This window comes from Pungitius pungitius, chromosome 13 (assembly GCF_949316345.1).
Source record: "Pungitius pungitius chromosome 13, fPunPun2.1, whole genome shotgun sequence".
Taxonomy (NCBI): Eukaryota; Metazoa; Chordata; class Actinopteri; order Perciformes; family Gasterosteidae; genus Pungitius; species Pungitius pungitius.
Genome location: NC_084912.1, coordinates 13,478,313 through 13,604,662, shown reverse-complemented (window position 1 = coordinate 13,604,662; position 126,350 = coordinate 13,478,313). Strand labels below are relative to the sequence as shown.

At 43.7% G+C, this 126,350-nt stretch overlaps 3 protein-coding genes across 5 annotated transcripts; 2 read left to right on the top strand and 1 right to left on the bottom strand.

The window, feature by feature from the left end:
- The first annotated feature begins 7,474 nt into the window (after positions 1–7,474).
- On the top strand, positions 7,475–20,570 carry slc1a4 (solute carrier family 1 member 4). The gene is made up of 8 exons (XM_037465436.2): positions 7,475–8,316; positions 11,524–11,566; positions 12,940–13,005; positions 14,593–14,759; positions 14,891–15,124; positions 15,860–16,054; positions 16,156–16,290; positions 16,663–20,570. Exons 1-8 carry the CDS (start codon positions 7,811–7,813, stop codon positions 16,898–16,900), a joined length of 1,584 nt encoding a protein of 527 aa, XP_037321333.2. The 5' UTR covers positions 7,475–7,810; the 3' UTR covers positions 16,901–20,570.
- A 1,735-nt stretch (positions 20,571–22,305) lies between these two features.
- On the top strand, positions 22,306–78,199 carry smap1 (small ArfGAP 1). Of its 3 annotated transcripts, none has more exons than XM_037464884.2 (10): positions 22,306–22,621; positions 31,995–32,128; positions 33,378–33,463; positions 36,980–37,055; positions 43,904–43,972; positions 57,746–57,809; positions 61,836–61,930; positions 71,355–71,556; positions 72,841–73,052; positions 74,798–78,199. In XM_037464884.2, exons 1-10 carry the CDS (start codon positions 22,504–22,506, stop codon positions 74,921–74,923), a joined length of 1,182 nt encoding a protein of 393 aa, XP_037320781.2. In that variant the 5' UTR covers positions 22,306–22,503; the 3' UTR covers positions 74,924–78,199. The 3 variants fall into 3 exon arrangements, with proteins under 3 accessions (XP_037320781.2, XP_062422734.1, XP_062422735.1); XM_062566750.1 differs by having other exon boundaries at positions 72,838–73,052; XM_062566751.1 differs by lacking the exon at positions 43,904–43,972 and having other exon boundaries at positions 72,838–73,052.
- A 256-nt stretch (positions 78,200–78,455) lies between these two features.
- Positions 78,456–112,353, bottom strand: b3gat2 (beta-1,3-glucuronyltransferase 2 (glucuronosyltransferase S)). Its single transcript, XM_037464883.2, has 4 exons — positions 111,333–112,353; positions 95,423–95,567; positions 85,283–85,431; positions 78,456–79,719 (listed from the first exon to the last, which is right to left on the bottom strand). Exons 1-4 carry the CDS (start codon positions 111,864–111,866, stop codon positions 79,633–79,635), a joined length of 915 nt encoding a protein of 304 aa, XP_037320780.2. The 5' UTR covers positions 111,867–112,353; the 3' UTR covers positions 78,456–79,632.
- Between the last annotated feature and the right edge of the window lie 13,997 nt (positions 112,354–126,350).

Here is a 126,350-nt window from a genome sequence, read left to right as displayed (position 1 = left end):
GTGGTGATGGGTGGTAAATCATCTCAAGGCTTCTTCTGGTGAAATGGGATGCTGGGTCCCCTCCCCTCCTCACTGGGTATAACTGTTAGATATCAATGGAATACGGTGACTTTACAAAAGCACTCTGATGTTCAAAGCTGCATTCATCCTTCTTCTTTGTTTTGCTTTTTGCCAACAACCAGCCGCTTCTCCTGAAAAGTGTATTTTCCACCCAACACAATAACACCGTGGAAAACGTTTGGAGGGAAACGTGTTTTGTGGCTTTTTTTTATAGTTTGGAGACGTTGAGAGAGAAGTGAAGTAGTATAGGAAGGTCATTTTGTGTTGGGGCATCGTAACGAGCCTGGAACAAAACTTATGACTCATTGCTGTCCTAGAAGGTGCTTTGGCACCAAGTTCGATGCAGCATCATTTCAAAGCAACAATGTCGCAGATGTTGAGCGCAGCTTTAAAGTTGACACTGCAGAAATGCCACGGGGTGGATGTTCTTCTAAAAGTAGTCCCTCCTGAAGGACACAACCCACCAGGAACATAGGGAAGCTGGATGTTTTGGTGTTTTTTCCGAGCAGAGGTCCCAGCTGGTGGGGCTGGGGAGTGTTATGTCTGACTCATCTGTTGGCCGACGGGTCGCGGCGGCGTCTGCGACCTGCGCCACAAGAAGGTCGTTTGCTTCCCAGCATGCATTTGACTTCCGCTCGTACATAAACAAACTGCATTTAGAGAGCATTGGGAGGCGTGCAGGGAAACGTTTGCAGACGACTGTCATGTTTAAATTTTGAAGTGCTTGTTTCTGTCAATGAAGTTATTTATTCATGTTGTCTTTTTCTTCTGTGTAAATATATTTATTTTTGATGTGACGTGAAAATTTGGATTGTAAATGTGTGTACAGAATGTATCAGATAGGAATGTATCTGGGAATGGAATTATGGGTGGAAGCCATTTTTATATATAGATATACATACATACATACATCTTTATATATATTTAAATATTGATGTATAGATATATACCTATATAGACCTATATAGTTATATTATCAGTTTGTTGATTTGTCATAGATTTTTGTGGGGTGGCGGCCACGACTTTTTACATCCTTTTTGTACCTTTTTTTTTTTTTTTTTTTTCACCGTCCCCCCCCCCCCCCCCAGTTGTGGAGGCGAACAGTTCATGCAGCAATACTCAGATGTCAACGACTCCAAAGCCTGTCACACATGCTTCAATGCCAAAAGTAATGTACATAGAAAGAACAACTTTCGAGCTCCTGAGGCTTTTTTCTTTTTTCTCCTGTTTTCGTCGATCAGTGTTACTGAACCTTGTTTTTGGCGCCGCACCGAGCATGCGGCGCCTTGAATTGCCGAGCGAGGCCCATTTCTTCTGCGAAGGCTGTATTTTACAGACCTCAGAGCTGTGCCTTTTTCTATGCAATACACACACGGAGAGAATCTATCAGCTGATCACTGTATTTGGATCCAAATGTGGACTGTAGATAATAAATGTGTATATATATATGTATGTGCGTGTATATTTATATCTATATATACACACGTGTGTGTGCATATATATGTATAGTATACGAGATGAATGAATTTGAAAAAAGTCTTAGTTTTGTAGTTTCATATATCTATCTATAGATATAATTTATATGTGTGTGTGGGTGTATATATATACATTTATATATATACACAAACAATAAACTGTAACAAGAGCAAAAGCCTGTTTTGTCTGCTTTCTGTGTAAATAGCTTCATATTTACCTAATTGACATGCGATCACTTTGTCCATGAAAATCCCGACCGAAGGAAAATGAACCATAACAGCTTACTCGTGTGTGGACCACCATTCCTGGGGACAGTCATCCATGCCCCTCCCCCCCCAAAGAAATCTCGTGATAAAAAAAATGACGGCGTTAAATATGTTAACGTTAATGCAAATCCATTTTAACTGACAGCACTAGTTCAAATATTATTAGAACTTTTAAAAATTGAACCATGAATGCGAGACGAGGGTTTTTGTTTTATAGTGAAGAAACGCTGACTCATCTCCTCGCTATAGGACTCCTTCCTGCAGTGCTCTATAGGCTCTAAAATATTTTACCAGTCAGGTCCAGAACGGTGTTGAACAATCTTCTTTATTCGACTCCTCACACGTGCTGCCAGGTGAGCGGGCTTTTCATCCTGGCGGGTTCTGCTGTGTCGCGTAATGCTATTGGTCCGGACGTTGCAATGACTCAGCACTGACTCTGATCCAGGCTGTAGGGCCGTGGGGCTCCACACGTAAACAGAAAATGCTGCAGCGCCACTTCCTGTTTCAGCCAGCAACAAAATCCAAACTAGTCGTCCAGTCAAGTGGTCAGTGAGATTAGAGTAAGGTGTCCACACACGGGTCTCCCCACCAAACACACATGCATAGCTTTGTTTGCTCTTGTTTCCTTACAGCTCAGAACATTACCCCCAAAAAATCAAAGAACAAAGGCATCTGTACGGAAAGAACCTCATGGAATCTGCTTTGGCAGCATTTTTTACGGTTGTTTAAAGTGATTTCTTGAAGAAAGTGATTCCTTCAAACATGTTTATCATTGTTTAAGAAGGAAGGGGCGTAATCGCGGTCGTTTCCACGTTCATGTGAGTTGTAGAACCCAGTAGAAGACCAGTGCTCTGCACCCTTCAGTGCCTCCAGCTTGTTGCTCTGACTGCCTTCTTCTTTGCGCGGGATACTGTGTGTCTCTGGGGAGCAGCTCAGTAGTCTCCATTATGAAGCTCAGCATGCGTCTCTCTCTCTCTTTTCATAGTTTCCGGCGGCACGGTGCCAACGTTGGCCACCGATGAGCAGCCAGGACTCCTGACCCGCAGGCTGCTGGTTATTTACAGCATTCAGGCCGCGCAGCTGCGAGGAGACGGGACAATCCGTCTCTATTGGTTGGGGAAAGTGTATTTTAACTTAGCAACAGCGCGAGCTAAGGTCACCGAGGACAAAGCAGAAGGCCGCAAGCAGCAGGGACAGAGGGACAGAGGGCTATTTTAGTGCTCGGCCCGTCTTCTACACACTGCTTCTCTTTTGTTTGGTTCAATGTGGCTTTTATGGAAGATGGATAACACAAACTGAGCGATGTTTGTGCCGTAATCAAAATTGAGTGAAATATTGAAAAAAACACCACTGGATGTCTGTTTGATGTAAGTTTGATCTAAACAGGGTTTAAAAAGGGAAGATAATTAAAACTTAAGCCATACATACAGTACATTACCCACAATGCAATGTTACCACTTACACATTGGCGGGATGTTTTGCTATTTTTTCTATCATAGCCTTAATCTGTTTCCCTTAACAGAGATGAGTAGATGTCTTTTAAACGTCACACTTTCAGATCATTTTCTTCTGGAGATTTACATATGCAAGACCTGTTCATATTTCAATGCCTCCTGCTAATATTGGACCTCAATACAAAGGCACTGTTTTTTTTTATTCAACCTAATATTATTATGATTATTATTCTTAACGTAGTATTGTTCACAAATAGATGACAAGATAATTACTTTTTTTAATTACTATTTTTTTTAAATAATATTAATACAAATTATTCATGTACTCATATTGCATTAGAGGTATTCTTAGAAATATGTTCTTGTATGTAATAACACAATTTATCCATTTACATTTCAGTTCAGTTACTAAAGTGTTGTATAATAACAATCATAACGGTCTGAATTACAAAATAAAAAAGGCTGATTCAATAGGTGGTTTAAAAACTGAAGGAGCCGGAAGTGTATTAACGTGTTTCTTATCTCTCTGACCTTTGTCTGCTGATTGAAAGCACAAGAGCAGCAGCTTTGTTACAGCGCCACCTTGCGGTTAAATACTAGAGGCACAGTAAGGGTTCACACAGCCTCACGTGGACATATCAGTATTTCATCCCATGCTATTTATGAATATCCATCCTTATACCATAGAGAGGAGGCTCTCTTTCTGTACTCTCTTGTCTCTAAAGGTCAAACTATTTCATCCCCCTTGCCTTTTATTAATAGAAAAAGTAAAAGCACTAAATGAGCGCGTGGCAGCGGCCTGTAGGAGGCTCAGAGCGCTGGCCGTGGTGCTGACAGGCCTTCTACAGACCCTCCTCTGAGGACTCTCCTCCTCTGCTGACCTGACAATGACGGCTAAACCCCATCCCACTGGCACTGCTGTGTAAGTGCAACAATGTGGGAATCAAACTGGGAGGAGCATTGGTTTCATCTCGCAGATAGTGGCTTATAGTGGGATGATTTCCCGCTACACTAATTGTGTTAACAGGTGTCTGGTATTAACACCAGCACTTCAATTAGTAAAGCAGCTGGAATAAATAGGCCAAGAGAACAAACCCCTCCCCAATCAGAAATGAAAAACGTGAGCAAGACTGTGGATGGGAGGCGAGCGCGGTCGTCCTCCAATCAGAGGGTTGCGTGTCAATGTGTCCTTGGGCAAGACACTTAACCCCAGCAATGCTCTACAGCAGGGCTATTCAATTACAAATTCAGTTGGGCCAGATTTTCAAATCGAGAAAGGTTAGTTGGGCCAGTCATTTCAGCGTTTCTCTTTTGAATTTGGTCAGTTTGCACAGCAAAAGGTGCATAGAAAACTCACAATATCATTAAGTTTCCTTTTGAAATAAAATAAACATCTTGCTCATATTTGACCCATGCAGGAACATCTCAAAGTGCATAAAAATAAAAAGTGCGCAGTATTCACAACTATAACTAACTACACAAGGTGTACTACTGCACATTGAGGGAACATATTTTAAATCACCAACATGTGTGATTACACATGCCACATTATATTGATGTAGGTAGGCTACATTTATCCTGCTGACTTAGTGGGAGAGGTGACATTTTTTGTTTTGAACGAGAGCAGTGACTGTTGTCAATGCAATCCGGAGGCATTGATGGACGGTACGGTCAGTCAGGGAGCCACGAGAGTTGCTTTTTATCGAGTTCATGTGTGAAAAACTTGACTCACATGTGTACGTTGATCCAAACATTCTGAGGATGACGATCGCTACTCTACACGGACACCTGGCCAACAGTAGTGTGTGAATGCTATTGAAGGGCGGGTCTTGGCGTGGCCATAGTGTATGGAAGTAAATCTGTGCCATCGGGGGTTGAAATAAAAAGTTGATTGAATTTCTAGCACTGAATATTTATGCATTGAAATTATGTACCTGAATGTTTTTCAACATTAAAACACCGCAAAAAAATTCAACCTAAAAAAAAAAAATGTTGAAATATTCGAAATGGAGGCTACAATATTCAACCGCAAAAAATTCAACCTTGGCACACCAATATGCGGAGGCTACAATATTCAACCCAAATAAATTCAACCTTGGCACACAAACATCCGGGACACTAAGGTAGAGCAATCGATTCTAGATTCAAGATCAGTAGCGTGCGTCAAGCTAAAGGAGCGAGCACCCAAAACACCTTCGGCTTCGGATTGTATCCATGTCCAATAATAACGGGGCTTTAACTCTTCTTCATGTCATCAGTGTGGCAACGTATGAAGAAATACATAAAAGAACATATAATGTTCACCCTAAACCAAAACGTTTGCTTGCCACTGACGATATACAACTCTATTAAAATATACAAATCAACTGAAGTCGATTAAGCTCGGTTGGCCGAGTGGGTAGCACAGCCGCTCTGTGGCATTACGTTATTTTGCGCGACACGGTTCGAATCCCGGTTGTGGCGGACTTTTAATAAATGTTCTTTTATGTATTTCTTCATACGTGGCAGTGAAGTAGTGCTCACTTATACAATCGTAATCGCTGCAATGGATATGGGATGCATTTTTGAACATTTTCAGAACAATATGTTTGCAAATGTGTGACGACTCAAGTGACGGAGGCAGACAACACCTGCCTGCCGGGGGGAAACAAACACGCACCCGTAGCCAAACCAGTAGGTTCAAAAACCAGTAGGCACGTAACACCGGGGGAAAACAAACACGCACCCGTAGCCAAACCAGTAGTTCAAAAACCAGTAGGCACGTAACACAGTCACTGAAAAATGGGTTCTCGTTTCAGACTTTACGAGCAAATACAGGATCCCTTTGAGATAAATTCTAAAGCCTCGCATTAAGACGTACATCCCTTTATGTAAGACTCTGCGCTACTTGCAGGTCGCTGTGTTGTGCCAGATCCTCAATAAAGTTTTCCCATGGTCATGAAGACTCATTTAACGTTACGTGGACTTTGAATGTCGCTTAATACCCAACTGAGATCGGCTTGTGCCGCTGTGAAAAAGGATCCTTCCACCGACGCTACTGCGGTTATTCCTGCATGTCCTGTCGGGTTTATGCGTCTGCGCGCTCCGTTAAAGCCGCTGCCCCCCCCCCCACTACGATACAGCGGCTCATCTGCCTCTTCAAGCGCGTTCCTGGTTTTCAAAACTCCGCCAATCACTCCTAACAGCTTGTCGAAGGATCTCAGCATCATTAAATGAATTCAAAACTAGAAGAAGAGGCGTATTGTGAGCGGCTGTACGCTCTCGTTTAACTTCCGCTTAGTTCATGTCCAACACAGTCTGTTAATGTACAAATGTCAGCTGTCTATTACGGAATCTTACAGACACAAACCACACTGATGACATGAAGAAGAGTTAAAGTCCCGTTATTATTGGACATGGATACAATCCGAAGCCGAAGGTGTTTTGGGTGCTCGCTCCTTTAGCTTGACGCACGCTCCTGATCTTGAATCTAGAATCGATTGCTCTACCTTAGTGTCCCGGATGTTTGTGTGCCAAGGTTGAATTTATTTGGGTTGAATATTGTAGCCTCCGCATATTGGTGTGCCAAGGTTGAATTTTTTGCGGTTGAATATTGTAGCCTCCATTTCGAATATTTCAACATTTTTTTTTTTTAGGTTGAATTTTTTTGCGGTGTTTTAATGTTGAAAAACATTCAGGTACATAATTTCAATGCATAAATATTCAGTGCTAGAAATTCAATCAACTTTTTATTTCAACCCCCGATGGCACAGATTTACTTCCATAATAGTGGGGGAAAAAATATCGCTGGCGGGACCTTATTTTCTCTTTTATACTGTCTATTGCGGAACTACGGGCTGGGCCACTCTGAGGTTGCTTTCGGGCCGCATGTGGCCCGCGGGCCGCCAATTGAATAGCCCTGCTCTACAGCGTGTGAATGTTAGTAACTGATGGGCAGGTGCCACTGTGCATGGTAGGTCCTGTCATCAGTGTATGAATGGGTGTGAATGGGTGAATGATGTGATAGTGTTAAAGCGCTTTGAGTGGACTATACAAGTACAGTCCATTTACTATTCCTTTATGTTGGATATTCCAGGAATAAACATGGATGCCAATATCCTTACAAACTCAAATATGGGAGCATATTATTTTTCTTAATACACATATACATTCTTTATTTAATGTAAAAGACAGTGAAAATTGAGAGTGGACTAAAAAGTCTAGCTCTGCTGCTGTAACGATCCCATTTGTTCAGTTGAGAGCCACATTGCCAGAGACCCCGGCAATCTCCCCTACTCTTGCATCATGTGCTCTATTAAAGCGCCGGCTTTTGTGCGCATGTTCCGCCGGCCGTCCGTCGTCGTAGCTCCATCTCCATTGGCTCCCCACTTCTCACTCGGCACCCAGCCTCCCACACCGCGCCTGTCTTCTCCCCACAGCAGAGTGCGTGCGCTTATAGTGTGTGTGTGTGTGTTTGTGTATGTGTGCGCGCGCGCGTGTACATCCGACCCACGCTGTGCCTCGGAACTCTGGACTCCAGACGCGCTAATCTGAAGCGAAATTCACTCAAATAAGATGGAGAAAAAGAGCGAGATCAACGGGCACGCCGTGCCCGACTCGGCGTCCAGCGGGCGGACCGTGGAGCCCGGCGCGCGGCGCAGCTGCGTGGGGCATCTGAAGGAGTTCCTAAGGAAGAACCTGCTGGTGATCATGACGGTGTCCGGCGTGCTGGTGGGCGTTGGGCTCGGCATGCTGGTCCGCGGCATGGACCTGACCAAGGCGCAGATGGCCCATTTCGCCTTCCCCGGCGAGATGCTCCTGCGGATGCTGAAGATGATCATCCTGCCCCTGGTGGTCTGCAGCCTCGTGTCCGGCGCCGCCAGCCTGGACACCCGCTCCCTGGGGAAGCTGGGGGGCATCGCGGTCGCCTACTTTCTAGTGACCACGCTGATCGCCTCAAGCATCGGGGTCGCGCTGGCCTTCATCATCAAGCCCGGCGTGGGCGCGGGGTCCCTGAGCCTGGAGCTGGAGACCGTCAGCAGCAACAAGGAGACCGCCGACTCGTTTTTGGACCTGGCCAGGTATATAACACACCATGACTTCCATTGATGGGTGAGAAGCACACAGTGGTCTTTTGTCTTCTTCGGAGGGATTGTGGCACACAGCGTGTCCGCATGACGCGTAAACCGGCTCCACGCATGGAGTCCTGCGAGACAGGCGCGCACACGTGCTCCTAAACTTCATTGGGACGTGTGTAGCATGCAGATGAGGGTGACATCACAGAGCAGGTCAGCGCACCCTGCGGTTGGCTAAAAAGAAATAAAAGCGAGAAAAGAAGTGAATGGTGATGTTTGTTCTGTCAGAAGAGGTCAGGGGGGCCCGATCTGGGATCCGTGAAAGTCTCAGTCGATCGCTGCAAAAAGAGACAAATGTTGTAATAAAGTTAAGGCTTGTGGAACTCAGTGGGAGCGCCTCGGGTTGTAATTGTGATTCGGGGAGGATCACGCTGCTCGCGGTCGGTACGGGGCGGTGTGGACGAAGATGCCTACTATGGGATTTCGTTTTCGTAATGAAACGTGCACATATGTAGGCCAATCTCAGATCACATCAGAAGAACTGTGATTTCTTTTTTCACCGTGTCCACTTAAAAGTACCCAATTATCGATTTTATTTACTATTGAGATGTGTGATTAATTTACGTAGATTTTAGGGGCATTTATTGACCAAAGGTCAACCATAACGTAGCCTTATTTCCACCTCTGTCATGCAAGGTTTGATTGAGCAGGCACCATAATGTAGAGATGTTTCTATTTCTTACCTGTTATCATATGTTCAAATGGCAGAATTCTACTTTTAGGAGGTAAACAAGCAGGTTGCTGGTTGAAACTTCCAGCTACTGGCTTGTTCAGCCCCAATAAGAAGTTCCCGCGGTGTGAGGGAACGCTGAGGGGTGGGAAAGAGCGCAGGGTACTTTGAGGATGGATAACATCGTGAAGCACAAGCTGCCGCTGTCAGCATTCCTCCCTGATAACAATAGCAGGTGGAAGGGCGGATTTTGCTTCCCATCATAGAGTTCACACTTGTACTGGTGACCACTTGCTTTACTGCAGACATTCCAGGAAGGATCAGAGCAGGATTCAGAACGCTTCATTCTGAAGCGTTTAAGGGTCATTTTCATCCACTCAGGTTAGTCGCAGCATGCAAGTGTCGAGCCGTTGAAACGCGACACGATTGCTCAAGTCAGTATATTGTCTTAATCAGTCGCTCCTTTTCCCTTTGAGGGTTTTACGATTCCTCTGTCAACACACTGCCATTCCTTGGACCAAGTTTCCACTGAGCTTTCAAATGAACCGGAGAGAAAAGACCCACATTATTCCAAGTTAAACTCCATTCTTTAAAAAACCCTTCCAACCGCCATTGAATTTCTTCATGATGTAAAACAAACTCATCTCAAACAAAAGCACCAGCAACACTGAAGAGACTGCTGTTCAACTCACGTAACATTGTTAAGTAAAAAAAACCTTGTTGCGTTTCTCATTTTCTTTACTAATACTAATTACATAGAAAAATCTTATGTTGCATAACAAACATTATTTTAATCCAGAGCACGCTCTAAACCTCACCGAATAGTTCTGCGCTGCAATGTTCATGTTGCCGGACATTTGTAACAAATGGAAATGAACAAATAAACTTTTGTAAGGTGTGCTACAAACCAGTGTATGTATCGAACTGTGGCAAAGTCACAATTATAGTATTAAAATAAATGTAATCAATCCTATTTTTCTCTCTTGCCAACAATAAAGAAGTTGATTATAAGAAGAAAATAAATAACTATAAAAGGGTCAAATTCTAATTCTAGGAAAGTGTTTTTTATATATGATAATAACTTACTGTAGAATGAATCTTTAATGGAAAATGCATGTCCTGCTATTATAGAAAGTCAAAATCACTCCTGATCACTTTGGCTGGATAACCTGCTTCTGCTGCCTTTTATGAAAAGGATCATGAACAATGTTTGCCTTCAATTAATTAGGAAATCAAGAAGTTTCGTAACAGCTTTGAAATGTCAGCCTGCAGAGGAGAAGCGGGGCTCCCGGTGGGAAAAGCCCGCTGTGCTCTCTGCTCTGGTTTCCAGAGTTAATCCGGATCCCGGCCCGGCTCATGTGACAGCAGGACACTTTGTTTTCAAGAATCCGACTAAAAAAAATACAATTTTTAATTACATTATGAATCAAACGAATGAGTAAGTGAGTGACGTTACACTCACAACCGAGGCTGACATATGGAACAGCTGGAGCTGCATTTGGACCTGGACTAAATGCAGAGTTGACAGGGGTCACGGGGTCACGGGGGTTGTGGACCGAATTGCTGTGGCGTGGCCATGGGAAGAGATGAGAGCAAAGTCTGTATATTCCTTTGCACAGTACAGTGTGGCCACAGTGGATACAGTTACACAAAACACACTGATACATGGAGGCCTCCAGTAATCCCTGTATGCTTATTTTACACCAGTGAAAATAAACTCGGCACAGTGCCTTAATGGAAAGACTGTCAAGCTGTCGTAATGGATTTATAAATAATGATTGCTTCTAGGTCAAAAATATGTATTTTTAATATAATAATATTGGATGGTTTATAATCTCCGGAATGTAAAGAAGTCTTTAAACTTCTGAACGAGCAGGAAAAATAAGCCTGCCTTCAATAAATTAAATTCCCATACTACTGTACTGACTTATGTTCCTCACCGATTACAATCACAGTTTGAAACGCGTGTTTTACATTAAAACCCAAACCCAAAAAGTGAGTAAGAATGAACAAGAGTACTTGGCATTAAAACTACTTGTTTAGGTTTAACCAATAAGTATTTTATTTAGATTGGATGCAAACATTGGTGTATAGACAAAAACCTGTGTTCTTTTGACACATCCACCACCCTCATCTCGCGGAATCGTTTTAAATCACAAGAAAACGTTATCCACAACCAAATCCTCATTCTGTTTGTGTGAGAAGGTCATTGGCCACAGGAGAAACGGCTTGGCAAAACTAAACGCTCATTTTCAGCCTCCATGAATATCTACTCCTAGTGAAGAGCGTGTTGATTTGATTTTGAGAACAAACAGCAGGGAATTTCGGGAGCCTTGGCTTTTCCTTCTCATTCAGAAGGCCCAATCTAGGTTCCTGGGTTTAGGCATAAATGTTGTATTTCGTGAGTATTTTGTCGATTACAAATATCAACCCCTGCATTTTCTGTGGAGCTAACTCGTTTTTTTTTTGTCTTTCTTCCTCAGGAATTTATTCCCAGCAAACTTGGTGGCTGCTGCTTTCCGTTCTGTGAGTGCCAACACACCACTTCCACACCACACTGTCCACCCCCCTCCCCCGGCCACCTCCAGACAATTGCCCCTTTTTGATCACCGGGTTCATTCTTTTCACTCTCTGTCTGGCGTGGACAGTTCATCAGAATTTATTTCATAATGCGGATTCTGCTCGGTCGTTTATTCACGGTAAAACGGGGCGGTGAATCGGCGCCGAGAGTCTCCGAAGGCCTCTTTAAGAGGTTCGCCGCTCTCCACTGCCCGCCAAAGCACTTCTTTACCCTGCTCCTCGCCAGCCGTTACCATGGCGAAACCATTCCATTTTGGCCAGCCTAGCAACAGGGCTCGGCCCGCTGCTCCTCAAACGCGGTCCGCTCCACTTCCTAGAATTATGGTCGCGGCTGTTAAGGCTAAAAGGAGAACAGGGAAAGTTCAATATTTGGGGATGCATTGATATGCAATGGAAAAACACACATGAAGAAGAACAGAGTGTGCACGCGGACATGTAGTCGCACACACACACACACACACACACACGCAGAACCGACTGGCTCAAACTCGCCTAAAACCAGGCCAGCAGATTACAAACTCACAAACAAGCCAGTGACTTCTTACAGAGGGAGGAAGTGGAGTTTCAAAGTGCAGCCAGGTCACTGAGTTCAATATTCACCCCTCACAGCGAGCCTATACTGTGGCAGAGCCCCCGTGGAATGAGTCCAACTGTGACTTAAACCACGAAAAGCAGAGGAGAGGGGAGGTTAACACAACATGACAAGCAGCTAGATGTTTATAAAGACATTTAAGCAAATGATTAGCCCATGGGGGAAGGCTGTCTTGGTTAGTTTTATGACTATAATCAGGTGCTTTAATATATTTGAAGTATCTAAAACCCAATTTAAAGTCCAATTCGTCAAGATGTCAGAAACCTTTTATTCAAGAGGACTTTGTAAAGAAATGCAGAGCGGGTGGGGGGCTTTGCTGCAGTCCTGGAGGTCTCTACTTAAAGACTGCTAACTTTAATGAAAGGCCTTTAAACTTGCACATCAACTCCATGCACATGCATGCATTCTGTATGAAACCAATGTACAGACGTGTGCTGTTAAGGGGACGTCCTTTTCTCCACCATTGTCAGCCCATGAAACCAAGCTGAGCAACATTTTAAAAATCCCTCTGGTACAACTATGCAAATGGTATTGAGGTTTTCTCTTGACAGAAGTGCTGCTGTGATAAATTAACTGAAATCGAAATAGTGGATTGACATTTTGTTGGAATACATTTTTTTAATGAAAGTGATGAACATCTTGTTGTTTTTTTTTTCTTGGACAAAGTCTTCAAATATGCACACAACAAAAGTGAACCAGAAGCTTTCCTCCCCCCCTTATGTTGCAGTATGCCACCGAGTACAAGATGGTTGCGGCAGGGAACGACGCCAATGGGACAACCCTTTATCAAAAGGTATGAACTGGAAGAATCCCACGTGTACAATAACACACAGAACACGCCGTGCCTCTCACAGAGCCAACATCCCAAAAGTGCCTCCAATGCCTCAAACCTGCATTCTTTTAAATGGAGGTTGATTGTATTGAAGTCTTTAAAATCAAATGGCAATACTTCTTCGTTGATTTATTACGTCAGTAAACATTCTAAAAATGACTTGTGACTGACAATGACGCTATTGCTATATTGTCCGGACTGGTAGTGTGTTTTCAGTGTTTTTTGGTTCAGGATATTGAAAATGAAATGACCGTTTGCATTCAGTTGTACTTGGCTCCACTTCTAGTACAGCATGTGCACATAACTTTACAGTTATGCAACGGCCTACTGAAAACAGTCTGTCTTTACTGTCCTGCATGTCTTATTTAGAATTATTGAAACCACACTTGTGAATCTACTGACTTTGGCATCTGGTTAAACAGGCATACATACTGTTCTGTTAAAGTAAAAGTAAAAGTCTGGTTTATTTTTGCATTTAAGTGGAGCGGCCGATAAACAAGTGCATGAAGCCTGAAAAAATTGTTTCTGTTTTTGTAGTTTGGTGAGCGTTCGTTTAGTCAAAAGTGTCGACCAGCTGCCACGTCAGCATGACCAACCAGAGGTCCATTGGTTCTGTGACGAAGGTTATGAGTGTACTGTGATGGGTCCGTCTGAAGGGCTGTCAAGAGGGCCGGTTGCAGGTTTCCAGGTGGCCACACAGGGCTTCTCAGGTCCATTGGATGTTGGATCATAGATGAGTGTTCCATGTGACACTAGAACACTTAGAACAAACAGCTGGGTCTGATGAGTTTGATTTAATTTGCTAAATTTTAAACATACAGCCAAACAATCCTCTAAATCCCTTTACATCTCCCCAGTGGCTCTGGCTTTCCACAACTGAGCCAGTATGAGGGAACCGTTGTTGGATCTGATCTTGGCATCGGCCCACAGTATTTGTCTGTTGTGGGTCGAGCTGGACAGACCCCCCCCCCCCCTCCCTCTGCCTCCGCTTCCATTGCCAGGGGATGAAGCTGGTGGAGCTGTGGGAGAGCTTAGAACAATGGAAGGGGGTTGAGCTCAGGATTTGTCCCCGTCCTTATTTGTTATCCATCATCCAGTTCACTGAATCCTTCAACTGCCCCGAGACCTGCTCACCTACGCATGCACCCTGTGTAGCCAGAGGTGCTTAGTGAGCCACTGTGGGATACATCAACACTAGTGTTCTACAGGCTTCCGCCTCCATACTGAATGGTCACAATTGAGTTCCCAGTCCGAGCGGACGGTACGTGCCGCTCCACCGCCGTGGTCCAGACAAAAACATTTTTTTTTTAACAACTAACGGAAGGATGTCAAGCCAACCCTGTGCAGACATGCATTCCCCATCCGGTTCATGCAAAGGACTTTAGTTATCCCCGGATGCACAAAATGTCACATAGATATTAATGGTTCCTGGTCTGGATTTATAATACCCATGTCTAAATTTTAAAACTTCCGCAGTTAAACTCACATTGTGTCTTTTTTTCCATGTTTATGAATCAAGTTCTGACTTTGCTGCGTGCTTTTTTTTAGGTGCCCGTTGGCACTGAAACGGATGGCATGAACATCCTGGGCCTGGTGTTGTTTGCCATGGTGTTCGGTGTGGCGCTGAGGAAGCTGGGAGCGGAGGGCGAGGAACTTATTCGGTTCTTCAACGCCTTCAACGAGGCCACCATGGTGCTGGTGTCCTGGATCATGTGGTCAGTAGAGTTGGGATAGTTCTGTGGTACCAATAGTGATATATTTGGACTGTTTCTGATGGTATTTCTTGCACTAAACCGTTCCTTCTCATCCCACGTTCCGACCCTTTGTGAACTCTTCCTCCTCTCAGGTATATCCCTTTTGGCATCATGTTCCTGGTGGGTAGTAAGATTGTGGAGATGGAAGACGTGGTTCTTCTGGTCACCAGTCTGGGAAAATACATCTTCGCTTCAATCCTGGGCCACGTCATTCACGGGGGCATCGTCCTGCCCCTCATCTATTTTGGCTTCACGCGCAAGAACCCGTTCACCTTCCTGTCGGGCCTCATCACGCCCTTCACCACAGCTTTTGCCACCTGCTCCAGGTACGCTGTCACATCGCACCAACATATATATTTCAATTATGATTGTAATTGGACCCTAGTTATCAGAGGGGTGCTTCTAAGCTGACCTCAGGAGTGGCAGCAATGCACATTTACGGTAAAACCCACAGTAATGAAACAAGTGAAATGTATTCTCTAACTTAGAGACCCTGCTTTTTCCTCCAGCCAGCTCTCCATGAATGTATTCAAATTTCTACACAAGATAGATGAACTGTAGATGTAGATTGCCATGCACACTGTCAAATTTGTATATGTTGGTTCTAATTGAGATTGTGTGGTACATTGAACAATGTTTCTTATAAAGCCCAATCTTTAAACTCTGCACTACAGTAAAGGATTTGATGAAGTTTATTCTTTCGCGGCATCAGATCTTCTTTTTTCTCTTTGGGGTCCTTATAAGTCTTATGTGATTGTTATAAGAAAGAGAGAAAGGGAATCACAGTAAGTGGTCTGGCCAGCTGGGAATTGAACCAGGAACATTATGGTCTATGTTTAATGCGCTCCGACCAGTTGAATATCAAGACAGCCCAGGATAACACACTCTATGAATGGCCACAGCTTTGTTAGGAGTCCTCCACAAAGGAGTGTCCCAAACATCTTTGAATGGCCAAGTAGAGTGAATCTAAAGTGAATCTTTAATTGCAAGCATTAATGGTTTCGGTTTCACCTAATTGGCTGATAAACATCATGCTCTTCCTCTCTCGAATTGCTCACCAGCTCAGCAACTCTCCCCTCTATGATAAAATGTGTGGAGGAGAACAACGGCGTGGACAAGCGCATCAGCCGCTTCATCCTCCCCATCGGGGCCACCGTCAACATGGACGGGGCGGCTATATTCCAGTGCATCGCTGCCGTCTTCATCGCTCAGCTCAACAATTTCGAGCTGAACGCCGGGCAGATCTTCACCATCCTGTGAGGAGACAACACACACAAGAACGTCGGGGCATATCCCAGCAAGAGGTCATCTTTCTAGTCCTCTCTAATTCATGGGGTTATTCCATCATTATTCACAGGGTGACGGCCACAGCGTCGAGCGTCGGTGCAGCGGGCATTCCAGCCGGCGGCATCATTACCATCGCCATCATCCTGGAGGCCATTGGCCTTCCGACCAAGGACCTGTCCCTCATGCTGGCTGTTGACTGGATTGTGTGAGTTTTTTTCTTCCTCCATGCAATATTTGCCATGTGTTAGTAGAGCAAACCAACACACACAGCAGCAGGATGGACGTGAACAAGTTTCGATTTTAAACACTGTCCACAAAGACAGTTTCACAGAACAGGTCTTAGGTGGTAAAAATGGCACGCCATGGTTTTAATGTCTTGTAATGTGTACCAAAAATAACAAGTGTTAATAATACGTTTAATTGAGCTGCTTCACCTGTGACCCCAAACAAGAGTTCAAACCCAAATAGAAGCAGCTTAGAACCCGGTAATATGAGCCGCCATAGTGGCTGCTCACACTAATGTTTGCCAACAGTAGACAAAATCTCAGCTGGCGTCCTGCATCAACTGTGTGTGCAGGGATCGCACCACCACGGTGGTGAATGTGGAGGGCGACGCTCTGGGTGCCGGAATCCTACACCACATCAACCAGCAGGAGGTGAAGAAGCTGCAGGAGCGGCAGCAGGACAAGGAGCTGTTGGAGGTCCGCGTGGAGGCGGTGGCCAACGTCCAGGCGGAGGAGGAGACCTCGCCGCTTGTCACGCAACAAATCAAAGCCTCCGCGGCCGTACCGGAAGCCATCGAGTCTGTCCTGTGAGACTCCGAGAGACCTTCTATTTCATCTGACCCATGACCTTTTTGAGCTTTCGCCACTTGCCTCTGACTCAGTATCCGTTCAGACTATAAGGTCACAGAGGGTTTCACTTGTGAGGGAGGTGCCACACTGCAGCAACAGTCTGCAGTGGACCTTGTTTGGATAGTGTGATTTTTAAATTTCGGTCTCTTGGTCTCAATTCCTGGGTTTCCATCCAAGAATATTCCCGCAGAATAGGATATCATAAATTTGTGAATTAATCATTTAAAAAACATTTTGTCAAATTAGCTGTTAAGTAAAACAATTTTTTGATTGAGGCATTTTGCACTAATTAGTGCTGAAAAAAAAAAGTACCAAATTTAAAACATTCCCATAAATGTCGTAGTTGTGTTTGTCTACTGTGCTGTGCAGGATGCTCACGGCCATAAGTTTGTATCTTAGAGCATTCTCAAGTGCATTTCTTTTTTATCTTCAGACAGCAAATACAACGATCAACATTAACCGTAGAACACTAACAACTCGCCAAATGCTCAAAACGTACAGACAAAACCCGGATGGCTGTTCGATCACTTCAACTCAATGGAAAGTATTTGCCTTTTATTTATTCAGCTCACTGGCTTTATGTTCTTTGCTGGATGGAAAGAGCAAACATTTAATGTCAAATCAGAGTGAGAAGAGGTTTAAAAATGGTTGTTTTCTATAATGAGTGTTTTTTTTTAAAAGATGTACCAATTCTTCTCTTGGCTGACCGTCAGCCGTAAATGTCAAACATTAACCCCCCTAAATGACAGGCTAAATATTTGGCCTCTTGCATAATTTGTGTTAAATCCCTGACTAATCTTATTCACCCCTAGGTAAACAAAATGTTGGGGTCATGGTTCACTCACTTAGTAATGAAAATGACTTCACAAGCCAAGTGAAAAGATAAAAAAAAGACAGGTAACTTATCTTCCCGTTCGTTTTCCAGCTGATATCAGTATTTTCCACACATGCTGCACTCATTTTGTAATAGAAGCAGTTCATGTTTGCTTTGGAAATGTGGTTATAGAGTCTGTATCGGCTATTCAAAATGGCTACACACTTAACCACCCAGTCGCCTTAGCTAACCAGATATCAAAAGTTTCTAAATAAATCAGTAGTTTTTAGTTTGGGAATTGGGGGCGAGTAAGCTGTGCACATCTGTGTGTGTGTTGGTATCTTTCTTACCAATTTGTTAACTTAATGTTCCAATTTATTTATAAAAGTAGCTTGTAGCACCTTTGCTAATTGGTTCGATAGACACGTTACCAGGGAGTCTAAAAGTAGTTAGTAGTTAGTTTTGGGCTTTGTTTGCCAGCTAAATCAAACTTTAACATAAGCCAACTGTTTCTTAGCTAATGTTTGCTCAGCTGATATTTCAGGTGTTTAGATTAAGTTGTGGGTAGCTAGCCATTGTATCAAACTAACAGATAATATGAGAAGATTGATTTTTTGAGATAGCGAACAAGCTACTTAAAAGCCACCTCACAGGATCCTGTAGATGACGTAGCCACAAGACACAATTCAAGTTGATCCAACGCTGGTTTGCAAGTACTGTTCAACATGAAAACTCCAGTCTCGCCTTATTCAAACAGGTAGTGAATTCATGGCTGTAGGTAGTTCAGGATTAATCCCAGCAATTTACAACATATTCAAAACATCAAAGCTTCATCAAATGTTTACAGGCAGAAACTGGACCCCAAATGCATCACGAGTTCAGATCATACTGTACAATATTATTTTCAAATCCATTCTTTGATTGTTGTCTAACTGGGGTTTCTAAGGCTTGCGTCATTACAAAAGCCTGAATTGTTTTTCTGACAACTGACTATTTTGTAATTTGGTCTGATAGATACACAATGAACTGTGGTTGCTACTGTAGATTTCTCTAAAGGGAACATTGGACATTGCCATACTTTGTTTTTTTAAATGTGTATTTTCCCCGATATGGGGATGAAATATGTAGGACAGGATCTGCATCATCTCATAGCTGACGTCAGTGCTGTATGAGATACAGTTTGGCATGAAGGAAACTGCCAAATATCTGATGGTTGAAACCTAAAAATTGTCCCTTTACAATGCAGAACTAGACCTGAGGATCAGCCTGTGCTGTCCTCTGGTGGTGACAGGTGTGAATATGAAAATAGCAAACTGAGGATGACGCCAAAACAGCTCTGTTGGATTTTTATGTCTGTCTAAAACCCATCATGTGATTAAATCTGTGGTAAAATGTTCTATTTATTTGATCCAACATTCTTGAGGAAACAACTGGTGATGTGGCTGATCCTGTGATATTATAACATATTTTAATAGGTGAATGAACATCATGTATGTGAACCAGGTGCTGCTTGAGTTATGTATCATGGGTTGTATGTTGACACTGTCCAGAATTAAGAGGAAGTAAACTAGTATTTCCTGTCATTTTAGATTGAACAGATGACTTTTTTAAGCTAACAACTGCTGTGTTAACACAACGCTCTTTGAATAGATGTTGATGACTGAATCTGCTACTATCACATGCTATCACACATAGTGTGGTACATGTACTTGATATATACGTATATATTTGAAATTCATTTATTGTAATTCTTTGTGTATTCTCCTTTCAATACTTTCCTTAAGTGTACCTTTTTTTAATTATGATGTGATTTTTTTAATGACCACTCTTGCCAGTGTATCTGCTGTCAGCAATGTACTTCAATTCCTGTTGAGTTTCATTTCACTTTTTAGGAGTAGCTACTCCCTTGATGTGCCATGTCGATGTGTAACACTGTTTACAGCTGTCTGTTTGCTGTTGGTCCTGCTGTCTGTCAACATTAAAAGTGATACAGTACGTTTTTCACGCAACCCGAACAGAAAGTCTTCTTGTCTTTGTGCTCGTTATCATTGATGTCATGTTGTTATTCAGACTGCTGACTGTGGGCAGCTAAATGAAAAGGAGGAGCAGTAACTGCACATTTCCATGCATTTGGTGACTCATAGAGGCAATGACAGTCCCCCCTCTTTTACAATTGCATAGCAGCTTGAAAAGACTGCAGTAAGACTGCAGTAACATCTGCAATGTACAGTCACACACACATGACCATAAGATGTCTGAATGCTTCTGCAGGAAGTCATTGAGGTCACCAGCACCAGTATCATCCATGCCTGTTTTATGGTTGTATGTTATCTCTTTGTCGTTACTTTGTGTCTTAATGGTCACTGTCAGTCATTTCACAGTTGTTGTTTATCAAGTTTATCTTTTTGGTCATTTTTTCTATCCTAATGGTCTATTCCGTCTCTTTATAGTGATTTTGTGCCCTCTTTTGTCGTATGTTGTCTCTTTTTGGTTATTGTGTGTCTTGTCTTTGGTCATTGCCCATCTCTGTGGTAGTTTTGTGTCCCTTTGTCTTTGTTTGAAACTTCAAACTGAGGCTTTGGTCCAGGGACCCCCCCCCAACCTGTTATTTCACCTTGGTCCAGAGCCTCTATTTGAGTAGTGTCCATGTCCAAGGGCAGCGAAGGTTACTGTTACTTTCATGTTCTTGTCTTAATGAGAATATGGTCTATTTACATTTTTTACTGGTGCAATAATGTTCAATGTCACTTTAACTATTTGTCCCATCTGATAAACAGTCATTGTTAATGTATCCTCGTAAATAAATACATGAGAGCAACAAGACTGTACAGCTTGAACTTCAAGTCAATCTGCTTTAAAATGTGTCATTCTGCTAATGCTGTTTTGAACTGTAATGGCAAGGACAAAGTCCAGAATGGGTGTGTGCATGTTCGGTACAGACGTGAACAGTCTGGTGTTGATATCAGTGTCCTAAAAAACAATGCCACTAAGCACCAAAAAAAGTACATGACCAAATATTGTGCAATCATTGTTCTGATCTAAACATTGAAATCCTAAATATGAGTTAACAAACCACGGCGAAGAGGCATAATAAATAACCATGGATTATTAAAATCAGGATCCTGCAATTGTTCCTGTGTAGAATCCCGGGGGGAAAGAAAGACTGAAAGTTATAGCTTGCATTGAAACAATTGGTTAATTCATTGATCAATGTAACATGAATCTGGTACTATAGTCTGCTGTATGAGTGTAGTGACCTGTTGGAAAGTAGGGTTTGTATATTGTTCAAATTTTAATTTGTATATATCTGTTCCTGAGAAAAAGGGAAGAGGAAAATCTACAAAGCGCTTCAAGGGATTTTACAAGACAGACGCTGAACAGCTTATACTGAGCCCTTCTACACGGCCATCATGGAGTCCATCCTCTGCTCCTCCATCACCGTGTGGTACGCTGCAGCCACAGCCAAGGACAAGGGCAGGCTGCAGCGTGTCATCCGCTCTGCAGAGAGGGTGATCGGCTGCAATCTGCCGTCTCTCCAGGACTCGTTCGCTTCCAGAACCTTAAAGCGAGCTAGAAAGATTGTAGCCGACCCCTTTCACCCCGGACAGAACCTGTTTGTGCCCCTTCCATCCGGCAGGAGGCTGAGGTCCATCAGGATCAAGACGTCACGCCACACTAACAGTTTCTTCCCGTCGGCAGTCGGACTCATCGACAGAGCCCGGGTCCCCCACTGACTGACTCTAACGTCCCACCGGTCACTTTCTTCACACTCCACAACATGCACAAACACTTTCACATGTCACTTTCTGTTCGCTGGTGCACTTTATTTTTAATTGAATTTTTAAAAAACTTTTAAACTCTTCTTCCTTCATTTTTAACCTAACCCATAGCTTTAGATTACTAACCCATAGCATTCTATTTTATTTTATTCCTTGCACTATGTTGTCTGGTTGTCCAATGTCTGTTATGCACCAACCGCCAAGTCAAATTTCTTGTATGTCTGACATATTATGGCAATAAATGTGTCCTGATTCCTGATCCTGAAATCTTGAATTAGAACGTGACTGATTTAAACTCAGGGTGTGTGTCTCTATTTTACTATTGCTGCTACCATCACTAATACTACTAATAAGACGAATCAAAATTATAAACAATAACTGTATAATAAGTACTACTCACACAATCCTTGTCTTTGTAAGTCAGTGTTTCAATTCCCCTGGCTTTCTTCAACCTTACTTTGTTAATAATATATCGTACAAAGTTTATAATCTTAACATTATTAGAATGAATCTTGTTAAATATGATGCATTATTGTAGAATAAATAAAGTAGGTAATTTGTATCACATTGCAGTTGTGCAACATGTAGATACAGCTGAGCTGTTGATGAACACATATTAATAACCTATTGCATGCAGATAATTGCTATAAGCTTAGCTTTCTCTTAGTTGGCCGTCCACTCAATGTCACCAGTGTGTGAATCCTGTTACTGTACACATTTTCTCACACTATACAGTCTCCAAATGCTCTTCCTACTCACGCGCCGCGGTGAAAAATCCGACAGTCTTGAAGGCAGCAGGGATGATGCTGTCTTGGATCCATATTACCGTGTTAGCAGGTTGCGCGCTAGCTGAATACAGGCGGTACAGTGCGGCTTCGAGGGGGATGTCCCACCCTTTTTAACACAAGCTGAGGACTCCGTGGTTTGTGTCGACTCTGCAACAGCGGGGATAACTCCCAAACTTTGGCGAAATGACGACGCGGTCGGAGCGAGAAAAAGCCCAGAAACTGAACGAGCAGCATCAGGTCATTCTGTCTCAGCTGCTGAGGGAGGACGACAACAAGCTCTGTGCCGACTGTGAGGCGAAAGGTAAGCCCGACAGTGTTTGCCGTGGTGAACTATGTCAGACGCGTGAGCGTGAAAAAGGATGCGGGGACTCGGCCGCTAGCGGTTTGCTAAAGCTAGCAACGTAGTGTAACGTTATTCTCTCAACGGTACATCTTAGCGTAACTCTGGCGACCTGCTCAATGCTGAAGTGTGTCGTTAGTTCTCACTAAAATATATATTTTTCATTTTTCAATATGTTTATGTTACACAATGCAAACGGAGTTGGTGCTTGTCCAGTCAGAATTGATGTAAAAACGACTACTATTGAGCGATATTTGCGCAAATATAACGTTAGATGACAATGTACAATTTCCGTTCAGCCTTTTCAAAATAAAATCCCGATTGAGCGCTTTAGTTCATTTGTGTAGTCAAGAGTTTTAAGAGGAAGATCATTTTTATTTGAGTTCAATGCAATAAATAGCGCTACAGTGAAAGTTGAACGATGTCAATGAATATAATTATTTCATTTTTTTTACATGTATTGCACATGTATTGAAACCTATGAAAACACCTTGTCTCACTTCATTGCTTATATCACACGTACTGTATTGCACTCTGAATACCTGAATAATTACACAACAAGAAAGGGCGTTATTCCACTCCTCATTGAGTCTAGGAAGCCGAAGCAGCTCTTTTGTTTATGAGGTTTTATTATATGTTTGTCTTTCTTGCCTAATGTACACAGCTTTGTTAATTCTGAAATCATTTTGACCTGTATTTCCGGTTTTGTATTACATGACCAACTTGGCCCATCTTTTTATCCGACAGTATCTATGTCATGTCCTTGACTGTTTAATTTATGAGCGGAAAGCGTGTGCGTCCCGTGTAGACGGCATTGAATTAGATGCGTCGTTTGCTCGCCGAATGCGCCGATAAACGTGTCGCCATCAGTTTCTGCAGTTTATTCTGCAGCTGCAGCCAACACCTTTCCTCTGACGCGCGATGCCCCCAAAACACATCCTCCAAAGAGAGACTCCTCGGCTTGGACTCTGACGCTGTCGTTCCTCAAGGAGTTTTCTTTCATCCTTTGAACCCAAGGGACACGCTGCAACTTGATAGTTCATAGTAGTGGATAACAACATTTCGCTCAATTGATTCAGAAAAGTTCTCACATGATTCACATGACTTTTGAATGGGGTTTTGAACGTCTTGTATTGAGTCGACTTATGACTGAGATTAAATCCTTTTGCGTCATCACCATGCCTATGCTGCCTTCTGGCAATCGTAATCAGCAGCACCAGACCTCCCTCAGCCGGTGATCTTAATTTGACACTGCCCACTGCAATCTTTTTTCCATTATATTATATTAATATCAGTTCACATTGCATTTCATTATCCTAATCTGGGGTTGTAGCTCCTAGCATGCACATGGTGGAATGTGAGTGGACCCGCATTTAAGTTACAAACATTTTTCATCGAAAGAACACAGTAACTAATTTCAGACCAAATGTATTTTTACCATACGAAGAGGTTAGTTTCATACTAAGGACAATCATAATAAATAATATTCTAGTTTCAACCCTACACAGGAAATAGTTGTTGTTCCTGGTGCTTTCAACCACAAACTCATGCTCGTGTGCCATGGTGTGTCTTTTTCATGGTAGTTTTATGCAAGCCCCTTTTAAATCTCATGGGCGCCCACACTGAGGTCTCACAACTACAACAAATCAACTGAGGAACACCATGAGATGTGGCTGAAAGCTCGGGGTAAAAAACTGAGGGTTAAGAGGATTTCATTTTAAACAAAATACAGTTTAAAAGGTCAAGAACGGTTCGGCTGAAAGTCACACTAATGTCAACGACCATTGGATCATTTTTTTGAGACAAACGTTTCTTATTAGTCCTGTTGTCATACTGCTGATTCGTATCCAGAACTCATGATTCTAGCTGCATATGAAGTGTTCTTTTTCTTCTTCGCTACACTGAACTGCATTATCTGCGTGAGCCAGTGACCTGAGTGTTTGCTTATGTGACTCAGCAGCAGAATCCAGCAATGCCACCCGATGTGTCACGGTCACTATGTCAGTTCATTTTATTAACATTGAATGGCCGTGAAATTACATCAAGAGATCACAGTTAATAACTATCATTACCGCGTAAGATGTCTTACTGAATGTGTCTGTCAACAAACTTTAGTTGAGGTTGAATTTGATCAACAAGCAGCCGCATCATTTCATGACTGAAAGGATAAAAGTTGGTGGTGCTTGTGAACATTCAGAACTGTTTCCTCTCAAGCAGCCATGTGCCCGGGTCACAGTTTCTGGGAGGAGACATTGTGTGGTTTTGCCTGTTTGAGCACAACAAGCCGAGGCATGGGCAGCCGGTTCGGTTTGACTGATCAGAACCGGTCCGTCCTCTGCAGGCGGGGAGTCCGGGTGTGGTTGGCCCTGCGGTGTGGTGACTCACCTGAGCCTCTCAGCTGTAATTCCACCCTCACTCCAGTCCACACACACACTGCCCTACTTTTGTGTGTGTGTGTGTGTGTGTGTGTGAGAGACGAGAGACAGACGGAAGGAGCCAGTCCTTATGGATTGCAACTCCATCCCCGTCCATCTTGGCTGCTCAATCCATCCACTACTTAGAGTCCAGACTATCATTTTCGCCTTTTGTTATACGTTCTGATTTGTGGCCGGGTTGTGGTTTTGCTCCGAGCTGGCAATATGCAGCTCTACTCTCTGCTGACACCGCAGATCTTGGCAAGCTTCCCGCGGGGGGCACTGGGCGTTTTGACAACCCGTCCTTAGTACCCGTCTGCTTACACACACACACACACACACACCTGTGTTGTCAAGCCGCTTGAAAGGTGTGAAACTCCGGCTCAGCTTCAACGAGAGGAGCGGGTGGAAGTGGCCGGTCCGGTGAAGCGCCACACAAAGCTTCATTTAATCCCACTGGCATTCAGGGCGATGGAAGGAGGTGCGATGTTGTCGCCTGAGCTAACGTCGCGCAGACATCCCCTCCGATGGAGGCGGATTGGACGCCACACTCATTTGTTCTCACCCAGCAGCCGTGGGACGAAAACAAGAGGAGTCGTATTTATTGGTGTGACATTTGTTTCCTACGCGTTAGTCTGCAGACACTTTAACTCGGCCAACACGTTGTGTTTAATGGCGAGCGTTTCCAGGAGAATAAAGGTTTGCTTTGCAGCACAACATAATTAATATAAAAAGAGTTTTGAAAGGAGGCAGACTAATAACATGGGAGCCGTTGTGATTGATGGGTCGTGAGAGGAAGCTGTTGGACAGAAAGACGGCTCATTTATGTGTTTTGTCTATGTTATCCTGCTTTAGGATGGGAATTAAAACCCCCTTTCCTTCCTGGTTCCTTCGAACATTATCAATATGTGATGTGTAAATCTCAGTTTCTACACAATCACACCACATTAGCACCACTTTAAAATCTGAAATCCAAACTTGTTTCTTAGAAATTATTTGGGAATGATATGCAGGTTTAATTTAAGATTTTCATCAAAGAAGAACAGTCACAATTTGACCTGTGAAAAGCTGTGGGGTTCACAACAGTGGGGAAAAGAGAAAAAAATCACAAAATTATTAATGAAGATTTATTTAAAGGTTAGGCAGCAAAACTTCATTTGAAATCAACTCACCAACAAACTGTAAACTGATATAGAAATGATCACTCTTTAAACAAACCTGTTGATTCCCTGTACGTACTGTAGATTAAACCCAATCCCATGGATGGTGTTTTTACAGTAACCAAAGTACTCTTTTTTTTCAGCTCTTTTTGTTTTTCTTCTATGCTTTCTTGCTCTAAACTCAAACCCATTTTGTGGTGGGGATTCATTCTGAAACAAATATTCAAGCAGGATTCGTCACACAACCTTCCAAAACCAGCAGATGGCGCTGCAACATTTAACATCTATTACTCCATCCACCCACCCATCCATTACACCTGCTGACCTGAATTAAAAATGCTGGACAGGTCATAAATATTCTAAATGTGGCGGCCGGTTCTCTCTGATCACGCAGTGAACCGAACTGGGTGGCAGATCGTGGAGTAAAGTAAATATTTTGCTGTGATGATGAAGACAAATCCTCCCACCTCCATGGGAGCAGTTTCCTCCTCCTCATCACTGCTGGCCCTGAATCTCACTAACAGACCAGCAGGGGGCAGCAAAGTGCTGTGTGTGTAATCCCCCCCTCAGCATCCAGCCCGTCACTCAATGATTTTCCACTCTCTTCTCACACCCTGCTGGTGATCATATTTGCCTAAGGGCTATATATATATATATATATATATATATTCAGTATCGCCAGTTGCTGTTTCTTACACCTGGAATTTAAAAAGCGAGGAATAAAATTGCTTTTGGGCCAAACACCATTTGAGTACCTCTGAGTATTGCACACAAGCCTGAAGAGCCACTGTGATAAAAGATGATTTGGATGAAGAGACGGTGGCAGAACAGACTTCTGGGAGCTGTGGTTCAGGACACACAAAAGGACTACAGTAGGATGTTGGTTCACATCCACAAAATATTTCAGTTAAAAGCCTTTAAACTCTGCGTCTTGACTTTTAAACACACATTTTTATTATCACATTAAAGTGAATGTGAATTGAATATCTTTTCAATATAACTTTTGCCATCCAATGTGCAACTTTGCTTGGTCCTATACATTTTTAAAATGAAAGCCCAACATTATTTTTGCCAGCTTTATTAGACTTCTGGAAAAAAGCTACATTTTCATGTCCTTACTACACCTTATTTAATTTTCATTGATATTTCAAAAGTTTTAGTCCTATTTTTTTTTTCTCTCTTTGGGTGTCCATTCTGTAACCTTTTTTTAAATATTTTTAGACCAAAACTGCCCACAAACACTACCGCATTGTTCCCTCAGTGATGGCCAGAACAAAGACAATAGCCCTCTCACATGAGTACAAACTCTCTGGTTGCTGCCGAAAGTGAGAAATAAACTACTGCGAGGGATTGCTGGGACTCGCCACTCGCAGCATTATCGCAGCTCATCATCTCGGGGGAGACTTGTGACCAACAAGGTTCAAATCAAATTGAATGTATAATTCCCGCGAGTGATTAATATCTTTTTTTTCAAAGCCCGCTGAAGAGCTCAATTGAATTTCTCTCAGTGAAGTAAGAGCAGGACGGCGACTCACTGTGGAATCTGATCGCCTGGTGAAACGTCTGCAGCACGCGGGTCGACACGCGTGAGCTCCGCGTTGACAAAAAAAAAATGTATTTGGGGATCTACGGCCAGAAAGGTCATCGCAGCGCTGATCCAAAGTGAAGTCCGATCCACGCAGATTGAGTCCGGCTTACTGGGCCGAGCGGCTTTGAATCGGGCTTAACACTCAGTCATCCCTGCCTTAATGGCCCTCTAGGCCTTAATGCCCCTTTAGGCCTCAATGCCCCTTTAGGCGGCCCATAGCGCATTAGTGCCACTGCATTAACACACTGATGCCCACTGGACTGCTCCCCCTCCCCCGCCGTCGCTGGCGTTCCTCCCCTGCTCGCCCACCGCAGCACAACCAGCATGTGGCCCAGATGCATAGAAGCCTTCCGAGGGACTGCAGCCCCGACCGCATTAAATGATCTGACTTGTCACGGCGGTGCCGTCGCCTGTTCAGTCATCCATTTGACATAGAGAGCGGGGTAGTTTTGTGCCCCTTTTGTATACATGATGCATCCGGACGACGGATTGTTGTGGGAAGCTCTGAACCTGCTGAAAGGTTATATATTAATACAGAGATTTTGTAGGTGTGCACAAGTGTGTTCAATGGTGCTTAGTGTGCTTTAAAGGGTTTGTTGGTACCTCCGAAACACGCTTCAGCTACCTGTCAATCAAACAAGCAATATCCTGAACAGCAAAAAATGCACTGTTAAAAGGTTAAAGCTCTGCAACAAAAACACATAGGGCTACCAGACCGGACCATGCCGAGCTAGCAACATGTCAATCAGAGATGGCCTCACTGTGTGAAAGCATGCAAGCCCAGCGTCCTTGAGGTAGAGGTAGAATAAAGCAGATTTCCCATTTTTAGGCCGCCGCCTAGCTGCTGAGATGAAACATCTGGGGCAGATTTAGCGGTTGGAGCTAGCGATGCTAACTCCAGTTGTCGGATGCTCGGTGTGAACGCAGCAAAATGTAGGAGAGCAGTAGTGTGTCTGTAGCCTGAGACTGACCCTTAGAAGAAAATACCCAATTGACATTTGCGTTTCAGTGGAAATCAAGTTCTCGTCCGTGACTCCCTGAAGGTTTTTTTTTTTTAATTTTAATTAATTTCTTTTCAGTGGCGTCTCTAGCAAGCAGGGATCCAAAATCTGACTTGGACTCTTCCTAAATTGGGTTGGTTTTGCTTCTGTGTGGTGATAATTAGGTCTGCACTCGGAAAAGCACAAACTTAGATCCGGTTGAGACCAGCGTTCAGTTCGTTATTGCACAATTAATTATGTGTTATTTTTCTTTTTTTTAATTCCGTTTTCTGGGATTAGACTCTGTAAATACAATCCAAATGTTATTATGTTTACTAAGAGTTTATTAAACTCAAAACTGCCTTCATTGACCCACAATGCCTGATTTTATGGTACCTTTTCTATTTTTTGTAATGACAGTGGTATTTTATTAAAGCTATTAATCAATAAATTAAAGTAATTTAGGAATGCATGCAGAGAAAGTAAACTTTTTATAATTCCTGAACCATTAAAGACTTAATTCAAAGAGGTTTTCAAACACTACGCGTGAAGCAATTTAAAAGCAAGTCAGCGTTCTATTTTGGGGTTTATTAAACTCTTTTAGACAATCGTGCACATTTCATATAAAATATGATACGTCTGCACCTTTTGGTTGAGCTTCAAAGGGCCGCATGCACGCACTGTAATATAGAACAATTATTCTATAACCACAGGAAGTGCAATCAAATGATATCCATAAATAATACAAACCCTACTAGGCTCTGTTCCTAGAATCACATTAACATGTATTAGGGATTATTACTTCCTGAGCAATGTTGAGAACCAAAAAAAAATGATAAGCCAAATTTAAAGTGTGTGAAACACTAAACCGTTTTTTAATAATCTCTTTACAAGTGAGACAATTTTACCCAAGTAAGTGAAGCCGTTGAATGTTTGCTGTCTGGATTTGATCTCTTCTTATTAACTTCCTGACTGTGTTCTGCTCCACCTGCGTTTCGCTGCACTCTCCCTCTCACTCGCTGTTTTGCCTTTTGTGGAAGCGAGGGTTACCTCTTTGAATGGTTTAAAGCACATTTTTACTGTTTCGAGTGAAGAGGTTCAGAGAGAATTTTGTTTTTAAATCTTTTTCATTAGAGCAGAATTTTAATTCATCGCTTCCTGCTGTTCTGAAGCCTCTGCATTTTAGATATTTGAAACTGTCTCACAGGCTACAGATGGAATCCTCCTCTCTCCCTGCTACCGAGTCTCAAGACCATCACATTAAGGATGCCATGCGGCCTACACAAAAAATGTAAAAAGACCAGAGAGACTTCTGAGTTGTGTTGTAGAGATATTTACTGAGGTGCTGTCGTCATTCCATGAAAGGACAAAAGTGAAGGCCAATCGCATTGAAGAGATGGGAACCTGTGTACTTTTTGATAAAGGGTTTATAAATCGAATGGAGATACCCACTTTGACTCCACCGCGTACAGATGACTTTTCTGCCACAGGGCGAGCGACCGTTCCAGGAGACGGACCTTCGCTTAGCGGTTAGCTTAAGCCACATGTGTCAAATTCAAGGCCCCGTGAATGAATTATCTTTGGCCCGCATGATCAAATCTATTTACTATTAGAGCTGGCCCGCCGGTCGATCGCACGCATCACCATAATACTACAAATCTCACAATGCACTCTCTGTGTGTCGTCGCGCATTCGCCGGCCCGCGAAAAAAGTCTGTATTACATACCACTTGTGTCACCTTTCAACGATCCCTCTCCCCCAAAAATGGCTAAACGAAAGGTGGAATTTAAGTAGTTTTCAAGACAGGTGGGAGGCAGGTTTGTCTGTGTACCTTTTTGATTGACAGCGGTTACCAGGGTAACATGAGGAGAAAAGTTAATTAACGGATATAAATAAATAATCCTGGCCCTACGGGATGTGTTCGCAGCAGTAGTTTACTACACTCGCTGCTCTTGGCTCTGATATTTATTGTCCACGTATTGTGTTGGAGATCGCAGCGCAGACGTGTTTGCATCTCCACCAGCATGTGGCAGAATACGTGTATTTAAACTAGATTTAATTATATTGAATTGTCTAGGTTACATATGTCGAACTCTCGGCCCGCCGCCAGTGTCCGGCTGTCCTCTGTCTGTTAAAGAAGATGAGTGTTGTTGGCAATAGGAACTTAAGAGAGGAATTCAGAATTCATGCTCAAAACGCAGACTCATCTGAGAATCACAGCAACAAGAGCCTCCCAGTGACGACTCCTGAGGATCAATCGCAGGAGACATCTGAGGATCAGACGGAACACACACCTGAGGATGAGAAGGTGGAGACACCTGCGTTTCCAACAGAGGAGCCACCTGAGGATTCAACAGAGGAGACACCTGAGGATTCAACAGAGGAGCCACCTGAGGAGACGAGACAGGAAACACCTGAGGTTAAAACAGAAGAGAGACCTCAGAATGCGACTAAGGAGACCCCTGAGGATCAGGCAGAAGAGACACCGGTAAGGGCCAGAAGTTGGTGGTCTGGCTTTGCTAAAGGTCTGCTGAAAGTAGGAGTTCAGGTTGGTGTTGGCATCGCACTTATGCTGCTTCAAGAACAAATAACTAGCACTTGAATGCCTAACAGCTGCAGTTCAGACTTTAATTACGGCCAGTCAAACTGTCTCCTCCGGCTGCCACAGCAATTCTGTGGTTTCCAATACGTCTCACCTCCTCCTTTCTAATCAGGTGAAAAATAGGTAGCCACACATGCAGATAAGGTCAGCTCATTTAAGATAAAGCTTAAGACTTATCTAATGGTACGTTCACACCGAACGCGACACATTCAGAGAGCAATGGGCAGAACATATATAATGCAAAAGAGAACACAAACAAATCCCTTCTACCGACCCTCTCAGCATCCTTTCTCTGTGGCCTTTGTGGCACATCTGTGGCCGTTCGCACCGATCGGCAGTGGTCCGCGTTCACTGGAGGTGGGCAGTATCTGGCCCGAACTGGAATTGAGTTTGACACCCCTGGCTTAAGCAATTTGAATTCCTGTTTTTTGAGGATCCCAGCAGTTTTCGTTTGCTGAATTTGAATTTCCATGGCGGATGGGTACCTGTTGGTAGAGGAACTTCTCACCCAATGCGATGCCAGGAATGACACTTGTGATGTTGAACCGATACAGCTTTAAAGCAGCGACTCTCTCTCTTCCCCACGTCAGGTCCTCGATGGGCGTCATGGAACCTCGGGGTGTTCATGTGCATCCGCTGTGCCGGCATCCACCGCAACCTGGGGGTCCACATCTCCAGGGTCAAATCTGTCAATCTGGACCAGTGGACACCTGAGCAGATCCAGGTACACACACACTTCTACACACCTTTCACACACACAACGCCTCTTGCGCCATCATTGGAAATACTACAGAGACATTTAGACAAGTATAAAAACAGAAAAATCTACCATAGATGACAACTGTCACTTCTTTAAGATGTAGCTCTTTTTAGGATCTCTGATTCCAGTTGGTCTCCCTTTTAAAGGAAGCAAGCATACGTATTATCTTTCAGACTGATTGTACCTCTGATTTATATTTAAGAACCTATTTGGACTGTTTTATATTCCTTGTAGCTCCTTTCACACAATGTCACTATGGTACATTTCAAAAGTGGAACAGTAACACGCCGTGTGGCAGAAACCATGGCAACACTTGGTGAAGAAAGCCAACATGTCATCAAATAACTACTGTTTGCTTTGTGCAAGTTAACCTTTCACAATCAGTGACGTTTGTGTTCTCTTGTGTTCAAGTTTTCCCAATTTGAGGATAAAGTGCCATTTTGTGTTCATAAATGAATCAAGCGGACAAAGAAGCTAAACACACACTGCAGGCATAAAAAATAAAAACATGGTTGAGATTAAATGTGCTTACCCATTAACAGTCTCTTTTACTTTTAACATAACCCACATTTATTTAACAAATGAACATCATGCTGCTGCATTAAAGTATACAGAAAAATACTTTGAAACCTGGGATTGGGATTATAAACTCATGTTTGACACACACACACACAGACACTGCTGTTAAGGGAATACAGACACCTGTAATGAGTATGTGGGGAAACTACTCTCATTGATTCAATTACACACAACAAATGAGGTGTGTGTGTGTGTGTGCGCGCGCGTCTGTAAAACTCACCTGAGCACGTTGATAATTTATTCAATCAGCCAGCTGTTAATAAATCCAATTGTTCAGTCCTTTTAAGTGTGTGTCTGTCTCTTCAAGGCACAGCCCATCCATCAGCCGAGTGAGAGTCAAAGGAGGTCTCACTCTGAATGTTAATGACTGTTTTTCAATGACTAATTAATTCTGGATGGCTGATTGTCCGGACTCCGTCTCAACCACTTCTCCCATCATCCCCTCATTCATCACCCTCCTCTCGATTTACCCTCGACCACACACGGGTCGGAGTGTCTTCACGTCCTCACGTGCGTTCGCATGCGTACGAGCACGGCCGGCGGGCCAGTTGAGTCGACTGCTAGCGGGCCCTGTGCGATTGGCGTGTTCTTCAACTGAGTTTTACCGATCTGTGTTTATTTGTACTCCCTGCAGAGTATGGTGGACATGGGCAACAACCGGGCCAAACGGCTGTATGAGGACCACCTACCAGAGAGCTTCAGACGGCCCCAGACAGACCAGTATCCTCCTCCCGCCTCCCTTCTGGGCCGGATTCTGTCTATTCGTTGCCCTCAATTCACTCAGCCCAGACTTCTTTAATATTTGAAACCTCAGTTGTTCACCATGCATTGGCCTAAATCTCCCCGACATTGTCTGCAAACTGCTCTTGTCACACTTAACGTTTATAAAGATTAGCATGTCACCATATACGCCCCAGTATTTAGGTCTGAATCCTTAAGCTCCTTGTGTCACCATACAAATGCAAACAAACCCCCAATGTTACCACTAATTTGCGACTACGAGAGTTATTTTGCGGCCGAAAAAATAAAATAAAAGTGCTCTATTACTCGTCGCCGGAGCTCGCAGGCTCTCTACGTGGAGGGGGGAGAGCGATGGCGGCTCTTTATCTGCTCTGTTTGGTTAGTTATGTTAACCTTGTCAGGAGAGGCTGTGACCAAGTGACAGCAGAAGAGCTAGCTGCTAGGCTTATTCATGTTGTTTAAAATGGCAAAAGGGCATTCAGTGCCTCAGGCCTGCTGTGAAAACCTTGTTTTTGTACATTACAGCCCATTTGCCAGTCATTGCAGTGGGACTTAGGGCTTGTTTTCCGGATGGTAATGTCATGAGGTCGGTCACACAGATTTTGTATTTAACTGATGCGGAAATACGTTAAAAACAGTTCACATTTATCGGACGGCTTGTAGAAATGGGAGATTCCCCCTTACTGGGAGTCTTGAACAGTGAAACAACGTACTGACCCAACCTGCAGTACACTGGGGATTGCAAAAGGAAGATGGGTGGTTAAACAGCAAGGGAGGGGGGGTTGCTGGTGGTAAGTTAGCTCTTTAATTATGCAACACTTGTTTATCAGCATTTTTAAAGTGTCTCTTCACAGAACTACTTGAACGTGTTCAAATATGTATAAAAACTCTTATGTCATATCCACTGGTAGAAAACTAATTTGTTTTCTATACATTAATATTGACCAGAAATGGAGTTAAACCCTAAAGTCTTGCAGTAGCTCAGAATTTCCCCTGGCTACTTCATGGGTTGTCGCCTGTAGCAAAGCTTTGGAGGAGTCAAATCTGCTGCCCTGATCGGATATTCATGTTAAATCCTGCCACGCTACTAGTGGTCAAGCATGAGAAATGTTCATATCAAGGACAATTTGTTCTTGATACCTCAGCTGACACGGGAGGCGCAGTTACATTTGATGCATCACGTCAATAAAATACAAAACGCAGATTTATTCTTTAAAGTGTCAAATGATCTAGTCAATTGCGATGACAAACTGCGACTGGTACACAGCATACTGATCAGTCCAACCCGACGCAAAGTCTCTCCTGCTATCGGCCCCTCTTCCCTGCAGTGAAACGACATCCCCAAATCCATCTCGCTGCTGTCATCGAAACCTCCCCGATCATCAAGTGACAGGCTGCGGCGAGTCGCCGTCATACTGCACCCCCCCCCCTCCTCCCTCCCTCCCTCCCTCTCACACCCCTCTTTCCCCCGATACGGCACGAGAACAGCTACGTGGCCAACACCTGGTGGCATACGTTCATATTCCCACCAGCAGACTGAAAATAAATAGTCTCCCCTGCTTTTGACACTCTTAATACCCCATCTTGTTATTTGTGCGGGCGGTCATCATTCCTCGCTCACTCTGAAGTCCATTAGAGCGGGTTCTCCGGCGGCGCTGTCTGAGAACAGCCGATAACGGAGCGGGATTAGAGGAACGTTTGTCCTCCCGTGTTCATACCAGTCCCCATTCATGTCGTCTTGTTGTGTTTGCAGTTGTTCAATTGGACCAATAGGAGTTTTTCATTGGTCTACAAGATTGCGTTTTCTGGAAACGTCTTGAAACCAGGTGTAAATTAGCCATATTCAAAATCTTAATTCATAGTTATACTGTAAACTTTCTTTAGTCCACACTTCTTCTTGTTTAGGTGAAACAAGAAGAAAATTTAAAATCGAATTAAAATGCATCTCTCTGTGCTACACAGGTAGTAGTAGAGATGACAAAACAAGTATTTTCTCTCCTCATAATTGTACTGGATCCTAACATATGGGATACAGGAATACAATATCATATATAGAATGTAATTATTGACCGGATTATTTTGTGTTCTATGTTTTAGCGGCTTTGTTTATTTTCACCAGTTTGGCAGCTCAAGAGAAATATTACAAACGATCAGCACCTACTAGTTTTTTGTTTAGTTTACGGCCGCCTGTCGATAACGAGTGTAAGGGGTAGCTCATAGATATGAAATCACTTCCGCTGAACGACATCCATCTCTCTGGGATCCATGTCTACTGTCAGCACCGCCCGACACATCGCGGCCCTTCGTCATCCATCACGCCTCCCTGGTCATAAGATCTCAGCCGACCACGTCATCCGGGACACATTCATCCACCCCGCGCGTCGCCCGGTGCCTTGGTCTGTAGGGCCCCATCTGTTCCGCTGTCTCCAGCCAACGGCACTGAATAACCGCCGGGTCTGACATTCAGCCCTCGTGGCTCGACCCCGCGCGGTGGTCATCGTTTTTCAATCTATGAAGTCTATGACTTAATCCGCCCAGAAGCGTCGCCGATGAAATAAGAGGAGATAAGCGAGTTGGGATTGGTGTGTGTGTGTGTGTGTGCGTGTGTCTCTAAATGAAAAAAAAGACTAAAATCCACTGCCAAATGTTTACCGATGCGTTGCTCAACATTGTCAGTAATGTTGTGATACCGTTTTGCGAGGACACACAGTGTTGCTACTGATTGTGACATTTTGAGAGAAGTGATATACTTCCATATTGGACTAAACCCATTCAGATTTTCTTCCTGGACTTTTCATTTCTCTTGTCAGCAGGATTTTGGAATTGAAACCAACTAAACATTTAGTTGGTTCTCTTCAGACTCTTAAAGAAAATCTAATTGAAACGAATAAAGCATCAAAAAAAGTCCTATCAAAAACTTTTCATTTTTTCCCCCCTGTTATTGATTCATAATCATTTTTTCTCTTTTGCCTCTTGGGGCTTCTATACATACGTTTTCAACATTGAACGTTGCGCATCCAAATTGCAGCAACGTCAGCGCTGCACGTTTGTTACCCGCCGTGTGAAGCAGATGGGGTGAGCTGTTCTGACAGCCAGGGATCACAGACGTCATGTCGGGATGTACATTTTCAGACCTGAAGCCCCCTTCGGCAGAAACAGTACCTTCTGAAGCTGCTGTGAATCTCTGTTGCAGTTAATCAATGTATAGATGCCCATTCCTGGTTTAGACAAACATGACCTGGGGATCTGATGGGGAGGATTGTGGTTTCTCATTATAATACTGGACTAAAGTTCTCAGCCTTTTAAGTTAAGTCTTTAAAAGTGGTGTTTTCTGGGATCCTTTTTCCGGAGTACACCCCCGGAAGTAGTACCGTGTAACCAGCGCTATCTAGAACTACAGTATGTAGGTTGCTTTAGCATAATGTGCAATGTTTCTACTGTTTGTGCTGTATATATTTTTATGGAGTATTTCGGTCCTTAATTCCAAACCTTCAGAGCAGTGGAGGTCTTCATCCGGGATAAGTACGAGAGGAAAAAGTATTACAACAAGGAGGCCGTGACTGCAGCTCCGGTGAGTACCAAGCTCAGTGTGTGTGTGTGTGTGTGTGTGTGTGCGCGTACACAACATCGGTTGTTGCATCTGCTTGACTTAAAATGGCATTATCTTTAGAAAACTTACTTAATTTTTCCTTTTTTACCTTAATGACAAATGTGTTTGAGGTGCTGTTTATATTTCTGTGTGTGTGTACGATTCCTCTATGCTCCATGATAAGAGTGTTTGCATGATTTCAAAGTGTGGTTGTGCTAAAAAAACACACACACAGATGTGGTACTTCTCACATTTGGCAGTCATTATTCACACAAGACATCTCAATGGGATTGGGCCCTGAATCCTCTGTGCCCCCCCCCCCCCCCCCCCCCCCAGGCCTCATGGTTGGCTACCATTATCCTTCACCCATCAAGCCACTAAAGTTTGTATTTTTAAAGCTGCTAACCCTCTCCACATTCTTTGGATCCCTTTCGATCCACGGGTTTAGTCAAAAAGTGTAGTTGTTACAAAGAGTTTGTGCGCACGGTTGGAGAATAACCTTTCAAACCTTTCTTCTGATGCACATATTTAGATGTATGCATTTGTTCGCCTCAGTGTCAAGACCGAACCTCCTTCAGTGGGGCTAGCGGGAGAGAAAGGATTCAATGGCGTGTAGGTGTGTGTCCATGGCTGTGGGTGTGGGTTAGGTGGATGGGTGGCTCTCCTTGTCTGGCTTTCAGATTACCTGTGTGAGTTGCAGCTTCCTTAGTGTCTCAGCGAGAGGTTTCCTTCTATACTGCAAGTTATTTAAATGTACCACTTTCACAGATATCACTCAGCAGTCTGGTGTGTTGGGAAGGTGGAGCTGAACAATCACTACTGAAGTTTATCTTGTTTTTTTTTCTCATAATACAAACTTGTGCAAAATAACCAGATTTTCTGTGAAATTTGAGTTGTTTGCGGTTTGCTGTTGTGATCAATTTCAACGACGTAGCTCCTCATTGCGCCACAAGTCTCATCCGTCTCTGCCGCGTCTTTATCTCCCTGTTTGCTTCCTCTCGTTGTCCCTCGTTTGGTGTCCCTCTTCGCTCCCCCCTGCTCTCTTGTTTTCTGTGGTGGTTCTCTGAAGCGTTGCCAGCAGCTAGACTGTGATCTGGGATCTGTTTCTGCCGCCCGCGCAGGCTTTTATATGCAAATTAATTATTAAAATTATCACTTTAAGCAGTTTGGTGCAGATGGAGAAGGAGGAGAGGGCGTGCTGCAATAACCCCAAGACATAGTGTGTGTACAGTAGGTGTGTGTGTGTGTGTTGGAATGTGAGGAATTGGTTGCCTTGACTTATTTCTCTAGCACTGGCCTGGCTGTTTTGGAGGATAACAGCAGCTACTTAAAAGCTAAATATTGTTTGCATAAATGCCTTAAAATATTATATACATTTAAGGTGGAGTGTCCAGGAGAAATGTATTCAACCACAATTCACGCCAACAACTTGTTTAGACTTCCACTGTTCTACAATCATGTAGATTGATTGATCAACAAAACGTATCATTTTTCAAAAAAAACAAGCAGACATGCACTAAAATCCCGAGGTTTGGATTAGTTTGCGTGTGAGGGGCCAGTGGGGGTTTCTGAAGGACAGCTTGCAGTACTTTGTACACTCCCCATGTGGCACGAGTGAGGCTCGTCTGGCGTACGCGTGCCCGGTCCACGCATTACTCCAATGTTGGCCCAATCAACAAGACATCACAGTGCATCCCGCGACCCCACAGTGACTGGCCTAAAAATGTCAGGAGAGCGCAGCGGTCACCCCGGGGGACCGCTCTGCGCGACGCAGACCGCATTTGCCGGCGTTAGTCATACGGACGTCCTGCCCACTGCGTCCACAGCGCTGGCCAAGGTCCCGTCTTCCTGCTGTGAGGCTGCCATCCGCTCACACTGAGTGCAGCCTCACAGCAGGACGTTCTGTGCAGATTAATCCTTTCGTTTTCAGATTAGTTTTAGTTGCTTTACCTTGTCACCTTGTGCTTAATTGTGCTTGAATAGATAGAGTATGTTTTCTTCTTCTCCTTTTCTATGTGTGCATAGTCTGGGGACTAACAAAGCCTTATCTCGTCTTCTCTTATTTACTTTATTTGCTTTTGTTCTTTGAGAACACTCGTGTTACGGCATCTCAAACCCTCCCTGAGCCTCGCTAAGTCTTGTTTCATTAGTCCCCGTATAACCCCTCCACTTGACTTCAGCGAGTGTCCCCTGCCGGAGGACCAATGAAGCCTGGGGCAGGACACGTTTCGGTGAAGACGTTCACCAACTCTTTGCCTCATCATCAGCAGATAGCCAGGACGCTTGTGTCCCGGAGTCCTAATGACCTCTGTTCATCCCCCCTCACCCAGCTCGCGCTACTCCTCCTGTTATCTACTCGCTTTTTATCACCCTCCTTCCATCCAGCCTCTCTGCTCTTTATCTTCATCACCAGCCAATCTGGGGCTGTTTAGTGCTGTGTCGACATCTTTCTCAGAATCAGACGAGGGGAGGGGGGCGGGGGGGGGAAGAAAAGGCCAGGAGAAAAAAAAAACTGAAAACCCTCAACAGACTAGGAAGGGAGATAGAAATGGAATCCACATCTCCACTGTGCTGCGTTCAGCGCCAGGGGCAACGAGAGCAGACAGTCGTTTGATGCCTCAACAGCTGAGGAGGGAGATGGATGAGAGTGGGGAAAGATGAAAAATGGAAGAAGAAAAAAAATCGTTCTGCCCTTAGAAAGACGCAGTCCGTGGTTCTGCCGATGTGCCGCGGGTGGTGTAAGGGAGCAAAGGAGGAGGAGAGGAAGGAGCGGAGGGTGGGTTCGATGTTAATGATGTAACCGCCTTCCTCAGTCAGAGTTCTCAGGAGAGCTTTTTACAAAAAGCAAATGTAGCAGAACTCTGAAGCCCCACATCACTTACACATTAATAATGTGAGTTGAATGTAGTGGTACTGCTGTCTTGTCATCTTCATCATAAGGCAAACTATTCCTCTATATCCATAAGAGGTCAGTAAAACTAAGTGCTATTGTTGCGCTTTGTCTCGATGTGTTAACAGGCAGATGTTTGCTGACTTCCGCAGCTTCATGTCAAAAAGTAACAACAATACAAAAGTTGAAAGCAAGTGAGCGGTGAGAAAAAAAAATAGATTGCTATGTGCTGGTTATGATGGCACTGTGGAATAGATTGCTCACAGTAACTAACCTAATGTAGAACGATAAATAAAACCCTAGCAACTTCCTGTACTCTTCCTGATAGACACTAAAGATGTGATCGACACAGTTAGAGACGAGCTGGTGAACACAGTGGAAATCGTGCTAACATGAATCAAAGACGACCCCCAACGAGTGATTGTGTAACTGTTGCAGCTGTTCCTTAGCAAATCCGCTGTATCAACTTGACAACCAAAGCCACGGTATGTGACAACATGCCCTCAAGCAGCGTTTAAGCGTTTCTCTACAACGTGGAATTTTCTCAAGAGGCTCTGAAAAAAATTTGTTTAGCTAATCCACGTTTGATCACATGTGAAAATGCACTGGCATCTTATTTCACATTTTTTGTGTTACTGCCGCATTTGATCACTGTTTTCTATTCATTGTTGCACTTAGAAATAAATAAAAAAATAAGCCGTTTGTTTTCTCAAACCTTTATCAAGTGAAGCGTTCTCCCAGTCTGTCACAGGTCAACAGCAGGTTATTGGAGGTGCTCCCTGCACTGTGTGTGTGTGTGTGTGTGTGTGTGTGTGTGTGTGTGTGTGTGTGTGTGTGTGTGTGTGTGTGTGTGTGTGTGTGTGTGTGTGTGTGTGTGTGTGTGTGTGTGTGTGTGTGTGTGTGTGTGTGTGTGTGCGTGCGTGTGCGTGTGCGTGTGTGTGTGTGTGTGTGAGACACACACTCTTTTGACACCATTCCTTCTGTGCATCTGCAAGGCCGGAAATAAGACTGGCTTTGCGGCGTCTACTGAAGCGAAGAGTACTCTGCTGCAGATGAGAAAATCCTCCTCCATTCCCTACTAATTAACTCTGCTCTCTCTCTGCTACTCTGTCCCCTCGCTTCTCACACTGCTCTCAGTCTGCCTTCATCTAACCCACCATCAAAAAATGATCCTCAGTGCTTTTATTTTGAAAGCTATGTAAATCGCCTCCACTGGACTCAAAGATCACAATGTATCAGAAACATTCATTTACATCAGTTTTTGTCCTTTCTTCTCAGGAAATTAAAGGCCACTTTCCAAAATAATAGCATAAAAGTCATATTTTTTTGCCTTTCCATAAGTGATGTTAGCGTTGGAGATGACATTCATTAAATCACATTATCAAATCAGAATCCTGTCAAATCTTGATTTACTTGTGGAGCATGTGGAGGCGGTGATGGTAAGCTGGCAAAACCAGCAAGAGTACGCTAGATTTTAAAAAACGATCTACTGGATAACAAAAGCCCAGCCCTGTGTGCTGACTCTTGTCTGATGAAAGCAGCTCGCAGCACTAGCGCCTAAAGTTGCTAATGACAGCGACAAAATTGCCAACTCAACATCAATGAAAGCCTGTTGGTTAAGGCTTCCCTCCAAAGCAACTCCCCCCTTAAGTCATTTGTTCTTCCCTTTCCCCTCGTCACTGTCGTACTGAAAGCTGCCAGAGCTGAAAATGAGAAACCCCCCCCCACATTACTCACCCCTAGAAAGACACAGGAGCAATAAAAGCTTTGGGATCAATTAGCGCATTAGCTGAACGAATCCTGTTGATTTTGTCGAACCGTGAGCCGGATCCTGAAGTGAAGCGTCAATCGGAGCCTAATCAACACCGCCATGACACGATGGCACTCCCCTGAGTTCACTTTGTTTAATCTTGCTTTAGATGCTGTGATGTTTTTGAGTTATGTTCAGCGTCTACATGGTTTGCGTGTGCCGCTACGCTTCTACTTGATACATGTGTCCATGGCTTATCTATTCAAACACATTTAACGGCTTTGCCCAGAGACAAACCAGCAGCGGTAAATTGGGTAAATTTCCCAAGCTAGAGGCAGTATTTGGCCTCAGCCTTACTGATGCTCGGCAGATTCTTCTGCTTCAGCTCACATGGGCTCGGGTTTTGTTGCTGTCTGAATGCGAGATGGTGACCGAGGCACCGATAACGGCTGGTCTGGACACTACTTATTCTCTCTGCACAGTTTAGTACGTTCATTTTTTTTTAGTATTAACATTGCTAACCCACTACATGCAGTAGATTAATTATAACGTGAGAAGTGATTGCTCGTGGAAACAGCCATGGTATTACAAGAGCAAAAAATGTTAATGTGCGCAGGACTCAATCTTCTTATTTTCCATTGGCAACCATCTTGAGAAACTGGCATCCAATTCCTTTCCAATAGAAACTACTTGTTAACAGGTTTTTTAACCATGTTTTCAGCTTTAGCGACTGAAAGCAAAAAAAGCATAGAATAAACCGAAAAAGACAATTTGATCTTCTTGCGGCCTCCATCCAAGCTGCCATGTTGCTGCTGTTCTTGGTTATGGTTCTGAGAACGAAACTAGTAGCCTTCTCATGCTAATAGAGGGGAAAAAAATACATAGTCTAGGATCTGATGATGATGTGCGGCCAAAATATAATAAGCGCTGTGCTGAAGATAAACAACCGTGGCTGTGAATCTGCATTTGTCTCTTTGTGGGTGAAGGGTTGCATTGTCGCTTCTGTTGCACTGCATGAAGTCTGCAGGAAAAGTTCAAATTCAGTCTTATAGCCTTGAAATCTCTCTTTCTCTCTCTTGTTGTGTTCCTTTTTATATTTTGGTCCTTAAGCCTGAACTATAAAATAAAACCTCACATATTGCACACTCTTAAGGGATAGTGACGGTAGAATAAGGATGGTTTCATGTTCATGCCGAGTTGCATCATTGTAAAAATGGATGATGATGATGTTGTTTATCATGTTTTTAAGACAAACAACCCCAATCATGAATAACCGCACATAAAACAGCCAGTGAATGAATTGCATTGAGAGTGGGGACAGAGGGAGAGAATCACACTGTTCATTGTTATTCTAATGGCTGGATTGTAGGCTGCTAAGCTAAAGCTTCTCTCCTTGGCAGCTCGACAGTCATTAGCCGAAGCCGCTTGGTGGCTGGCATCGGCAAGGGCTCATTTGCATACAACGAAGCAAGACGCAACCATTAACCTGCAAACACTACATCAACTCTTCGTACGCTAACGGTGTCTGCACATTCTGCATTGTGGGTGCATTAAAATCACATTACTGAGCGATATCTAATTGTTTTCAACCTGCTATTTAGGTACAACAAATCATTACCATTGGGCCCCATGTTCCCTCCTGCAGAATATTTTCATGGTTGTCGAATGGTGATTTAATGATAAAGAATAATAAATAAAAGAAAAGTCCCTTCTTTTTCAATGCTTACAGTATTGTATGATATTTTTGGTATTGCAGGATGGAGTTAGGTTTTATGTTTTGTATCAGTGAATAAATTATTATCACTACATTGGGACTCAGTCAGGGGGCCCGGGACGAGAGCTGACGCACCTCCGGAGACGGACTAGCTAGCTAACAAGCTAGCAAACTAGCCAGTCGCCTGCTAGTAAGCTAACTCTTACGGTTAATACTTCGGCTTGTTTTTTAGATGTTACTGCAAAACCTCGCCTGCAGTAAGTCTGTGCAGTTTATGTGGAGGTTATGTTAGCTCGCCACGACGGCCCATAAAAAGCTACTAATGAAAATGTGCCATGTTCTTTTGAACAGTCTCGTAAGGCCCTAACTTTAATGTGTGTGTGTCTGTGTGGTTTCAGTATACGCTCTGACAGTCGTGCAGCCTGTAGCATATATGCCACCTCTCACAATATTTCCCTTGTTTTTCTTCTTCACAGAAGGAAAAGAAAAAAGAGGAGAAGAAAGAGAAGGACGGAGACAAAGGGGAGAGACTCAACAACGCAAAGGTACAAGAGGCATTCAGATCAGCTTCCTTATGACCGCAATAACAGTCATTTGTATTAGTTGGTGCTAGAATTCTGGGGCCAGAAATGCAGCAACCGATTAACTTGGTGTAGCATGTGACCCCCCCCCCCCCCCCCCCAACCCCCACCCTCCGATGGCCGCTGCGAACAGCCTTCCCCACAGCAGAGAAAGAGGCTCATTATTTGACCATTTTGAAACCTAATTTTGGATGCTTGGCAATTTCAAATTTAAATTTCCCTGTGTGGCTCATAACACATTTCCCTCTGGAATTGAAAAGAGGTCAGCAAAGGAATCTGCACATTACCGTTAGTTATTGCTGTAGCCGCTGAGGTTCTTGCCTCTCGTAAGCGGAGGAGCATTGTGTCCTCCAGGGCCCTTGAGTTGAGTTTCTCTGCAGTAACGAGGCGGGTGAAGGCCGAGGCGGCTCGCTGGCGTCGATTGCGTTTGGTGCACAGCGCTGTTTCTGATTGGCCGGGGCCAGGAAACGGGCAAAGAGAGAAGTGTGTCAGTGTGCTGCCATGAATGCGTGATGTGCGACAGCAGTGTCGCTCAACCTCCGCCCGGGAGGGGGGGCGGAGGGACAGACGCCTCGTAAACATTCATGTCACTGACTGACATGTCACTGCCATGGCGAGGTTCCATGTTTGGATCATTTGTTTCAACAATTATACTGTCCAGGAAAATTTAAACCTCGGGTGCATCAGACAAGCTTAATTTTCACCTTTTTTATAATCATTGTGGATTTCTGTTGATTAAACACAAAGTGTTATGTCACTCACAAAGTGTAATAAGTGAAGCCCTTGCTGCTGGCAGATTTATCTAAATTTAGCTTCTGTAACAAAACAAAAAAAGTCTGTTAACCCTCACTGAGAACATTGTGATTTAAAATGAAAAGAATTTTGAGCCCAGTCCAAAGAGTCAGCCACAATTACACACACCTCCGTCCCAAACGTCAGCAGATGCACACTCACGTGTGTGTGTGTGTGTGTGTATGTGTGTGTGTGAGAGAGAGAGAGAGACAAGTTTCTGGGTCATGGTTAGTAAATTCAGAATATTTCTAGGCTTATATATTAAGGCTTGCAAATCAGTGAGGGAATGATGTAGCTCTCAGCTGTGTGTGCGTAGGTGTGGGCCTGCGTGTGTGTGTTAGATGGACTACAGGGAAATGGATGCAGGGCTACGGTCATGGGTACCCACTGAGTGAGATGTTACACAGAGGTCGGTTCATTTCTCCGTCATGTGCCCATAAACTGGACTCCTTAGCCTATTTATTGCCCTTGGAAGTACACGGCTTCCATCCCCATGCAAAAGTCCTTTCCCGAGGCACGTTTGTGTTCCTGTCTCCTTCGCGTGTGCATTTCAACGAGGATCGCACAGAAAGAAATTGTGCACACGTCGACCCCTGCCGTCACAAAATGCACAATTAAACCCAGCCTTATGGCGTTGTTGTAGAAGCCGGAGCCGCAATCCTAAATCGTCACATTGTCTTTGCGCTACAGATGGGCGACGCGTGTGCGTACGTGCATGCTTTTAATCCCAGCTGAAGCCATTTGTCTCAGGTTACTGCTGTCTAAATGGATCCCGAGCTGCTGTGAACAACGCCCATGTGCTGCAACCAAATGGCTCCAGCGTCAAAAGAATGTCAATGTCGAAAAGAAACGTTGCCTTCAACCTGACTGGAATCAAAAGCAGTCTGCTTATTTGATATTTTTGAAAACTCATTTGCACTCCAGAGCCTTTGTGTATTGTGAGACCGTCTTGCTGAATAAACCTGTTTAGAATTGTGTGCTGCTGCACTTAAAGGTGTCAAGACTCCGCCTGAGCCTTCAATGGCAACCAATCAATTGGAGCATGATGGATTCATATAACCATCAACAACCACTCTGAGAACAGTCTGCGCTCCCCCCTCCATTTTTGCTTTTTTTTATTTAGCGTATCACAGCAGAATTTATTTGATATCTTGTTGTTTTATTAAACAACATAAAGTTTGTCTGCTTCAATTGCACCATCTACCAAGACAAACTCCTTTATGTGTAAGATACGCGGTAGTAAAGGGCTTCGGGTTCTGATTGTGAAAGCTATGTCCAAATCCGGAGCAGCGTTCCCCAACCAGCAAGAGGTCCGCAGACCAGTTGGTTCCAGGCCAAAGAGAAAGCAAAGAGAAAAACTGATACGTGTGTGATGTCGGCAATCATCTCCTTATTCTCCCCCGTCATAGGCTGCCCTCCTGCTGTCAATGACCCCGTGTCAAGAGATGTTTGAGGATATTTCGTGTGTTTGTGTGTGTGTGAGGGAGAAAGCCGTTTGTCCAAGTGTATGCTGACGTGATAAAAGCTGTTTAATCTCCAGCATAGCAGGAAACATGCTGACGGCACGTTCTCCTCTCACTCTTTTGCCTTGTCTATCACATACTTTGTACTTTCCCTCACCCCCCCCCCCCCCCCCCGCCCCTCCGCTCTCTCTCTCTTAAACAAAGACACACTGTGTCTCCAGCACCATGACATAACCCCTGTAGCAACCCTTTCATGTTTGCATGCAGATGATACAACACACATATCTGCAGAGGAGAAACAGCAGCAGTCCGAGCTTTAATCAGCCTCCATGTTTCATTTCCGTTCACATCACTTAATTTCCTTTCCTCCTCGGAGAGGTTTGCTTGAGCAGCTATTATTCAAATTCCTTGTGGGCTACTGTGAATGCAGCAGTTACTGTTTCTAATATTGTTGGATAGTTGGTGCCGAATAGCAGGCAAAACGCCCTGTCCTTAGACCCTTGATTTGAAGTTGGGTTGTGAAGGAAGTTTGCTCCCTTTTCTTGTTACAGACGGTCTGTTTGGATGTAAGCGAACAGCAAAGTGTTAAGATAATGGCCACAAAAAGAGCATCAATATTCAACACACTTTTTAAACTACAACGAGGGTCAGCTTACTACCAAAGTTCCCCTTGTTCCTTTGTTTGTTTACTCCCTAATGAAGTATAGATTTATTCCATTGCATCTATAATTAATGTACAACTTCCTAAATTGTATGGAAATGCAGAGATATTATTCATGGCAAATATGTAGGAATGATTTATAAATAAATTCTGTTGATGAGGGACTCAAAAGACCTAATCCAGGGAATGATTGAAGCGTCCTTCTTTCCTTTCTGCAGCACTGATGAAGGGCTTTATTTCGACTGATTGCCCATCCGCTTCCGCTTTGATTACAACTTTGTTTTGGTGCAACTCATGTTTGGATAATTGAGTTGTGAAATGTGGGCATTTACTATTGTGTGTTATTTGAGAACGAGTAAACAAGTTTTAGGGATTCTGGTATAGTGATGTCACTCCAATCTTAGAAACCATGCTGGGTTACAACATCTGCCTCTTCTGAATCTGAATCATCTCACGCGACATGGTCATGACCTCAATCATGGTTATTGACTTATCATAGGATCTACCTCAATCATTTCTAAAGTTATTGATTTATTTAACCATGAATGGACATGATTACATTATAACATTCTTAAATTATGGCCTGATCTTAAAATATTTGCACATGCCCTCAATCATTTTCATGCTCTCATCTTGTTGCACATTTTACATGACTTATTTTAATTTGGCATGGAGCAGACATTGTGCATAACAGCACAAGCTGTAGTGCGATGGAATGGATGTTTTTCTTTAGGAACGTTGCATATTCTTTTGAATACAATTTTAATATCTCAATAACTATTTTCAAAAGTAAAATGGCAGGATATTTTTACATACATATACACTCACCGGCCACTTTATTAGGTACACCTGTCCAACTGCTCGTTAACACTTAATTTCTAAGCAGCCAATCACATGGCGGCAACTCAGTGCATTTAGGCATGTAGACATTGTCAAGACAATCTCCTGCAGTTCAAACCGAGCATCAGTATGGGGAAGAAAGGTGATTTGAGTGACTTTGAACGTGGCATGATTGTTGGTGCCAGAAGGGCTGGTCTGAGTATTTCAGAAACTGCTAATCTACTGGGATTTTCACGCACAACCATCTCTAGGGTTTACAGAGAATGGTCCGAAAAAGAAAAAACATCCAGTGAGCGGCAGTTCTGTGGGCGGAAATGCCTTGTTGATGCCAGAGGTCAGAGGAGAATGGCCAGACTGGTTCGAGCTGATAGAAGGGCAACAGTGACTCAAATAACCACCCGTTACAACCAAGGTGGGCATAAGAGCATCTCTGAACGCACAGTACGTGGAACTTTGAGGCAGATGGGCTACAGCAGCAGAAGACCACACCGGGTGCCACTCCTTTCAGCTAAGAACAGGAAACTGAGGCTACAATTTGCACAAGCTCATCGAAATTGGACAATAGAAGATTGGAAAAACGTTGCCTGGTCTGATGAGTCTTTCTGCTGCGACATTCGGATGGTAGGGTCAGAATTTGGCGTCTACAACATGAAAGCATGGATCCATCCTGCCTTGTATCAACGGTTCAGGCTGGTGGTGGTGGTGTCATGGTGTGGGGAATATTTTCTTGGCACTCTTTGGGCCCCTTGGTACCAATTGAGCATCGTTGCAACGCCACAGCCTACCTGAGTATTGTTGCTGACCATGTCCATCCCTTTATGACCACAATGTACCCAACTTCTGATGGCTACTTTCAGCAGGATAAAGCGCCATGTCATAAAGCTGGAATCATCTCAGACTGGTTTCTTGAACATGACAATGAGTTCGCTGTACTCAAATGGCCTCCACAATCACCAGATCTCAATCCAATAGAGCATCTTTGGGATGTGGTGGAACGGGAGATTCGCATCATGGATGTGCAGCCGACAAATCTGCGGCAACTGTGTGATGCCATCATGTCAATATGGACCAAACTCCCTGAGGAATGCTTCCAGCACCTTGTTGAATCTATGCCACGAAGAATTGAGGCAGTTCTGACGGCAAAAGGGGGTCCAACCCGTTACTAGCATGGGGTACCTAATAAAGTGGCCGGTGAGTGTATATATAAGGAAATCGTCACAATTCAAGCCATTTGCTGATGACATTTTTTTAAACATTGTTTATATATATATATATAAACAATGTTTAAAAAAATGTCATCAATATTTTATCGTATGTATATCAGCAGCTAAAATGTAATATTGGTACAAGCCTACTGAATTCTTAAAGTTCTTTACTGGTTCAATTGTGTATTGCAGAGCTAAATGACACATTGCTCATAGGAAGGCTATATTTAGTGAAAGATGGTGGCTTTATAATTAAAGCTGCCTTCTTTTGCGTTTCTTTTATCAGGTATGGATTTGTCCCAAGTGTCCCATAGTACAGGTGTTCTGACAGATGTTGGGCAATGTCGTCCCTTCACGGCACATCAGTCCACTGAGAAAGTGATTGAAACCTTCTCTTAGTTCATCAGTCCCCTTAACAGTTGTTTGACTTGTCCATCACTCCTAACAGGGACGGGGACTGAGGGGGAGTCCCAGTCCCAGCGTGAGACGTGACTCCATCGGTAACGCGTAGGCGAAACCGCACAGCCAATGAGCTGCTTTAATATTCAGGTTGAATCGTACTTTCTGAAGGTCACCGCAATGGCTCTATGCCAAAAAGAAAAAAATCTAAACTTACATGAAAAGGCCAGTGATGGTGATTTAATCGCAGTGATTAAAAGCAAACATTTATTTTGCCCCCCCCTCTCACTGCGTCCCCTTCTGATGCATCACCTGACATTGCCACAGTGACCGTGCATGCGTTTTGGTTGATGGGAACGTTCAGATCAGAATACGTGGAATTTGAATGAATGCTGAAACTTTCTAAATTTCACTTTCATTATTAAAAAAAATTCCATTAGCGGCCCAATATCCATGGTATTGTGTTATAACTTATTATTGGACTAATCAGCTGCTCATAGGGTAGAAAATGACCTCAAATTTAGATTGTTAATTGGAGAGGGGTGATTTTTTTTAAAGGCTTTAGGAGTAGCATAGACATATTTGAGAGCCTTTCAAAGTGTGTGTGGCCTTTATTTCAGGAAAGCCTTGTGGACTTAAATTCTCTCCACAGACTGCGGGATATGTCTGGCACTTAAATGTAAAGTAGGTAATACAGAAGAAAAACGGCCCACAGGTGTTGTTATGAATGCACAGAAGTTCAACCTGACGGACACACTAGAATATCAAGCAGTCTGTAGTTTCTAACCCATTTTTATTCTACTTGGTTGGAGCTGTCAAAGCTCAATTTTGTCTCCTTCTCGGTACTTCCTACCCAGCGCCTGTAGGCACTAATCGCGCTCCAGCCCTCATTGTGTGTGTCCTCACTTAGAAAACTAAGGAAATCGTCACAATTCAAGCCATTTGCTCCAACAATTGTTTTTAGGGTTTGAATGTTAAAAACGACATACAATCAAAGGTGAAACAAGAGCTCGTAGTTCCTCCCCGCATGGAACCCCGTCCCCGTCTCGTCTACGATGACGAGCAACAGCTTTCGCAGCGGCCAACTCGACTCGAGGAGTCGACGCCATTTACCAACAGCATGGGTTCGACTTCCACTTAAAGAGAATGAGCAAGTTAAGAAAATGCCTTGAACTGAAAACAACGTGGGAGAGAGACCGAGCAGGTGGGTGACAAAGTAGAGAGAGAGAGAGGACAGAGTGTACTCCCCACTCACCACCACAAAGGCACACGCTGCTACTTCAAAGGGGAGAACGAGTGACTCCATTATCTCTCTCTCTCTAGTTGTTCCTCACCTCCATTCATCTCCATCTCTCCGGCATCGGCCCCTCCCTCTCTTCCTCTCCCTCTCCGCCAAGACTAAATCATTGTGTCGTCCCGTCGGAGTGCTGCCGTGTGTTGTCTTTTTCGTTTCAGCCCCATGAATAAATTATCAAAGAGAACAAGAGGCTGCTTTCCTTCATGCAAGGCTGGCGCTCGCCTTTTGTTGGCGACAGAAATGAAGGAGTTTCTGTGTGTGTGTGTAGATGCATTTGTGTGTATCTTTGTTCATTCTGTGAGGGGATTTTGGGAGCGTCTTATCGCTAGGTGCTCTGCACATCTGGACAGAGTTGGGCTCTAAAAGGTTCCCAGAGATTGGATGTGAGGGACACGCGCACACACACATGCTCGCTCAGCAGCAGCCGTTTCACCCGCTAAAGCGTATCTGTGGTCGATTGGAGTTAGTTTGAGCGGGCGGTGTGAAGGGCAGCCAAAGGAGCAGCGCTCTGTGACTAATAACGTGACACGCACACACACACACACACACATAGACAGCAGCGCTCTCTCTATGTAGGTCTGGCAGTCAGAGGATCGATAGCGTAGCCACACGGAGGCTGATCAATAAGGTGGATTTGCTCCGCAGGAGGAGCAGAGTCATGCCCGTAACCCCAAAAAACACACGCACAAGCAAACGTAAACGCACACATCCGACCTCCACACTATAAATACACAGACCTGCTTCCTCCCTCCCCGGCTGCTGTGATGCAGTCGCGTCTATATATATATATATATATATATATATATATATATATATACCAGCTTACCTCTTCAAACAGTAGGTGTGTTGTACACAGAGCTGAGGGCTTTGTGAAGCATATCACACAAAAGGATTTATTGTTGGTCGTATATTTGTGTCCCCGGTGACGCCTGTGAGCGAGAGGGTCGGTTGTTTGGGCCCGAAACGATTTGTTTGCAGGTGTGGTTGTGTTTTCTAGGTGTCTCGTGTAGCTATTGTACTGTAAAGGTTATTTCATGTCCCAGTGGCCCTTCACGTTTCTGTTTGTATTAGTTGTTTTCTGTAAACCAGTCGGGACTTTTCTATCCACACTATTATCCGTTGACAGGAAGGATCAGGCCAGGTGGTGGTGTTTATGATGGTTTCCCTTCCAGCTATACTGAACAGAGTAGTTTCTGTAAAGGTGGGAACGTGGGTCATGCTGGAGATGGAACCGGGTATGATGAATGTTAGTAAGCGTTAATCTCTCAGTGTTTTTTTTCCGGAGCAGCACAATGTTAATTTAGTAAATTACGGGCCATTTAGAGTCAAATAGACCTTAAAACAGGGTAGGCTTTAGGGCGGGGCTACCTTTTGATTGACACTGCAGGAGTCGTACACGTCCCCTCACCTGTGGTTTAAAAACTACAGTCTGGAAGAAGATTCTCCAGGATGCTAATCCAGCTCCTTTTTATCAAATTTGCCTTTCTCTAAATGCTTGTGTGTGATTGCAGTCCGGCTCTGGAGTGAGTTTCACTGCATCGGAGCACCTGTGTGTCGGCGTGATCCTTAAACCCACCCGACAGATTTCAACCTGAATCCTCTGCTTTCTCAGACAACACAACCTAACAAGATTTTCTGGATGCTTGAGAGTCCTCCTGGTTAGGGACAAACGAGATTCCCTTCTGAAAACACCTGAAAAGGCCCAGTTCCAATTGCTACGTGTCTTTGTGTATGTGTGTCTGTCTGCGGTTTGGATTTGATTAGGGATCCTTTCCCTGAACCGCACCGTCGGGCATTAGCTGTCAGACCACACCGTGACCTTCCCTCAAACTGTGTGTGTGTGTGTGTGTGTGTGTGTGTGTGTGTGTGTGTGTGTGTATTGCTCTGTTGGCATGCATTGCACACATCTGTTTGTGTCTCTTTTACCTCCTTGTGTTTATGTCTTAAAGTGTCCTTTGTGTGTGTTTGTACGGTCGTGTGCCAACTGACCGGGTAGGGGTGGAAAAGATGCTTACGTGTGGTAGGTTATGTCTCAAAGTGTGCGTGTGTGTGTGTGTGTGTGTGTGTGTGTGTGTGTGTCTAGGTGCCACCAGCTGAGTGACCGATTATGTCGAATGGTGCAGAACTGCTGCAACTTAACGGCATCAGACTCACACACGCACACACATGCTTGTGTGTTTGTGTGTGCATCAGGGTGGGGTCTAAATAAGATCTCTGTCTGTGTTAATAATGCATTATCAACACGCTGCACCCTCCGTTTTCGTGGCATCGCTCTCCTTGTGTCCTTTCCCCCCCGTCTCTTACCTGTCCTCCTTATCATCCCTCTCTCTTTGCTCCTCATCTTCCTCTCCTCCTAATGTCCTCCCCCATCACCATCCCCTTGCTGGTCGCCGGCATCCCCCCAATGCAGATTGACCCCTCTTCCTCCCCGATCCTCTCCCTCAAACACAACCCCCCCCGCCCCCACGCCCCACACCCACCCACCGTCTTTCTTCCGCAGCGTCGGCTCACCCAGCCGGTGGCAGTTTTATTATTCTCTTTTATTGCATTAATATGGCAGCTGTCAGCCACGAGGAGACAATCCACTTCCTTCTCCTGCTGCATGTACTACAGCGCTGCTGATCGCTCTGTCTGGTGCCGCTGCAGCTGCCACACCTGCCAATGTCAAATAAAAGTCAGCACTCCAAGGATGCCACCCCGGGGCAAACTCGGCACTTTGCTTTCCGTTCATAGCTTTTTGTCACTATTGATGTCCCTTTTGAACAAAAATTCTGTTGCTATATTAAGCACAAAAGAGGCTTTATGCTTGGCGCCAAGCTTATATATGTGAACGTTCTGTGAAAGAAGCACAGGGGAATGAAGTAAATAAAATGTAAATCAAGTATGAGTGATGAGGAACAGAGTGACAACATGACCCAAGTCCCGGCTAGTAATCGGACCTCCAGTTGACTTAGTGGTTTCTCATTCACTTAATTCTTCTTATAGCTTCTTCTTCACTGTTGTAGTCCAATTCTTCCTGCACACATTCAAAGGGGGTCGTTAAAATGCACATAGTGCCCTCTTGCCCTGGTGGATCTTTAATGTGCCACCGCTTGAATGCTGTATGTTAGTAGAAAAGTAATATCAATCTAGGTTTTTGGAGCTGCTGGTCTTTTGATTAGAATTTCAAACACATAATCAATCCAAAACCTCATTTTGGGCATGCACCATTGAATTCACACAAATAATACGTTTTAGTGATCTTTTTAAGTGAACTATTATGTCAGGTATTGTTGGAGGTGATTTTTGATATTCAGAGCATTAAAATAACAGCCAGCAAACCATTGTGTGCACAGTTACTTTTGACCCAACTCTCTGGTTTCCCTCCACGTAAAAACACGACTCCACTGGACACGTCTGCGCCCCATGGTGACCGGCGCGTGGCACAAACACAAGACGGGCTGCCGACCAGCTCCTGCTCCACCGCGGCCGTCCCGCTGGTGTCTGCCTCCGTCGTCCTCTCGGTTATTCTTCCTCGTTCGTCCCCCATTTCCTGTCCTCGGTGTGTCTCCCTCCCGCCTACTCTCGCTTTCGCCGCAAACCAATTTGCAGCCCTCGTCGGCCGCTCGTCCCCTTCCACTCCGTTTTTTTTACTTCCTCTCCCTCCATTAGTGTTGCTCGCTCTTTGTTTGTTCCATCGACCTGGCGCTGCCTCCCCTCGGAGGATAAGACGTTTGCTTCATCTCGCAGTTCTTGTGGGCACGAGGGAGGAGGACGGAGGGATTGTGTGAGACCGAGTACAGTCTCAGTGGGTCACAGAGCGTCTCTGTAAGAGGCTGCAGATGTGTGTAGGTGTGTGAGTTCCGTGTTTCATCACTTGTGCGCTGGTAGTCGATGATGCAGTGCTCCCCAGAGTTCTAGCGATTGATGTTGGTTTGAAAGGCGATACACATATTTTTGGACTGCCGCTGCGGGTAGCGGGTGTACACTGCGATGTCTCAACCTGCATGCCTTTGTTTCTGTTGGTACTGTAGCGCTATTGTTCTCAAGGCATCCGTCACACTTTCCCTTTTTTCTTTAGTTTTAGTGCAAGGTTCCAAATCGTTTTTTCTGCCATTCTAGCACATGGATGCACAACAAAATGCAGCGTGTAGTCCCACTTTACTTGCCCCACCCCACTTCATATGTGGATTCCTCAGCTTTTCGGAGGTCCGGTGCTGCAGTAGCTGATACAGCGAGGCGAAGCGCTGTTCACTGTCTTCATGCCCTTTAGGCTCTTTGCAGGCACCTCATGTCACCCATGTCATGCTTGAGAGGCGGCTGCCAATGGCAGGCTGGCCGGTTTTAATCACCAGCTGTGGAGCCCTCGCGTCCCCAGCCGTGCACATCCCGTGTCAGTTTGTAAGGTTTCCACTCAGGATGCTCTCTACTGCCCCTCTGTAATGATGTCCCACTGCAGGCTCCACTTACTATAAGCCACATGCCACAACTACAAGCTGCTGCCTGCTTTCAAAGTGTGCCTTTTTATAATATCATCATCTCATGCTTTGATGTAATTAGGACAACACAGGTACCCGAGGGATCTGAAGTCCAGCTTCATGTACCTAATGAATATTTATATACAGTATTACCATTTCTGGCAGCAAGCTCTCAATCTTGATGAATATATGCCTCAAGAGTCCCTTGGTGTTTGTTTTCATGCTAGTCGTGACATAATGTAAAAAAAGAAAACAACAATATCTCATCCTGAGTGATCAACAATAAGAATATCAAATAAATCAACATTTTGGGGAGGTGATGACATTTTGGGAAGATCTGAAATCGTAACTGCAACTTGGTTGGTTGGCAAAACAACCAGTTATTACTGAACCTTTGTCACGGTAACAATATCATCAACAAATCAAAAATTTACATTACAAAAAAGATTAAATTGTAGTTCAACCACAATATTATTAAAGCATGGCTTCCTCAACAAGAAGCCAATGGGACTTTATCAACTGGATTTTAGACTATTGGAGAAAACAAGTGCCACAGCAAAAACACCTCTTTTGTTCAGCAAGATAATCTTGAGAAATTAAAACCGCTTCCATGATCTTTAAAGCGTGAATGTGGCGTTCTAGTGACACCCTTTGTCAGCTACTTCTCAGACACCTGGAAATGTTTACTGACTATTTGTATCTCTTGCTGTACAGAACATATTTCAACCATTGATGAGGAAAACCTCTTCATTAAAAACATTGACCTTGATGCAATGCGCTCCTCCCTTTTTAATGCATTACGTATTGTCTGTTGTACGAGACACTCAAACATCGCTCTCACACTATTGTTTTTTTTCCATTGAGTGAAACTTCCAGCAGACACCCGGTGTGACAGCCCTCGGCTAATCGCTTTGTCTGGCGAGGGCTTTCGACAGCGATCTGATGCGACAGAAGTCATCGGAGGGCTTGCTTTGCCCTGTGGTTTCAACTCAATCTACCCCCCCCCCCCCCCCTCCCCTCCTCCCCCATTGCTGCAGCGTGCTCACCTGTTGGGGACGGTGGGCGGGTTTATCGATCGCTGGCCTCCCTTCCAATTCCACTTTCTCCATCCGTCGCCATGAACAACTGCCCCTGACACCCAATCACGGTGCGTCGCCAGCCGTCCGTCAGCTGCGGCGCTCGCCGTCGTCCCGGTTAGCTAATGGAAAGCCCGACGCGTCTGCGAGTGTTTCTGAGAACATTATTGGCAGGGTGTCAATCAAAATCCCCGCATACGGAGGGGAATTTAAGCTTTTCATGCAGACTGACATTTTGGATTTCCTTCTTTCTTTCTCTTTTTCCTCGCGTCTCACTGCCTCTGTGTGGGTTGCAGCATGGAGAAAGACTATGAAATCCACAATTTTCTACTGCTGCCCACAGTCTGAAATGTTGGTAATCAAATGGACCGGCATGCCAAAGATATAAATTGCAATTCTTTCTGCTCTTGCCCTGCCAAATTAATGGAGGTGCTTTACTTTAAAGATTTTGTCTTTCGTCTTTGTCTGGCAATATGTGTAATATTATAATGTTGTTTTCCTTAAATCTTAAGGTAAGCTCTCGGGTTGAGGATGCACCAATCTGATTTAACATACCTGTACTCGTGCTGATGTCACTACATTAAATACAGTTTTTGTAATATTCATGAACTCTTTAAATTACATTAAGGAATTGTGATGTACAAAACTGTTTTCTGCTAATGCTAGCTCAGTGACAACCAAGCCCTCTGCTGCTGTGCACACAACAACCCTCCTGCTGCAGGGGTGCGAGCTCTGCTGCAGTCCCAACACGCATCATTTTGCAGCCAATGCATTCTTGATTAGGCGTGGACACGGTAATTGTTTTCATTGCCTCAGATTGGAACGACATTGAATTTAATGTAGTCCATCGATCTTTTGTTGGGGGGGAAATTGGGTTTGTTACCGGCGTTGTAGATCTCTCATGGCCCGCGTGTTAACCTTTAATACCCCCTCCCTCTCTCACCGCATTTGTTTCTCCAATCTCACGCTGCCTCCCCGCTCCATCGTCCTGTCACATGCTCTTTCTCTTTCCCCTCTATCCGTCTTCTCTTTTGCTTTCCTCCTATTCTCCTTGTGGCTCCCTATATTTACTTTCAATTAAAAAAAGAATACCATTAGCATGATTGCCTATCAGAAATAATATTGACATTTCAGTTTAACCAACAGCTGCAGCCAGCAAATATTTGTCCTTTACTTTTTTTTTTTCTGTTGACGGTCCATCATTACCAGAAACCTTCCTTTTGGATCTCTGTTATGTTTGAAGAAACACTGCCATACTTTGTGCTGTGCTGCAAAATAATCAAGCGGACTTGAAACGTGTGGTATTGCACAAAGAACTGCAGAGCAAGGAGCCAAGTCTCTAAATAAAAAGCCCACTGGTTAGTATCCTTGATCACTTGGTGAGTACTTATTCAACAAAGGTTGAAGCCTTTGTTGAATAAGTCTGTTATTTTTTGTATCTCTGTACACAGAACCCTTGAGCACTGAGTCCAATGGCTTTTATTGTTTAATTATTATAAAAATCATAAAGAAAATGTGCTAAATCATTTCCCTTTGTCTTTCTCCAGCAGTCGGAGTGCAAAGCCGGTGCCAAGGAAGGCGCAGAGCCGGCCGTGGACCTGCTGGGGCTGGGTGAGATGTGAACTACCTCCTGCCATTATACAATATAATAACGTGTCAAAGTGTACACCCACACGACCACCCAATGTGTCAGATGCTTAAAATAAACCAATTAAATACCATTTCTAGATTGATATGTAATAATTGTAGATAGAATTACGTGTGAGGTTATAAGTGAAATGTTCATCAGTGTCAGGCTTTATTTGAGTCATGTACAGACACCTTTTGTTCCTCTTGGATGACTTTTTACACCACATTGCAGTTAATACATCGTTGATGGCTTCAATCACAACCGTGTGCTGCATATAGTTAAATCCACACAATGGTTCAGTCATGTACTAGACTTTGTAATAATGATTTAAGGTACATTTCAAAAAAGGAAAAGGGGATTGTGTTGTTTTGGTAAGATTTGGAAAAGGCAGAAGAAATTATATTTTGCACCCTGTGATGCCTCCTTAATTAGTCAAAAGGACATATCGCCTGAAGCGTAATGGTTAAGTTATTGATATGTTTCTGTTCATTTAAAGTTGTGAATTTCTCATCTCGATAGGAACATCTTTGGAGGGTCTTGGATCTCCATGATTTAATAAAATAATCACTAATCAATAAACACTGATGGCTATGCCATTGTCAGATTATTAAATCTTTATAGATAATGATAAAGAGGTTTATTATCAAAAATCGTCATTAAATAGCATTGTATCAAGTGTGATAAAAGCCCCCAGGTGTTTGGGGCCAACTTTGTAGACGCAGCTGACACACAGATGTAAAGGTGATCGTTAATCTCCTGCGTGCATTTGAATGGCATCGGTGTCCAGTTCAAGAACAGCAGAACGGTAGAATGCACCAAGGATATGACATTCAACTAAGGTCACAAGCTGGACCCAAACCTGTGACCTTTTGATTTGACGGCATGCGTCTTGGACACTGTCCTCTGAGCTTGCTCTTATAGCCCAAACGGCCAGTCAGGTTTGGTTCCCACCCACAAATGGTTACTATCCAATCCCCTTATTTTCTGCATACGAGCTGCGCTGTATTAGACTCGGCCGAGGGAGGGGGGGGGGGGGGGGGGTTTAAGCTGCGTTGACAGAAGAAATAGCCGGTGGATACGGCATTGATCAAATAGGAATGAGAGTGACGCCCTGCTATGAATAACCGATGCTACGCGCCTTGCAGCCACGTCAAGTGGATAAGATTTCAAAGATAATCCATAAGTCAAATTTGTTGCAGTAAGCTTTGAGCACGCACACAATTACACACAAACACACACATACACAGCTCCTCCATCCATCCAACCGTGTCCCCGGTTATTTTACTGTGTTATTTGTCAACTCCTCTGTTCAGTCTAATTCAGTTTGGCAGGCTGTGGTGGAATGAAAGCATAAACAACATTGTGAGCCAGATGAGCACTTTTACACAAATCATTCCTCCATCCTTGCTTTTATTTCCTTGGTTTGCAAGACATTGGTTTTTCTAAATTATTTTTATCTATCATCATTTAAAGGGTTCTCTCCATCGGAACAATTTTAAAACAAAATGTATAACTCATTTCAGTTTTGTCTTTTTTAGCTCTCCCATGGAGACAAATGCTTCCTCAGAGATGCCCCAATTCTTCAGCAGCCACTGAATCACTTGTATAAACTTCTATTGATGGAGCCCTTCACTTCCAGCTTGGCCGTTGGCCTGCTGTAATGTGTCTGACAAGCCGACTTCTTCCTGCATGTCGCCTCCTCTGTTCAAGCAGCAGCAGCAGCAGCTGTGCTTGCTTTGGTCCCAGCTTTTACCTCTGGTTGAAATATTTAGGTTGCTCTTGATATGGTTTATCAAGTGAAAGACCAATTGTGCTCTTGCAACCAGGAACGAAATGGCTTTCTGTTTCCATTCACACATCTTGCTGCCAACCTCATTCAAATGCATGGTCAAACACCCCATGCATTTGAATAATAACAAAAAAAGTGAGAATGGAAGAAGATGTGCCGAGCAACGTCCACTAAAACAACAATGCTCGTTAACAGCGCTTCAACGCGCTAAGTGGGCTACATTTGCAAAGCCGATTATTTTAAATATTTTCATGTAGCCTTGTTTACGTCCACGTGCTCCTGCCAGCGGTCTTTGTTGGTGCATTGCCGTGTTTCTTTACACAGTGCTGGCACCAGCTAGGTTGGAGGAACATGTGTTCACCATACAAACAAAACAGGGATCAACACGGGACAACGTTGCTCCATAGGAACACATTGCACACTAATGGCCATTTGGCCAGTTAATATCCAAATAATGGATATCCAAACCAAGACTCTTGTGTACGCTGGATTGTTCATGTGCTGATTTCTCTCAAAAGGTCTTCATGAACTGCATTCAAATTGCAGTTTTAGATGAATTCAGTTATCTGAAAAAAGGAGAAAATATGCCAGTAAGAAGAATGAAATGTACTGTGTAAATGTACTTTACAACACGCTCTTTGCTCGTCAAATCTCAACAAGCTACTCTTGAAACAATGATGCGGACACAACTAGGGAGGGTGTCAGACTTCCTTTATCACCTGGAAACACACGTTTTACTGGTAGCGTTTTGTGTCCATTGTAAACACTTCTGGACCAACTCGTTTCTGGAAGCGCGCGGGGGGGGGTCTCCTTTCATGCCCTAGATGTGACTTGTGTTTCATTGGAAAACAACGTGGGTTGAATTAACATACTTTAGGCTACCAACACTTCAAAGGCAGTTAATTTTCCTTATCCACAGGGTGGATGAAATACATTTTTAAATGTGTTTATGAGAAATGTAATCAGGATTTTGCTTTAGAATCAATGCAGCTTAACCGGGTCTGATATTTTACCCCCTTCTTCCACTGCTGAATGAAGTCGCTGTCTTCATTGAAGATACTGGGAAGGTGTGTGTGTGTGTGTGTGTGTGTGTGTGTGTGTGTGTACACTTGGGGCAAAGGGGTTCAGGGCGCTTATAAAACACCCCCACACACAAACACTCCCTGGACCGCGGGTCTGTTTCCATGGTGAAGTTGAGAGTTCTCTCAAGAAGCAGCTCCATCCCGGTGGGTACTTTGCCAGGCAATGAGTGAATGAGCTTTTGGTAAGAGAAGGGCTTAGGTAGTAGAGTTGTACTTATTTGATGCACATGAAATCCGATCCTACTAGTCTATATTTGAAAACGCGGTGATGTGATTGAAGAATGGCAGCCATCATTCTCTTATGCACCTATAGTGATAATCGCAATAGGGTTTCATCCTTCAAGCAGCAATTCACAACGTGACAACTATCAAAATTAAAGTCAAGCTCATATAGCCACCTCAAGGACACGTTTATTCACCCAGCACCTTTCAACAAATCACAAATGTGCCTTGAAGGCATCACAAGATGAATGGAGAGCAAAAACATAAAATTATTAGAGCGGTAGATGTCATCAAAGCAGCTCTTTGAAAATGACTTCTTTTAAGTGGTTCAGAAGGAGTTTGAGTGCTCCTTGCTAGCTTTCTCCCAGTGAGTGGCTTCTGCTGCAACCCTGCTGTCTGATGAAGCAGGCAGTCTTGTTCGCCCTTTAAAAGGGCTAAATTATGGATGTTTCATCACTGTGGTTATATAAATGACCTCTGCTGTTGGCTCGCTCCTACACAAACAACGCGCACACACACACACACACACACTCTCTCTCACTCTTCCCTTTCAGACACTCCCTCTCCTCCTCTCTGTCTACCTAACCATCGCTGTCTCTATCTCGCCGTCTCTCAGAGGGCCGCACAGTGTGTGCTGAACTACACACACGCCTCACAAACTAAACAGTCCTCACATTTAATACTAGCTGCTTAACTTTTGCTTTTCGTCTCCTTGCACAGTAACTTAAATAAGACTTAATTTGGACAGTAAGTAAACGTACACAGCCAGGATAGCCTCTTTACATAACACGTGGGTTGGGAGAATCACATCAGATGTTGGAATTGACCTTTGGGGCCGATTTCTAAATTCAAAAAATGGTACAAATACCCTATGCTGAAGGTTGTGTGATTTTTATCTTCTTTCTCTCTCTCAGATGCTCCAGAGGGTGCTGCACCACTAAGCGAGGAATCAGACATCTTTGGACCAATGGTCTCCAACCCTCTCCCATCTTCCAACAACACACAGCAGGTAACAGACACACACAGTCAGAAGCTTTCATCGGCTGCTTATCACCACAGACGCAGTCTGCGGGGACCCAGGCTCCATCACAGAGAGATAAAAACACAAAAATGTCACACACTTGACGTCACTGCGGTCTAATAGACAGCCAGTCGTGTAGCTGGACTCTGGCTCCGCCCCTCAGTCGCCAGTCCGCCCTTCAGGATCCCCCTCCGCAGCCGGATGGACGCCGTGCTCAGTCCACAGCAAAACCCCCGCCTCCTCCGTCCGAAAGAAGATCGCACCACCCTTTTTTTCTCGCGTCCTCCCGAACAGTAAGACGGACCATTTTCATGTCGGAGAAGTATTCCTCCAGGTCCTCCATGTTTTTAGTTGTCTTCAAGATAATCCTTCGCCCTCCCCACGCCGCCCGGACTCCTCTGCTCCCCTCACGTTCTCTCTCTGCTCTTTGACCCCTCTTTTGCTCGGGAGCCCCCTCTGCTGCTCCTCCTCTTCCTCCTCTTCAGGAGGGCTTCTGCCCTAATGTTGTTAGGGCAGAAGCAACATTAACACCTTTTCTCTAGTATGTGTCTCTCGACTTTTTCCCAGCTCCTCCTGCCCTCCTTCACCCCCCCAAACCACCTGCCAGACCCCACTTATCCCTTGGTCCACTTCTACACTCTCCCGACAGACCTGTCAAACCCGGCCCACCTGTTGGGCCTCAACCGTCCCCTCTGTCACTCCCCCGACCTCCACCCCTCACACACCTCACTTCCCTGCTGAGCTTCACTTGTCCTACCCCTGCACGTCTGCCGTACCTGATGGACTCCACTTGTCCCCTCTTAGCCCCTCTTACTCGCCTGCCCACCCTGCTCGATGCCACGCCGCCCCCCCTCAACCACATCAACCACCTGCTCAGCAGAGTCCTTCCCCGGACGTGTTCTGAAACATCTAATGTCGTCATCGGTGGGAAAAAACACAACCAAAATCTTCTACTTAACTCTAAACACCAGTTTGAGCTCTTGGGTCGTGTTGTTGAGGACCATGAGAGGTTTTCTTTTGTGAGACACCACGCATAAGCCGTAAACTCTACCCACGACGTAAAGCACTGGCAGCAACTTGCACACTCACCCAGTGAGAGAGAGAGAATGTCTAGGCGAGCTGACGTACATTTCATTTATATTAGTAGTGAATAGATGGGGAGATATGAGATTGAAAGGGGAAATTAAATTCAGCGACAATTTGGAGAACAGTCCCAGTAATGTTAAATGCTTTAGTCCTATACATATGTGTACAGGTGTGTTAACGTCTGTATGTTCAAATGATGAATAATACATTAGCTAATAAATATATGTGTATATCTCATTTAAAGTAAAATGAAGGATGCATTTAAGGTTAGATTATTCAACAGAAAGCTTATGCTCAAAATAAAGTACTACAAAATGAATGTCACTGCTTTTAGAAATGGAAGTGGTGTCCTCAAAAAAAGCCCTGATATTCTATTCTGCTCATCTCCTAAAAATGGAAAATTGTGTGCAGGGATTTTATCTGTGGAAACCACTTAAAACAACCACTATATTTCTCTCTGTTTACACCCTTGTTTCACAGTCGATATTTTGATGTTAGGTTTGTCATCATTCTGGACTCTTCAGATGTGAATGGCTACATTTGTTTAAAAGATGTGTGCGCTTCTTTTAGTAATCGTCACCGTCTGTGAACACAAACTGATTTTTAACTGCGTGAATAATCAACATTGAAGAGTCCGTCCATTCTTGGCTGAAAGCGCTGGTCTAGCTGTAAATATTTCTTATTCATACATATGAATTGTGTTAGTTTGTTAGCTAATATAAAAACAACTAAAAAATCAGATATTTGAAAATAAAGTGGGAATGATCGGAGTCTACAGTTGTGTGACTCATTAGTGTCAGTAGCCATATTGAATGACCTTTATTTTCTGGGTCTTCTTTTTCTTATTTTAAAGTGATATTTTTCATTCCGTCACTCCAGCAGCAGTTAGTCTGAACCGAGGGAGCACGGCTGGTGAATTAAACATTACCGAGGAGCAGCGTTGACTTTTAAACGCCATTGTGGTCCCTCAAAGTGTGGCCTTTGACCTCCACTCTGCTGGAAATGAGGACGCGCACTCGTGAAGCCACATGTTTAAACTCAATGCATACGTGATGCAATGGTGTACTTCCTTTCAGGGGATAGAGAAATACAAACAAACAGAAGTGACATGTTAAAAACACACACACAGTGACCCCCTTCTTTGGTTTGGCAATGCATTCTTCCACTGTGACCTATTCGCAGATTCCATATTGCACATCTCACTCTGATCCTACCGGGAGCCGACCAGGCAGTGGCGAGCTGGGGACCCAGGCATGACGAACAATTATGGGCTGCTGTAACTGCAAGCTCCACCTCTGACACTGCCGGGCTCCCTCTTACCCCCCAATCTCCCCTACGCCTCGCACCTCTGCCCATCTCCATGAAACCATTAGTCCTGAATTCCCCTCCTTGAGCCTTTGTTCTCTGAGCAGCGAGTGCTCATTCCATGTGGTAATTGCCACAAATACTGGTTTCTGACGTGTAAACAGTGGTTACGTCAACGTCCAATTCCTATTTCCCATCGGGAGCCTCAGACTTTTTCTACGTTTCAGTATATCCAACTTACTTACTATGATGAGATTCTTAAGGCATTGCGAGTTGTCCTTTAAACCATTTTGTTATCTCAGAAACCAAGAGGTATTTTAACTGGGTTGTGCTTGTACCATTATCAGACAATCACTGGTTCAAACTATTTCAAAAATGAGTAAAAGTTCAATATATTTCTTCTCAAATATACCAGAGAAAAGTAGCATGGTAATAGCGAAAGAAGTACAAGTACCTCAAAATGGCCTCGCAGCACTTTGCGTCACACGCACAAGATCCATAGATAGCCTTTTGTAGCGGTGAAGGCTAGAGCAGAGACGATAAAAAAGAAACAATATTCATTTATCTCTGCAGTAGGGTTGCGCTCTCTGTTCCAGCCTTGGACTGCCGCGCTGCACTTCATAAACTGCGGGAGCAGATTGCTCCACAGTGGCTGTTTGATGGCAGACAGCCTGCTCCGTCATGGCCCTCCACCCGCGGCACAACTGTCCGTCTTATAGAATGTAATATTTGAATGTCAAAGAGTACAATTTGTTTCTGCCACAGTCAGGCGTCTCGCTGCAGCTCTCACAGACGAGCCTTGTGTTGCATTAACACGCCACCGATGTCAGAAGACCTTTCCTCGCATGTTGCCATCAAAATCTAGTTTGACACGTTGGCGGTTTTTGTCGGGGCCTGTTGGGTTGCGCGTGGAGACTTGCGCTGACATTTCAGCACTTACCTTGCAGTGGTGTGGATAATAATGTGCTCTGCCTTGGTGTAAAGGGTAACGTGTGATTGTATGTCAGACAAACTGGCTTGTGCATGTTTCTGCTTCCCAGAGGAAGGAATTGACGTCTGGGTGACCTTTTCCTGTGGGACCACCATCGGGCCACACTCTTGGTTGTATAATGAATATATGTCCTGACCCCTTGCTGACCTACACGCAGCATTCACAACCCCCATGAACTTACCTGTAGCACCGTCATTGCAGCGTCGACCTCTCCCCTCCATACATACAAGGTACTCTTGCACCTTTGACAGCCAGTTCACATCCAACCTAAGTATACACACTCACGCACCTACAGAGGACTGGATTTGGGATTCAGTGTGCGGATATGGCTTTACAGCTGTGATTAGCCTGGCTGCGTTGAGAAAAGCAAAGCCAGCTGTTTCATGCAGCTATTAACCGGCATCGGGGAGAGCTCGCCTATTTGAGAATATGTCAATTACGAAAATACCATTACAGCCTTGTAGGAGGGGGAGGATTTGTGTTACCACCCCCCTCTCTCATTCATTAATACACACACGTACACTTTCTCCCTGAGTCTCGTTCTCTATCGCTCATTAAATCCCACAATAAGTGAAAAAAAAAAGTTGTGAAGAGGGTGGGAAAGGACGTATGAAAGAAGAGAGCGAGGGATAAGGCGAGGTGCAGAAGGACAACTTGGGGGAGGTACAAACACTGGAGGCAGTAGACTGATAGGAAGAGCGACATTGCAGAGAGCAGTTCGGCAGGGAAAGTGAAGGAATAAGTGAAGCTGGAGGGTGCGAACAGGGAGCCACAAAGCGTGGAGCATGAAGTCACACCAGCCCTAGCAGGCCGAGTGTGAGGGTGCAGTACCCGCTTATGCGCTGGCTTGTATGACCAATCCTAAAAATCCTTGTCCTGACCCACGAGACGACGGTTTTACCACATTCACTGAGGCTATGTCGTTGATTTGGCATTTTGGTGCATCTCTCTCTCTCATAGAAATAGAATTGTAGTAAATGGACCTCGAACCGTTTTTGGTCATGTGACTTAAAACCCAAGACAAAGGATTGTCATTAGATGCCAAGTTGACGACACGTCAGTGGAGCTCGCCAGTGAGAGATGGGACGCAGCGTGCGAAGACCTATGGTTACCTGCTAGATCGGGAGTTTGACTTTTTGGAGCGGGTAGGTTTAGAGTTTAGACCCGGAGCCACGCCGCTGGCCACCAACCCGCTATTCCCTCATTTTCTGTGACCAACAGAGTGTTTAAGCATAGGGAATTTGGTAGGTTAGCTAGCTAACTAGCAGATGACTTGTTAACTAGCTTGATAAATTCCCCGTGGTTTAAGGCCACACTGGTTTCAGAAAAGGACAAGAACCAAGTGGCAGCTTCGCTTCCCCCAGCTGTGAAAAACGTGTGGATGAACCATGACGTCGTTAAATTTGTGACGCTCGCAATGAGTGCATATAAAAAATGGCAGCCTTACCGACCCAATCTTTGTGCTACTGTAAAACTTTTATCTACGGTGTGTCTCATTGCATGTGCATTAAAGTGGAAATAACAGGAGGAAATATGTTACCTATTTTGAAAGGGAGCTGGTGAGATTTACACTGCTGGTGAGAAAATTGTGGCATTGAAAGTCATTGTACATCAGAAGTAAGACTATTATCACACATCTTAACAAAGTCTATCTTATGGCCGGCTGTGGAATGAGCTGCTTTCTTAGCCGACCAACGGCTGAAAACCGATGATAGCCTTCTCAATAAAAATCAGTTCCTCAGCCATTGACTACGCTCACAATCACTATTATTGTATTTTTACCAAATATTACTGTTCATCTGCTGACAGTTCAACTCGTACAGTCTGTTGAACTGCATCAGTATGCTGCTCTCGCCATAATTGTCCTTATTACTAAGGGGACCAAATTGGGCTCCTGATCGTTGGAAAACAGCCCCAGTGCCAAATTGCAGCAAAAATCAAAGTTCCTTTTTGGGTCGTGCAGCAAATGCTGAAAGAGATTATTCATTTTCATCCACAGCTGAAGTCCCTAAAGCTTATTTGTGACTATAGCTGGCTATACGGCTGGCTGTCCACTTGAAACAAAGCCAATCAAGAATTCTGCTTATTTAAAAAAAAAAAAACACTGCTTGAGAAGGGGAGAGGAAGCTTTTACCAGTAGACACACAAGGGGTTAATGCATCTGTGTTAAACTGCTTAAGATCAATACCTTTGTTTGCTCTACAGCTAGTCAAGAACAGTTGTTTGTGCACATGTGATGTTTTTTCAGGCTTTATTTTGCCTATATTTGCAGATGAAAATGGATTTGATAAGTCTAAACCAAAAAAGTCAACTTGCGGGCCATAAACTAAATGCCGATACAGTGATGATTGAGAGGGATTCATTTTACATCGTCATCTTCCGTCCGTTGTTTCTTTTGAACATTATCTCAGGATTCCTTCAAATTTGCCATAAATTTACACTTGGACTCAAAAATGAACTCAATAGATTTAGTTTGTCACCGTGTCACTGTGACATCAAGTGGACTAGTTCTTTCCAACGCGTTATGTGCAGAACACCTCTGCAGAATTTGCTGCTGTCCTTCACCTGAAAGCAATCGATTTCATATCCGTTTCAAGACAATTTAAAGAGTTGTGATATTTCAGGGAATCATGCTTAAGGGAGGATCACAGGGATGTGATGTGTGTGTTGTCACTATTGTCGGCACATTAAATGTATACATTCTGTTGGAATAGAAAAATACAGATGGATTTTAAAGTTGAGTATTCTTCCAATCTAGCGAGAATATCAAACATCTAGGCTGTACAAAATCTTGAGGTTTGCCCGTTAAAAGCAAGTAGTCCTAAAGTGTTTCTTGTGTGTACTGGTGGAAGTCACATGGTGCAGGAAAAGGACCCATGACACCAACCGCTAGCTAGCGTCCCCATGGTGACCACTGCATGTGTTAACGTGAACATTGGAATAAAGCAGAAGCTTTTGTGGAAGAGACTTGAGGGCCGAATCCTTAAGGAGACAAAAAATGACTTTGAGACACATAAAGCAAGAACAGTAGAAAACAAAATCCAGCAAGGGATGAGCAGGAGATGTGGGCAGTTTGCCGAGAGCGGAAGAAAAAGGTTGATACTGCTGCTCTCTCCTTTGAATTCAGATTTCCGAGGCCAGCGTTGCTTTTTTTTCTGTAAATTAGCCCAAATTCTTCAGCACACACAGCCTACACAATCAGAGCCTTAGAGTGGTAAAGCTACACAAGGCCTATCAGATGGGAGTTTATGAGTATTTCAAGCAGTGATGGAATACCATATAAAGAAAAAAAGTGTGTGTGCGTGCGTGTGCGTGTGTGTGTGTGTGTGTGTGTGTGTGTGTGTGTGTGTGTGTGTGTTTGGCTGGAGAGGTTTATCAGTAGCAACAGTGAGGAAAATGCTGTCAGAGTGGTAATTCAGAGCTGCGGCTGCACCCATTGACACCAACATTGGATGAGAAGAATGGTGCCTTGTTGAAGAGGCTTTATTTCACTCAATGTGCTGCTAGGAGCCCAGAAACGCATCGCACACTATGTTGACGCTGTGTGTGTTGTGTGACTGAGACAGAGCCTGACAAAAGAAAGCGGGTAGATGCACATGTGACGGACTGCTTTTAAAGTTCTTTTCCTCCCGACTGGACCAGTTTTTGAATTTTCTGCCACCAGTGTGGCTTTAGCAGGATGTCTGCAGAACAGAGGATCAGTGTATGTACCTCGAACACTGATGGAGTGTCAGGAAATCACACAACTACAATGGTAGAAAGAGGCCTTTCAGACAAACCTGCACTATAAAGGGCTACTAGACGTCTCCACTGTGTCATTGGAACTATGAATGTGTCCAGTTGAGCGTACATTGTCGTTCTAATGTAAGGTGGACCATTAACTATCAGCTCGGTGTTAAAATCCATGCAGGCATTGAATCAATTTAATTCCATGTACAGGTTACCTCCCAGTGGTTCACAAGCCATCGATAGAGTACTACTGGCTCTTTAGTCTTCACAAATGAACCTTTTTAAAGCCGCCACATTCACCTGATTAAACGGTAGTCATCTAAAGGTCACTGTGACTTCACAAAAAAAGTGTTGATATGCTGAATACGACAATTTCACACTAATTCCTAATGGGACAGAATGACATTTGGGACAGAAATGGACCAGTGGTTGTTGGAGGGGTGCAATGGCGAGGCGGTAATTGCACTTTGCGCAGACATATCGACGTGTCGCTGCTGGAACAGCACGACTGTAACTAATGAACTCAACAATGTCTTTTTACCAGTTACGCTTGAGACTGACATGTTACATTTCCCTCTGCTAACTTAAACCTACCATCATTGATTTTCTGTCCTTTTTGGTTTCAAACAGGTGCGTATTTAGACATTAAGCAGACATGGAGCAACACTAACATTCATTTACTGTCAAGTTATTGTTCTTTTAACTCTGTTTTGGTATTCACAAACTCCTAATTTAGCCTCCTTAGCCGCTACACGCTCCACTGCTTTCACCAGTTGGCTTCTAACGGTGTAGGTCTGCTGTTTGGTGCGTGGCCCCGTATTGTTCAGTCCGTTTTTAGTCATCTTTCAAACAAATTTACACTCTCTAAAGGCATCCCACAGAGCCAGTAGACTGCCGTCTGTTCTACACATATGTGTCTCGAAGAAGGAAATCGACCAACAACTACCGCTGTTTGGGGGGGGGGGGTGATTCTCTTTTTTTTCACCTTTTGCCAAAAAGCTTCAAATCTAATCGGCCCCAGTGATTGAGTCGTGTTATGTCTCTCTCAGATATCAACACGGAGCGGGTGAAGACGCCCTGCTGCCTGTTCTCACCTTACATCACTCCTCAGAAGCCAGTATCATGCTAATCAGGCTATTAATAGAAGGAGGCTCCATCCTGCCTCCGTCAACACCTGACTCACCTTAACTGGCTTCACTTGAGAGGAAATATTGAGCGCATGTGATGATGTGATCATCGGTCCTCCTCATCTGCCCCTGCATCCTCCACTTGTCATCTCTTTCCTTTCCTTTTCTCCTACCTCTGCTATCTCTCTCTCCTCCTCTTCTTGACTTGTTTCCTCCGTCCCCTGGTTGTCTCCTGCATCCTGCCCTCCTCCCGCCATCGTTCTCTCTTCTCTCGTCTCCTCCCTTCCTTCCCTCCACAGTCAAAGGAAGTCAGCAGAGAGAGACGGAGGGGAGCAGCCCTGCCTGCTAAGCAGTTGAACACACTTCCAAAGCTGTGTGTGTGTGTGTGTGTGTGTGTGTGTGTGTGTGCGTATTAAGCTTGTGTTTGTGTGTGACTTAAGAGAATTCCCCTGTTTGTGTGTGTGTGTACTGCAGAAGCCACTGTTTATCATAGTCACCCATATCTTATTCATGAAGTCCTGCTGACTATCGCCTCGCCTTTTCTCCCTCCATTGTTTGTGTTAGCTAGACACACACACACACACACACACACACACACAGTGGTACGAAGCTCTTAAGCAGGTGTAACTATTCTGGCAGCTCCATCCATTAGACATAATGGGTGTGTGCCTCAGAGGTTTAAAAAAAATAATAAAAGGGGCCTGGCATGAACATGAGTGTGTTTATGTATCTATCTCTCTTTTGCAGCAGCCTAATTAATGTCATCTGTCTCACTTACAGTGACAATGCTTCTCCTTCTCCTGCCCGAGTTTAACATACTGTGCGCACAGTTTGTTTGACTTTAATCTCCGGTTAAACTTTCCGCACCGACGTTTGTATATTTCTTTCTCTTTGTGGATTTTGTCTTCATGGCAGTTGTAGTGTGTTGTAAATGCCATCACACGATGGCCGGCAGGGGGCAACTCTTCTGGTCCAATAGCAGTTTCATGTATAAAACATGAGAAACGGAAGCTGCTTCCATCTTGCTTCATTCACTCAGAAAACATAGTTTATGTCTTCAATCTCTAGTATTTTTCAAAACAGCGTGACGTTTTGTAAGTTTTGGCCTGATGTTTTGGTGAAGCTACATACTTCATGCATCTCTTTCTGCGTCCCCTTTTGGTCTCCCTGACAGCCCGGCTCTGGTACAGCACCTCAGCAGGCGGACCCCTCCACCTCCTCCTCTGCTTCCTCCTCCACTTCCACCACCACCACCACCAAGGCGGAGGAGAAGAAGAAGCTTCTATCTAAGGACTCCATCCTGTCTCTGTACGCCAGCAGCTCAGTGGCCAGTCAGCCGCAGAGCCAGCAGCAGCAGCAGGCTGCCCCGGGACAAGGTGACGCTTCCTCTCGCTACACACGCACACAGTTCTCATTACAACTTTTGTCATCAGTTGAGCAGTTTGCAGCTATTTCCCTTCAGAAACAGAAGTCTGGTCGCTACCACGTCCGCCATATTTACTTCATGTTATGTAACATGGCAGCACGTGTGTGCTTGTTGCACTCCCCCTCAAGGTGACCAAATAACTAAAGGCAGGTTTACAGCCAGTACACATACAGTCAAAGGAAAGACAGGTAGTGAAAACTCCTCCTTAACGTTTTTTTTTTTTTTTTTACTTGGAAGCCTTCCTTTTTTGAAAAATAAAAGTGATGAGAGAGAAATGTCAGCGTGCTGGAAAGCTGGCTGGTCCACTCACCGGAGTCTCGCCGCAGCACAGACGGACGAGCAGAATCACACTCGCCTCACAGCTGTTATGTGTAAACACCGACGGCTCGAGGCGGCTGTTTATATAATATGCATGCTACGTGCAGCCACTCGAGCATGTTTGGGAGCGTATGGGAAAGCGTTGATTGTATCGCTGCATGATCGCACCAACGCGGAGAGGATTAGGAAAGGAAATCAGCATGAAGGGCTTTTCTGTCCTCTCTTGAGTCCAAATAGATGCTGATGGAGATCAAAGCCAAAAGAACCTCGCTAGGCTAATGCCTCAAAATCATTGACTTTCATTGTGTGTGTGTGTGTGTGTGTGCCTCTGCAGGGTACTTGTGGATCTAAGTGCAGCTAATTAACTTCCAAAATACTACAAACAGTCTGTGTAACCTTTCTTGATACACATTGAACTTGCACTAGTGGAGGAGATTTAAATCTGGAGATAGAAGCCAAAAATAGAGCCAAAGAGGCCATATTTCAGCATCTTGTGAACATGTGCGATAGAGGATATTTTGCATTAGTGTTAAAAGGTAAAATTGTACCTAATCCCTGTTGATTTTGAACATCAGGATTAGGTTGGTTCTAACAACACGGATCCTTAGTTTGAGCCGCTACTACAACAAGAAAAAATACTGAATGCAACAATGAGTTCAGAATGTTAATACATTAGACAAAAACATTTTAAGGATTTTGACTTTATAACGCACCCAAACCATCATCAAGTACAATAACATATGCAGTGGCCATATTTAGTGTAAGATTTATTTTATTTACTGTGAATTCACTCTTTACCTACCCATCTCTGAGTGAGTACAACCTAAACAGGAAGACAGTTTATTTATTCCAACATCGCTCTGTAATGTTGAATTGTAAAAAAGTTAACATGCGAAACGTGTGGTTGCACCAGCAGGGATGTACGCGGGCCAGCCTCAGATGCAGTTCGCCCCGCAGGGCTTCACAGGGGCGGCCGGCGCCGTCCCGCCCACCACCACAACCATGATGGGCGGGGGGGCCGTGATGTCCGGCGTGGCTCTGCCCAACGGCGCCTTTGCGGGCATGCAGCAGCAGGGCGGGGGGCCAGCCAACCTGCTCATGCAGCAGGGACAGTGGGGCATGAACCAGGTAACACACTCAGAGGGGAGGTGATCATGAACTCATTTAAACATCCGGCTGCTTGTAGTGGCTCTTTTGTATTTCTTGCTTATAACAGGAAAGATGTCCAACAGAAGATGTTCTGTTGCTTTTACTGATGAGAACAAATGTAAATAACAAGAAAGCCAGTTAATGCCTCCTAAAGTATTGACGTGGTCTCATTCAGTAAGTAAATGTTTTCATTAACCTGCTTAAAATGGAGTTGTGTTTTAGGAGTAAATAAACAGGTGCCACTAAATGACACTAAAGATAGAGGGAAGAAAAGCTTCCTTATGAGCTTCATTTTCCTTAATCTCTAATATTTACACAGGAAGTTTACAGGCTCAAATAAATATTATTTTTAAAGCCTAAAATCTCAGAAAAACATCACTAAAGGGGCTTCAATCAAACCCGTAATGCCAAATAGGGTATTTAATAAAACAATATGCGTGTTATCGAACTCGACACAGTTGACGCTGGCTGCACAGCTGGATATTTACATCTGTTGGCCAACATTGAGGGAGGAATGACGTCAGGACTCGAACAATGTGTGCTGCATCTTGTATGGAAATTCATCTGTTCCTATTTGGTGTTGATTGAGAGCAGCAGGTTCACCTCTAGGCTATCCAGCCTCTGTTTTAATTAAACCAATACCAAAATGTCAACAATACATTTTTTTAGTTTAAAAAGAATCCTGTTTTTATAAACCGACATTGCCGTGTTAAAATAATTCGATATACAAAATGGTTTTGGACACTTATGGACACTGGATCCATGCTGGGAGGTCAGTCAACATCTGTCAAGCAGTGACACAGAAACGGAAGGTACTTGCCTTTGAACTATTTATACCGACAGGGATGTTGATTGCCGACACTTTCAACACTCCTTTAATACCTTTAATATAATTTGAAAAGTTTGAATATAATGCTTGGGCAGAGGAGCAACTACTTGACCCTAAGCAGCTTCCAGGTAGAGCTTTGATTGTGACCATCGAGGGAGTGGATTGAGTCTTCTGCGCTGTAGAGGTCAAAATGACTCATACATTTCGCAGAGTTCAGAACATGGGGCCTCTTTGTTGTTCACGCTGTGGTGTACATTTAAAAAAAATTGGATCGCTTTTGAATTCATATTATATTTGTATATAAAAGTCTCCTTCCTACACACAGTGTGCACCAAAGGCAAATAAAATCGATAAAATCATTTCCTTTTTCACTATCAAGATCGAATTTTCTAAAGCTAACGGACGTATCGAAATGCTCTGTGACGTCAACACGGAGGCTCTGTAGTCAGTTAGCTGCTGCTCAATCAAACACAACCCCTATACCCATCATAAAGTTGTGTGTATATATACACACATGTATATAGAGGTGATGGAATGGTGAGTTGATGAACGAGCGATCAGTTGCACGACACACACACACACACACACACACACACACACACTGAGCCACCAGCTCTCCGATTACCAGATAAGCCAGTAGCGCTGCGCCGGAGCACGTTCATAATAGATAAGGTAGGATAAGGCCAGCAGGGGAGGGGAGGGGGGGGGGGGGGAATAGGGGCTTTAAGAGGGATGGAGACATGGGAGTTAAGCTAGAGGTCAGGGACCCCCCCCCCACATTGCCCTTGCTCCCCTACACACATCCATTGCCTCTTGCATGAGGGAATAGCTGTCTATTTCAGCTTTGATATCAATTCACTGACTTCCCTTCTCTTCCCCCCCCCCCCCCCCCCAGATGTCCCATCAGATGTCGGGCATGGCGGTGAGTGGTGGCCAGTCAGCGGCCCCCGCGGCCGGCTGGCCCGCGGCCCCCCCACCGGCTTCTGGCCAGACCCTCAGCACTCAGCTGTGGAAGTCATAAGCAGGAGGTCCGAAGGAGAAGTGGGTGTTTTGGGGGGTCGTATGGGACAGCCCAAGAATGTGCTCCCGACCCACACAGAAGGAGCTGAATAAAGAACGCACAACGGGGGTAGTTTGACTGCCTTTACTGCCCACAACAACAAAAAAAGTAAAATCAACCCTATGTGATGATGCTGGACGGAGCGGCTGGAGTGAGAAAGTGTGGCTGCTGTTGTTTCCCACCTACATTCAGCTTCTTTCTCTTTGTTGTTGTTGTCGTCTGAAGAGACCGAAGAAAGCTGCTGGACTGAGAACTCAAGTGTCCATTATAGTAACATTGTATCCTTACCAAAGTGGGTAGTTAGTGAGTAGTCTTTCAATGCATACAGTAGATATGGCTATTTTGTGGTTGCTCCCTCCCTCTGCAGTGCATATTGTAACCCCCCCCCCCCCCCCCCCCTCCCTCTGTAGGGCAGATAGTCGTCTGATCAGTACTGTATATTTGTGATGATGATGTGAACCTCCAGCTGTTTTCAGAGCCATAGGAGAGAGCTTGATGCCTCCGCCTCTCCATTACTTACGAGATTGTTATTTTCCTTCTCCTCTTTGACGCTCCAGAGGTGATGACGTGCGGGTTACCTTAAAGCGTCCTGTGGGGCTTTTCACTAGCAAGCGCTAAAAAGGGGTTTCAAGCTGCTCACGGTAGATCGAGCAGTTCCATACAAAAAATTTGAAAACATTGAACAATCAGTGGCTCGTTTTTTTTGTCCCTCACCATCAGGTGGTCCACGGATGAGCTCTGCAGTAAGAGCATTACACCAGTGGTCACCTCGGCGGTTGAGTCAGAGCTGCACACGAGGGAAACTGTTCAACTTAATCCATTACCAGTATATGAAATTCCTAAAGTCTGCAGGACTTGGCACCAGATCGATATCACATTATCGTAGCATTTAGAGGCTGATTTACGTCACGCAAGGAACAACAACAACAACAGCAGCAGCAGCATGGCAAATCACCTGAACTGCACATGTGCAACTCATGACGCAGACGAAAAGACGATTGCTGCGTCCAGAGTGGATGGTGGGACTGGCTAACCGAGCCGCCATCTTGGGTCCTTCTCATCTCTGTTGATAGTGATAATGTAAATTTCAGCCATTTTGCCAAACTTATCAAGAAAAAAGATGTGACAGCAATGTCAAATTGAGACAAAGACATTAGCTTAGCTTCTAGACTTAAAGCAGGTGAGAACAGCATTGCTCTATTCCAGAGTTTTAAAAACCTTTAGAATCATCAATCTAAAAAAAAAGCTCATAGATTTACTGGGAAATCTTTTTTTTCATTTGGTGTAAACACATTTTATATGCAGATGATTCATTGCTGTTCGTCACATGGCGGCTGGTTATAAACAGGTTCCCTTCTAGTGATTGCTGGGAGCACTGGGCCCAGCCGGGTGTCTGATTGTCAACAAGCTGCCGTCGTAGATTCGTCCTTCGACCCATTGAGGACTGCAGTGCGTTTTTACTGTACTTTAAATAGTAGAGTAGGTAGTATCCCAAAATGTGTCACGGTTTCAGCAGTGAGGTCGTTGTCATGGAAACGTCCGAGTTGTTCTGTCGGTTGACTTCCAACTGCTGGAGGGTCTTCTACGATCTTTTTTTTTTTTCTCTTTCTTTAAAAATGTTGCTCCCCACATGTGATGCTGTAACTGTATATTCTGCCATCCACCCTTTGTTGTGGTGTTTTATTGTGTGCAGTACGAGAGAAGCACAGTTATTCTGAAGCCATTCAACCTGACCAATCAATGGGCAAGACGAAAGGGGAGGTGGGATCAGAATTGAACAGCGTTAACAAGAGGTGACCTTTATGGAAAACGCCACATGGGTCCCATCGCTGTCCAGCCCTTGTTTATTCAGAGTATGAACAGAGGAGCAAGAGTAGAACTTAATAAACGTGCATACTCGTGGGAGAAGAAGTATCAATACAAGTCTGTACTGAATATTTGAAATGGTGTCCATACTGAACAGTAGGGATGCTGCGCTGCCTTTCTGCTCCCTCTGGTCTCCAATGCCGGCACACAAACACACACAGTGCTACTTATCTTTTAATAAAGATCTCAGATTTTATGCCCCCCATGTTGTGTACATTTTTTCATATTTGAATACTGAGTATTGGAAAATGGATTCATTAGGGGATTCGGCACAATCTGCCTGGCTTTAGTCAACCGTCCAACAACACCGACCTTGATGTTGAGCGTTTTTTTTTCCAGTCTAAAAATAGTAATTAGAGTACTTTAATGGCATACACAACATCGCTTAGCGGATTTCAATTTGTCGCCTATCTTCACCGTGGCTCCTAGTGGATTATCGGGCTCGTGGGAGATTACCTTGGCTTCCCTTGAAGATGGATGAGATCAGGCGGCAGCAGCACAAGGTTCCCAGCAGCCTTTGAGAAATTTCCATGTTCAGTGAACATGTACAGAAACAATGACATGTTGTCAAATCCATCTGCAGGCTGGCTGCAAAGTTGGTACAGAATGTTTGGGAGATTTGTGTGTATTTTTATTAATTTCATCTGTCTTTTAAAGCACTTAATTAATTTCTGCTCGGTTATCTGAATTTTTCATTATACTAATATCAACCTTTCGGAATGTGGTGGATGTCACTGACAGGACTACAAAAAGCTCAACTACAACACGACCCCATGAGGTTTATTAAAATGTTGCATGCTTGCTAGTTGAAGCTTTGCTGAGACGCTCTCGAGGTGTGACGAAGAGAACCAGGGTGATGTCACAATTAATGATCAACTCGCTTCAGTGGTGAGACTGAGTATTCAACATCAACTAAATTGTTCAATATCAATATTTTCTATGTTTAATCATTTAGATTCAACAGTTTGGTTTTTAACTTTTTAACAGTTTAAGAATATATTCAAGTTTGTTTTGGTTCTTGGTGGGACTATGAGAAAGTTTTACCACGTTCACGTCTCGTTGACTATCCTTTGATCCAGAAACCAGTTATTATTTCATACAATGGAGAAAGAGAAGAGAGCGTCAACTTGTCTTAACTAAAATATATATACTTTTTTCAGAAATGAATTTGATTAATCTGGTCGTTATTTTTTTCTGATGGGTGTGAAGTAATTGCAGTTCCAAACTAACTACAAATGTCGTATTATTCTGTGTAAACGGGGGAAATCTTGATATTTGAGAAGCTGGAAGCAGCACATTCTTTCAACAGTGAATCAGATTATTTAATGAAACATTTTTACTTTAGCAATGTAATGTGCATATGCATTTCTGTGTGATGCGTAATGTGTGGTATTGAGTGGTTGACCATTAAAAGACAGTTATAGGAACTAACCATTAGTTATTCTGTACATTTTTTGGACCATATGAGTTCATAAGAAGAAATAAAATGGGCAATGTAGAAATATTAAATAAACTTCCCTGACAGGGAAAGGTATTTAAACGAATCAGAGGCCTACTACAAAAACATACAAGAGGTTACAGTCAGTTTCAGATACAAAAAATGAGGACATTGAATTTTGTTTGTTCATTTTTTTTCCCCATATTTTCCAACAGGGTGATTTGAAATAAAAGGCAGTTGGATCCTGGATTCAATCCAGTTTGTTTTCTCCCTGTGTTTACATCATACACCGACACAGCGCGCGCACACACACTTCAGTGACCAGGACAATACTGCCAATAAAATACTGAGCTGTGAATCTAGAGGCGGTTCATATCCTGTCTGCTCTGTTCTTTCCTTTCCGAGTCCTTGTTGTTCACCCCCGCGCGTTGCATTATTGACGGCAGCGTGAGGCATCACTTGTTACGCAAACCTGGTCCCACACTGAAGACACACAGAGCCAGAGGAGGTCGATCCCAGCTCTGACTGGTTCAGGGTGACGTGAAGGACAATCTCCAGTGATGAATCGTTACTGGGTCCACTCTGAGACATCGCGGTGTATCGTTGAGAGGCAGGAGCTGCTTTTTGACAGGTTACAGATAGAACGTTCTTCGGGAGCACCTTTTGTCAGATGATGCGATCCAACATGTGATCTGCTCACTGAGAGGGACGGATGATGTGAGGGAGGAGAACAAAATGACGGAATTTTTGTGCGCACACAGCGGTTTATCCTGTTAGCTTAGCTTAGCATCACGACGCAGATAACTTGTCTCTCCCATCTCCCAACCCCCGTCACGCAAACGTACACATTGTTTTGTAGAAGCTACTTGCTGGAGATGTTTGTTGCAGCTTACTCGACGTTTCAAAAGAATAAGTGTGAGTGTTGTTGCAGTCTTCCTAGCTAGCTTTATGCTAACAAACATCGTGATACATGCTTCATACTAACAATGAAAAAGATGTCCATCTTCTTTGCTTTGTGCAATACGACGAGTTGTCTGAACAGAGAGCCTCGTCTGTACAGTAATTATATCACAGAAACAGTTCATTTGACAAGGATGTATTAATGATTAAAATTACATAAATTATTCACTTGGCACTTCAGCAATTAGATTTTTTTTTTTTTTTTTTACATTTAAACTTTTCACATCGTCAAGCCGTGGATGAATGAAGTGAACAGGCCAAGTTCTCCCAACAAGAAGTCGGCCAGGGGTCTTGAATCATGCAGCTCCTTTACACTGTCCGGTGTGAACAGACAGCACCCGCCATGCTGTGGCTGGTTAGCAAAGACGTGGCGCCGGGTCTCCGATCCGCTACTCGGCCCCTCCTCTCACACCTCAATGACCACGGTGTCTTTCCGATGTTTGGGCTCGTTGGCCAGGTGTGGTTTCTCCGTGCGAGTGTGCCAAACTAGCACCTGAAGAAGAAAAAAAACAAAAACATGTTTTTATAAAAGGTGTGAGCGGGAAACAGCTGACGGGGAAAATGGCGGCACAAAGAAACGCATGAACTGGCCGGTGTGGTTGGATAAATAGTACACGGATGCAGGTGGGTAAAGCTTTACTGATACTAAGGACAAAAATTTAGGTTGATGCTTTGGGGGGATTAAAAGCTGCTAAAAACCTGACATTTTGCTTGTAGAAACAAGTCTAAAAAAGGATCATTTAGCTCCTTTACAGGGTCAGGTTTTGACTCTCATACTCATACTCTCATACCCGTAATCACGAGATTGTACTTCAATACTAATTCAAGTTGAAGGTAACCTTCCCCGGAGGCTTTTCCACACTTGTACTTCTATGGAACAATGTTTTTGTGTGAGTTTGTATCCAACCTGAATGCAGATATTTCACATCATCACAAAAAATGAATGTCATTCAAGTTCTTTTTGTGACTCTGTTCAGTTTTTATTTCATCAGTAACATTTATCACTTTGTATTCACCGGGAATAGAAATAATTCAGCAGATGCAGCTAAACAGAGACCAGAGCCGATCAGGAATTTGTTGTCTATATTCAGCATAACGCTGTTATGCGGACAAACAGACCCGTGAGCTGCTGGATTACATGGTACAGACTCTCCTTCTGAAGCTAAATGGGGAAGGAACCTACATTACATCACAGGGGACCTATTTAGAAGTATCACAAGAATAATCTGTTGTTTTTTTTTTTTTTTTTTTTGCCCGTGCCTTAAAACCCGTAGTATTTCTGAGCTGCACAAGCTCATTAGATGACCTCTCGTTTTACTGTTCAACGCGCTCCGTCTTGGTTCTGGCTCTCTGGGGTCTCCAATAGTTCTGTGTGCACTGCTGGAGTTGGAGCTGAAGAAGTTTCTGGTGAACCTGCATGACTTCCTCTGATTTTGACATGATGTGACCCAGTTGCGCCGATGAATAAATATCAGTATCACACACAGCTTACTCTTTATACTGTATATGAACTATATCTTTCATATTGTTATACTACTTGTACTACAAGACCAAGGCTTTTGATATTTGCCTTCGTTGCAATGACTTTTTGAAGTAAAGGCTTCATTCGTTGATGATGCTCTGATGAAATATCTGTCAAACGAAAGACATTTCTTCGAGACACACATTTGCATTGTATCCTCCTGCTGTTGAATTGGAAGCTCGGCGGCGTGCCAGGAGGGATTCACCGGGGAGAAACAAGTCTGACACCTCTGGAAAATAAAATTGCATCAAAAGTGGCACGCTGCAGCCGTTTGTCTTTTGTTTGCGGCCAATTTCACAGCAATGTATGGTGAGAAAATGGATGCAGAGATTCATCATTTTTTAGTGAGAGGGACGCATTTCATTCCTCAGGGATTTCGGGGGGGTTATTTGGAGGAGAAAAAGTGTGTTGCAGCCATCGGGTAATGAGCTTATAATTCACGCTTTTGGCATTTGTGTGTCCAAAGAAACACACACACACACACACACACACAGAGACAGACATACAGACTCACAGAGGCATGATTTATTGCTGTCGGCTGCTGTTTCTGGGCTTCTTCAGGTGGAACATGTCCCTTCCTGCACACTGTGCTGATAATTGGCCCGGTTTGCATATCTAACGAGGCTAATGTAGCAGCTACTTAAGCATCACTTAAGAAGTTTGAGGGAAAAGGTGCATGGCATGTGTGGAGACCCACACTTGCTAATCGTGCAGTCAGGGTGCCTCCCCCCCCCTCTCTTCCTCTCCGCTTCCCTTATTCATCACGTCACACTATTTCTTTTCCCTGATGGCTTTGCTCATGTTTTTATCCTTTACCTCTCTATCCTCCTTCCTGGTCTATCTTCCACTTTCTCCCTGAGGCAAAGTGCAGACAAAAAGCTTTAGTGGGTTAGAGCATTTTTATTTATTTATTATTTGCCTTAATAGCATAAAGAGAGAGAGGACTGGCCTGTTCCTCCACATCAGGAGGAAGAACGTGTGGACATGCAGTTGAAGGATGTTGGTGTAAATATATTTGTTGTCATTTTTGATAGAATAAAAATATTGTTAATCCAGTCTCCTCGATTTTAGGATAACAAATTATTCATGTACATAATTTTCCTCTGCTATTGATTATTGCACAAGTATTCACAATTGTAATCACACAGTGAAATTGCAGTGAACAGCAATTGCCGTCATTTCTGAGGTCTAGTAAGATTTTCTAAAGCTCTTTATTCCGAAGAACAAGTGTTCACACAACTGCAGCAATTACGGTGTTCAGTCAGTCTGAAGGGTGATTATACTGTTCTCATTAGTTTAGCGGAGTATTGGTTTTAAAACCTACCCTTTTTTTATTATTTGTGGTATTTCGACAGGCGTCTGAAAACTCAGCCTTTAACTTGGAGAGGGCATTTTTCAATGTGAAAAGGATGGACATAAAAATTCGATTCAATATTCAAAATGATTCAGAAATGTTGTCACTGTGATCCTTGCCAATTACTCTCTTTGTGCTAGTGTGTGGTGTTAAATAACCGTGACCCTAAGCACTAAAATCACTTGACACCGCAGAACTCTGACCTTCCCGGCAATTTCAATTTATGGTTTTTAAGTTCTGAGAATAAACTTTTAATGGCGAGACGTTACGCGCTTAACTTCCATTTGTAAATGCACTCAAGATGCTTTTAGGATCGGATGACACAAATCAGATTTTGTGGTGGTCACAGATGCATTTAGCGACAATAATAGAATAAATTAACAGACAAACACAGCGGCGTAGTCTTTCAGTCCGTAGCAGCGGACGTCCCTGCGTCCCCTTTTCTTTCAACTCCATTTCCAGTCACTTGAACTATACCTCGTCTCTCTGCACAGGCTTTTACTCAGCCTCCTCCTGTCTCCTTTCCCTCCTGTGCTATAATCTGTCTCCATCTGTTCTGGCCTCCCCCCCCCCTCCTTTCTTGTCCTGTCACTGCTGTCTGTTGCCATTACTCTCCTGCTCTAACTACATTACAGCTCCTGTCAGTCGTCTGCAGATAGTGACCCGGCCATCACATGAGCGCCTCTGCCCTCCGTTGGCAAGGTCGGGATTTCGGCTCTGTGATCTGATCCCAAATGCTTTCCTCCAATTGGATAGAACTTGTGGGGGTGGGTCACAGCTGCTGGAGGGGGCTTTTATTTCCTATCATGTCATCCGCATCTGGGGTCTATAAGCATATCTTCGAACAAAATACAACTATACAACTATAACTACTGTACACTGAGCGGTGCCACGTCTAACTGCAGGGGGGGGGGGGATGATGTCACGTCTTGCCGCTTTTGCAACTGTGATGCGTGATTAATGCTGATTTTGCATCCTCCGGTCCAAGCGGTGCTGGGCGCTGACTGATGATGTCACAGCTCGCTAATGGCCTGTATTAATATCGGCGGCAGGGCCCCTCCATTAGTGTAATGGGGCTGATAATGATGATGGTAGTTTCAACACAGAGCTGTCTGCAGCAGCAGCAGCCAGCTGTAAATGATGATCCGGCAAACCCGGGGTGTCGGGGGGGGGGGGGATGTTGTTTGCCTTGAGAGTTGTCGGTAACTGGGAGGGTTCAATGAAATCCCAAACCTTGCTGCTGCTGTGTCCGTATATTATTCCTTGATGAGAAAAGAAATGCATCTCTCAGTGTTGGAATTGGAGATTGATGAAGCTACGCATTCTTTTTGGATTGAAGAAAAAAACATTTATTTTAACAACGTACTTTGGTGATGGTGACGTGTTGGACACGTAGGCCACTGCCGGTAATCATCTATATCATTACTCATCCCAAACAAGCTATTACCGATGAATACGATGTCGCACTAAATGAGTAGGTGAAATGAGATGACTATGAGTCACACACTCGTTAGCAATACTGCGTCGTAGTATCGCTCACACTTGTTATGAAGCAAAAGAAGCTGTAAATTGACGACTGTTTGGTTCACGTATTCTTTTAAGGGGAAAGGTGTAATGGAATCCATCCCTCACAAAAGTCCTTAGAGGTGGCTCTGTGATGGTTGTCAAGAGGACGAGTGGCTTCATAAAGCCCAGTGCCGACAGGGGCTGTGGTGACTGGAGATGAGCTGCATCGATCTGAGCTGTCTAAAGTCACAACTAGAATTGATAGCGCTATAACGCTGTTTCTATTCAATCCCGGCTCTGGATGTCTATGTTTAGCCCGAGCCACCCGCCTAAAGCATGACTCATGCTGTCAATAGTGGGGAGAGATACCCCAGGGTTAGTTACTGCTTGGACGGCAGCCATTATTATGAGTGCAGTTTAATATTTGCCACACAGACAAACACACTCAAGACGGATGAGCTGGGCTTTTATTAAAGTCTTATTAGAGTCTTTGCCTTCCACCTGCAGTATGAAGGTTGCAGTGTGATAACGTGCTCATGATAGAAGTGAGTGGCCCGTCCCTGCTTATCTGACTGTGAGGTTTCATAGTGAGCACAAAACATATACTATACCATATACCATAAACACATGACCCTTAAAACACAAGGGAGGCAACCAGTTTGTTTCATAAATCCATCTTAGACAGAAGTGAGGCTGCAACAAATTGTTGAGATTGGTTCATGAATATAAAGTATTTTGTTTTATATATATATATATATATATATATATATATATATAATATATTAGTTATACAGTGATTTATGGCCCAAATAGGTTGTTGGGCTCCCACCAAAATTTATAGTTTGTTATTAGTCCCTTTTTAGGAGGGTGCCCCGTTATTTATTTATTTTGTGAATTATCTTAGCGGTTATTAATAATTCTATTGATGTCAATGACTTCATTGCACACTAGCTATTAACCAACACCGTGCCCCGTGTGAGGCCATTCCCAACAGCGTTAATCTTCCATCAAAGTATAGTAAAAAAATAAAAAAATCTTGATTTGTGTTAGAACCTTATGTTTCAAATAAATGTTGAAATGATTCTGTGCCATGCTTTTGCACAATGGTTAGACTTTCCCTTTGTTCTTCCTTATGACAGGCTATATTGTAAATTACATTTTGAACGTGGGCTGGAAGTGTATTTAAAAGAGTCTGATTAAACAGCAAATATCTCCTCCCGGTCTGCTAGCTGGCCATTAATTGAGTGTTATAAAACCATTTGGTGTTCATAAGAGCCCTGGCTCTGTCAACGTGAAACAAATAAACGTGGATCACACCGAGCCTTCAGGGCCGTAACTGCGCATGCAGTCAATACAAAAAAAAACATTTACTAAAAAATGTAAAATTGGTCATTTTTCACAACCAACTCAAATACTTAAAACTTCAGCAAATGAATTCTCCATCAACGGCCAGGCTGTGGAAGAAGGTGCCGTGCTTCAGCATCAGTCCATTAGGAAAAAATAACACATGTGGAAACATCTGTCAAGCACAACCGTGCACCAAACAACTAATCTGGGTGATAAAACAGTATCTACACCTTTGAGTTTTGACTAGAGCGTGAAGCTGTAGGCCCAAACTGTTGTGTATTCAGAAGCATCTGTTGCCATGGTGCCAAGCGTCGCCTGGTTGCTCACCCGGGTGCAATTGTTGGCCTTTGGCTCCAACTCGGTGACCTTGGTGATCTGCTTGAGGAAGTCGGACTCCTGCATCCCCGGCTGGGAGCCGCGCCGCTTGAACTGCGCCCGCGGGTTCGCAAGGATCACCTGGAGGTTCACTGCAAAACCTGAGAGGGAGGGAGATGAGGAGAAAGAGGGAGGTTAGCCAGCATTGATTAAAAGCACATTACGAGTCAATTATAATCACAGCAGAAAATGATAGAGTGCATTAGTGTATCTAATGACTGTAGTATGGCTGAGATGAAATCCCTTTACCACAGGGGTCCACCATTCTCCTCTGATCGTATGAAAAGAGGAAGCATGAGAAAGTCAGAGGGAAGTCAAAGAGCTCATGATGCCAGCGTGTCGTAGCAGAGGTGGGGATTAATGGCTGCTTTGGAACCAGATTTAATCAACCCGATTAGAAACATTTGTTGAAGTGCACTTATTGTAAGTCGCTATGGATGAAAGCGTCAGCTTAATGACATGTAATGTAAAGGGGAGAGGAGGGTTAATGTGACCCCCACATAATTGCCTGGATAGACAGTAACTGTCCTAAAGTACAACCAGAAACATGTTACGAAAGGTTGAAAAAAGAAAAAGATTCAATTTTTAAGATTGATGTTCAAATCATTTCTCCATGAACTAAATGAATCCACGTGTTTGCTTTCTGCACTTTGAAGCCAAATGAAATGAAAACACAAAAGCTTCAGCTGACCTCTGCCGCCCTGAACCTTGCTCCCGTCAACATGTGAGCGAGGAACACGCCGTTCGCACATCCGATGCGATGTCCGACCCCGCAGCCAGGGGTCGGCCAGTGACACGCCGTGTGTCTCTTTAACATCTCTTTGCCTCTAACTCTGCAGCTAACCCGCCACTGACACGGATAAGGGCCCCGAGTGCAAAGTAAAAAAATAGAAATCCTTGGATTTTCAGATGGAATTGGTGTCAGAGAGGTAGTTTGTGCCAAATGTTCAGCTAAAGCGTCCCTCTCTCTGCTGGCCTCGGCTCTTCTGTCACAGTTTGACTGTGCTCAGCAAACGGGTCAAGGCAAAATGAAGTCACTCTGTATTTGTGTTAACGGACGCTCTTGCAATTCAAGACACTGGCCTCCAATTCCCTCAAGTTATTAATAAAACACTATTATTGAACTGATGGTTGTCGGACAAGTATTGACTTGTGTGTAGAACTTGTTGTTCTATTAGATGGCAGGGCTTTTCAAGACGAAGATTTTTGGTGGTTTACTCATTTTAGTAAGAAACATCAACGAATCCACGAGTACCACACCACAATCACCACAATGCTCATTTGCAGTAATGAGACGAATCACCAGCAGCAACCCCAGCAGTACGAGTGCGGCTTTCTTACCTTTACTCTGTATCACAAGCAGCAAAGGGAAATAATGCTGTTTTAACTTGGAGAGTAAAATTGAATTGAATTGAAATTTTTTATTTGACTATATTGAAGGATTGACAATTATCGCATCTGCATCAATCAAATGGGAAGTGGACAAGAAAGTCTTGTACAAGGTTCGTCCTATTTACAGGAGCAATGAAAAACTGTTTTATTGCATAAGTGATGCTCATGATTATTCCAGGCTTTAGCAAAACACTTACAAGGGAACCACAGAAATGATTTATTGTTGGTCTTGTCACGGTGTGGCTGGTGCAGGTAGAGGCAGGACTCACACGCGGACTTCCAACAAAGAGTTCTTTTTAATTAAACAAAATCCAAAAAAAACGTGGCCAAAGCGCCGACAGGCGCCAGGAGCACTCGAAACGTGACATGGAAACAATGACGCAAAGAGGGACACAAGACACACAGGGGAGGTGCAGGTGGTTGGACACACAGGTGGAAATACTGCAGACAATCAGGGGAAGACAGGACAAGGCAGGAAGTGAAGTTACCCCAGGGACACATGAGACTACAAAATAAAACAGGAAGAAAACAAAGTTTTTTTAAAATGTGAACTGTTCCTTTATGCACGTGTAAACACGCATGTTTAAACAAGGTTTTCTCGGATGTCGGAGCTGCACACAAATACCTGAAAATTAGCAATCATGACGCCTTTGTGAAGCAATCTGTGCTTTTCCATTTTCATGCACATTGAGGAGAAACCAAAACTGACTTATTATTAAGTCTCCCTGAAATCCGAGGAAAATCGAACTACTATTATGTAGTTTAAAGCATCACGTATTTTGTTGAAATGGGGTTAAAACATGGATGGTGTCCTTTAATATCCCATCCAAACAGCAAGTAAGTGTAGGTGTAGTTCTTTTCGAGCAGCGGAGAATTTCTCGAGGGAGGCTGAAGTTTCTAGTTCACAGCACGACAGGAGATATTTTTGGAAAATGGTGCGATCCTCCATGCATCGGGTCTCGGCATAATTACTCATTATTTATTTATGCAAATCGTTAGTGGGTGGCCCGCCTTGGCAATTAGTACTGCCGGTGAATTACCCCCCAGTAATTCACCACCCTCGCTTCTTTTTTCTCTGTCCCCCTCTGGGAGAACGGCCTTTGCTGAGGTTCAGTGGTCCTCTGAGTAATGTGGGTGTCAGAAACCAACTGTGGACGTGCTCATTCGCTTGGCTTATCGTCACACTTCTAGCGCGAAAAATAAGTATTGAACACGTCTCACGGCCTTTTGAAACAGCTCTTTGCTTTCTACCCATCAAGCAACGTTGCTGGCGACACCTTGGTAACGGGACACCATTTGATGGGCCCTCGGTTGAGATCAAACCAGCTGAGAGTGATTAGAGAGCCATCCTCCCCCTTGTCAGTGCAAATTACTGAGAGATTTCAGCTGGTGTCTTTCGATGACTTTTTGCTCGTCCCATTATTCGTGTGTTGGATACTTTTTCCCCGTGTAATTCCATTTCATCACACCTAACTTAATTCTGGATTCATTTGTTTGGTTTTCTTTGCATGTATGGATTACGTGGTAGAAATCATTCATTTCAAAAGCACCTTTAGAAATACATTTATTGAGACATTTTCAATACTAATTCTACTCGCTGTACGTGTGATGATAAGCCAAACTAATGTGCATGTCCACAGTTGGTTTCTGACATCGGCATTACTCAGAGGACTACTGAACCTCAGAGAAGACTTTTCTGTCAGAGGGGGACAGAGAAAAGAGAGGTGAGGGTGTAGCAGTACCAATCGCCAAGACGTCCCACCCACTGAGGATTTGCATGAATGAATAAATAGTCCCATTTATAATGAGGGCCTTTTGGAAACATATTTGCTGAGGAAAAATGGTGGCGTGTTCAATACTTATTTTACCCTCTGTACAAATAGACCCAGGTCTGCTAAATTCTAGGCGAGCACAACCATCACAAACACATCAAACATATACCCACCGGCACATCCACAAATATACCGTTCAAAACCAATGTGACTGAGAGCAAAGACTCTCGCGGGGATTACAGACTGAAGGTCATCCTGCCACTTAACAACACAAGCTAATTTAGACACAAGGAAATCCATCTTTTTTGCACATCTTTCCTGGATGCAGAAAGGGATGCCGCAAAATAAATACCCAAAGTCCACATCCAGTCGGCCACACTACTGCCCCCCCTCAAACAATATTACAATTTGTAGGTACAAAAAGCGCAAATGCAACAAGCAAACTCCCTCCGATGCATAATCGCTCCACGAGTGGATCCCACAGACCAGGTGTTAGGTTACGCTGCTCTGTGGGCGATACTGCAGGCTAATCACAGAGATGACTGCAGCTCAGGTGGAGCGGAGAGATATGAGAGCAATTACAAGATCGGCATCTTCTATTCCGCAGGCGACATGGAGATCACAGCTTATCCAAGCCATGTTTGCCCAAGAGGCTACTTTGCACACTCTTCACTAAATTTGGCCCACTATAAACCTGACCCACTCTGAATGACCTACATGCGGTTATGAGGCTAGTGAAGGCTACGGTTTTCCTATTTTGGTGAAAGAGAAGTTGCCTCCAATAATAAGTGAAGAGATTTGACAAATGTTGTGATTTGCCTGCTCATGTTTGGTTTTCTGTATAAATTGTGTGACTCACTTAAATCTCAGATGCTGTCCTGTTGGTAGCGGCTAATGCAGCGTCGCCCCAAAGGGGACACGACTGAGCAGAACTGGGGTTGCAAAGGGGTGGAAAGTTTCCACGGGAATTTTGAAAGAAATGAAATGTGCCAAAAGTATTTTTTGCAAAAGCATATAACAGGGAACTTAAATGTAGTTACAGAAAACTATGCACGTCTAGCTGAGCTGGCTCCTGGATGCAGCTGGTTGGGAACAACAGAAACATAAAACCTTCTGGTGTTTTCAAACAATCTTTTAAGATAGCTGCGTAGATGGTTTACCGGTGGTCCCCTTAAAAAACGTTAGGCTATCTAACGTAGGCTAACGTTCTAATGTTAGAAAGTTGGCAGACTGACGCCTCGCAAATCACATCAACAATTATTGCTGGTTACAATAATGGCGTTATCGGATAGAACCGTGTCTGTTTCTCGGTAACCTTTGAAAAATCGAAGCGAGAAAACAACGAAAGATGTACATTTAATACAAAAAATGGCCGTCAAGCGGATGATTTCATGGTATCTTATAAAAGCGGAAGAGACAGAATAACGGATTTCGAACAGTTCTATTTTTGTTGTTCTACTCATAAAATGTAAAAAAAGTTTTAAAAAAGTAAAAGTTGTATTAGAAATGTTTGCATGCATGTCAGCCCATGACAAGTTAAATTACCCCTATATTCCTGTTAATTCCCGTGGAAAGTTTCCAACTTTGAATATCTCCGGAATTTTGCAACCGTAGCCAGAACCACTTCCAAGGAATATTGTGGCTACAATCTCTACTTATCCATTTGAAAATACTCCAAACAAAACCTCAATAAGTTATAAAATATGATTTGCTAGTTGTGCACATGGCGGTGCTAAACGACGCTAAAGACGCTGATATAAGTATAATTTCTCTCACAAAAACCTTCCCAAAGCCAAAGCAAAAATAGCCACTAAGCATATGAATCCTTGATGCCCCTTAACTTTGACATTTTGAATAACCATTTTGTGATAGCAATACGTTCTGTGGTCATTGTATACGCAGCACGGGCAATTTCAGTGCTAGTTTTCAATATTTGATCACATTACTGTCCACACACTGGGCGATGACGTAAATGTGTTTTTACCCTGGTATCTCCATGTTTGGAGGGCAAACAAAACAGGCTGAGAGCACAAAAACATGAGTGGCAACGTTATGGTCTGAAAGAATTATAAAGCATTTCAAATGCAAGCAAACGTAATGGATTCATAATAAAGTGAACTTCCACTCTATGCCACCTGTGTTTTTAGCATTTGACTATGGGTGTTTATGTGATATTGTCTTAATTGGCACATTCATTTTTTAGGTATGTGAGGTCACGGTGGCCTATGACCCCTAAGTTCTTCCACTCTGTTGCCCTCCCGGTTTCTACGCCTCTGTTCCCTCTCACCGCTAAGGGAGTCATTTTAATTTCTGTGGAGTTAACCTGCATCTACCCTGCGGTAGAATCGTACATATATAAATTAACTTTTTTTTCGACCCTCGGTCGGCAGTTCATGTCACACCAGAGCGTGGTCCGCTGAGGTGCCCTTCAGGAAACGTGTATATCTGCTACTCTGAAACACACAGGGATGTGTTTCCTAAATAAGAAAAAATAATGTTTCTGTTTTGTTTGAATAAAGACAACTGTAAGGTTTTACAAAGGTAAAACAGTACCACCCACATGGTTTGATTGGCAGGTGACCACTGGGACTTTCAGTGTTAAAACACCATGGCAACAAGCACCTGGCACTGACAACTTAGAAAAAAAAAACACAGGAAATTGGATCTTATGATGACACAGTGGGTGCCGGGTCCAAGAAAACAGAAGGAGTTCCAGCTTCCCCGAGAAGACACAGTAAATACGTTATTTTACACAGGAATGGCCTCATTTGCAAATTTCAGTACTTTCAATTAGCCTCTGGCTGATGATTCCAAAGAGATGTTTTGAGGTCTGCGAATTCAGTTTGTCAAAATAACCCCAATAGTTATTAGACATTACAGACCTTCATATCTTATCTGAATTAAAAGATATATATAAAACATGTGGGAAGCACGGAATATTAGTTGTTAGTAAGAGTTAGTAAGTAAGAGAACTGGGGTTTTAAACCAAAAATCGAAATATTTTCCAGAAATCTTAGCTCAAGTCTGCTCCCTTGATCACAGAAAGATGCTTGTGTAGCATCGTATTTTTAGTGTGTCAATGCGCCCACACAACTGTGTTGACTAAATACGGAAAGTCTGACCTTGAACTGCCATTATTAGTAAGTAGTTCTTTATCATGTGTTTAAAAGGGTGTTTGCAAACGGAATATTAACATTCTAGCCGGTTTATTTTATTGATTAAATCCAAAGTGCCAAACAAGAAAACGACTTATCTCTTCGTTTCGCCAACCCAAACACAAGGAGACCACTTTGGAGACAGAACCTTATTTAGCGTTTAGCTGTCAGAACTAGCATTCAGTCAGAGCAAACACTGACATGCTCTTTTCAGGTGCCAACCTCGTGTTCTGTAAAGTGGATCCAATGTTGTTGTGTTTGAACCTGCATTTTCTCTACTGGCCTGCAGGGGGCGACTCCTTCTGATTGCAAAAAGAAGTCGGATTTTATGAAAGTCTATGACGCTCCCACTTACTTTAGTTCCTTATGAAACACCGTAGATATGAGCTTATGGCCTTCATCTACCTTTTCAATTCTGGTTGAATACAGACTGATGTTCATAATTTACTAAATGAACCATTCTGAATCAAATAGACCACAAGGAGGAGAATACACTGAGGCGGGGCTAGTAGGATTGGCAGGTTCCTGCGAGAGCTGTGTACGGCGTCCCTGCATCACTTCAGCGCAGACGATGTATGGTTGCTTACTTTCGATGGTTGAGGTTGAGGCACAGCCGCCTTGTACTGGCGTAGGTGTGAGCTGCAAACACATATACGCATGCACATTTTTGCAAAGATGCAGCTCTAATGCGCTGAACACGTTTAGGTCCGTTTGTCTGTCCGTGTCCCAGAGCACCTGCGCTTGTTCTCGCGTTTCAATTCAAGTGCTGGCAGGTGTGTGCATGCGTGTCTTGCGAATAGACGCGTGATGTAATGTGTGTGTGTGTGTGCGACTATAATAACATAGAGACACACACACACGCTGTGGTCCTCTTGGCCGTCACTGTCTCGGCTTCATTGTGTCTGGCTGAATGAGACAGGCAGGAGATGGGGGGGCTTTAGTGGTCCGCTAACAATACAACGCTGTATAACACAATACTATTAGGACATGCACCGGCACTCACTCCGCGCTGCAGACACCCCTTTGTAAATCCCATGAATACTAATATAAGAGAGGAAGAAGTTAGGGCCGGCCGCACACAGCAGCCATTGTTGTTCTTGCATTGTTTAAAAAAAAAAAAAAAATGTGAAAGAAAGCTCAGCCACGGTGGTAAATCTTAGCAGTGTAAATTGACAGTGTAATTATGTAGTGCAGTAAGAAGAATGGTAATCACAGAGTGTGTGTGTGTGTGTGTGTGTGTGTGTGTGTGTGTGTGATTAGGTGCAATGGGTTGGTTGCTCAGAGGATGGAGGAGGTGAGATCTCTGGCCTTGTCGCACAGGAGGAAAAGTGGAGGAGACATAAAAAAAGAGAGTAAAGCTGCCTCTTGTTATCATGATTTAATTTACAATAATCCCAGGGGGTGGACCTGTGCGTGTGTGACCGTGTGTGTGTGTGTCTGAGCGCACTTGTGCTATTCGACTGGGTCTGCATAAGTGTTTGGACTGATGAGCGTCCAATCATCATTGTATATTATGTAATGACATGTGTGTGGGTGAAGTGGGATGATGAGTTGTGACTGACAGGACAATATTATTTGGTCAGGGTGATGAATTGATTCGATAACAACCACAAGACACATTTTGCTACCATAAAGCAACAGGAATTGAAACACACTGCTAAAGCTCCTATGAAAAGGTGTTGCATCTTATATCTTGGTTAAAATGAACTCAAACGTCAATGTAAAAACAAATGATAGTTCTTTTTCCTCATCGTCATCATCACCATCATCGAACGTATCGTCCCGTCGCCGCGGTAACCGGCGGCTTCCCTGTGACCCTGGAGCGTCCCTGCGCTCGGCTGCTGTTTGCAAAGAAATAGATCCAGCACGTAACTTGAATGTCACGGTTCAGCTGCACACCCTCCTCACTCTATTTCTGCCACTGCCTCCTCGTCAGTGTGACGCCCGTCACCTGTTCACACACCTGCCTCTGAGCACTGCCCAAAACACTATTTAGTCTCCTGCCTCACACACACACACACACACTTTGCCCGACTCTCTTCACTAGTTTTCCGATGGGTCGCCTGTTGCCGACCCCGCCTGCCGCTGTTTAACTCCCGGTGAACCTACCGGTCCTTTATTTTAACGTTACTCTGCCCGCTGTTTGCGGAGCTTTAAATAAAAGGTCAAAGATCCCTGGAGTTGTGTGATTGCATTTGGGTCCACACACGAACCATTACATTAAAACCCTCTTTGGATTTGGTTTGGTCAACAAAAAGTACTTTTGGTAGGCTGAACCTTTCTATTTCTTGTTTGGGGTTAAGTGGAGGCTTGTCATCTAAAGGCCTCTGAGCAATGGAGCTATTTGAGGAAAACTGTCACAGTAGTCCTTCCCTCAGAGTATCAGCTCTGTTGGTTTGAACTATTTAGGCTTAATATATGTAGTTTATCATTTTTCATGGAACATGAAAATAATAATTTAGACAGGCGGCTGTTTCTCTGTGTCTCCGGGGGCTGTTGGGCCCAACAGGTCAATCCAAGAGGTTAGATGGTGTAGGAATCCAAAACGATTCCCAGAACCTCTGACAATTCAAGTGTGCTGCCAATTTTTAACTTGGAACATGTGCCCATGGGTATCGACATATCCTGACTAAATACGGATGAAGTAACACCAAATCAAAGCGTTTATTGACTTGGACTTTGGGGAAATTCCAATGTAGAAATGATCATAAATATAGTGGTTGTCCTGGTATAGAATATAGCAATAATAACAAGTGAAGATCATCTCCACCTCTTGATAGAGACTCAGAGTATTTAAGAGAGCGGGGCAGACTTTTCTGACTTTATACTGAGGTTATGGAAATCCTCAGTATAAAAAACACACATAACGGCGAGATTCTTGAGGCCTCTGACTGCCGAGTTCCTCCCATTCAGATCCCATTTAATCTGTCGCTTCTCAGAACCGTTTAATTCAACGCGACTCTGCAAAACTGCGTCATGATTTATCTCTGGAATAAACAATCAAGCCGAGGAGCGCGGAAGCTCCTGTGCGGAGGAGCAACAGTCAGAATATTAAATTGGAAAGATCACATCTCATTTTATGGTGAATTAAGCCCTGAAATAAACAGAGCCTCAATAGAAAGAGCTGTGCAATCTCTTCAGGTGAACCAACAGAAGGAGAAGAGCACAGCGCGGCTCTCTGCTCCGATGAAAGCTGTTGACCGTGAACTGGTTTGTAATCACCGAGCTGACGTTTACACAAAGCGCCAAGAACTAAAATCAAGGAACTCCTTTTCCACCACTATCTCCCACAGTGTTTGAACCCCTCGGTGACCGGGGGGGAGCAGAGTAAGTGCTTACCTTCAAACAATCTTTCAGGAAAGAGTAACAAAGACACGTGACAAAGGTCATACATTGTTTTTCACTTATGTACCAGGAATCTAAAAAAACCAAGTAAATACCTTTTATCATACGCTGTTTCCATTATTTGATATGTAAGATGTTATTGCCTGACTTTTTATTCCAGTGTTTTTCTTTTTTTCACACTTATTTCTATGTATTAAATCTTTTGATTACCCATTTAAGAAAAGCAGTCCTTTTTAGGTTACTTTGTCCAGAGAGGCTGCTGTTTTCAAAAATTTGGGTGGAGTAAATAGATATGAGGATATGCTTCTGCCCCCCTTGCTTAGATCATATCTAACTACACACCTCCAACGTTTCACCGCAGCATCACGGGGGGAACGTAGAGAAACAGCAAAACACGATGTGTGACCTCATCGGGGGGCGTCCCTTACCTGCCATGTCGGTGGCGAAGGGTCGGTCTGGTCTCCAGCCGGTGTACCAGCCCACCACTTTACCCCCGGACACCAAGGGCCGCTCATACGCTCTTCCGCCTACAAATCCCACTGGCCAAACCGAAACGCCTCGAGTACTACGCATCTGGAAGAAGAAGCAGAAGCAACATTTTCAGAGAAGCAAGCATTACAGAAGCTCAATAAGTACACCTCTCTTTCAACGGAAATACAATTGCCATTTAAAATGTGTTCTCAAGTACACGTGAGGTCATAGTTGTGGGTCAGTTTGCACGATTTGTAGACATATTTAATTCATAATGAGATGTGGGCATTATTGCATGGACTAGTGGCGGATTTGCACACAGCTGAAAGCGGCTAACTGTGGGAGATCAAAGATGGAGAAGGTGGGGGGGTGTAGAAGAGAGTGTGAGGACGGTACCATTTTTGGTACTGAGGCATCTGTATCGTTCCGTGTGTGTGTGTGTGTGTGGTGTGTGCGTGGTTGGTTATTTTTTTTCCGACCCAGCCACCCTGAAGCCCGCTCACTGAGACAGTGCAGCCTCATCACTCATCCACACAGCCGGCAGTCACTCACTCATGTCAAAACAACAGAACAAAACCAAATGGGGAAGCAGATCTGCTCCAGACATCACACCGACTTCCAGCTTTTAAGGCAAGAAAATGTCGAAACACAGTTTAAGTGAACATGCAGCTTAAAGTAATTTCCATCAAGAGAGACAAGTCCGATAAGAAGACAATTGTTTAAATGAATAACTGGTATGCAATGATAAAGCCCTCCTCCTCTTGGTGCTCAGACTACAGGGAGATCTCTGATCGATGGACGTCTGCCTTGAGCAGCAGCGAGATAAACCCCCCAGTGGACCTGGTGGTGGGGGTTGGCTGATGAGGCTGCTAGAATGAGGAGGGCGAAACAGCAGCATGGACGTACCGAAGGTAGAAAGACGTGTTTAAAAGAGACAGCAGATCACAGGCCAGTGATGCAATTGTTTTGGATAGAAAATGCCAGCATATCTAATCAGCTGATGTTCTGATTGACAGCCTCGAACAATGAGCGCAAGGAAATAATGAGTGAGCGTACGTGAGGAGTTATTGGCAGACGTATGAGAAATAAGCCACGGGCTTAAGCAGGCTAGGGTATAGTCTTCCTGATTGAACTTACTCTAGAGCCTTATGAATAACTGTACTGGCCTGTAGTAAACATGTTAACTACTATGCTAATGAGCTAAATGAAGTGACCTTTTGAGCTAAACGGCACTCTCCAAAGAAACGTATTTCATCCCAAATTATAGTTTTGGCCACACCTCAAAAATAAAAGCACTCTGGTAAAGAAGCTTCCCTTGAAGCGTGATTAACGTTGCAGTTTTTGTTCCAGTGTAGGAACCCTAAACACCTTCAGGACCGAGCCAAGCACAGACGCGAGGTGTTGCATCGAATCCACAACACGATCACATCGCCATGCAGATCAGGTCCCCTTGTTGTTTGGCATCGTAAATGTGATGCCTGATAAAAGGGCTATAACTGAAAGGGTGTGAGTCTAACAAAAAAACCATTGCTGGCAGTGTGCAGGATTTTAATTTTCCTAAGCAGCTGTCCACCAGGTGGGCAATCAACAACACTTCGTTTCAATAGGTAAATGCTGAAATGATCCGACCCTAAGTCATTTGGTCTATGTAGGGAAAATGAGCTTGTGGATGGACAGACATCAGGGAAAGGCTGCATCACTTACGTCCACCTTCTCAAAAACCGTACGACAATGAGACCTAATTACATCATGTGATCATATTCACCAAAAAACTGAACATCAAACACCGGGTTATACAAAATGAGACAAAACAAAGGGTCTCTTTTGTCCTGCAATGTGATTGTTATGCTCCTTTCCCTACATTTAGAGGCAGATTTACTTGTAATATAAAGAGCTACAGAAAAAGCATCCAAACTAAATCTGAGTGTTTTACAACCTGAAGTAAAATCGTATCAGCATATATCAGCTAATTAAATATCATGGAAAAAATGGACATGTTGATACTTTCATCTAAAGACAAAAAATCTAATATGAATACTCGGAAAGTAGAAGTAAATAAAACTACGGAAGGAGCACATTTAAAGTGTGGGAATGTGTTGAGCTATTTGTTCAGACTGGAAGTAGCTACTTGCAGTGCATGAAGGCCGCTAACAAGCTGGATCCCCGTTGTTAAAGCAATGAGATAAAGAACAGGACATGTATTTATCAAAGTGACAGCGATGAGGACATCTTTTTCTTCATGTCTCCTCCCTCCGCTTCGTGTGCCCCGTTACCCTCACACTGTGCTCAGCTCGGGCCCCCGAGCATAACCAGAAGCTTTGAAGCCCCGTCCCTGTTAATTCTGTGGCCCCTTGAGTTTGACTGTGTGACGCCAAAACACTTCCCCCCCGTTTCTCTTTGGCTGCTGAGTGACTTTTTTTTAATCTCTGGTCATTTTTTTCAAAGACTAGTTCTGCTTTGTTAAAAAAAAAAAACAGATGAAAAGGAGAGACGAAGGACGAAAAGAGAAGCTGAGAGTGTGTGCTCGTTCCTGGAGTACGATCGTTATTGTTGCTTAGCTGTTAAATCCTAGTTTGACTGCTAATGATCCCTCAAAGCTCTGCACAGTTTGATTTGACAGAATGGAAACTGGGGCCCTGGGTACTGAAACCTCAGAAACGCTAGCTGGGCTTACAAGGGGCCCAACACCACTTTGAAGACCAACATTTTCATTGTTTTTGTCTTCCACCAGCTTTATTTTAGAAACAATATCTACACCACAATCAGATCAAAAGAAGTGTGAATGTTTTACTATACGACAGAGTCAAACATACCGTGACTATACGGTAAAACCCATTAAACAACAAGAACAACTCTCAGTTTAGTTCTGCTCAGTCACATGTTGCATTCGTGTTACATGTTGAGGACAAACATCAGCTGTGAATCCACCAAGCTTGGAAAATCTCTAGTTTCTAGTCTTCTTCACGATTCATTTAGTGATTCATGGTCCATATAGAGTTAAAGTAGATTCCTTTAGGGTGTGTGTTGTGAAAACTCAATGTTTGTGTAGTTTTTGACCTTCTGAACTGACACGTAGTGTTTTGGGATAAACAGACGTTCTGTATGGTTTTAATCCAGGAAGGAACAGGAGAGTGACTCCAGGAACTCGTTTGGTGAGGTCACATTGAGGTCTATCTTCCATCTCCTTCAAAGACTGTGCCCTCTCTCTCTTTTGATGTGGGCACACGATGTGTCAGATGTGTGTCACTTTAGACCTGGGCGGCCCAATGGGTCGATCGCCAGCCATTGAAAGGAAAACCCCATTGGGTCACCATGCATGCTGTACTCAAGATGTCTTGCCTCAAATTGATTTAAAAACTGGTTTTGGTGGTTGTGAACAAATCATTTTCACATTTGCTACAACTTCACTAGTCTGATTTTCTGACTTGGCAAGTTGTTGATTTAACCAAACAGATGCAGGAGGTGTTCGTGCTGATGGCTGATTGAAGGAACGAGATGTCTATAATGCCTCGTTAAAATGACATCTGCCTCGGATGAAGGCCAGCGGAGCATCTCCAGACTGCGTTTGAAACGTCCATTGACAGCAAGTGTCACTCCCAACCCGCCTGTTGTCTTCAGAGCTTTTATTTGTCCATTAAAACTCATCTGTGGCCAGGCTGCGTAGCTGTAAGTGTGTAATGGGAATCTGTCCGTGGCTGCAGTTTTTCATCAGATTCAAAATCACACCTTCCAGACGCTGTAGGGATCAAATTTCCATTAAGATGACGGGTGGCTGTTTGCCTCTGGAAACAGACAGCGATGATAACGAGGTGTCCAAGTTTAGCTGCGGTTCAATCGAGCGCAACCTTTTAACGTTTTAACAGGATGTGTTGGTGTGATACATTAAACCAGCTGCGGTTTGATCTGATGCTGTTTTTAGGTCCTGATGCAAGCATCGCATTATTCAATTTTCTTTTAGTTATTTTTGTGCAGCCGCCTCATCAACAACAAGTCAATGTCACAATGTTTGCTGGGAGCCAAACAAAGCAGTGGGGTGAACGGGTTTCAACAGATGGTACAACGTTCTGCTCGCCGGCAAACCACTTCGGCACATGCTGCTTTGAAAAAAAAACATGGTGCCACCATCTGCAGGTTTCCTGCTGGCCCGGAAAGACTTTGCAATGCAAACTTCTAGTTATACATTTATTTAGGTTGGCTGAGCATCTGTTACCCAGCCAGGCCCTGTTCGCAGGTACAATGAAATCAAATGGCGTGTCAAATAACACCGGTGCTGCTTCAAGGCCGTTACAAGCAGGTACGGGTCCATTGGTCAGAAAAGTCCACCATTTAAATCAGACCTTTAGGCGTATTTGCAGATTACTCCACGTGCCCGATTAATAACAGTAAAAAGTCTATAAATCCGAGCTTTTTACCTAAAATGAATGAATACCATTGGCTCTTCCATCTGCATGCAGAGAGCATTGTAATCATATCCAGTAATGAACTGAAGAGCTGAATGTAAAAGTGGAGGCAGCAGAGGAAAGTCGCTTCAACAAGCGTGACTGTTATTTTATTTGCATAAAGCACCAGTGCAAAATTAATAGGAGTGTGTTGCGTTGTTGTAAAGGATGGTTTCATTTAGCCACGGGTTATTTAATAAACTCAGTCACACGGTAAAAAACATCGTCAGCCCTTGCTGGTTTCAGTAATCAACTCCATTTTGGCACCTTTTGGCCTTTTTACAGACAAACCAGCTTTGCTCTTCATGAAGGAACCCCATGTTCCTCTACTTTAATAGCTAAAGGGCAGGTTCTCTAACATCAGAAATCCAAACATTCTCCCATTATCCTTCCTACATCCTCCCAACTAGCTGAAAGGACAAATAATTCTGCTCTGCGCTGGCGGCATGTTGGGAGGCCGGGAGCCATCTATCTGTAATTACTGGATGTGCTGCAATTTGAAAAATTGTCAAAATGTCCCTTTAGTCATCCGTCTTATCCAATAACAGGTCAGGGAGGGGTGTTTGGAACCAGCCTGTATCGTATCTCTGTGTAATGCAACAACACTTTTGATTTTTGACTATCCGGGAAAAAAAAGATGCGATCTTGTTCAAACGTCACACACTTGAAGCACATAGCGATTTGCATTGTTAACATAAAAAGGATGCTTGAATTACTTGGTGGGGGAAAAAAATCCAATTTCCTAAAAACAACTTAATACATAAGTACATTTAAGCACAAACACTCTTTTGACAGCTTAATAAAATTGGTTTGATGTTTGACTGATTTGGACTGATGGGACAACGTCAATGTAGTTTCATCGCCACAAAAGGTTCAATAAAGAGCTGTTGCTTCAAACTAAAGGCCGGCAGCAGCACCATATCTGTTGAAAGCTGATCACAGGAGATTCTCAATTAATGATGAACACATTGCTCTCAGCGAGCTCAAGACTGCTTGGATTTCCCCTGCAGTCTGTGGCTGCTCTGGTTGGGGACTTGTGAGGAACAGCGAGCTTCATCCTGACTTGGCAGCTCAGACTGCAGCTGTGCGTTCATCCCCAAAAGCTAAGCGGTGAGTTGGTTCCTCTGCTTCTGGCCGCGGCCCAGGTTTCCTTCACCGCCAATTTCGGAGTAAACCAGGGACTCAGACATATATTCATCCATTTGACTATCGGCTCAATGTTTTCTTTGAGGGGTTTTTAACTGAAAGAAGTTTCCGAACAGCTTCTCTCATGTTGAGTTGTCGAGATCTCAAAACAAGTCTTATGAAGGTTTACCAAATTCTAGCAGCAGAGTAGAAGAAATAAAAATCAATGAATCCTCGAATGTAAGGAGCGCTGCAAGCAGAGGCTTCTATTTAGGGAGTAGTGTGTGAGTTGTAAATGCTTATTTTTCAATGGATGTTGAGTTAAAATCGATATCTCTAAAGCATCGTACAAATAGTTGTTACAGTAGGAGGGAAGGCACGAAGCCTGTCTGTTTAGGCCGGGATGCAGCTCTATAAAACCAGCACTGTGTCCATCACAGCAAATAAGACCAACAGATGTATAAAGGTTTAAAAGAATTAAAACAAAAAACGACAACCTTTTTATGAAAATAATATGTTTAACAGTGCTTATTACCAGAAGTGTCTCGGCTGGAGAATGCAGCCATACCTGATCTCAGTCGTGTGCCGTGTCAAGGTCCTGTCAAGGTCACCAAGTCCACCGTAATTCACCATCCTGATCACGGGAGTGAAGTCCGTGATCAAGATGGTCATCAAAGTCTAACTCTGCAGGTTCCCTGCAGGGACCAAAGTGGAGAAGGAGAAGTGGCCAAGGCCGGTGACTGTGAGAGCACGCGGTGGGATTTTCTGGGGATTAGTTTGATCCAGTCCTGGAGTCCCACATCTCTCCTTGGGGTGTAAAAACTTTCATCAAATCCGCCGGGCCCCTTTTTCATCGTTCACACCGTTTATATTTTAAGATGACAATCTTAGTTCATTGGTTTCTGGGCCAAAGTGAACCCTTTCTTTATTGGAGATCGATAAATACTTGGTTTAGTGTAAAAACTGAGATCAGATCAGTTCTTCGGTGAATGTTTATATTGAGCTATTGAAGTTCCGCGCTGTGCTTCGCGTTGGTCTGCACACCAATTGGTGGAGGCGGCGACGCGCTACAAAAGCGCTCGTGTCTCATTATCGATATGGATGCCTTCACCGGAGGGCGGACGCCGCACTGAGATAACAAATAATTCATTGTGATTTCATCTCGCCAAAGAATTCCTTCCGCAGCTTTGTGTGCGACAACACCACAAGTCCTGACAAATTACAGCCCCGGCAGCTCAGTGAGTAAACGCACGCTATTTACAAGTAAACAAAAAGAAAAAAAAAGCTCGGGGTGAAAAATTCGGCGCTGACAGGAATCACATCTCATCCGGCTCTTGGCCAGGGGGCCGTGTCTGGGAGCGCCGGGGGCCACGCTCAGGTAATCAACTCTGACGCCCTCCGCTGCCAACAAATAGGTGGGGGGGGGGGGAGAGTCGTGTGTGTGTGTGTGTGTGTACACACAAAGGGACTCTTAATGATGCAGTGTATGAAATCCATTATGGATGTTCTCGCTCCCTGCCTCCCGCCCCCGAAAGAAAGAGGCGTCATTGTGCTGTTGGCGTGCCGGGGCGAGCGTTTCGGGTGGCTGGACTGGGTGTGATTTTAATCAAGTGTATTTTTATCTGTGTGTTGTTAATATGCATGGCGGAGGCAATCCGAGACAATGAATGAATCAAATTATTGAGGCCGTGGATGGGCTATGAAACTGGTGCATTGGAGCATGATGTGTGTGTGTGTGTGGGGGGGGGGGGGGGGTTGTGGGTTTTTAGGAGGGGGGAAATTGTCTTTTTGTGTATGCACGTTCATAAACAAATGTATGTATTAATATAGTCGTCTATTCAATGAGTCATTTATAGATAATTTTAATAAATAAATTAACACTAGACCTTAATACTTACCCAATTCATGTAATGGATTCACCTGAAAGGAAATATCCCAAACCTAAGTTGTTCATTAATATATATATATATATATATATATATATATTAAACTTAAAATAATTGCTTAAAAGCAAAATAATGTAACAAGATAATAGACTTGATGAGCATTGCTGTCCCCAAGCTGAAGAGCCAGTTGTACTGAAGTACTCACTTCAAAAAGGCAGTGGTGCATTAATCACTTTTAGTAGGGGGCAATGAGGAAACATTTGGAACAGGATTTGTGTAAAGGTTTCTTTTCCAACAACAGTGCATTCCTCGTGTTGCTCCCTTTTATTCAACAAGCAATGGTACAAAAAGTACAAAGGAAACCCTGCCGTCCTGTTGTACACGGCTTGTTACGTCTGATCTGACGTTGTTCGTGTTCAGCCTAGTTTATGCTTCTGCGTTTTCAGAGAAACGCAAGGACACGCAGACGCAAGAGCCCCTTGCTGCGTTTTCAACCCCTCTTGCGTGCTTGCGTGTGTCGACCAATTTTTTTAAACTCGGAAAGTTTAAAGTTAAACTTTTAAGCTCAAAAGCTTTGCGAGCTCAACCCGCAAGGCTGTGATTGGTCTGCTAACTACATCCTTTCAGGAGTCTCACATTTCCGGTTTCATAGCATAATTCCGCCATTATTAAAACAAAGATTTTTTTTACGAGAGATTGAATCAGTTTGAAGAGTTTTTGTCGGGAAAAAAAAACATAAATATGACCACTGATGCAACGCGTCATTGGCGGACTATAATGACTCGCGGATGGCGTCCTCATAGTGGACGCCGATCTCCGCCAATGTCGGTTCGCCGGTCGAGGGGTGAACAAATTTGTGGAGGAAAATACGGGAAAAATATGTCTGCAAAAAAAATGCAATGAACAGCAGCAGTGGTGACGCACGGGGCAAAAAAACGTCTCTGATAAATAACGACTTCCACACACAAAGACGTCACTTTCTAGATCGTCTAGAAGGACATGAGAAGGACAACATAAATCTGCTGTCTGCATAGGATTTACAGAACAGGAGTCATTGACGGTAGCTTAGCATAGAAAATGGCTATCAACATAACAACTTGCTAGTTAGGCTCACAGAAATGGTAAAACTAAACGGTATGAGCTTATTAAACTTATTTATCATCTTTTGTTGACTGTTCCTGCTTTGATGTACCCAATAAACTGGCAACTAAGTGCACATCCCAGAGTCCACAGTCCGTCTATGGGTTTGCAAGGCAGATTTCAATGGGTTCAACTACTTCAGGTGTGTCTAAGCAATTGTAGACTAAAAGCTAGCCAGCTTTAAACCAGAAAAAACGTTCAAATGTTAGATGGACTCAGCTACTAAAAGGAGATCCAGCCACAATTGTGACAAAGCAAATCAATAATCTATTCCACAAGCAAATACGCCATATTGATCTCATCACTTGTGCCACCAACTTTCATCAGAAAAATGACAAAGCCTCCTTCTTGGATCTAACAAGCTCAAACAATAATGGAAAAACTGAGATCATCGTTTTGTCACATGACCTTTTGTCTTACAAGACCCTGTAACAAAATGGGCCAATTCTGTTTCACAGGTTTAACAATTATCAGCTTTTCAGACAAACTAGTGCAGCACCCCGTTCAACAAAAAAAGGGGCCTTCGAGGAGTCTGCTGTGCTGCCTTGGACACCTCACACCCTGTGGCACCCTTTCTAGTCTCCGGACCACACAACCCCCGACCCCCCCTACATAGATCTACAATCTTTCAGTTCAAAGGGGTTATCGCTCAAACTCCATAGGGTGTATAAAAAGTGCCGCTAATAAATGTGTCCTGTAGTTTTGTAGAGCTGCACAGGATACTGCACTTCCTTAGTCCTCAGTAACACACCCGCCAAGAATGAGTCCATTGGATGAACAATAGTCGAGAAAATTGAAGGACGAACAGGGAATCCTTCAATTTCAGTATGACTTACCGCACAGTGCTGAATGTGGGCAAAATGGGGATTTGATTAGAAAGTACAAGGAGGGTCTGTGGTCTAACTGCATATTTAACAACAAAAAAAGGGGCGGAAATAAGCATGGAGCCGGTGCATAACGCCTTTTCCCATCCACACTGCCCCTTAAAAGCCTTGCACCTTCCCGTCACCTTTGTCTCTCCCCATCCTTATCCTCCCACCCATCCCATTACGGACAATTTCTCTTGGCGCGGTTTGTCTCCTTTCTGCTTCGCTTCCCTGACATTACAACCCCAACCCCCCTGCTCCCACGACACTATGTAATTATGAGAACTGCTCATAGGGGTTTGAGGAAATTAAATTTCCTATTTCGCTCTGGTTCCTCTATCTCCCTCCGTCCCATCGGCCATGGTTCTCTGGGCCTGGGTTGCTTTGACATTCGCTCAAACATTTACTTTGCATGTGTTTTGTTGGACCAATGGTGAACATTTGTAAAGAATGGGAAAGAAACAGACAAGTAAAAATCAACCCTCTGAATCTTTCACAGAAATTAAAACATAGTGTTAAAGGTTCTGAGCCTTGTCATTAATTATTGTAAAAAGCCATATCAGAACTAATAATACCAATAAGAATAATAAATGTAAACTACCCAGGGGGGCACCATTTGTGAAGAGTCACGCTTGAGCACGGGGCATTTGCTTTAGTACCTGCTCCCTAAAACAGGCGCTATGACTGCTGGGAGCTCTCACGGCCGGGGGAGTTCAATTATTCAAAAAAGGTCTGACAAAAAGTGTTTCCTGGCTGACAGGGTGCTGCAGCTGAATCAAACAACTCTGCCCTGCTGCCGTCAGCTGGAAATCCCTCCAACCTCAGAGTCAGCTTTTCAGGAACGAAGAGGAGGGGCAAGCGCTACTTAAATGTCCTTATTAAGTGTTAAGGAACCATGTTTGAATTGTTTCTTTTGTTTTGAAAGTGAACCCGAGATGGACAGAGTTTGAAGGACTTGAAGTATTAACACGTAGTTTGGCTCTCAGATCCACCATTCACACATCTTCGAAGGAGACCGGTTAAAGGGCAACTCAGTTCTTATTTTTATAGCTTTGGCTGGAAGTCATTCCGACATGAACATAAGCAGCCATCAGATGATTGTCAACAGTTTTATCAGGTTACCTAAAGACGATATCCATGGGATGGACTGGATACAAGAAGTGGACGTAGATATCCTAACAAACTTGACTTCTTCTTTTTGAAACCAGAGAACTCACACCCAAGTTTAAGACACTTCGACGTTGGCATAGAAACCTGCAGTGTCACGCGTAATGCTTCCAAGCACTGGAAGTACTGCTAGTTTACACGGTTTGGAGCAAGAACGTGATGATGGAGACCCAAAGGGTTCAATAAAGGGTTGGTCCATCAATAAAGACAGCTATGCAATTGCATGTTTGCTTGTTGTGGAGTGAAGCAACTGAGATTAATGACCTTCAATAAACTTCAATAAACTCTTGTTCTTGAAGGTCTGATTCCAATGACATGCGGTAGTAATGGAGATTTAGTTATTTTCCAATGAAATGGCTTTCACACAAACGGACAGTTGGTAATACCTTTATTTTAGGCCTCATTTACACTCACTTTCTAATGATCTGCATGAGGTTCATGACACTATCATTTACACATTGTCACATATTTGGCCAAACCACAAATCTGATTGCAGTCTGTCTGTGTTTTTCTGGCCTGCTTGTATATCAAGGTCAGACCTCCTCTGGTCGAGAAGGAGGCAGTAATGCACCTGAAGTGTTTTGGTAAGTGCCTTGTTGCTTTAATGAGCTGGAGAACAAACTGCTGCTGTCTTCACAGAGGAGACAGACAGCGGACAGAGTAAGTGTCCACAGACTGCTCAATATCATATCAACTATGTGGAATGACATTGGGGAAACTAATTTGCCTTTACACCATATCAACATCTGGTTAGAATGTGTCCCAAACCTCTTCCACTCTCAGATTTTTTTTGAGACCGTACAACTATGGGAAACCCCCAGAGTGGCACGAAGAGACTGAGGGGCAATGGTGCCTAACTGCTCACATTTCTCGCCATATGCGACATGTTACAAAAATTGCCTCACGTTTTTTTTTAAAATCCCAGTCTGTGTCAACTTCAAAATGACATTAACTCGCATCCCCACCTCGAAAGGTTGTTAAACAAAGCAACACGTCCTCCGAAGCAACACCCCCACAATTAAAATAAGGAATGTAAATACACAAATAGGACATAGACTTGGTTGCTATCGCTACTGAAAGGAAACATAACCAAACCGAGTTGTAAGTGTTTAGAATTAATGTGCCTACATTGCAGTGTGAATACACTGAAGCACTGTGCATTATGGAGCATCAGGAAACTACATTTATGTGGCTGGAAGTGCAATGCTCTCGAATTTTCTCCCACCGTAGAGCTCGAGAGATTTTTTGAAATAACCTGAAAATCATCCCTATGGCTTCACCCACTGTGGCTTAGGGAATTTCCAACCATTACAATTTCATTATTCTGGGTATAAATTGTGTTTTACGGTCAAATGATGGTTTTAAATGCAATTTAACATGCTTGACCGTGCTCCAGAGAATATGTCTTTGGAAATAACAATAAGCCCCTTTTGGAATTTTTAAATGAAAATAGTCCAACTTAAAGGTCATGTAGAGGAACCTGTATTATTCAGACGAGATAAACTGCATGTCGACGTGGTCTGAAGTGAAACGGCTTTCCCCCGATCGCAGCTCACTGCCAGAAATGCCGCCAAAGATGCTTCAGAAATCACTTTAGGAAACGAACAGGAAGCTGGGGCAATCACGGTATAATTGCCTGGCCAGCATTAAATAAGCAGTCTTGCATTTTCTGACACTCTATTGACTGCTTGGAGGCAACTCAGCCGGAACTTGTCGCATGCATAATAAACCATGCCAAACTGCAAGCAGCAGAGAATACAGCCTTTACGTTTTTTAAGATGGAGCTGGGGAATGCAGGGAAACTTGTTAAACATTTGTAATTTACCAATGTTTTTTGGGGGGGGGGGGGTTCAATAGATTTGTAGTCTACTCTTCAATAACAGTATATAGCCTGTAATCTGTAATCAACAACCTGGAGTCAGAAATTAGGCAGATTTTGTCCCAGCGGGGCTCCTCATTTGTTAACAATGACTACAGTAGCTAATGGAACTTGCTGCATCTACCACTCCTTGAGAAGAAGTTATTGGTTATTTATGCCTGCATCGCGGAAAACTAAAGTGATTTGGTCGGAGAAAAACAATGCGTAACTTTTTTAGTTAAGTAAATTACATCAAGAAAGTAAAATGTGTCACAGGACGCAAACAGAAAGAAAGAAAGTGTTTGTGTGTCCAAACACCTGCAGGGCAGAAGCTCTTAAGGCAACAACATATCATGGTTACGTTCATTGATTTATGTTCAAATAAATAGTTGTTGTAGTCTTTTTGTAGTCAGCCTTGCGGGCAGCAGTCTTTGAAAAGCAGTATTCAGAGTGAGCAACGAGAAATATGAGAAACATTCGGCCATTTCTTCATGTGGACATCTAAGGAACTGTTTCAGAGGATGACGTTGTCTGTTTAATATGAGGGACAACTGGCCGTTAAGTAGTGTGAACGAGACCCAACAGAGAGACTGGAGTTACATGTAGGTATTTATGTATGATGATGATACTGGCATTTGCTCTTGCTTTCAAACTCATATTTAGAGACTACAGCAAGTTAATATGTTTGTACCACTGTTTATAAATCATTCCATAAATAGTGGTGTAACGGACTGCTGTTGATCTGTAGGGATCAACAATTAAATGAAATGAAACGTTCCAAGGTGTTTGTGTGTCTCATCCACATTGTGTAGATTTTCAGTTACATATTTCGACTGTAGTTTACAGAAGCTTTAAGAAATTATTGTGATTTCACTAATACATTGACTTCCATGATTAGTGTTGGACATAGGCAGATAACATTTAATATTTAACATTAATAGAAATTCATTTAATGTTTAAAAAATGAACTTGTTACTACCAAGCCCACTAGTGGATAATTCATAGAATGAAACAAAAACAGTACCTTGTAATGACATATAAAATGTAATCCCGAATGGGCAGGGGAAAAAGACAGTGGGTTTTGTGTAGCCATGCCGTGAGGTTACTGCCTGTGCAGAGCCCCATTACTCTTACCCTACACATACTGTATTCAGACTGAGATACTGACCGATAACTAAGAATAATCATTACAAGGACTAAACGGTATAACAATAATTTAGCTGCAAAACCTTCAACCTAGTAATATTTCTTCTTGAAATGATATAAGGGTTTCTAAAGTGGAGCTGCCACCCACTATAAGCACTGTAGCTGCCATCAGTCTAAAGCCTGCAGACAGTTTCTGCGGGTTATTACTGCCGTATGACAGCCTATTATCTCTCCACGACAGACCATTACCTGCACAGAGGAGCTGGGTAATGGAATAGGCAGGAGGACAGAGAGGGGACAGTGCGCTATCAACAAATCAAACAGATGCTCTTTACGCTGCGCCGCCGGCAGGGAATCCAACACTGAGACTGTGTGTCGGAGTAGACTCCGCAACAGTGACGGCCTTTAACCAAGTGGTGCATTCAGGAACGCTACTCAGGGTGTGAGCACGTGACTCTAATTCAAGCTGGATTTCTTCAGCCTGAACAAAACAAAATTTACTTTCGCTAGGGGGAGAATTTTTCATAAATTTCCAGAAACTTTCTGGAAAATGTTGGAGATTCTGAGCATTATTTTTGCAAAAGCAGATGAGTGATGACTCTGGAAGCCTAACTCAGCTGGACCCCGGATGCTGCACGTTGGGAACATTGTCTGCCAGAAACATAAACATCAAACATCATTACCGAGCATATTGATTGGTAAACTGAAGCCATGTTCATTTTAACACAACTTTTTACTGAACCATATTTGAAAGATGTATTCAATGCAGCACATGCAGGGGTTTTAAGCTAGCGTAGGATGTAGCTAGCTAACCAAAAGCTCTCAACCCGACATGAAAGGATTCAAGGAAAAACAATAAAACCAGAGGCTTGAGAAGCTTAGGTTATTTTACATTTAGAAGTGGACTTTTTGGGGTGGCGTGTTCATAGGGAATACACTATTCCGTTCAACGGTCATGTTTTTATTATAAACATATTTTATAATACTTTGTCATTCCACATTATTACACATAACTTTATTTCTGAACTTCTTTGTTTTGGTTTCTTTGTATGTATGTATTACTTGGGTTGTTACCAACATCTGGTGAAAATTTCATGTCAATAGCTCGTTTGGAAATATATTTACTGAAAAAAATGGTGACGTGTTCAATACTTATTTCACCCGCTGTAACAAGCCAACACAATAATAACACACTGCTTATTAATTCTGTTCTGGATTTGAGACAACTGGCAGCCCCCATTGCACCAAAACACTCGGAGTAGCAGCACAGGCTCCACCCATCTCTCTCTTCTCCATTTCTGTCAGTCAGTAGCCTTCCGCCCTTTGTTCTTCTTCTGTTCTCTCCTTCACTCACTTCCTTCACTCAACCAAGTGTCCTAGCAGTTTCATTGCTTTCACAACCAGAAAATATCAGTTTATCAACGCCGGGGTGGGGGAGGGTTCTGGAGCGTCCCGAGGGTTTTTGCAGTAAGGCTCTGTTGGACAACCGATGGTGAAACATGGAATCATAACGTCTGGATTCCTTTAAAGTGATCCCATATGGGAATATCCTAACAGTGAGTTTTTCTAAGCAGAAAAATGCGAGGAGTACACAATCAGATCTGGGGGAAATGGACCCTTTTGCCCTCATAGAAGGTTCTCAAATACTACATACCGTTAAATATATATACCGAGCACCTATCTCTATTATTTACCCCACACTGCATCAATAAATAAATCTCTGGGACAGCATTCTTAGCTGCAGGGACTCGCTGGGATGGCACTGATATTTCTGATGGTGGTTTGATGTTACGTGGAATGTACATGCGGTCAAATATGATTAATTTATTTGACTGTTGAATTAAACAACAAAAATTAAACAGAGTATTAGGCATCAAAATCCTCTCCATGTCGATATCAATGTAGTAAAATAGTTATATGGTATGACTCCAAATTAGGGGGATTTTTTTTTCCAATAATATTATTATTTAACACTAATATTAATTTAAAAGCCAGCCTACTAAGTTTAACGACAACTAACCGTGACAACGCTGGTAACAATCCACGTCAATGACTTTTGACGTGTACGGTTGGAATATTTTCACACCAATAACCTGCATGTGTTGTTCCCACCTGAAAGACTCCCAAAAGTTGAACTATCAGCTACAGGTGACAATGCAGATGCTTGTCAGGATGCTCGTGGCCATCGGCAAAGTGATGAAAGCTGAGCATCGTGAGCCAGGTGTCACGCGTTCTGTTACCTCCTCGAACAGCTCCAGGCTGTAGGTGTTGTCGTCGTCCGCGAAGAAAACCACGCCGGCGTCCCGCGTGTCCCGGTGCTGCCGCAGCCACGTCAGAGCCACATTCCTCTGCTCGGTGGCGCGCGGCATCCCGGTGCGCTTGAACCTGCGGGGGGTGAAAATGTTCAGGTGCGTGTACGGCACGCCGCACCGGGCCAAGAAGCGCGCCACCAGCTCCGTGCGCGTCGTCGCGTCCTCCACTACGATCCAGTGGAACCGGGGCACCTGGCGGAAAGCGTGCGCCAGGCGGGTCAGTTCCGCCTTCTGCACGGGCCGGGTGTACGTCGGGGTGACGGCGTAGATGACCGGCAGAACGGTTTGGTTCTGGGGGCCACCTGTCCCCGGGGCGCGGGTCCGGGCCGCTCGCTGCGCCTTGCCGGTCCGGCTGGCTGCCGGAGCCCGGATCGCCTTTTTACTGTCGATATCGATCATGATGATGACAATAAGGGCCCATGGCAGCAGGATGAAGAAGCGGCTGAAAAAAACTGATTTCATGGCGAGGCTGAAGTTCCCGTGCGCTCTCTCACTCCATCACGAGCCGCGAGGCGCCGACCGCAACTCCAGCAACCCTTGCTTCAAACCCCGTGGGTTTTATTCCCCAAAGCCAAACGACAAAACACACACCTTCAGTCCATTTCAAACTATGTAAAACAATAAAACACCACACCTGGCCCCCATCCCGGCGGGACCGTTTCCCCGGAGTCCCCCCTCTCCTCCGCTCTCTCTCGGATGGGACTTCAGCGCTTCTTAGTCGTCCTACAGACCCCTCCCCTCGCCCCCCTTCCCCTCATCCAGCTCGCTCACCCACTCGAGAGCCGCGTCAAATTCCCATGTTGTGCCCGTGGTTCCACGCGTGTGTCCAAGGGGAGAAAAACCAGCCGGAGCGGTTCTCCCTGCAGCGGGCGGTGCTCCCTCCGATGTGCGCCGCTGAGGAGCATCACTTGGCACCACGGAGCGTTGCTCTACGGTGTGAAGATAATAAGGCAGGGGGAGGAGCAGGTGCACGAGAGAGAGAGAGAGAGAGAGATAGGGAGGGAGAGAGAGAGAGAGAGAGAGAGAGAGAGCGGGAGGGAGAGACCTACCTTTCATTTGAAATGTCTAGGAACTCATATGTGAGGTCCAAATGTGTTTTATTTTTGGCGAGTTTTTGATCAGTGAAATGTTGACTACATTAAAAGTATTGGACTTGTGTTAATAAAGATGCGTTCAATACAATAAAAAGAAGAAGATGTCGTTTCCCTCTGCTTGAAGACGCTTTGATGGCCAATTCATCAAATGAAGCATTATTGTGTTAATGTAAAAAATTAAACAGATATATCTAAAGTTGGGCTGCAACTTATACACAACACTAATTTGTGCTGAAAAACATCAGTTGACTTTTGGATAATTATAACATTTTAATTTGGCCTCCTGTCTCTTTAATGTGAGTTTTCTGTTGCACTCGCATATGACAACATAGTCTGTAATGGTAGAAGATGTATCTGCTTATTGCCTCTAACTCCTGAACGTGACTTTGAGCCCCACAGCTTGGTTCATCTTTCTGAGATCAACCGAGGAGCCGAAGTAAAGTTACATTTGTTAAGTCACGTTTGTCAACCAAATATCTAAATCTCCAGGATTGTTTTTTGTTTTCAGTCGTCATTTTGTGTTTTCATTGGCAGAGCAAATTCTGTAACATTACAATATAGCCTTCGAAAGATTAGCTAGCTAACAGCTAAAGTTTAGGTAAATTAAGTGAATCACCAATTACTGTGGTAATTTAAGATGTTGGGAATCTAACTTGTGTGTGCTATTCAGGAATCAGAAAACATTTATTACCAAAGTAATATACCCACGAGGAATTTGACTTGGCGGTTGGCGCATAACAGCAGACAGTCAGACAGTGGACGACATAGTGCAAGAGTACAGAAGTCAAGTTGCAATTATCTAAAGGTAGAAGGGACCAGAACTCACCGACATGTCTTCAAAATGATGAACAATTGATTTAACGCTAACTGTGACGTCCCAGGAACCTTTTTGAAACCAACTGCTTTTATTGTTGAACATCATTCCATTGTGACAATTTCTGTCTTAGCTTCATTACGGAATTAAATGCAAATTACTGGCATCCCCACAGCCAATAAGTCACTGATGCTTTGCGGTGAAATCGCTTGCAGAGACGATCGGTGTCGAGCAGGGATCTGCGGTCTGTTGGGGCCCCCTCGTCGAGGGGAGAGGGGAGCTTTCCTGGCTGACTGCCGTTCTCTCGACTCATCATCGGTGGTTAATTGCGCACGCAACGCGGATCAAGAGATCTGTCGGGAGGACAAAGGAGAGAAATCAGCGAGCCGCGCTAATAGAGTCGTTTCACACTGAACTAATTGCAGGCAAACAAGCTGGTAATTTCACAGGATGAAAGCACCTTTGATTGTTTGGATCAGGTCGCAGGCCTCAGAGAGCTGATGTTTTAAAGGAGGGCGATAGAGACCGGCGGTACTTTTAAGCTCTACGTCTGGCACCTGGACAACCGTCAGGTCTTATGCTGTCCTCAAACAAAATGACTTTGGGAGCCTTAATCAATCTCGGACTCAATGATTTGGATGAAATCCCAAGTGATGGGCTTACTCAAAGATAAATAACCTTTACCGGGGCCGAGGTGATGATAGCAAATGGTTTACCAGGCTCCATTCCAAAATCAGATGCCAGGCTTCATCAACCTTGATTGCGTGTTCATCCATCTGTTTCACACGCTATTTCGAAATTAAGATGACTCCACAAGCAAAATTGAAATTGAAAGCAGGTTTGTCCATTAGATTCATCTAATGGACATTTGCTCGAAGAAAGGAAATCTTGTTTTGAATTAATAAAAACACTTGATGCATGGTCAATACTAAGGGCGGGAGTCAGTGGCCCTGCGTGTTCATGACGCTCTACTTTGTCTTGGCGGGATCAATGGTGGACGTCAGTCGAGTACTTGGACGCAGGTGGGTCCAAAAAGACAGACTGTGGCACAGAAAGCCAGTGTTAGTGTCCTGTGTGAAACCTAACAGTATTATAAACTAACAAAAACATATTTTTGACTTATATATTCTATATCTGCCAATTAGGCCCCCTGAATCCTAAAACAATGGAATTGATCCGACGACTCCATCTTGCCATTTTTCTGCAACAGTAGAATAAAAATGCTGCATGCTATCAGTGGTTCTACTCATTATGTCAGTCCTGTGTCACCTCATGAGTATCTCACCATCAATCTTTGCAAAAATCCTCCCATGCCAAGTTGTCACACCTGTCAATCACTTGTCAAACTGCCTTGTCAGTCACCTCTCCACATTGGAAATGCTCATTTCTCATAAGTTGTGTCTATGTGTGTGTGAAAACAGCTTTTAAACAAATCCAGTCTTCTTCAATACAGCATGGTGTTTGTCTTTTAAATGATGGTCCATTACGGAGTCATAGAGACTATACAGCAGAGTATGTGTTTCAATGCAAATCCCTGTTGTTCAACAACAATAAATATAGAACACACCAAATGGGGCACTAAGACAAGAACTTTAGGTCTGAATCAAGTGACTAAATGTCCCATGAGGAAACTCCCACGAGCAACGTAGCTCTGAAGATCGCTCTTGTGTTCACTGTTCAGGTTCTGCTTTGGTTCTGCAAACACTTGCTTACAGTTGGGTTAGTTTAAGCTGTTGGATGTCGCTTGTCACATTTCCACGGGGGCGTCTTTGCAGAAGAAGGTGGGTTTGCTCAGGGTATGAACGCTTTGTCAAACCTCCGTGTGCAGCTCTGACAGGTGTTTGTGAGGCTAAAACTCCAATCTGCTCAGCATTACCTGGGCACTTTGTCACACTGTGATGGCAGTGGATGCTGTTCGTTTTTTTTTACAAACAAACCACCCTGCCCCCCTTCAGTCAACACCTCGATGCATGGAGCACCCTGCTGCAGCTCCCTGCGTGCGCTCACAGCAGCATTAGTGGAGTCAACCTGCATTTTCCACAGCTAATACTATTTGACACAGACTTGAGTCAGCTGCGTGTCATTGGAAGGCCGTTGTATTCGGAGATGCTGTTTATTTGACCCCGAAGGCTTGGACTGGCATTTGACATCATGTCAAACTGGCCAAGCAGTCTGGTGACTGTCGGCACCTCGCGACTGCTGACAGACTGGTCTTCTGGGTCAGGACCACAAACTGTGGGGCAGATGTTCAACATTCTACCCGTATACACACCCCCACCCCCCCTCCCCGCTATTGAGCCTTTTAGAGGATCTGAGGTGTCACTCAAAGGGTCTCTGACGCCCTCGGACATCCCGTATTTCCAAGAGTCAGCTAACTCCGCAACTGAAAATAAAAAAATGTAAAAGTCGCCTCTTTATAAACCTTATTTATAAAGTATGTCCTACGTTAATGTTTTCAGTGTGTATATGTGTCTCTAAATTCATTGGCTCATTGACTCAAGACCATTTATTAGAGTACAGAAGGACTTCAGATGGTTGGGGACGTTTCATTTAAACACAATTTTCTATTCTCTAGATTTTTAGGAAAGTGCTTGTGTGAATTGAGGAGACATGGTTTGTCATTCTTAAATGTTTGAGACACACTGATCCAGAGTTGGACTATACAGCCTCTCTCTCCTCTGCCTCAAATTTACATATAATGCAGTTTGTCATTTGTTGTACACAACATGTCTTTAAGAATATATAATATAAACATGTCATATTATTTGGAAGTGTATTGTTAAGCAACTAAATGCAGTTATATACACATTTACAGCAACGTACCAATACTGAAAAATAATAGAAGAGGTAGAGAGACAATGAGTCAACGCCCAGAGCTGGGATTTCAAACCAAAAAAATGATGGAGAAGAGAAGCTGTGTGTGTGTGTGTGTGTGTGTGTGTGTGTGTGTGTGTGTGTGTGTGTGTGTGTGTGTGTGTGTGTGTGTGTGTGTGTGTGTGTGTGTGTGTGTGTGTGTTTCTAGAGCTACTGTATAACCCTGAGGGCACCTCACTGTCATTCCTTCCGATACAGCTGAGCTAGAAGATGGAGAATATAAAGGGGAGCGAGAGAAAGCATCGCCGGTGGTGATACTGGAAGAGGACAGAAGAGGAAAGAGTGAATAAGTGAAAGCAAGTAAGACAGGAGAGAGAGAAAGATCAAAAGGAATAAGAACAGAAAGATGGAAGAGGGAGGGGGAGGGAGGTGCTATAAAGATGGCTGTCTACTGGAGAAGCGTCCTGCAGTGTTTAGAGTTGCACAAGCTGAAGAAGTGCCACAATCAACTAACTGGAGCACACTGGCCACCGATGTGCACATAAATCATGGCCGGAAATGCAATTATATGATAATGCACAGTTCACTTGAAGGGAGGGGGAGAGCGACAATGCATTTGTCAACACTGCTACATTAGCATAGAAATAAGCTTGTGTCCAGCTCTTCTACAGACTGGTGACTTGATGCATTTTGCACCGGAATGAAAACACACTCAAAAAGTTAAATTGCTCAGACTTCTGACATGCTCTTATAAAATAATGGGAATAATTTCCTTGTGGTCAAGGAAAGACAGTCAGGAGAATGCATGAGGAGTTTGCAAAAGAAAACCCTGGTGTTTATGGAATCCGACTCTACTGTCACTAAGCCACGTTGTTCTGATGCAACGGGAGACGCATGGTAGTGACGTCGGTCTGCAGCGGCAACTACAATTTCTCCAAAGATGGACTGCAAAGAAGCATCTTAGATGCCTTCATGTGTTGTTACACTTAGTCGTGCAGACAACCAGGTATCAAGTATTGTTTTAATAACAAGGCTCCAAAATAAATGAGTTCTGCTAACGGTTACTCACCTGATCTGCGTTTCTCTGTCATTTCTTGTGAATGGCCGAATTATACGTCATTATTTTACATTGACGCGACAAGGAATTGTGGGACGTAATGATTTCCTTTCCTTTCGTAAAGGATGGTGCTGTGGTTCCTAAGCTGAAGGAGCAAAGGAGGGAAGCATTGAGACTCCGGTCCTTAGCAATAGATCATTCAAACAGCACACACACTATAATTTCAACCACTAGTCATGATTTTTCTACTCTAAATTTCTAACAGAAGCCAGAGGAGGTAGAACAATAGGTTCTGGAACAACTTTCCTGTTAGTGACAATTTTGTGTCATCTCACAACAAGTCAGAGAGATTTACACAAACAATTACATCGACAAGCCGAAACTACTTTCACAAACACAATGTCATCATTTCCATCAGTCAAAAGCAAGCAAAGGCAGCAAGTTTGCGTGCACTTTAGTTCAGAAATAGAAAAAAGTGGCATAATTGTGGCAATCAGTGCCTGTGGGGATGATTTGACCAAATTATGATTGTGGATGAGCCTCAGCCTTAAAACCTCCTCAGACCAGGAAGCAGAAGGCCAAAACGTTTCAGCAATGACTTGACAATAATCCTCATCCCAACAGGCGCTTTGGTGGCATGCCTCAATTTCTATCTGTTAAGAGAAAATCGATTTTTGTCAGTCTACATGTGATTGACAGTGACTGAGCCAATAATACAAACCTCTGCATCTCACAATTAACACAACTGCGGTGAAACAAATCCCACATCTGGGATGCTTGCCGAGCAGCAATTCATTTCAGCTTTTTTTTTTTCACTGTCAGAGAGGCGACGGCTTTAAATATGGGACGGTATTGTAATGCCTTCCAATAACAACAACGATAATGATGACCACCATCACGACCGGACGATGGCCCTGAACCCAAAAGCACGACTCCGCAGACGATGTTCAACAAAAATAGTTTAGGGAAGGAAAAGGTCGAGGACAAAGACCCTATACTAAATCTAAGAACAAAAAGGGGTCGAGAACATAAACACTGAGAAAAGAAATCTAACAGAAAGCGAGCCAGAACCAGATACACAAACATGGTAAAGCCTTGACGTTGGTATACGCTGGTTCTTTGACTTGGGAACTGGTAAGGGCACAGGTGGAAACAATATGTACCCAGGGGGGTAGGGGCACAGGTGGAAACAATATGTACCCAGGGGGGTAAGGGCACAGGTGGAAACAATATGTACCCAGGGGGGTAAGGGCACAGGTGGAAACAATATGTACCCAGGGGGGTAGGGGCACAGGTGGAAACAATATGTACCCAGGGGGGTAAGGGCACAGGTGGAAACAATATGTACCCAGGGGGGTAAGGGCACAGGTGGAAACAATATGTACCCAGGGGGGTAGGGGCACAGGTGGAAACAATATGTACCCAGGGGGGTAAGGGCACAGGTGGAAACAATCTGGGGCAGGGCGGACTATCAGACCGCCACACAGGGGGAAGGAGCAAGGTGCCTGAAAAAAGAGGAAGGTTCATTTTCAAAATAAAACACAGACACGAGGCGCTTACACAGTTTCTTGGACATGACAAATACAGAGTTTATTTAGTTCCTCTCTGACACAATGCCAAGAAAAGCTGTAGAAAATTAATCAAGACTGTGTTATTAGAATTTCAGAGTACCTATTTCTTTGTAAACTGGACATTTCACAAAATTGGACCTCATCGCCAAAAAAGAAACAATTTGCCTATTTGTTAGTTTTTTTCCGTTTCACTCAGGACGAAATAACGTCGATGGAGAGCAAAGCTTTAAAACAGAAGTGTGAGAAAGATATGACATGAGTGAATGTGCAGCAATATCAACACTGGCATGTCCAGTGTGGACTGTGCTCGATGCAGCGATGCCACTGGTCTAACTATACATACCAATAGTTGTGTAAACAGTTGTTATTTAAAAAAAAAAAATGGAAGGACATTTCATCCGCATGTGTTTGCAGTAGTGCAGTCGTGTTGTGCTTCGATGTGGTCATTTGGTTTCCTAGTGGTTGTTTTGTGTTTCTTCATATTTTATTTATTTCTTTGAAGCAGATTCTTTCTTTGTAGTTTGTTTGTGTCGATTGTATTTATTATGCATTGTTTTGTGGGTTTCAGCAGCCTGCTGTAGCAGCAGGATAATACTAATGATTATTCAGGAGGGGAACCAGGGCAGCCTCCTGTTGAATCTAAACGTTCCCAACATTGCAATTCAATCATGTCAGAGTTAAAACAGTTTAAAGGAATCCAGGAAGTTGCTCGGTTCCTTTTTTTGGATGTCAGTGGACTGAATTACTGCAAATTTTTCCATTATCTGTCAACGCGGTGCTTAAATGGAAGTATTTCTGGGAAAAATAATACCTTTTGACCGTTTGGTTGAACAGAATCAGTGCTTGTGAGGGGCCATGAAGAGTAAAATTGCCTCTTCTGAGTTCCAAGCACCCTGACAGTCAACAGAATTTATTCTCTTCTTTTAAAAAACAGTTTTTTATGGTGCCTGCTTTCTTACCAGACAAACTGGATGGAAATGCAATTACGACTTCCTCTCACCGCCTTCTCCTGTTTATCAATTTCCTTGTTTGAGCCTCTTTTTAGGGGGGGGGGACTTAAAGATCCCAGCAACAGCTGCAAGGATATTGATTTGAGGGGCCTGATATTGACAGAATAACTCTCAGGAGCATTTCAGAGTACACATACTGTATCTGAGCCGTGCATATGCTAACCAAGGACACAAAATGCCCCCCTCTGTGGATCCGGCTTTTCTTTGTGGATGGGCCCTCAGCTGGCTCGCAGCCCGGCCTTTTTCTTTGTGTGCCACACCGGGTCGGACTCCCTGACAAAATGCTGCAAAGCCTGTGCAGGGACGTTGATGGCTGCTGCTCTGCCTGCGCGTTTGTACGAGTGAGGACGGGCAAAGCCTCTCGAGCAACAATCCGCTGTTTGACTAACCTTGAATTACTGGTAATATCTGGGCGCCATTAGCATAACAGAGGAGACCTTCTCTCTGGAAAACACAGCGTCAATGTAAAGTCTGAACGCCATGCGTCTGTACATTTCACCCCCTCTGCTCTTGTTTACTGAGCACTGAAGACATCGGAGTAATCCATCTCCCCTGCTGACACCTGCCAGTCTGTCCAAGCTGTAAAACCTCTCAGGGAGTCCGACTAATCAGTTTAATATTCCAGTAGAAAAATAAATAAATATATTTATATCTACTGTATCCTGAAGGATACAGGTTTTCCTGTACTAACATCCCAAATATCTTCATCATCTACATATGATGGTGTGATGTTGATCAATGAATTGCTTGATGTATTGATTTAACAAACATATAGGCGATCAAAGTATTATGTGTGAAGACGTGTTTTATGGACTTTTGAGTATTTCTTTTATTGAGAGGGAGTTGACAGAACACAAGTTTATCAGCAGATGCTTTGTTTCAGACACACACAGACACTGACTTGAGATCAGCTGGAGGTTCTCATTTCTAAAGCGGGGAGACAGTGGTTGTTTTATTTTTTTATTCCATGAGCTGTAATCTGTGCTGATTGTTAATCGTGGAGCTTCCCAGTGGCGCTCGCACGTGATCGTTTCTGCACAATAATGGTTCAGGTGGACATGGTCCCAAAGACATCGTCCCAAAGTCAGGAGTGAAGTGGTGTAGAACAAATTTAGTTTATTCTAAAACACAGCTTTATGTGGATGCTGGAAATATAAGAGCAACTCTTGTTAATATTAAAACAATACTTTCACTAAGAACAATATTGGGAAGATATTGACTCAAATAGTTAATCAGTGACAATGTGAACAATCTATTCATTTAGATTTAATTCCTGTTTTGACTGTTTTTAGGATTAAAAGGTTTACTCTTGAAAAATGGATGAAATTAAGACATTAAGAAATTAGGACAGTTAGTGAGCTCGCATACCAACATTTAGACAACCGAGCAAAGTCTTTAGGGTTTAGGTGTCTTGCTCAGGGACACCTCAACAAGGCACATGGGGCAGCCGGGATTCGAACCGCCAACCTTCCGGCTCCCAGCGCATCACACTCCTCTTAAACTTTACCTTCGGTCGTTGCCCCTATTTTTTTTTAAAGGACACTTAGTTTAGGATTTAAAACTGTATTCTGATGACTAATTTATTTAATAGACTGTTTAGAATTATTATTAGATTAGATTACATAATAGAAAATTGAATGTACAAGATCCCTGAAAATAAAGTATGTATCAATGCATGAGTCACAGGTGGATGTATGCTTACTGGCTGACCTTTGTCCCGCCCTCACACCGCCTGAGACAGGCCCAATGCGAGGGCATGGCGCCATTCGGCTCGATTAGATCTAACACATGCATCACAGAGGCCATTTTTAAAGAAAGGTAACCTTGAGTTTATCTTGGTGAAGGAGTGGGCGGAGAACGCTGCTGTCCACCCAGAGTGGGAGGATGATTTATTTGAAGCACACCTGTGGTCTGCAGAAGTTGTCTGTTCAGTTCCACCCAACGTTCACCTGGTTTTCTGCTTTCTTCTCATGATGGATCCCGTTTTTTTCAGGTTTCTTATTAACTACTACTCATGTCTCAGATTCTTCTTTTATATTGGCAAGACAAACTGCGCTGCAGCATCCATTGTGCTGAGTCTGAGTGGCCATCCTTCATTTGCTGAGGACTTTAGTTCTATTGAGAGGCTGGATGTGAGGATGGTGACATAATCACTTAAGATGAGCGAGTACAGCATTATCTGTATCTGTATCTGTTGAACCATATGAATTATCTGTATCCTATCTGTACTCGGATTGGGCGGGGCCTAACCAGGAAGTGGGCGATGCTTAACCCGGAAGTAGGAAGGATTTACCCCGGAAGTTGTCAGGTTGTCTTGAAATGGGCCGTCAACCGTTATGCTCTTTTTTAAGCATGCAATTGACCCTTCGCAGGGAGCTTGATTGACAGGTGATATGACCAATCATACATGAACTTGAAAAACAGTGTACTGTACTGACGCATTTCTGCGGTTAAAACAGCATTCCTTCTTAATTCTTATGTTAATTTATGTTCATCACTCCGAACGCAGACACAGACAGGTACCCAATGAGGATTTGTATTCAATCCGAGCACAGATATTGACTCGTATTACTCGTATAATACTCGTTCTCGGCAAAAGTGCTTTATCCGTGCCGGATACCGAGTATCCGGCTCAACTCTAGTCAATATGTCCCCTGTTTACTTTTCAATAGACAAAACGTCAGCTCAACCCTTCACCGGTTCTTTTTATCTTTTCATGTACCTCATGCATGCTTCCCAATAGCTGCTGTAATGATCTATTAATCTGCCAAGGGAGTGAATATTGCTCAACAATCAACACAGCATCATAAGAGGTCTTTGCGATCATAGTGACATGCATGCATTTCATGATCCCCGTTCCTGCTGGCCAAGAATATTCAATCATCATGAAATGTTGAAAGCTGTGGCACAGAGATCCCTGAACTATTAAGGATTCACATTAAGCTTGCGGTTGTATTATTGTAGTTGGGAATTTAATACATACATCAAATTCCCAAAGTGATTTTTCGGATCCTAAAAGTTAGATTTGTGGGTTAGTAAATAAATAACATGCTCAGGAATGCTCCCCACAAATGACTCATAATATCTGGCTCAGCTACTTTTTACTGTATCAAGAAACTCTGATTGTGCCGTCAGGAGGATCCAGTCAGCGAGGGGTCCCGCGCATACTGCAACCAGTTCTGAACGCTCCCTTCGGCTCTGATCCCCTGAGGCTCCAAGCCTCGATGTCCCCCTGCGGTTGGATGTGGGATATCCGTCCACACAGTCTTTTGTTTTGAGATGAATGGAGGATTGGAGGACCCGATGCTATCACCCTCCCCTCTTCACGAGGCTTATAAGAACCCATTCCTCCGATCTCCACTTCACTGTGATCAGCTTCTCTGTCCATTCAGCTTCAATGAGTTTTTAAATGATTGCATTTGTTCTGCCACGCGTCTGTGATGATGCAATACGGAATAATGCAGCATGTTTAAAAACTGTTCATTTGAGTTCAACTCAGATCATTCTATATTCTTGCTTTAGGGTGATTCCATTCATTTTTAATCTGAAAAATGACCTTATGGTGTTGCCGTAGCTTGGCGTATGGCGTGACCGAGTGACGCTGCCACATCATTCAATTCAATCAATTCTGTGAGGTTAACCAACAATAAAACATTGGATTCACATTTTCAATTTGGATTTTGTTTCCAAACGAAAAGGCTCAAAACATTTCTAAATGACGGCCAGTGCTATAGTCAAAGACAGCTAAATGTGTTTCTAATATAAAAAGAACAACTACAAAGAGGGCTGTCAATAGATTTTTAAAAATGAACTAATTAATCATATATTTTGAAATTAATTTATCTCGATCAATGGCAATAAAGGAATATTGTTTTTAATTAATGTTTTTTTTTCCTCTAATGACTAAATCTTAAAAGTACCCAAAGCGTGAGGAGAAAAAGGCAGAAAACTCCTTGAGGACTCCTGCCTCAAGTCAAAGGAAAAGAGAGGTGGTTTCTTTTGGAAGAGGAAGGATTGCAAGGTTAAGCTGGGGGAAAAGCAGAAGACTGTTACCGTCGACCAAGAGATGCAGGATTTAGCCCCTTCTTACCCCTCTACGTCCTCCATGCCTCAATCTCCCTCAAGCCTCCTTGAGAAAGAGATGAACAGGGCTCAGAAGACCATCGAGGAACAAAGGCAAGACATTTCCGCTCTGAAGGAGAATCTTCAAGACCTCCTGAACACAGCCAGATATCATCAGGCAGGAATGTCTGAGGCTCAGAAGACCATCGAGAGACAAGGGCTCGAAATCTCCAATCTGAAGCAGTGTCTCCCAGATCTCCAGAAGGAAAAAGAGGCTTGGGACAAAGAAAGAAAACTCCTTGAGGAACCCTGCCTCAAGTCAATGACAAAGAGTCGTGGTTTCTTTTGGAAGAGGAAGGATTGCAAGGTTGAGCTGGGTGAAAAGCAGAAGAAGGTTACCGTCGACCAAGAGATGTGCGGATTAGCTCTTTCTTACCCCTCTATGTCCTCCATGCCTCAAATGTCCTCCATCCTCCTTGAGAAAGAGATGAACACCCAGAAGATGATTGAGAAACAAAGGGAAGACATTTTCACTCTGAAGGAGAATGTTTTTTATGAATTTCTCCGGAACAAGGCCAGATATTATGAGGGAGGATTGGCTGACGCTCAGCAGACCATCAAGAAAAAAGAGCTTGAAATCTCCAGTTTGCAGCAGTGTGTCCAAGATCTTGAGAAGGAGGTCAAAGATCATGAGGAAGAAATGACACAGGCTCAGAAGACCATCAAGACAGAAGAGCTGGAAATCTCCACTCTGAATGAGAGACTCCAAGATGTCCAGATGGTGGACATCCACATAATGTAATGTAAAATAAAACCATTGACCCTGATGACGTATTGCTATTAAATCATCTCTTCATACAATGTCTTGATTAGATGTCACACAATTCTTCAAACTGACCAATCACACAGGATTTGTAGTCTCAGCTGCTCATTAAACCTGGTTTGACATTTCACTCAGAATCAAGCTATATGTCGGATTGGTAGAATAATACATAGAATAATACAAAATGCTCGGGGCCCTCGTGCTTGATTCTCTTCAGTGTGACTCGTCAACCATCAAGAGCACCTCTCTAGTTTCAACATTCAATTTGGCACGACTCGGCATCCTGAGAGAGCCTCAGAAGCTCTGAGGTGACTCCATCACTGACTAGTTTGATAAAGCTTCTGGTGCTTGCAGGCTTGACTCCATCGCTGGAGTCACTGCTTTCAGTGAATGATGTGTTTTCCACAGATCCTCAGCTGAGAGTGAATCAAATAGAGGACTCAGGTGTTTGGTTCACGAGGGAGGAGAGGAGGTCGATGGCTGGCCGTAAGTGGCTCCGCCCACTTATATGTTTACACGACTGGATGGCCAAAAAAGCATCAAATCTTCAGCTTAAGAGGGGACCCTTGTTTCTCACAGTGTTACTGTAACTTTAACAACCCTTAAAAACAACAATACAAGCTATAAAATAAAGTATGAATGTAGCAATAACATTTTTAACTAGGCTGGTAACAATCACCATGTAGATGCGACCTTACTTTTAATCAAACAGGGAGAAAACTCCCTGGACAATCTGAATAATACGTCATTAAAACTGTCTCTCACCATTGTCCTTATAATATGTGTGACATGCATCCACCGGGGACTGGTTTGATGAAGCTTCTGGTGCATGCAGGCTTGTCAACCTTTCAAAAGCTGCAGGCTGCCATCATTAAACCCTTTTGAGTGAGCCACTTTGTTATTGTTTTAATAATGAACTCGCAGTGCATGAGCCCTGTCTTTAATTAAGACAGAAGAGCATAAAGTCTAAGCATAAATTGAAGTGTAAGGTCTCTGCATTGGGAAACGCGATTGCACATCAATGATGTCCTTTCCTTCAATGGAGGACTCATAAGTTATCGTCGTGCCCCTTCTCTCTCTCTTTTCTCCCCTATTTCAGAAAATGTCCGGCGAGCGTTTCCCGAAAGTTACCAGCCGAACCCGACCAGCGTGATGGTGTCGGTGGTTTTCTCTCTCAACAACACGACCAACCTGAGCGTGGCCGACGTCTCCTTCATCGTCTTCTGCGTTCCTTTCCATCTACTCTCTCCTTCACGTGCAAAGTGGTGCACTTGTTCAACCTCACCATGTGTTTTGTGTTGGTCACCATACATACATATCTGCTAGCGTGTGTGTTGTTAAAGCAGTAAGGTACGAGAGGCTGTACTTTATTGTCCAATAATGTCAACGTGAAATAGGACCAAGTGTCAAAATCACCATGATAATATTTCATTTTGAGCCACCTGGAGGAATAGCTGACTCTCCTCGGAGCACGTTGCTACAATGGAGCCCACGTTGCCACTGCCTGCACTGCCCGAATGTATGATATCTCATCTTTGCATGATCTCAGGGATTTCAGAGGAGCAAACAGTGTTCACAATAAACATTTGAAAGATGTATCCATGATGTGAAACTGATTCAGCAGTGAAAAGAAGTTACAAAGATAAATGATAGAAGGGTTTCAGTGGCTTTAATTCTATCCAATATCTATTAAGCGAGTGA

Bases quoted from the DNA above. Each gene is read 5' to 3' on its own strand.
- smap1 (XM_062566750.1), top strand. From the start codon at position 22,504: ATGACGACGCGGTCGGAGCGAGAAAAAGCCCAGAAACTGAACGAGCAG. The intron at 43,973-57,745 runs GTACAAGAGGCA...GTCTTTCTCCAG, and splicing joins AGAGACTCAACAACGCAAAG to CAGTCGGAGTGCAAAGCCGG. The intron at 57,810-61,835 runs GTGAGATGTGAA...TCTCTCTCTCAG, and splicing joins CGTGGACCTGCTGGGGCTGG to ATGCTCCAGAGGGTGCTGCA.
- b3gat2 (XM_037464883.2), bottom strand. From the start codon at position 111,866: ATGAAATCAGTTTTTTTCAGCCGCTTCTTCATCCTGCTGCCATGGGCC. The intron at 95,568-111,332 runs GTAACAGAACGC...TTCTTCTTCCAG, and splicing joins GCCTGGAGCTGTTCGAGGAG to ATGCGTAGTACTCGAGGCGT. The intron at 85,432-95,422 runs GTAAGGGACGCC...CCTCCCTCTCAG, and splicing joins CTTCGCCACCGACATGGCAG to GTTTTGCAGTGAACCTCCAG.
- slc1a4 (XM_037465436.2), top strand. From the start codon at position 7,811: ATGGAGAAAAAGAGCGAGATCAACGGGCACGCCGTGCCCGACTCGGCG. The intron at 8,317-11,523 runs GTATATAACACA...TTTCTTCCTCAG, and splicing joins TCGTTTTTGGACCTGGCCAG to GAATTTATTCCCAGCAAACT. The intron at 14,760-14,890 runs GTCAGTAGAGTT...TCCTCCTCTCAG, and splicing joins CTGGTGTCCTGGATCATGTG to GTATATCCCTTTTGGCATCA.